At 47.3% G+C, this 143,258-nt stretch overlaps 1 protein-coding gene across 4 annotated transcripts; it reads left to right on the top strand.

The window, feature by feature from the left end:
- The first annotated feature begins 39,743 nt into the window (after positions 1-39,743).
- Positions 39,744-141,831, top strand: EFNB1 (ephrin B1). Of its 4 annotated transcripts, none has more exons than XM_036304689.1 (6): positions 39,744-40,658; positions 49,564-49,841; positions 50,600-50,692; positions 50,899-51,027; positions 51,185-51,513; positions 141,188-141,831. In XM_036304689.1, the coding sequence occupies exons 1-6, from the start codon at positions 40,531-40,533 to the stop codon at positions 141,236-141,238; spliced, it is 1,008 nt and encodes a 335-aa protein (XP_036160582.1). In that variant the 5' UTR covers positions 39,744-40,530; the 3' UTR covers positions 141,239-141,831. The 4 variants fall into 4 exon arrangements, with proteins under 4 accessions (XP_036160582.1, XP_036160581.1, XP_036160583.1 ...); XM_036304691.1 differs by lacking the exon at positions 141,188-141,831 and adding an exon at positions 48,816-48,877 and having other exon boundaries at positions 40,521-40,658; positions 51,185-53,061; XM_036304688.1 differs by lacking the exon at positions 141,188-141,831 and having other exon boundaries at positions 51,185-53,061.
- The last annotated feature ends 1,427 nt before the right edge of the window (positions 141,832-143,258 follow it).

The following is a 143,258-nucleotide window of genomic DNA, read 5'->3' as shown; positions in this document are numbered from 1 at the left end:
TCATGGCTGGGCACTCTTGTGAGCTTCTATTAGAGGAAAGTGGGGGAAGAGAGGTCCTGATGAGGAAAGGTGTCAATTCAGAGACAGGAGGACCAGTCAGTAGAGGTTGATGGTCTTCTGGAAGGTAGACATTGAAGAAAATAAAATGTGGAAACAATGACACATAAGACCAATGATTTTTCACACCCTTTCCAAAGTATACCAACAGATATTGCCTTCCATATCCCAACAACTGTCTTCAGAAGCTGGATAGGGCAAGGGTTATGATGCTTTTATGGAGTAAAGGAAAAGGAAGCTTGGAGAAGTGAAGTAACTTACCCAAGGAGAAGAACTCATCCATCCATTCATTTGACAAACAAGAGCAGGAACTATGCTGGTCACAAAGATGAATACAGCTCAATCCTGATTCTTTACAGACACCAGTCATATGACAGGAATAGTGAAGTAGAGAAGCTATTGTGCCTGTAGACACCTTGCCCATATGGTTGGCAGGTTGCACAGGTTGCTCTGCCCAGCATCTGGCATGGACTGTATAATAGGGTGCTAAACATGGTCCCTAGGACTTTTGGAGGCTTAGCAAAAGATTCTAGGCCTACACCCCTCCATGTTCTCTGACTGAGAAATGACCATTCCCTGAGATGGGATCTGAGCTTTGACAGCACAGTCAAGTGGAAAGGGACACCCAAATGATCTCAAAGAGGGTTCAGGTTCTTCTCTGGGAGTAGTGAGCTCCCTGTAAGTGGGATTGTGCAAGCAGAGGCTGTGAGAACACTTTTTGGGAATGCTGCAGAGGGGTTTAGGGTACCAGGTGCCAGTAGCAGTGGAATAGAACTAGATGGACGCCGAAACCGGTTTAGCTCAGTGGATAGAGCGTCAGCCTGCGGACTGAGAGGTCCCGGGTTCGATTCTGGTCAAGGGCATGTACCTGGGTTGTGGGCACATCCCCGGTGGGGGATGTGCAAGAGGCAGCTGATCGATGTTTCTCTCTCATCGATGTTTCTAACTCTCTATCTCTCTCCCTTCCTCTCTGTGAAAAATCAATAAAATATATTAAAAAAAAAAAAAAAAAAACTAGATGGACTTTCCTGCTTTAACAGCTGGGATTTGTAGAGTCCACCCAGCTGTTTTCCATGGATGACAACAATGATTTCCTATACATAAATATAGTGGTGCACAGTTCCCCAGCTGCCGGGGGCAAGGGGTGGTTAGGCGAGTGGTCTCAGAGAGAATCCTTGATATTTCTGTCATTTTCCTTACCTGTCCCATGAGGTTGAGTCCCCACCCTCAATGTAGCCCTAGTCGCTAGGTGAGGGATGAGCCTTGGACACTGAAGGTTTGGCATCTGCACACACTTACAGTAGTTGATCCTATAGGAGGTGAGGGATGCTGGAAATCAAGCAGCAAGTTGTCTGCCCTCCTAATGCAGATCTACTTTGGGAGTGGCCCAGCTACACTCTTAGCTCTTTGCTCCTGCTAACTCATTTAGAGAATTGGTGTATGAAGTCCTAACTAGAAGATGCATATCTATGCAGGGATTTCCCAGGGAATGGCCTAGTGAGGGAAATAAGAAGGGAGAGAGGAGAAACTTTTTTCAAACTCCCTATGTGCCAGGTGCCTTATTTGGCACCAAAGGAAGCATGAGTTAATGGAAAGACTTTAGAGTTAGAAATTCACTCATGAGTAATTTTGTCCATTTATTTAACAAACATGTATTGAGCCCACTACGTGTTGGGCATTGTGCTAGATACTGGGGATACAACAGTGAAAAAACACTACCTCTGACCTCATGAAGCTAAAGCCTACTGGGAGAGACAGGCATAAAGCAAATGATTCCCCAAGTTTTTTTTTGTTTGTTAGTATTTTTGTTTTTTTTAGGGGTATGATTTTTTTAAATTAAATCTTTATTGTTCAGATTATTACAGTTGTTCCTCTTTCTTCCTCCCATAGCTCCCCTCTACCCGGTTCCCACCCCACCCTCTGTCCTTACCCGCCCCCACCCCCGTCCTCATCCATAGGTGTACGATTTTTGTCCAGTCTCTTCCCGCACCCCCACACCCCTTCCCCCCGAGAATAGTCAGACCACCCTCTTTCTATGCCCCTGATTCTATTATATTCCACCAGTTTATTCTATTAATTCTATTATTAATTCACTTGATTTTTAGATTCACTTGATAGATGTGTATTTGTTGTTCATAAGTTGTATCTTTACCTTTTTCTTCTTCCTCCTCTTCTTAAAGGATACCTTTCAGCATTTCATATAATACTGGTTTGGTGGTGATGAACTCCTTTAGCTTTTTCTTATCTGTGAAGCTCTTTATCTGACCTTCAATTCTGAATAATAGCTTTGCTGGGTAAAGTAATCTTGGTTGTAGGTTCTTGCTATTCATCACTTTGAATATTTCTTGCCACTCCCTTCTGGCCTGCATAGTTTCTGTTGAGAAATCAGCTGACAGTCGTATGGGTACTCCCTTGTAGGTAACTGACTTTTTATCTCTTGCTGCTTTCAAGATTCTTTCTTTGTCTTTTGCTCTTGGCATTTTACTTATGATGTGTCTTGGTATGGTCCTCTCTGCACTTCCTGGACTTGTAAGTCTATTTCTTTCACCAGGTAGGAGAAGTTTTCTGTCATTATTTCTTTTCTCTTTTTTTGAATATACCACATTTGTTTATTCATTCACTAGTTGATAGATATTTGGCTGTTATGAAATTGCTGCTATGAACATTCATGTTCAAGTCTTGTCTGGATATATGTTTTCATTTCTCTTGGATATATGCCTAGGAGTGACATTGCTGGGTAAAATAGTGACTCAGTCTGCTATTTCAGGAGCTTATCATCCAAGCAGCTTCAACATCAAAGAATCTAGTAAGATCCATATAATGGACATCATTTGTTTATCTGCCTGGTACTGCTCCCACTCCTCTAAAAAGTATACCTTCTTTAAAGGATTTGACCCACCTCCTCACCTCAGTAATTGCTGGGGTCCAACCCCAGCAGGTCCAGGGGTCCCCAAAGGTGTGGACAGAGTCGGTGAAGAAGGAATGACACGGAGGCAGCGTTCAGGTGATCATCATAGCCAGTTCCCTAGCCAGGTTCAATCCAGGTTCTCTAGCCAGGATCTCCAGCCAAGTTCTGCCTAGGATCTCAGGCCAGGTTCTGTAGCCATGTTCTTTCGCTAGGTTCTCCAACCAGGTTCTCCAGGTTCTCCAGCCAGGTTTGGTCGCCAGGTTCTCTGTCATTATTTCTTTCAATAGGTTTTCAATATCTTGCTCTCTCTCTTCTTCTGGCACCCCCATAATTCGGATGCTGGTACGCTTGAAGTTGTCCCAGAGGCTCCTTACACTATCTTCATATTTTTGGATTCTTTTTCTTTTTGTTTTTCCAGTTGGGTAATTTTTGCTTCTTCATATTTCAAATCTTTGACTTGATTCTTGTGATCCTCTAGTCTGCTGTTGGAACTCTGTATAATATTCTTTATTTCAGTCAGTGTATGCTTAATTTCTAGTTGGTCCTTGTTCATATCCTTGAGGGATTCATTAGATTTATTGAGGGTCTCACTAAATTTATCTGTGATTTCTAGAAAATTCTTGAAAAACCTTATAGGTGTGGTTTTGAACTGTATATCCAGTAGTTTGCTTTCCTCCATTTCTGTCATTTGTGACCTGTTTCTTTGTCTCTGCCTTTTTTTTTCCTTCCCTGTGTTGATAGCGTGACTTTCTGTGCTAGGTGTCCTATAGGGCCCAGTGGCTCAGCCTCCCCAATTACCTGAGGTGGACACTCTTGGTGCACCCCTTTGTGGGCTTTGTGCACAGTCTTGTTGTAGTTAAGCCTTGATTGTTGTAGGTATCACTGGGAGGAATTGACCTCCAGGACAATGGCTGTGAGAATCAGCTGTGTCTATAGTGGAAGAACTTCTGTGCTGGAGACACCCTTCTGGGGCAAGACTTGCTTCAGTGGGCTCACTGAGTCTGCCCCTTGAGTGTGTCCCTTATGGATCTGAGGAGTTGTAATCTGGATGGTCCCACTCTGACCACTGGGTGCACTGGCTCTTGGATCTCTAAGGAGGTGCTAATTTAGCCTCTGCCTGAAGCTACCCAGCAGGAGCTATGGAGAGATATGCAGATTCCTCTTCTTTGTTTGGGATTTGGAGGTGCCCAGATGAGGCCCAGCTGTGAAGCAACACAAGCTGCTGTGGGGCCTTGGGCCTTCTTTTGGATGTTCTGGGTCTCTCTGACCCAGCTGCAGTTTGTTAGGTAATTTTCAGATTGCAAAGGGCCAGGCCGTTTATATGCAAAAGCCTCTGAGCACAGCTTGGGTGGGGCAGTGTCTCAGGGAATCAACAGGGCAGAGCAAACAGCTATGGCTGATCCTCAGTCCTACTCTAAGAGGCCCCGCATCTCAGTGTCCTGGTAATTGCTGCAAGCACCTCTGAAAGAAAGCTGCCCTCGAGTTCCGACCGATGCCAGACAGTCTAGTTTCTCCCTGTATGAGTCTGGGTCCCCAGAGACTCGCCAGGAACTGGCGTTCAGAGCCGTCAGGAGCTTGAGACTCCCTCCCGATTGAAAAAGACAACCGTGTCCTCAGTTGCCAGCCCTTTCCATGTGCGCTTCCGTACCTCTGCACTTTACTTCCACACCTCCTCTGAGTCTCAGTGTGCTTTTCTCTTTCCTTCTAGTTGTAGAATTTCCACTCAGCCAGCCTTTCTGTGGTTCTGGATGATGTCCGTTTTGTCTTTTAGTTGTATTTTTGAAGTGGTTGTTGGAGGCAGCAATTTCCGGTGTTTACCTATGCCGCCATCTTGGTTTCTCCTCTGATTCCCCAAGTTGATCCTGAATTACAAGGCATGAAAAATGCTCTGAAAAGAGAGAGTGCGAGGGAGAGAGAGAGAGAGGTTTCGCGAGTGCATAGCAACAGGATTCCAGTTCAGGTTTGGGGAATGGAGGGAAGTGTCAAGAAAATACTTTATGAGGGTAAGGCCCATAAATAATATTTAAAGGATAAGAATGAGCCCTGGCCGGTGTGGCTCAGTTGGTTGCCAGTTTGATTCTAGGTCAGGGCATATGCCCAGGTTTCAGGCTCAATCCCCAGTAGGGGGCATGCAGGAGGAAGCTGATTGATGTTCTCTCTTTTATAAAAATGAAGAAAAATATTTTTAAAAAGATGAGAATGAGTTAGCTAAATCAAGAATTAAGGGGCCTCAGAAAAGAGAGGAGCTGGGGGGCTAGATAAAAGAAGTTGAGGGGAATAAGCAAAAGATACATATCCTATCTAATAATAGACAAACATGGTAATTATCCATACCTCCAACATGCTTTCCATTGGCTAATCAGGGCGATATGCAAATTAACTGCCAACCAAGATGGTGGCCGGCAGCCAGGCAGCCTAAGTTAATAGGAGGCTTGTTTGCTCCAGGGAAGGAGGAAGCCAAGTTTTCTTGCCTTTCTTGCCCGCTGAGCTTGCACTCTAAGAAGCAATGCTGCAATTATAGAAGTTGAACAAACCAGATACCTGCTTTCAGCAGCCGAGGTCTCAGAGGTGGAGCTGAGCCTCAGAGCTAAAGCTGGCTCTCAGTTCCAGTGACATCCATAGAAGGTAAATAAGTCCCAGAATAAAAAAAAAAAAAAGAAAAAAAGGAGAGGTTGGGAGCTTCAGTCACCCACCAGCCTGAAAACGGCCTTCAGCCCCTCACCCAGACTGGCCAGGCACCCCAGTGGGGACCCCCACCCTGAAGGGGGTGTGACCAGATGCAAACAGCCATCATCCCCTCACCCAGGCTGGCCAGGCACCCAAGCAGGACCCCCACCCTGATCCAGAACACCCTTCAGGGCAAACCAGCAGGCCCCCACCCGTGCACCAGGCCTCTATCCTATATAGTAAAAGGGTAATATGCCTCCCAGCACCGGGATCAAAGGAGCCGCGAGGCCTCCTGAACCCAGGATCAGCGGAGCTGCGAGGCCTCCCGGCACTGGGATCAGCGGAGCCGTGAGGCCTCCTGGCACTGGGATCAGAGGAGCAGTGAGGCCTCACTGCCCCTGTGTCAAGCGGAGCCACGAGGCCTCCCTGCACTGGGATCAGCAGAGCCGCAAGGCCTCCTGACCCCTGGAGCAGCATGATGGGGGCAGCGCCCAAACCCCCTGATCGCCCTGCGGCTCTGTGTGTGACAGGGGGCGGAGCCACAACCTCCCTAGCCGCCCTGCTCTGTTCCTGACAGGGTGCGGCGCCCCAACCCCCCCGTGGGCCCTGCTCTGTGTGTGACATGGTGGAGCCGCAACCTCCCCATCGGCCCTGCCCTGAGTGTGACAAGGGGGAGTGCTCCAACCCCCTGATCAGCCCTGCTCTCTGGGTGACAGGGGGTGGTGCCGCAACCTCCCCATCGACCCTGCCTTGAGTGTGACAGGGGGCGGCGCCCCAACCCCCCCAATTGGCCCTACCCTGAGCGTGACTGGGGGTGGCATCACAACCTCCCGATCCGCCCTGCTCTGTGCATGACAGGGGGTGGCACCCCAACTCCCCAACTGGCCCTGCTCCGAGCCCGACCAGGGGCTGCACCTAGAGATTGGGCCTGCCCTCTGCCACCCAGGATCGGGCCTAAGCCAGCAGGTCATTATCTCCCGAGGGATCCCAGACTGTGAGAGGGCACAAGTGGGGCTAAGGGACACCCCCCGGCACCAGTGCACAAATTTTTGTGCACTGGGCCTCTAGTATATATATATATATATATATGGTTGGGCGGATAGGTGGAGGTGGACGAAGGGAAGGATATGGGGATAAAAACAGACTTTGCTTGGGGTGATGGGTGCACGATGCAGTGTGCAGATGATGTTTTGTTGAGCTGTACATTTGAAACCTGTATGGTTTTGTGAACCAATGTCACCCTAATAAATTCAATGTTTAAAAAAGGAAACTAGGCATCACAGGGCAAGGCTGAGAATGAAAGGATGGATGTCCCAGATACAGAAAATATTACAAGTTAGGGCATCAGGATGGAAAAGAGATTAGAATGCTTAAAGAATTGGAAGGAGAATGGTATGACTACAGGCAAAGAGATTGAACTACTCTGCAGGCATGTTCCTTCCTCATCCCCCTCCAGATACCCAAGGGTTAGAGATTGTGTGCTTCATTTGAAGGAGGAGAGTGAGGCTCTGCAGAGGAAACTAGCTACTTGATTCCTTGACAGTGGTAACCTATCAAACTTTCCCAGGCCTGAGCCCAGCTCTGCATTTCATCAAGCAACTCAGCATGTTATAAATCAGGGGTCCTCAAAATTTTTAAACAAGGGGCCAGTTCACTGTCCCTCAGACCGTTGGAGGGCCGGACTATAGTTTAAAAAAACAAACAAACTATGAACAAATTCCTATGCACACTGCACATATCTTATTTTGAAGTAAAAAAACAAAACGGGAACAAATACAATATTTGTATTTGCATGTGGCCCGCGGGCTTTAGTTTGAGGACCCCTGTTATAAATCCTTAGAGGGAGGTTCTTTAACCTAGAAGGTGCATAAGCCAGTCTAGGTATCTCCACCTTGTTCTTAAGCATCTGCTTCTAGTGTTCCCTCACTTCAGATATTTTTTGTCTGCTCTCTGCCAGGCCTGTGCTGGGTTGCTAAGGATATGTAGATGCATTTGACAGTTTTACCTCAGGAGTGGGGAGACACTCATAAAAAACAATGACCTTTATTATCAGGAATCTAACTTTATCATCAGGAATCTAACCTCAGTGTCTAACTTTACTCTTTCCTGCTTAATCCCAGGATGATGTCATCCCAGTCTCTTTTACACCAGCCCTCCCTGTTTCCTGACATCACCTTGGCAGGCTGTAATAGCAGCATGAGACATTAGGTTGAACTGCTAATGTTCTCTGCTCACCAGGACGAAGGATTTCCAATTGCCTTCTGGATTTTCTCTCTCTACTGCTCTATCTCCCAGCACTCAAAACTCACCAGAAAAGTATGTATGTGAGCCTGAGCTAGTGGCAAGGGCAGAGTGAGGTGAGGCTCACTAGAAGGGCAAGAGTCACAGGAGCAACACTGAGTTGGCAGAGAAAGGCCCCAATCTTTCATCACCACCCCACCTCCCCAAGCCATTCCAATTGCTAGCTCTCTCACAGGAGGAGGTGTCTACCATTCCTCTTGGGACAGGGGGTGGGGGGAACAGGAAGAGAGTAGTGAATCAGTGATAGAGAGTAGAGGCTGGGAACTGGGCAGCCTGGGGCTGAGTCTTTGCCAGCTGTGGGATTGTGGTAGGCACTACCAACATCAAGTGCAGGCTCTCTGCACTGCCAGGTACACAAAGGATTTTATGTCTCCACTCTTTCGTGATTAGTTCTGGGCAAAGAAGTGAGGTAGAAGTGACAGGGGTCACATCTGGACCTAAGCATTTAATTGCAGATCCTCAACTCGCCACTTTTCCCTTCCACAGTTTTAAAAAATGTTTTTCTTTATTGAAAGTATTACAGATGTTCCTTTTCCCCACTCCGTTGACTCCCTCCACCCTGCTCCTACCCCTTCCCAGGTTTTCACCGCACTATTATCTGTGTCCATGGGTTATGCATTTATATATATGAGTTCTTTCATTACTCTTCCCACCCCCTTCCTCTGAGACTCGTCAGTCTATTCCACAGTTTTGGTGATGATGGAAGCCCAAGGTGAGATGGTGGTGTCATTGTCATAAGATGGTGGCTGCTTTCCCAACCAGGGTCCTAGAACCATTCTGCTGACCCTCAATGGACATATAATATAAGAAAAGTAAACTCACTGAGATTTAGGTGATGTTTATTATGGTAGCATAACCAGGCCTGTGCTGCCTAAAACAGGAATCACAGGCAAATTATTTAACCTCTCTGTGCCTCAGTTTCCTCATCTGTAAAACTGGGGTCATACAAATCCCAACTTGTATTATATGGATATAAGGAATAAGGGATTTAGAGCAGTTTTGGGCATGTAATAGTGTATTCAATCAATGTTATATTTATTACTTTTATCTCCCACCAGAAAAATCGTCTCAAATTTGATTGGATTAAACACAGATACAGAAACAGACACCTAGGTATGAGAGAGACTTTAAAGTTTTCTGGTTCCACCCTTATTTTGTGCTTTGGTCTTCTGTGCAGCACATCTGCCAAGTAATATCCAGCTCTTCTGCAGGTCCCAGCACTGATGCAAAGGCAGAGCTGAAACTTGTTCATAGATACCTTCCCTCTCCCCACCCCTAGTGAATCTATAGTAGGGGTGGTAATCAGACCTGGGATTCTGGCCTACTCCTCAGGTCTGCATCTGGTGACATTGGTACCATGCAGGGCCCATTTCTTCTGTCACTTATAGAGTCATGGAGGGAAGGAACTGGGCAACTATCTTCTCAGGCTGTTTGGAAACTCTATCATCCTCCACCCCTATATAGTCCTCTTTGCAGTGCTCTTATTGGTATCTCCTTAAAGATGCTTCCCTAAACATGCTTCCTGGACTCAGAATCCTTCTGATCATCTCCCTCAATCGCTCCATCTCCTTTCCTCCTCTTGTGTCCTTTCTGAAAGGAGCTCCCTGTTGTCTTCCTTCATCAACCCACTGTGTGTATTCTTCCCAGACTCTTAAAAATTGGCTCTTTGCCTCTCCACTATCTGGTTCCCATGGTGGTCACAGTCCTCCCTCCCCCCCCACTCCCCAGCTAGATTGTAACAGAGGCTGGGGGCAAAGGACACTACTTCTGAGCAGATTAAAACATATAGGCACTTATAGGCCCTTGTGGTCACACAAATGAAGTACCATATGAGAGAAGTGGAGATGCTGGATTCCAACTGTCACTCTCACCTGTCACTCACAGTGTCTCACTGCCACCATTTGGGATAAGTTATTGCCTTATGCTAAATTGCAATCAACCCAGGAAGTCTACTGGCCCTGGCTATGTTGATGAATTAGGATAGCTATCCCCAAAGCCTGGGCTGAGGAACTCTTCACTGCAATCATCTGGGATGCATGTGAAAAATGCAGACTTCTGAGGTGGTTTCATGGGGCTGGTTGTCTGTTATTGGAAGAGGGGCTGCTGGGAGAAGAAAAAATATTTGAGCACAAGTCCTTACTCTCCTGCCCCAGGAACCACCCAGATCCTATTTACAACCTATGCTTGTGACAATACCTCCAAAGTCTGAAGTCAGAGACCATGTCCCCTGGAGTCTCTACTTCTAAGTAAAAAGAGAGTGAGCCTCCACAAGATTCAGGAAAACAGTTGTGTTTGGAGGACATCTCACTCCACCTGGAAGAAGAGGACTAAGAAGAGGACTAACAAGAGGGTATGGGCTGAAACTACAGCAAGAGGGGTCCATGGTAGAGATGGAAATACTGATCAGATAGAAGGGAAAATTCCTGGCAATAAAACTTCTTCCTATTTGTCCGTGTAGTGACTTACAGTTTGTAGAGCTCTTTCACGTTCACACTTAACACTGTGAGGTGGATACTAATTATCTCTTTTTTATAATTGGCAATTGGGCCTTGGAAATATTAAGTAATGTGCTCTAGATCACACAGTTACTAATAGTGGAGGAGAGATTTGACTCCAGGTCTCCTGCCCCTGGGTGATAATCATGGGTGATTCTATGTCAGTTGTATTACCCCTGTACATATTCCATGTCTCAGAAAGACCACAAGTGGGTTGGAGTTCCCAGAGGGTCCTCCAGTTCAATGGTGAAGTCTTTTTTCTCCCTAGGGAGAAAATGGAAGGGATGGACCCTGGTCCTTGTGGGTAATTAACCTTTATTGTTCTCCAGTGAGCTCCCAGTTATCAGCAGCCACTGTTTGAACAAAGGTGTTTCCCTGAAAGATCTCTGGACTGGCTGATAAGGTACCCACATCTCTCCTCAAATGGGATACTGCTAGAATAGAAGACACCTGTCTCCATTCTCCTCTCATGGGCTGCTCCCAAATAGCTTACCTATTACTTGCTATGTGATATTCACTTCAATGAGAATGCATAAGGGACAAAGATCACCCTAGTCAACTCTTGTCTTAAAGCAGGAAAGCCAGAGTCAACTCATCAGTGACTCCTCTGCTGAAGGAGTTTGGAAGAGATTTCATAGCTCTTCTTTGTGTCTTCCTTCTCTGGTCACCATCTCTGTTTGTTCAATATCTCAAGCAGCCATTCTTGTGCTAGGAAGAATTTGTTGTATGTACTTCAGCATCAACCTGGGGTACAAAAGTACCGAGTTCTTGTCCCCTCTCAGCTATGAACTCACTGTGTGACCTTGACCACTCACTCCACATCTCTGGGCCTCACATTTTAAAGGCCTTTCTATTGAATAGCTCCAAAGTCTCTGATCAGATGATACTATGTCAACAATTGACATGCACATCTGAAACTGAAAATTCACTATGGGGAAGAAATTGATGGACCAAAAAGAGAATAATGTATTCATTAGAAATATAAACTTGTACTCAGATGTACTTAGGGATATTTAGTTGGGATGTAACAGAAAATAGCAAAATGGGAAGGGAAGAGGCAGGCATATGGGAAAGATGTGGGCAGACAAGCTGATGGCCTCAGAAAAAAGAGGGAAGAATCTTGTCCAGTGTTGCTCAGTTGGTTGGAGCATGGTCCCATGCACCAAAACATGGCAAGTTCAATTCCCAGTCAGGGCATACACCCATGTTTCAGGTTTGATCCCTTGTCAGAGCACGTGTGGAAGGCAACCAATTGATCTCTCTCTCTCTCTCTCTCTCTCTCTCTCTCTCTCTCTCTCTCTCTCTCCCTCTCTCAAGTCAATTTTAAAAATTATCAAAAGAAGAAGAAGAGGGAAGAGAGGTAAGAACAAACAGATCTGGTAAAAAATGACAGGGCAAAGGGTGAAAGTGTCAAGAGATAGTCAAATCCAAAAATGGACAGAACTGAGCTATTTGGGAGAAATGTTGGCACTCCTGAGTCTCCCCTTGGATGTCCCACCAGTACCTCAAAGTCAACATGGCCCCACCCCATGTCAGCGTTTCTCCCCTCCTGAAGCAGATTCTTCAGCCAACCAGTCCCTAAGTCCAGTCCTCCTTACCTCTCAAGTTTGAGTTTGTTCCCTCCTTCATATTCATACTGCCACCACCATGTCCCACCACTCACCTGGAATACCAGAGTGCCCTCTGTTTCCTTGAGTCCACTCTTGTCCCTCCAACCCATGCTACACACCCTGACATACTCTTCCATGACTCCTCATTGTTCTTCAGATAAATTCCAAACTCCTTGCCACAGCCTACAAGGCCCTGTGTGTTCTGGTGCTTGCCTTCTTCTCCAGCCTTATCTCTTCTGCTCCACATAGACAGCAGCAGTCCTATTTTACAAAGGACTCGTGCCCATCTCCAGACTTTTACACATGCTGCTTCCTCTGCCAGAAGCATCTTTCTTCTTCTTTCTTCATCACTTGGAATACTCCTTTGAGCCTCATCTTAAACAATCTTTCCTCTAGAAGCCACTCTGGCTTAGGGGTTTCTCTTATGGTCTCCCACAACCCCTGGGCTTCTCTTTGTCACAGAACTGATCACAAATCTGTATTTATCTGGTTACATTCTAGACTCCCTCACTAGGTGAGAGATCCTTGAGGACAGGGATTTTATTTCTTTACCCTTGTATGGCATTTTGTAGGTGCTTAACAATTATGTGTTGAATGAATACTCTGGAAACAGCTTGGTACCTTGTGCACAGTAAGCCAATGTGTATCAGATTGAATTATTATCCAGGAAAGTGGCTGGAGGTGGGAATGTTGAGGAAACTGGGCAGGACTGGGAAAGAGTTTGAGGTAGTGGAGCAGAGTGTCGGCTGGAACCTGAAGTTTCTGCTGGGAAGAACTAGGTGAGCTGAGAGAAGGGAAAGCCTGTCCAGGCTGCGGGGGTTGGTGGTGTGGGGTGCATGTCATGACATGAAGACCTGAAGGAAAGACACCAGATTTATCCCTAACAGGGGACCAGGCAGTTCTCTGTAACTGCACTGCCTGGTTCACACACTTGTGTGGGCTGGCGGAGTGCTTGTGCACACTATGATAGTTGCAGTCCAGATGGCTGGTAAAGGATGATTTAGGCTGTGATACCCCACTTTTTTTCTTTAAAAAATCTTTATTGTTGAAAGTATTGCATAAGTCTTCTTTCCCCGCCCCCCATTGACCCCTTCTAGCCCAGCCCTGCCTCCTGCCCCAAGCCTTCACCACCCTATTGTCTGTGTCCATGGGTTATACATATATGCATACAAGTTCTTTGGTTGATCTCTTTGCACCCATCTACCCACCCACCCCTGCCTTCCCTCTGAGATTTGATAATCTGTTCCATGCTTCTGTTTTTCTGAATCTATTTTGTGCAATAGTTTATTTTGTTCATTAGATTCCACATATGAGTGAGATAATGTGATACTTGTCTTTCTCTGATTGGCTTATTTCGCTTAGCATAATACTCTCCAGGTCCCTCCATGCTGTCTCAAAGGGTAAAATATCCTTCTTTTTTTACTGCTGCATAGTATTCCATGGTATAAATGTACTATAGCTTTTTTATCCACTCATCTATTTTTTAATTTAAATTCTTTATTGTTTAAAGTATTACACAAGTCTCCTTTTTCCCTCATTGATCTCTCCCCAGCTGCTCACACACCCCAGCACATGCCCTCACCCCCTACTGTCTGTGTCCATTGGTTATGCTTATATGCATGCATACAAGTCCTTTGGTTGATCTCTAACCGTAACCCCCAACCCCCCCACCCGCCCTGCCTTCCCTCTTAGGTTGGATGGTCTGTTCAATGCTTCTCTGTCTCTGGCACTATTTTTATCCATCAGTTTATGTTGTTCATTATATTTCACAAATGGGTGAGATCATGTGATATTTACTAGTATCTTCCTCCGACTGACTTATTTCACTTAGCATAATGCTCTCCAGGTTCATCCATGCTGTTGCAAATGGCAAAGAGTTCCTTCTTTTTTACAGCAGTGTAAGTATTCTATTGTGTAGATGTACCACCATTTTTAAATCTACTCATCTGCTGATGGCACTTAGGCTGTTTCCAAATCTTAGCTATTGTAAATTGTGCTGCTATGAACATAGGGGTGCATATATCCTTTCTGATTGGTGTTTCTGATTTCTTGGGATATAGTCCTAGAAGTGGGATCACAGGGTCAAATGGGAGTTCCATTTTTTAGTTTTTTGAGGAAACTGCATACTGTTCTCCACAGTGGCTGCACCAGTCTGCATTTGCACCAGCAGTGTACCAGGGTTCCTAGACAATGGCTATAGTTGGGGTAAATAGCATTAATTTAGTCTGGATGGTTGGAGAAGTTTCTCTCAGGAGCTGGCAATGGAGCTGAGACGTGACTTATGAGATCTGGATAGCTTTCTGTCTCTTCCACAATGCCTTGCTTTGCTGACTGACCATGGAGTCTCAGGAATGGATGATCCCTAAAGTTTATCTAGTCCAGGTCCAATCCTACATAGGTTCTCTCTTCTGGAAATAGGCTACTGCCCCCAAATAGAGTACCTCCTTCAAGGTCCCCACAGTTTCCCACTGAAGTTGGTTCCCTTAAGGATAGTTGCAAAACCAGCATTTTCTAGGCACCTATAGCGTGCCAGACACTTTTATACCTAGTATCTTACTTAATGCTTACCTAGTGTTGCTATTATTCCTATTTGAAAGGTGAGGCAAACTCAGAGTTTATGTAAATTGCCCAAGGCCGAGCTATCAGCAACTGTGTAGTGAATGTGCCTGACTCCAAAGCTGGTGCATCTTGCTACCATCCCTTGCTCCTTTAATTCTAAAGTTTAAGCCATCTTGTTCAGGTTTTGAGATTCTTAAACTCAGGACTCGCTTCATTTCACTGGACCTCTCTCACCAGAGATATCAACTTTAACTTCTCCACATACTGACCCTATACAGACATGAAGTTTGGCTGCCTTTATTTTTCATAATCATAACATGAAGACTGAGCTCTTGTATGACCCCAAATACCCTGGTTGGACGTTCTCATGTCTCACTCAAGCTCCCTTCTCCAAATTTGGACCTCCCTCATAATTCCTGTGTGGGCATGTGAATGTATGTGCATATGTGTCTTGGTGTGTGTGTGTGTGTGTGTGTGTGTGTGTGTGTGTGTGTGTGTGAGGGGAGTAGGCTGATGCTGTTTATTTGCCTGGTCAACAGGCTAAGAGATCATTTCAACTCCCTGTATGGTGACCTCTTCCTTCCTGCCTCAACCCCCAAATCTGCTGAACCTATTTTACTTCCCCTTTTATTTTCTTCAGTGGATCAACACAGGGTATCTTCTCTTCCTTGCCAAAGAGGACCATGTTAATCTCGTATGCCTCTTCCCTTCCTAAGCCTCATTCTCAGTCACAGGGCCTGAGCCTGCTGCCCCAAGATCCTAAGGCTTCTCTGGAAGTATCTGAACCAGCCTGTTGTGAGGGACACACGCCCTCATGTGTCGGCCTCAAGTAAATTCAGGCTGACATTAGAGCCTATGACCCCATTGGTAGGATCTTCTTTCTCCACAGCCTGATTAAGGATCTTAGCCTTTCTCTGTCTGCTTGTGCCATTGCCTTGCTGGCATTTGAGTCAGCCTAGTTCTTGGGAAATGCCATCTTGCCTAATTCCAAATGTAATGTTTCCTGATCATCTCATCCTTTCTCTCTCTCCTTCTCCCTTTCCCTATCTTTCTTCCTCAAAACTGCAACTACACAAGAATAATAATAGCCACTATATGCTAAGTGTGTAGTAAGTGCCAGAGGATTTCTGTACAATAGCTCAACCAATTTTCACAGAACCCTGAGAGGTATTCTTTTCTTGGCACATAGTAGGCACTTTGAATGAATGGATGGATGAATAAATGAATGCATAGTTTCTCCCTAGTTTATCATAGGGGAAACAGAAGCTCTAGAAGTCACACAAGCAATGAGGGGCAGAGACAGAATTGAAACCCAAGCCTATTTAAACTCAGAGTCTGGGCTCCCAACAATCATATTAGGATGCTTCTAACACCACTGCAGAAACTTGAATCCCAATCCCCAAGCCTGTATGAAGGAAAAGCTGAAGGTTGTGGTTATAAATACTGGATTTTAAATCAGACAGCTATTCAGCAAGCATTAATACTTCTGTGCTATGTGAGTGTGGGAAAGTTGTTAACTTTTCTGTACCACAGCTTCCTCATTAGCAAATGGGGGTAATACTAGTAACAACTTAGAGGCTGGGGCCACTTTAATGAGATAATGTACGTAAAGGGCTTAGCATGGAGTTTGGTACATGGTAATCATTCAGTAAATGTTTGTGATGATAATGGTGCCTAAGGTAAACACAAATTGACTGCCCTTCTAGCATATTCTCTGCACTTTGCTCCTCATCCCATTTGTTCCATCCCTTTAGCCACTGTACTGGGTTGCATAGTGGCCACCAAAAATATATGCCCATGCCATAATACCTAGAAGCTATGACTATTACCTTATTTGGAAGAAAAACCTATTTTTGCAGATGCAATTAAGTTAATGATCTTGAGATGAGGAGATCATTCTGGATTATCTAGGTGCATTCTAAATTCCATGACAAGTGTTCTTATAAGAGATACACAGAGGAAGAATTGAGTATCAGTGTTTAAATATGGTTTTTACACTATATTATTTAAGTTAAGGAATATCAAAGGGAAGAGTAAACATCACTAAAGGACTTTACCACCTCCTCCAGGGAAAGGGTCATGTGTTTTGGGTTGTAGGCAGGATAGTTGTGCCATTTTGGCAAAATTATGACCTTATTATTTTTATATATATATATATATATATATATATATATATATATATATATATGTATGTATGTATGTATTAGAGGCCTGGTGCATGATATTCGTGCACTGGGTGTGTCCCTCAGCCCAACCTGCACCCTCTCCAATCTGGGACCCCTTAGGGGATGTCTGACTGCTGGTTTAGGCCCAACTCCTGCCGTGCCTAAGCCACAAAGCCAAGAGAGCAGCAGGTAGGAATCCAGTCCATGCTTTTATTTCTCATTTGTTCCTCCATTCATGTGGGAAACCAATTGGTTGAGTTCACTTTTCAGATCACCTGCTCAGCACTGATCATGTAGCTAGGTGCTGCACACCACTATTAAAAGTAACAGACAAATTAAGAAAAAATTGGGGATATAAGATCAATGTACAAAAAGCATATTTCTATACTAGCAATGAGAAATTTAAAATGAAATTAAGGAAGCAGAACCAAGATGGCAGTGTAGGTAAATGCCTGTACTCAGCACCTTCCACAACCATATCAAAATTACAACTAAAATACAGAACAAACATCATTCAGAACCACCTGAAATATAGCTGAATGAAAGTCCCACAACTCCACAACTAGAGAAGTAAAGTAAAGAAGAAAGCACATTGAGACTGGTAGGAGGGGCGGAGGTGCAAAACATGCTGGTCCAACACACCCACATGTGCCATTGTTTTAAATTAGGAGGGAGTTTGTCTCTGCAGAGGACACCCATGAGGAGCAAGGGGTCCCAGCCTCATACCAGCCCTCCCCAGCCCAGGGTTTCAGAGCTGGGAAGAGAAGTCCCTGAAATTATGGGCTATAAAAACCAGCGGGGATTATGGCTGAGTGACACAGAGGCTGCTGGAGACCCAGGTGTTCCATTTAAAGGACTGGCCCATAACCTTACTCCAACTCCCAGCACTAGCCAGCTTTGGGGGACTGAGACACATATGGGGAGGTACTGGATTGTCTGGCACTGGGGAAGGAACTCCTGAGTAGCTTTCTCCTAGATGGGGGTGCTGGAAAGGCTCATTGTTCCTGTGCTGGGACCTCTCCTGTTGCAGGGATGACACAGCCATATCTGAGTCTCCATCAGCCCGGAGCACACTGTTTGCTCCACCCTGGGGATTACCTGATACCCCGCCCCATCCAATTTACAGCCCTATCCAAACTGTTTGCAGCAGCTTTTCCTTATGAATGGCCTGTCTTGGCTCAGGCTTCAGACTTTACTAAAATCTCTAAAACAAGTTGTAGGTGGTGAAAGCATGCCCCAAACCTATCAATAAAAAGCCCAAGACCTGGAACTAGCACTGGCCTTCCTTGCTTCACAGCTGGGGCTCGAGTGGGCACCTCCAAGCCCAATAAAAATAGCAAACAGAAGTCTTCAGACCTCTTTGTAGTTCCCGTTGTGTGGTCCTAGGCAGTGGCTGACTTTGCACCTCCTTGGAGACCCCAGAGCCAATGCACCTGGTGGACAGCTTCAGACCTTAGCAGATTACAACTCTACACATCCACAAGAGACACACTCAAGAGACAAACTCATTGAGCACCAAAGCCCCACAGAGGCAAGTTTTACTCCATAGGAGCATCTCCTGCAGAGCAGCTCTTTCACTGTAGTCACATCTGGTCCTCACAGCCAATTGGCCTGGAGGTCAACTCCTCCCAGTAATCCCAACAGCAATCAAGACTCACCTACAAGACTGTGCACACAGACCACACAGGGGCACACCTAGAGCACCCAGATGAGCCACTGGGCCCCTACAGGACACTCTACCAATTTCAGGAGACATAACAGCTCTACCTAATACATAGAAACAAACACAGGGAAGCAGCAAAAATGCAGAGACAAAGAAACATAACAAATGAAATAAATGGAACTAAGCAAACGACTGGATACAGAGTTCTAACAATGGTTATAAGGTTAGTCAAGGATCTTAGTGAGAATGTCAAAGACATGAAAAAGGACCAGTCAGAAATTAAGCATAATTTACAGGGATTCAACAGTACAGTAGAGGATTACACAAATAAAATCAATGATTTTGAAAATGAGGAAGCAAAAAACACCCAATCAGAAGAGCAAAAAGAAAAAAGAATACAAAAATAAGGAGCCTCTGGGACAACTTCAAGAGTACCAACATTCACATTATGGGGATGGATGCCAGAAGGACAAGAGAAAGAAAGCAAGATATTGAAAACGTATTTGAAGAAATAATGACAGAAAACTTCCCCTACATGGTGAAAGAAATAGACAAGTTCAGGAAGCACAGAGAGTCCCAAACAAGAAGAACCCCAAAAAGCACACACCAAGACACATCATAATCAAAATGTCAACGGTTAAAGACAAAGAGAGAATCTTAAAAACAGCAAGAGAAAAGTAGTTAGTTGCTTACCTACAAGGGAGTGCCCATATGACTGTCAGTTCATTTCTCAACAGAAACATTGCAGGCCAGAAGGGAGTGATAAGAAATATTCAAAGTGATGAATAGTAAGGATCTACAACCAGATTACTCTACTCAGCAAAACTCTCATTTAGAATTGAGGGTCAGATAAAGAGTTTTGCAGACAAGAAAAACCTAAAGGAGTTCATCACCACCAAACCAGTATTACATGAAATGTTGAAGGGTATTTTTAAGAAGAGGAAGGAGGAGGAGAAGAAATTATAAAAATATGAACAATAAAATGGCAACAAATCCATATATATGAACACTATAATCTAAAAATCAAAATAAACAAACAAGAAATCTAATGAACAAAATAAACTGATAATAAAATAGAATCAGAGTCATGGAGGCATGGGACAGACTGATGAGTCTCAGAGGGAAGGAGGTTAGAGGGTGGGAAGAAATTAACCAAAAATCTTATCTATGGACACAGACAGTAGGGTTAGTCAAGGCCTGGGGTGGGGCTGGAACCTGGTGGAGGGGGACAATGGGAGGAAAAAGGAGAACAGCTTTAATACTCTCAATAATAAAGATTTTTAAAATGGGAAAGGAAAACAATGAAATTAAGAAAACAAACTTACTTATGATCCTATCAAAAAGAATAAAATATTTAGGAATAAAATTGACAAAAGAAGTATAAGCCTTGTACTCTGAAAACTACAAACCACTTATTAACAGAAATTAGAGAAGACCTAAATATATGGAAAGTCATACTCTGTGCTCATGAAATAGAATACTTTATATTTTAAATTTATATACAAATTGATCTACATATTCAATGCAATCCCCATTAAAATTCAAAATTCCTGCTTGCTCTTTTTTTTTTAATATTTAACAAACAGATCCCAAAATTCATATGGATTGCAAGGGACCCCGAATAGGAAAACAATCTTGAAAGAAAGAAACAGTTAGAGGAATTACACTTTCTGATTTCAAAACTTACTACAATGCCATAGTAATCAAGACAGTATCATACAGTCATAAGGATAGACTTATACATCAATACAATATTTGAGAGTACAGAAATAAAACTTCTTCTTTATAGTCAATGAATTTTCAGAAAGGTGCCAAGACAATTCAATGGACAAGAAAGGCTTTTTTTCTTTAAGAAAAAAACTTTTAATTAATTAATTAATTAATTTTATTTTTTCCAGCAGCATTTACCCTTCTATACCCTCTTCCACCTCCACCCACCCTACTCCCCATCCCCCACAACCACCACACTGTTGTCCATGTCCATAAGTTTTATCTCTTTTTTTTCTTTTTTGCTCAATCCCCCTGTCCCACCCCCACTAACCAGAACTGTCCACCTGCTCTCTATCTATGAGTCTGTCTCTATTTTTCTTGGTAGTTCAGTTTGTTCATTAAATTCCACATATGAGTGTAATCATATGGTACTTGTCTTTTTCTGACTGGCTTATTTCACTTAACATAATGTTCTCCAGGTCCATCCATGTTGTAGCAAGGGGTAAAATTTTCTTCTTAAGAAAGGTTTTTGTTTTTTTTTTTCAACAAAGCTGTTAGGGTACCTGGATATCCACATGCAAAATAGCTAACTAACTAACTAACTAACTAACTAACTAACTAAATAAATAAATAAAGTTGGTCCCCTACCACATAACATACACTAAAATTAACTCGGAATGGATCAAAGATGTAAATGTAAGAGCTAAAACTATAATCTTCTTAGAAGGAATATAGGAGTACTTGGGTGGTTTCTTAGATGTAACATGAAAAGCATGAGCAACAAAAGAAAAAATATACACTGAGTGGCCAGATTATTATGACCACCTGATGTTTGTAGGCAAATTAGCCGTGCACTGCATCGTATGGGATATGGAAGCCAAGGTCTGTTCGAACACCTTTGCTGTCTGCAGTTACCAAGATAAAACGTCTCCAATTCACACAGGAACACAAGGATTGGACAATCGAGCATTGGAAAAAAGTCATGTGGTCCGATGAATCACGTTTCCAGTTGCATCATGCAGGTGGCAGAGTGAGAATTTGGTGTAAACAGCATGAAAGCATGCACCCCACATGCATGAGTACAACCATTCAAGCTGGTGGGGGCAGTGTTATGGTTTGGGGCATGTTTTCCTGGCATGATTTGGGCCCTTTAATTCCTGTGGAATAACGTCTGAATAGCACAACATACCTAAGTATCATTGCTGATCAAGTTCATCCTATCATGTTGATGGCGTATCCCAATGCAGATGGCTTCTTCCAACAAGACAATGCACCATGCCACGGTGTTCATATTGTGCAGGAGTGGTTTCAAAAACATGAGGAAGACTTTACCTTGCTTAGGTGGCCCCCACAATCACCAGATCTCAATCCAATTGAGCATTTGTGGGACGAAGTTAAAAGAGCCATCAGGCAGCTGGTTCCACAACCATCGAATCTCACAGAACTGGACAGTGCTATTCATCAGGCATGGTGTCAGATTCCTCGCATCACCTTTCAACATCTCGTGGAGTCAATGCCAAGAAGAACTGCCGCAGTATTGAAAGCAAAAAGTGGCCCAACGACGTACTGATGGGGTGGTCATAATAATCTGGCCACTCAGTGCATATTTTTATTGATTTCAGAGAGGAAGGAAGAGGGAAAGAGAGAAACATCAATGATGAGAGAGAATCATTGCTCAGCTGCCTCTGGTATGCCCCACAATGAGGATCAAGCCTGAAACCTGGGCATGTGCCCTGACTGGGAATTGAACGTTATCTCTTGGTTCATAGGTTGATGCTCAACCACTGAGTCACAATGGCTGGGCCAAACCTCTTTCTTTTTTTAATTTCTTTTTTTTTTATTGCTTAAAGTATTACAAAAAGTATTACATATGTCTCCTTTTTTTTCCCCCCGCCCTTGACAATCCCCTGGCCTCCCCTAACCCCCAGTGTCTTATGTCCATTAGTTATGCTTATATGCATGCATACAAGTCCTTTGCTTGATCTCTTACCCACCCCTCTCCTGCCCTCCCACCCTCCCCGGCCTTCCTGCTGTAGTTTGACAGTCTGTTAGAGGCAGCTCTGCCTCTGTATCTATTTTTGTTCATACGTTTATAATGGTCTTTATTATCCAGAAATGAGTGAGATCATGTGGTATTTTTCCTTCATTGACTGGCTTATTTCACTTAGCATAATGCTCTCCAGTTCCATCCATGCTGTTGCAAATGGTAAGAGTTCCTTCTTTTTTACAGCAGCATAGTATTCCATCGTGTAGATGTACCACAGTTTTCTAATCCATTCATCTACAGATGGGCACTTAGGCTGTTTCCAGATCTTAGCTATGGTGAATTGTGCTGCTATGAACATAGGGGTGCATATATCCTTTTTGACTGGTATTTCTGGTTTCTTGGGATATATTCCTAGAAGTGGGATCACAGGGTCAAATGGGAGTTCCATTTGTAGTTTTTTGAGGAAACTCCATACTGTCTTCCATAGTGGCTGCACCAGTCTGCATTCCCACCAGCAGTGCACAAGTGTTCCTTTTTCTCCACATCCTCTCCAGCACTTGTCGTTTGTTGATTTGTTGATGATAGCCAGTCTGACAGATGTGGGATGGTACCTCATTGTTGTTTTGATTTGCATCTCTCAGATGATTAGTGACTTTGAGCATGTTTACATATGTCTCTTGGCTTTCTGAATGTCCTCTTTTGAAAGGTGTCTATTTAGGTCCTTTTCCCATTTTTTGATTGGATTGTTTATCTTCCTTTTGTTAAGTTGTATGAGTTCCCTATAAATTGTGGAGATTAGGCCCTTATCAGATATGACATTGGCAAATAAGTTTTCCCACACAGTGGGTTTTCTTGTTGTTTTGTTGATGGCTTCTTTTGCTGTGCAGAAGCTTTTTATTTTGATGTAGTCCCATTTGTTTATTTTCTCTTTAGTTTCCAATGCCCTAGGAGCTGTATCAGTGAAGAAATTGCTTCGGCATATGTCTGAGATTTTGTTGCCTTTGGATTCTTCTAGTATTTGTATGGTTGCCCGTCATATATTTAAGTCCTTTATCCATTTTGAGTTTATTTTTGTGTATGGTGTAAGTTGGTGGTCTAGTTTCATTTTTTTGCATGTATCTGTCCAATTTTCCCAACACCATTTATTGAAGAGACTATCTTGACTGCATTGTATGTTCTTGCCTACTTTGTCAAATATTAATTGAGCGTATTGGTTGGGGCTGATTTCTGGGCTCTCTATTCTATTCCATTGATCTATATATCTGTTCTTGTGCCAGTACCAGGCAGTTTTGAGAACAGTGGCTTTGTAATACAGCTTGATATCTGGTATTGAGATCCCACCTACTTTGTTCTTTCTCAGGATCGCTGCAGCTATTTGGGGTCGTTTTTTATTCCAGATGAATTTTTGGAGAGTACGTTCTAGGTCTGTGAAATATGCCATTGGTATTTTAATGGGAAGTGCATTGAATTTATAGATTGCTTTGGGCAGTATGGACATTTTAATGATGTTGATTCTACCAATCCAAGAACATGGTATGTTCTTCCATCTCTTTATGTCTTCCTCTATCTCTTTTTTCAAAGTCCTGTAGTTTTTTGAGAAGAGGTCTTTTACCTCTTTAGTTAAGTTTATTCCTAGGTAGCTTAATTTTTTTTGGTGGGATAGTAAATGGGATTGCTTTTTTAGTCTCTCATTCTGCACATTCACTATTGGTGAATAGAAATGCCATAGATATCTTGGCGTTAATTTTGTATCCGGTTACATTGCCGAATTCTTTTATTAAGTCTAATAGTTTATTGATGGAGTCTTTAGGGTTTTTTTAAGTATAATATCATGTCATCTGCAAATAAGGAGAGTTTTACTTCTTCTTTTCCAATTTGGATGCCTTTTATTTCTTCTTCTTGTCTAATTGCAATGGCTAATACTTCCAGTACTATGTCAAACACGAGTGGTGAGAGTGGGCATCCCTGTCTAGTTCCTGTTCTTAGGGGAAATGGTGTTAGTTTTTGTCCATTGAGTATGATGTTGGCTGTGGGCCTGTCATATATGGCTTTTATTATGTTGAGGTATGATCCTTCAATTCCCACCTTGCTGAGAGTTTTTATCAAAAATGGGTGTTGAATTTTGTAAAACGCTTTTTCTGCGTCAATTGATATGAGTATGTGGTTTTTTTCTTTCAATTTGTTTATGTGATGTATCACGTTTATTGATTTGCGGATATTGTACCATCCTTGCATCCCTGGGATAAATCCTACTTGGTCGTGGTGTATGATCTTTCTAATGTACTGCTGGATCCGATTTGCTAAGATTTTGTTGAGGATTTTGGCATCTATGTTCATGAGGGATATTGGCCTGTAATTCTCTTTCATTGTGTTGTCTTTACCTGGTTTTGGTATTAGGGTGATGCTGGCTTCATAGAATGAGCTTGGGAGTGTTCCTTCCTCTTGGATTTTTTGTAGTAGTCTGAGGAGGATAGGTTTCAGTTCTTCCTTGAATGTTTGGTAAAACTCCCCTGTGAAGCCGTCTGGTTCTGGGCTTTTGTTTGCTGGAAGCTTTTTGATGACTGCTTCAATTTCTTCCATGGTTATTGGCCTATTGAGATTTTTAGATTCTTCCTGATCAAGTTTTGGAAGGTTGTATTTTTCTAGGAATATGTCCATTTCCTCCAGGTTGTCTAGTTGGTTGGAGTAGAGTTGACCATAGTATTTATTAACAATCATTTGTATTTCTGTGGGATCTGTTGTTATTTTGCCTCTATCATTTCTGATTTTGTTGAGTTGGGTCCTTTCTCTTTGGTTCTTGGTGAGCCTGGCTAGAGGTTTGTCAATCTTGTTTATCCTTTCAAAGAACCAGCCCTTTGTTTCATTGATTTTCTGTATTGTTTTTTTGGTCTTTTTCTCATTCATTTCTGCTCTAATCTTTATTATCTCCTTCCTTCTGCTCACTCTGGGCTTTTCTTGTTGCTCTCTTTCTAATTCTTTGAGCTGTAGATTTAGATGATTTACTACTATTTTTTCTTGTTTGTTGAGATAGGCCTGTAGAGCTATAAACTTCCCTCTCAGGACTGCTTTCATTGCATCCCAAAGGTTTTGGATTGTTTTGTTTTCATTGTCATTAGTTTCCAGGATATTTTTAATTTCTTCTTTGATCTCATTGGTAACCCAATCAATATTTAATAACGTGCTATTCAGCTTCCAAGTGTTTGAGTATTTTGAGTTGTTTTTATTGTAGTTTATTTCTAATATTATGGCCTTGTGGTCTGAGAAGATGCTTGGTATGATTTCAATCTTCTTGAATTTGGGGAGACTTTGTCTGTGACCCAATATGTGGTCTATTTTTGAAGATGTCCCATGAGCACTTGAGAAGAACGTATATTTTATGGCTTTGGGGTGAAGTGTTCTGAAGATGTCAATTAAGTCCATCTGATCTAGTGAGTCATTTAGGATTGCTGTTTCTTTGCTGAGTTTTTGTCTAGCGGATTTATCCAGTGATGTCAGTGGTGTATTAAAGTCCCCTACTATGATTGTATTGTTGTCGATCTCTCCCCTGATATCTTCCAGGAGTTTTCTTATGTATGTGGGTGCTCCTGCATTGGGTGCATATATGTTTATCAGGGTTATATCCTCTTGTTGTATTGAACCCTTTAGTATTATGAAGTGGCCTTTCTTATCTCTTGTTATGGCCTTCACTTTGAGGTCTATTTTGTCTGATATAAGTATTGCTACCCCAGCTTTTTTTTCATTTCCATTTGCCTGAAAGATATTTTTCCATCCCTTCACTTTCAGTCAGTGTGAGTCCCTTCTAATGAGGTGGGTCTCTTGTAGACAGCAAATATATGGGTCATGTTTTTTTATCCATTCAGCCACTCGATGTCTTTTGATTGGACCATTTAGTCCATTTACGTTTAAAGTTATTATTGAAAGGTACTTGTTTGTAGCCATTTCTATTTTTTTTTTGTGGCTGTTTTCTTTCTGGGCTTTTTAGTTCTTCTTTTTACACCAGTCCCTTTAGCATTTCTTGCATTGCTGGCTTGGTGGTGATAAACTCCCTTAGCCTTTTTTTGTCTGTGAAGCTTCTTATTTCCCCTTCAATTTTGAATGATAGCCCTGCTGGATAGAGTATTCTTGGATTCAGTCCTTTGCTTTGCATCACTTTATAAATTTCTGTCCTTTCTTTTCTGGCCTGATGTGTTTCTGTTGAAAAATCATTTGATAATCTGATTGGAGATCCTTTGTAGGTAACTCTCTGTTTCTCTCTTGCAGCCTTTAAGATTCTGTCTTTGTCTTGTACATTTGCCATCGTTATTATGATGTGTCTTGGTGTGGGTCTTTTGGGGTTCATCTTGCCTGGGACTCTCTGTACTTGTGTAACTTTTTTCTTCCCCATATCTGGGAAGTTTTCTGACATTATTTCTTCAAATAGATTTTCTAATCCTTGCTGCTCTTCTTGTCCTTCTTGCAGCCCTATTATGCGTATTTTACTTAGTTTCATGTTGTCCCGCAGCTCCCTTAGGATCTCCTCCTGCTTTTTAATTCTTTTCTCCAGTTGCTGTTCAGATTGAGCTTGTTTCTCTGCCTTATCTTCTAATTCACTAATTCGGTCCTCTGCTTTTTCTAGTCTGCTGTTGAAACTTTCCATGGTGTTTTTGATTGTAGCTATATCACTTTTCATTTCTTCCTGATTCTTGCATAGGTTGTTGATTTTCTCATCCATTCGGTGAATGAATTGTACAACCATTATTCTGAATTCTTTTTCTGTCATGTTGCATGCTTCAACTTCATTAATGTCCTTTCTTGGTGACTCCTCATTGTCTTTTCTCTGGGTGTTGTTTCGTCTCTTCATTCTGATTATCTCCCGATGGTTCAAATGTCGAGTTGTGTGGGTCTGGGCCGTGTGCAGTGGGAGATTCCCACCACCCTAGTGTCACTGAAGGCTCTGACACTAAGATGTGTGGTGGTTGTGGGTTGATGGGAACCAGGCTCGCTCAGACTCAGTGTTGTCAGCGCTCAATGTGGCCTCGTACGTGCCCCTAGAATCAGGGACCCTGCCTGCACCGTGCTGAAACAGAGACCCCCCTGAAGCGTGTTGAAAAACAGAGCCCCCTAGGGTGCACCAGGAGTCAGAGTTCCCCGAATCCAGTGTCAGAGTCTCTGTTGCTTCCCGCGACCTTGCCTTGAGAATCAGGGTCCCTGTGTGCCCTTGCACCAGGAATTGGAGTCACTGGCTCTTAGTATGAATGCACAGGAAATCAGGATCTCAGGCCCAGGTCAAAAGAAACGCAGTCAAGTCACTGGTGCTTGGTGCTGCCACCTGCTCAGAGAATCGGGGTCCCTGGGCCTGTGATATTTGGGACAAATTCCCGGTGTTGCGCGATTGCTCCCAGCCCAGGGCTCAGAAGCTGGCAGTGCACATAGGATCAGTTCCAAGGTGCTCGTGCACTTCCAGGCTAAAGTTCCTGGAGCACTGAGGCCCTGGCAAGGGGTGGGTCTATCAGTTAGTTACTCTGGCGCTGCCTGCAAGCCTGTGGGAAGGGGGGATGGGCTCTGTTATTCACGGATCTGCCGTGGGGATTTCTGAACTTTTGGTGTCCGCAGGTCTGTAGCTGTGGTCACAGGTCTCTGTCCCCAGTGGCTGCAGGGTCCTGGTATGCGTCTGAGATCAGACTGGGTGGTGCTGAGGCCAGGATCCTAGTCTCAAGCAGCTCTGTTTCCCAAGATGGCGTGGTTGCCGTGCCTGTGCTGGCCGCCCAGTAGTGTCAGTGCAGGGAGCCGGACTCCGCCGCCTAAGACTGCCCGGTTTAGCAGCCCCTTAGAAGACCTGCAGAATCTAACTGTCCCTAGCTCATACACACACACCACACGCGACCCCACACTCCTCTATCACTTCCTTGCGCTCTCACACTCTCTCCCTCCCTACCTTCCTGCTGGTCTCCATTTCTTAATTTCTTTATTGATTAAGTTATTACATATGTGTCCTTATCCCCACATTACCCCCATCCCCCCACTCATGCCCTTACCCCCCTTTTGTCTGTGTCCATTGGTTAGCAAGCCTCTTTCTTTAAATGCCACATTGGACACTGGATTTCTACTATAGTAGACTTTTGATGTGGTGTACAGATTTTTCCAGCTCGATCCAGGCCCAAGCAGAGATTGTTCCCTATATATCCATTCAGAGACTGTCTGATCCACCATTCCCCTGTGTGCATGCATGCCAGTTCCAAGAACAGGCCCTTGCTCTTCCTTAGGCTAACTTGTAAAGTATTTTTCCTGTATCTTGGTCGTGTCATGCCCCATTACCCCTATCCATCCTGCCATACTATTCTATATAATAAAAGCTCAGCGACCAAAACAGTGGAATGACCAGAAGGACCAGAGACCAGAACAACCATGGCCCCTCGCCAGCCTGGCCCCACCCCCCAGTGGGGACCCTCACCTCGATTGGGGAAGGGGCTGGCTGACAAACCACCCCAGGCCCCTTGCCCCGGCTGGCCTCACTCCCATTGGGGATTCCCACTCTGATCAGGAGCGAGGCTGGCCTGTAAACCACTTGCGGCCTCTCACCCTGGTGGCCCTACCCCAGGGGGGACTCCCCCACCCCCATCATGGGCCAATCCTTTAAATGGAACACCTGGGTCGCCAGCAGCCTCTGTGTCACTCAGTCATAATCCCCAATGCAAACCGCCTATGGCCCCTCACCCCAGCAGGCCCCACCCCCTGCAGGGACTCCGACCCAGATCCAGGGCCCCCATCAGGGCAGGCTGGCTGGCTCCCACCCATGCACTGGGTCTCTATCCTATATAATAAAAGGGTAATATGCAAATTGACCCCAATGGTGGAATGACCAGAACAACCGTTCAACCAATCACTAGGAGGCACACTGGCCACCTCTCGGTTCCTTTCCTGGCCGGCAGGCTCTGATTACCCAATGATGAATGGGCAACTGGGGGTGGGTGGTGGGGGACACAGGTGGTGCCAGGCCAAGGCCCCACCTCACCAGTTGCCCCATGCACAGAAGGCAAGCAGCAGTGGGGGCAGGGCTGGAGAGAGGGTGGGAATGGCCGACCTCTTGGTTCCTCCCCCCTGCCAGCAGGCTTCAATAACCCGATGGTGAAAGGGAGCCAGGGGTGGGTGGCAGAGGGGGTGGGGCCAGCTGCGGGCAGCCGGAAAAAATGGCCCTGATCTCAGGCTAGGCCTAAGGGCCATACCTGTGCACAAATTTTGTGTGCTGGGCCTCCAGTCCTATATAATAAAAGCCTAATATGCTAAGTGTCTGGTTGTCCAGTAATCCATTCAACCAATCAAAATGTAATATGCTAATGATATGCTAAGGCTGCTCAACTGCTCACTATGACGTGCAGTGACCACCAGGGGCAGATAGTCGACCAGTTGACCAGTCACTATGATGTGCACTGACCACCAGCAGGCAGATGCTCCAACCAATAGGTTAGTTTGCTGCTGGTGTCCAGCTGATCTGGACTGAGTGAGAAGGGCCAGACATGGCCTGGAGCCTTGCCGCGGTCCTTCTCCAGCTGGCCAACCTCCCGTGTCCCTCCCTGGCCCTGATCATGCACTAGTGGGGTCCCTTGGCCTGGCCTGAGCCCTTTCTCAATCCAGGACCCCTCAGGGGGTATTGGAGAGCTGGTTTCAGCCCGATACCACAGGCCAGGCTGAGGGACCCCACTGGTGATGAATTTGTGCACTGGGCCTCTAGTTAGCCCAAGCTTATAAAGGCTAATATGCCCATGGCACATGCTATATAAATGTTTCATGCTATATAAGCCCTTAGCATCTGCCAACTGTCACACAAAATATACTGTTAATTGCCAAAAAAGAAAGTAAATTATAACCCACAAAAAGGAAGAAAATATTTGCAAATCATGCACCTGGTAAGGGATGTGAATCCATAACATATAAAATATACTTAGAACTCAATGATAAAAAGACAAATGACCAATTAAAAATGAATACAATATATGAATAGACATTTCTCCAAATAAGATGTACAAATGACCAATAGGCACAGGAAGTTCTCAACCTCACTATTTATCTGGGAAATGCACATCAAAACTATAATAAGATACTATTTCACACCTACTGAAATAACTATAATAAAAAAGAAAGAAAATAAGTGTTGAGGAGGATGTGGAGAAAGTGAAATTCTCATGCATTGCTGGTGAGAATGTAAAATGGCACAACACTTTGGAAAACAATATGGCAGTTCCTTAAAATGTTAAACATAGTCTTACCATATGACCCAGCAACTCTACTCATAGGTATGTGTAACCAAGAGAAATTTAAACATATGCCCTCATAAAAATTTCTACATGTTCATAGCAACATTATTAATAATATCCAAAAAGAAGAAACAACCCAAAGGTCCATCACTAATGAACACATAAAAATTCTGTGCTATATCCATGAAATGGCATATTATGTGGCAATAAAAAGGAACAAACTACTGACACAGCTACAACATGGATACACCTCAAATACATTAAGTAAGTGAAAGAAGCCAGTCATAACAGACTGCATACTGAATGCTATCATTTATAGGAAATGTTCAAAAGGCAAATCCACTGAGAGAGAGATTAGTAGTTTTCAGAGACTGGGGTGTCTGGGGGAATAATGAAAGGAGCTGGTTGCTAGAGACTATGGCATTTGAGGGTGATAAAATTTTCTGAAATGAAATAATTTGCACAAATATGCAAATATACTAAACTTACTGATTTGTACACTTTAAATGGGTGAATTATATGGTATATAAATTGTATATCAATAAAGCTGTTATAAGGAGTAATTTGAAAAGCAATAGCATCTATATATATAAAAAGCCAGCAACTGTAACAGCCATAATGACCAGTCTCTATGATGCCCACTGTGGCCAGTGAATCGGCTGATCAGGGGGTGGGGCTGGCCGGCCAATCTTGCGGCCCCTCCTCCCTGCTGGCCTGCCTCTGGTCAGACTCTCCCACCCCATCAAGAGCTGGCCACCGGCCAAATGCCCCCACCCTTCCCCCCAGTCAGCCCCACCCCCAATCAACCCACCTCACCATGATAGGCCCGCAGCCCCTCCCCCTGGACAGCCCACCCCTGATTGCACCCGCCACCCCTTCCCCCAACCAGCCGGGCCCTGATCGGGTCCTGATCGGGGCAGGCTGGCCAGCCAACCTCCCTCCATCTCCTCCTCCCAACAAACGCAGCCCCGATCCACCCCGATTGGGGCTGGGCCGGCCTGACCCCACCAGTGCACAAATTCATGCACTGGGCCTCTAGTAATAAAATAATTTGGACTCAAAATCCAAGACAGAACTAATATTATTAATAGATAATTTGGTCTTACATATTAATGAGGAAAAACACAAAGGTAAAGGAGATGAATATGCAAAGCCAAGAAGGCATACAGATTGGCTAATGAATATTTAAAGAAGAGAAAAAAACATACCCCAGCTTATAAGGGCTAACACATCCATGGCACATACTATATAAATGCTTCATGTGTATTAACTCATTGAACCCTGGAAACCACCCTATAAAGTAGGCTCCCAGTCCCACACAGTGAATGCCATGGACTACTCCAGACTGTGTAACACCTCCAACCCATTCATGGTTGTCTTCTGACTTGTGTGGGGTGTGAGCACCACTGACCCCAGTGGCCTGACTTCAACTAAGGGACCACTGAGGGTGTCAGGAGAGCTTTCTACTGGAGTAAATATTTCTGGAAGTACAAGTTTGCTATGTGGCAGTAGGTGAGCCTATCTACCCCAATGAGCTCCTGGAGTGCCAATATTCTGTGTGGTGTGTACATGCACATCCATTAGCCTTAGCAATCAGCTAGGCTTTGAGTGAGGTTGTCAGTTGCTGATGAAAGGTGGGTTGCCAGCAAAGACACACATGCCCAATAGAGAAAGACCACTGTGCTTAGGCCCAGCAATGTGCCCAGGGAGGTTCTGCTGTCAGGGCCAAGATTTCCTGCAGGAAACAGTTATGTTATGCACTAATGTGGGGAAAAATTAGTAATCAGAGTCACAGAAGCCTGTGACTTATTGCCTGGCCCTGGTTATTTCAGTCTGGACATTTTTTAAAAGCAGGTGTTACCAATCATCCACTTCAGCCATAAAAATCCTTAAAAAATGCCCATGGAAAATCCAGCCTGAAACCTGTAAGTTCTGCTCCTTGAAGAATGTGCCTGGGAACCTGAATAGGCTGCCTGCTTTCCATGGTTGTCAGCTCCAAGCCAGGGCCTTCTTAGACCCCTAGTGGTGGGAATAGGTCAGGGGAGCCTTGAAACCCCGTGGACCTTCACAAGTTTTTCCTTTCCCCAGCAGCTACTCTTCACACAAAAGAATTCCAAAAACAGAGTGACTGAATCTCAGGTTGAGTGGCTTAATTGGGGAAGGAAAGAGGGCAAAAGTGAGATGCCTGTTTTCTCTAAGGCGATCAGGCTGGAGAAAGGCAAAATGGCTCAGGGAAGCCACAGAAAAGAGTAAGGCTCAGGTTGATGGGCCCTATACTCAATAGTGCTTGCTGGCTGGGGACTGTTTGCTAATGGGGCATGACATGGAGTGAAGGGAACTAACTCAGGCATCTCTCATCTATCTGAATTTCAGATTCCATCACCTGCCAGGACCCCAGGGGAGGCCCAGTAGTATTTATGAATTGAATTGACCCATGTTGGTTCCTGGGAGACTCTGGGTATACTAGTGGTAGCAGTCTCTAATGAACTCTCCCTCTGTGGTCCTGGATTCTTGAATTTTCAGGTGCCCATTGTACATAAGAGTCACCTAGTGGACCATAGCCTCCTTGTGTGATGGGACCTGGAGGGCTGCACATCTGGACTGGGCAATCCTTACTTCTGTCAAATGAACAAACAAGAGAGGAATAATTCTGAGATGAGGAGGAAGGATGCAGAGCTAGTCCCTCTATGCCCCATGGAGCATATGATCTTTGGTGTGGCCCACACCATACCATGTTGTCAGGAACTGAGTCATAATTATCATTGTGTCCCTTCCAGGGGTAAAAGCTGTATCTGACACATAGTACATGAAGTTGCCTGTAGCTTGGAGCCACAGAGACCCTTCTCAAACCTTGGACTTACTAGACACAAGATGTTATTTAGAACACTTGACTTCTGAAAATGCCAGTCATCTGTATGTAAAATGACTTTTGAATGAGAGAATGGATACAAAGTGCATGGAATGTAGAACGTGCTCAATAAATGGTAGCTGTTACCCCATCACCATCATCATCATCTTCATTATCACCATCACCATTAGCATTTTTTTGCACACCTCCTGTATGTTCATGCCTATGCTTGGCCTTGATTCGAAAGATAAAGGAGTACCAGTCAGTGGTGTCTGCCCCAGATGAGTATGTAGTAGGAGAACTAAGGTATACACAAATAATGAAAATCCAAATGATAATCCTGAGTAGTACTGTTAGGATATGGAGCTCAGAGGAGGGAACAGGCCTGTGGGCTAGGGCCTTCTAGAAAGGCTGCCCAGAGGAGGAAGATAATAAGGTAAGCCTGGATAGTTTGGATTTCTAATACTTGGAGGGAGAGTGGGGAAGATAAGGGAGGATGTTCCTGATTTAGCTCAGCCCAGGCCAGCAGTGGAAGCTGGCATTGTTCTTCATGTCCTGTTGGACTGTTGGGAGTTCAGGCTCAGTGCTGGGTTGGCTTTTGGAATGCAAATACTGAGCTGGCCACGGGGGGACGACAGAGGCTAAGGAATAGGGAGGCTAAGAGGGCTAGAAGATTCCTTGGGGACTTTACCCCTTTGATTCAACAACCTACAGAATGCCTCATTTATTCACCTCTAAAATCCTACCTCCACCCTCCTCTGTCTTTAGAGTCCTAATCGCCTAATTCAGAAGCCCCTGGAGCTTTCTGCCTTTCCCACTCATACCCAGGAACCAATCCAAGGAAGAAAATTCCCTCCCTCTCCACACCTCTTCCCCCACCCCTCAAGGCTGAAGCTGGGGCTGCCAGAGGCTCTTCTTTGTGTTCTGGAGAGGGGATGTGAGGGAAAAACAAGCCAGACCGGGAAGATTTCTGTTCCTCTGAGGGGGCTGGCTTCCTCGTGAGGAAGATGCAGGGGTGGGAGGTGTCAATTGAGGTCTCACCCCAACCCTGACTTGGGCAGCCATGGAGGTAGAGGTATGATGGGGGTAGGGTGGGGAGATTTGGTGGGGAGACTAAAGGAAAGCCTTAGAAATAAACTGGGCCCTCATTGGGATGTATACCGAGTTCACACACTGGGGCTTTCCTTACCACAGGTAAGAAGGAGTCTCTAAACCAAGCTGGACTAAGTTGTGATTGGCATGAGGAGGTTTCCATGTCAGAGATCCTAGCTGGATTAGCTCAGGGGCAGCTGGAGGGTGGTGGACCTGAGTGCCATATATGTGCCCTGGTTATCTGGTCAGCTGGGTCCAGTACCAAGTAGGTCTGGGTTTATCTGTGGAGAAAGTCAAGAGCCTGGCTCTTTAGCCTTCCTGGTGGGGTGGGAGGTAGGAAGGTAGCTCGTATGCTAGTGAGGGTCAGAGCTAGCAAGGATGGGGAGATGAGGAAGCAACTGCCCCTTCCCTCTACTCCTTGGGTTGTCCAAATGTTTGCCCTGCTTGGGATGTTTCTCCAGGGGAACTTTATTCTCTGTTTTTATGGGGCCTGACATGTCCAGAATGTTCACTAAGGAGCCAGGAGCAGGACTAGGCAAAGAAGTCATTTCTCCAGCCAGCATCATCCTTCCCCAGGTCTACTGGCCCTGTGAGATGGGGCACTAGGATGGGGTCAGTGACAGGTGGGGACAGCTGCTGCTCTCCTCCCCCCAATTCCTGAGCCCCTGACAGTGATGGATGGCCCAGCTCCTATTTGCACATTCCCCAGGTAACTGGAGTGTGGAGACAACAGGCGGGCTGTGCTGAAGTGCTGCAAGATTTCCCCCAGCAGGCTGCCCTATGCTGGGCTGGAGAGCAGAGGACAGGAGGAACTACCAGAGGAAGCTAAGCCCAGACCAGTGACATTCAGGAGAGTAGGGATGTTGAAGATGAGGCTTCTAAGGAGCCCAGGGTCCCAGCTATGGTTCAGAGCCTGTGCCGACCGTTATGCCCCACTGAGCCATGCTCTGGCTCTCAGATGCCCTGTTCCAGACTCGTTTCAGGGGCATAGGGCAGGCCATTTGCCTGTATGGGGTCCAGAGGATTGGGACAGATTTTGTGGAGTCCAGAGTAGGGTAAAGTAATATAAGGAGGGGATAAAGAGAGAGGAAGGGAGGGGCAGGACCATCTCAGGAAGAGAGGAGCTCCTCCTATCCCTGGTCTCTTTCTGCCAACAGCCTGAGCAAACCAGGCTGACAGCTGGAAGATCAAAGTGATTTCAGTGCAAATACCCACAAACCAGGCATGAAGCTGGGGCAAGGACCAGAGAGGGCCTGAGGGTTGAGTGTCCAGTTGAGTCTTAAGCTTTTGGGACCACCTCTGTTCCCCCAGCCATTGGGACTTGTCCTGGCTGCAGTAAAACTAGACTTGCAGAGCAAACCCACTTGGGGCTGGATCTGACCTAGCCCTGGGGTGTGGCACAGCCAAGATATGGCAGAAGGAAGAGTGGGAAGGCTTGGCCCCACCCTGAGCCTGCCCTGGGCCTGACCCAGAGAGATAGTGACTTGGGAAAAGCAAGGTATTTGTGGGGGAAGGGGGAACAACCTAGGCCAACACAGACTCCAGCTGGTCTCAGCTAGGGGGAGGTGAGCGCATGGGAAGAGCAGGAGAGAAGGAGGTGTTAGAAATAAGCAGCAGCCGGGGGAAGGTCAAGGGGGGGAAAAAAGGAGACATTTGTAATACTCTTTGTAATACTTTAAGCAATAAAACTAAATTTAAAAAAAAGAAAGAAGCAGCTGGGCAAAAGTGGGCTTTACAGGCCGAGGCTGGCAGTGCAGGGTATGCAGCCAGATTGAGTCTGGAACCTATTTTCTCATCTCTAAATAAGCCTGTTAATACCAACCTCAGGGATGGTGTGAGAATTAAACAAAGAGAGCACCAAAGGTATAGCATCCAACTACAATGCCCAGCACACAGTTGGTGTTCAAGAACTAAAACCTTCTCTTTTTCTGTGAATTGGTGTGTGTAAGCAGAGGTGGTGGTTCTTTGAGGGGACAGACAGGAGGCCTAGGGTAGGCCAGAGATGACTGTAGCTAGGAGAGAGGGCTGCTAGCATTGCAGGGTGGGCTCTCTGCTCTCTGACCCTTTGGTGTGCCAGGCCCACCCCTTGGTTCACAGGTCTTTCCAGGGCCCTGGGATGTCAGCATAGAATCGTGAGTAGAAGCTGATGTTCTGTAGCCAAATGGCCCAGGTTTGAATCCCGAGTTTCCCACTTCCTGGCTATGTAGTCTTAGGTGAGTTAGTTCACTTCTCTTGTCAGAGTGCAAGGTAGGCAGGGAGAGGTCAAGGACAAGGGCCCCAGAAATCCAGGGTGTGTGTATGTTCATGCATGTGTGTGTGACCGTGATATGATAAAATGTGGGGGCTAGACTCTACATTCCACGATGGCAGGACCAGTCCTTCCATCTGGTATGGCGTGAGTGGGTAGGAAAGACCAAGAATTCATGTATGAATATGTATGTATGTGAGAACACCAGAGGGCTGAAAAATGTGCATATGGCACATATAGCAGGTGTGAGTGGGTGAGAACATGTGTGACCAGGAATGAGGGTGTCTCTGTGGGAAGCTCTGTCGAGGAATAATAGTTTCCATTTAGTAAGTGCCTTGGTGGGCCAGGCATGATGCTAAGCCTTTTATATGCATTATCTCATTCACCCCTCACCTCTGTGAAGGAGGCATGATCTCCAGATTACAAGCGAGTTAACTGAAGCACACAGAGGTGAAGTGACTTGCTCAAGGAGACAGAGCTGATAAGCAGTGAAATGGCTCAGAAGTTTATACCCCCTGCCTTTCATGGGGTTGAGAAGCTGAGTTCATGGAGTTATGCCTGAAGCCTTCTGCATCCCTGGGCCCAAGAGGTCCCCACATACTGATTTTAGTCTGCTTGGAGCTTTTGCAAGGCAAGGCTCAGCAGGGCTCTTCTGCCGGTCACCAGGGTAGGCCCAGCTCAGAGGCTAGCATAGAATCAGTGCTCAGGAAACTTGAAACTTGAGGGGGTGTAGGCTTGGATAAGAGAGGGCCCACCTCATCCCCAGATCCTGACTTCCTCTCAGACTCCATTGGGGAGTAATTTTTCCCTACCTTAGGGGCGTGAATCACTACTTTTGAGGCCCCGCTGGTTTGGGACAGAAGGTGGGGGCCCAGAGTCACCAGCTTCCGATGGGACAGGGAGTAGTCCCAGCCCAGCTCCCCAGATGGAAATTGTGTGCTATGACTAGAAGTGAGTAGTGTGTGGAGCCGGCCTAGACATAAAGAGGTATCTCCTCTTTCCTCTACTGCCCTCCCCACCCAGGATTAGGTGTTGGCACACTCAGGAATTGCTTCTGAATTCCCAGGTTTTCGCAGCATAGCAGAGGAGCCTCATCTCCATCATCCCATGCCTGATTTGGGGTTTGCCTTCCTCCCAAGGGGCACTCAGAAGGTGGAAAGTGGAATCCAAGACTGGTTGCTTCTGGGTTTAGCTGGGCCTTTGGGGATGTGGCCAGGGACACAGTTGAACCTTCCTAGGCCTAGTAATCTCTTAGAGAACTATGAGTGAAGAGTAGGGTCCTGGCCATCCTGAAGGCTGCTGCTTTCCAGGCATGAACCAGCTTTTAACCAGGAATGAATTAAGCAAGGATGTAAGCCAGAGGGGGCTGGAAATGTGTCAAGTCACATTAGAGGGGAATGGGCATGGGCTTTGGAGACAGCTAACTCTTGGGTCAAATCCTTCTTACACTACCGAGTAGCTAGGTGACCTCAGATGAGTCACTTCTCCTCCCTGAGCCTTAGTTTCCCATTTATGTAAAATGGGGATAATGAAACTCATCTCAAAGGATTGCAAAAGGAAATTCATCTACCACAGTTATTGGCACAGAATAGGTACCCAGTATGTGGCAGGCTGCTTTCCATACTCAGGTTTTGATGTTCTGCCATGCACTTGCAGAGGGGAGGGGGGTTACCTTTGTTTCCAAGCTTGAGTTTGGGGTGCCCTTGCATCTTATTCTCATCTCTCCTTGCTCATACCCCAATAAGGGGCCCAGTTAGGATCTGAGAGACTCTATATAACTCCTCCTCCTCCCTGTCTACCCAGATCCCTCTCACTCTGGATGCTCTGTCCCTGAGAGTAGGAGGGGTCCCACTTCTTTTTATTTTCCCCCAAACAGAGGATCTCTCTACAGCCAGAGATAATAAGAGAATCCAGTGAGAAACTCCATAGCTCAGCCTCCTACTTAAATGAGATAAAGGAGTGAAACTGTATAAGTGGTAGAGCACTTTGGTGTCTCAAATGGTTCCTCACTTAATTATTTCCATAAAGAAACAGTAAGGGGACTTCATATTCTTGGCAATCCCAAATCCACATCTTTTTACTGTGCTTTCTCTTATTCCTTACACTCGGGCGTCGTTTTTGATATCTGTTCCAGGTCTTGTGTTTAAGTGCTTGTGCCAAGCTTGTGTGTGCCACGCTCCAGTTCAGTGAGAGCGTCATTTGTCCCAGGTGCCCGCAGTACTATGAAAGACCAGTAGGGGGAGATATTAGCACGTGGGTGTGTTGGTTGGGCTCTTACCAGGGCAAGCGGGTTGGAATGGGAGGGCCAAGCTGTGGGATGGAGCCAAAGTTATAAGCAAGGAAGCGAGGAGGGGCTGGGAGAATGGGGTAGGGCTGGGAGACAAAGACCCAGATGGCAGGCCGGGAGAGGCTGGAGTCCGGTGTCTGCGAGTTCTGAACGCCCTCTTTTGCTTTTTGAAAAGGGGCCTGCCCTGCGCCTTTCTTCTTTCCCTTAAAGGTGTCTGTCTTTATGGAGGTGCCCTCTTATCCCTGATGGCCTATTCGAGGCCTTGCCTGCGCCTTCTGACAGGACCTGACTCTAAATCTGTGCTCCTGTGGCTCTCCTCCAAATCTGAAATTCCGAAGGCCTAGTACCCAGGGGTTAAAAACTCACCCCCACACCGGGAATCCCGTACTTAACCCATCTGAATCCCCACTACCCACCACTATCTGTTTGTATGTACAGGTCTCTGGGTCAATGTACAAGCAGACATTTCATTGAAAGGGCGGAAGGAGGAATGGCCACCAGAGTTATACGGGAGGCTGGCCTTGGAGCAAACAGGCTATCCTTGCCACAGAGAGCAGGACTTCAGGGCTCGTGTGTATATAAAAGAGAATGGAAGTACTGCTTTCTCGGGATACTTGTGACAGGGCCTGTGTGGTTTAGGACAGTGGGTCTGAGTGTTGACCAGACGCGCGGGGAGGAGAGGAAGCCGACAGCTGTAGAGGAGCGCCAACTTCCCACGGGTGAGCGCTCTGGGAACAGGACTAGGCGGGACCCACCCTTAACCGCACGAGCCACACACTCAGATTGGTGCCATGAGAGCGCGGCGTCCTTAACAGCTCCCTGAAACCCCGCCCCTTCCTGTTCGGGGGCGTGGTAAGGGGCAAGGACCCTGAAACGGAGGTTGCTATTGGCTAAGAGCAGTAGGGTTGGCCTTGCTTTCGTGTGAGCACGGGAGTAGACAGCTTAGCAGCCGCGGAGGGAGTCTATGCGTGCTGGACCGCAGTGCGAGGTATGTGAGGCTAGTATTGGCCAAAGACCCTCGGGCGCAATCGCAGGGGAGCTAGGACTCGGCGACCCTGCGAGGCTTCAGAAGCACAAACTGATGGGACTAGCTCGCTCAGCCGCATCTCCCCTCTCTTTTAAGTGCACTGACCGGGGCCCGCGTTGAAGTAGAAGCTGTCGGGGGGCGCGGAGCCCCGAGTCCCAGTGTGGCCTGGAGGAACGGAACTTGTGTCAGGGCGAGCCAGGTGGGAGCTCCCGAACCGCGCTCCGATTGTAAGGAGAAGCCCACATCTTCCGAGGGTTGCTGATCCCAGGACAGTCGAGGCGTCGGGGCGGCCACCGAATCCCCAGCGGGGAGACCCTGTAGGGGAAAGGGTACGCAGTCCTAAACAATCTCGGAAAGCAGAGCGGAATCAGGCGGGTGCACCCGGGGGCGCCGAGCCCCTGTCGCGTCTGGTGCGGAGGAGAGGTCAGGGGAACAAGCCCTCGGAGGCCCCAGCCTGTGCCCAGGTTGGGGGCGACTGCCCAGTGAGTCCTCCTGGCCGGCCGGGAGAAGAAGAGCGGCACCGAAGCCTGCGGGAGGGGAGCACTTCAAGGCCAGTGGCCGAGGAGGATGGGAGCCTGAGCGTTTCAGAGCGCAGCGCGGCACGGCGGCGAGACGAGGCCAGCTTTGCTGAGGAGGCGCCAGGAGATCCGGAACTGCAGCCTGCCCCCCGGGAAGATGGCCCGGCCCGGGCAGCGTTGGCTCGGAAAGTGGCTTGTGGCGATGGTCGTGTTGGCGCTGTGCCGGCTTGCCACGCCACTGGCCAAGAACCTGGAACCTGTGTCCTGGAGTTCCCTCAACCCCAAGTGAGTAACTTAATCTTCTCTACTCCCTGGGGTGGGAGGCACTCCCTCCGGGTGAGGCCGAGCGCCCCTGAGTGCAAGTGGGGAAATGTTTGGAAGAAGAGCGGCGCCCCATTTTGCCGAGTGTATTTTTCTGCGGACGGGCAGGGCAGGGTGCGGCGGGTTGAGGTGGGGGCACTTGTCTGTGTTGTGACCCCGCAGCTTGTGGGCCCTCTCCTTCATACCTCCCAGATCAAGTCGAGATGGTCACTCCAGGGGGAGCTGGGAGTGCAGGCGCTCGGTAGCGCACTAGAGAGCTGGGTGGTGGGGGGAGAAGGCAGCCCCTTCTGGGGCCCCTGAGAACGTGGCGGTTTTCGCCCAGAGCATAGGGGTGGGGGGCGACTTTGACCTGGGCTGGGGATGAGGCCAAAACATTGGTTCCTCGTTTGTTTAGCTATGAAGGGACCTAGGCGCGGGACTCCCGCTTGGGGGGGGGGGGCAGCGGGCTTCTCCCATTTTCATTTCTCTTTCTTCCCTGGTTTGCCTCCCTAGCTTTACGTTTTGCTGTTTCTTCTAGCCCCCCCTTTCTCCCTGCCAGGCCTTGGAAGGGCGGGCGCTGCTTCCAGGCGCACAAAGGCGGCGGGTGGAGAGGGGCGGAGTGGAAGAGCGGTTTGTGGGTGTGGGGGGGTTCAACCCAGCGCCCGTGAGGGGGGGTGGTTCCAGTGGATCCGGTGGCAGAGATTTCAGGGCACCAGGGAGAAGGGGGGGGGCGCTCAGCCTGGGAGGGAAGAGGGAGGGGAGTGAAGGATTTGAAGGATTCCTGCCCAGGCGGTCCCTTCGCCCCCACCCTATGTCCCTCAGACTGGGAAGCTGTGCTTAGCTTTCCCCCAAGGGGTTGGGGAGACAGCTATGAAGAGGAGATCCTTTCTCTTTTTTTCCCTCCTCCTTCTCCTTTATAATCCCCCCTCCCCCAGCAACACACACACCTTTCTGGGCGGTGGCTCACTGGTTTCTGGGCTGTTAGTAGGGAGTGAATGGGGCTGTGTGGTGACCTCTGGACCTTTTTCTCCTTTGGCATCCAGGACTCAGGTTGGAACTTAAGGTCAAAATTGCTCTTCCTTCCTGTTTTCTTGAGGTCCCTGCAGTGTGCAGACACCCCCCACTTAGTGGGAAAGTTGGGGGGGTGGGGCTTGGACTTAGTGGGAAAGTGGAGGGCCTTGGCCTGCCCTGTTGGTGCTCTCCCATTCCTATATCTGAAATCTTTTCTTATCCACTGTCCTGGGCTCCCTGCTAACTTCCTGGGCTCCTGTCGGCCTCAGACTCTTAGGTCCCAGGGACATCTGAGCCTTGGAGTGGGAGAAGACAGCTTCTTTAGTTCTCTTCTCCTTGGGTTAAGGTAGGGTCCTATTTACTGTTCAACGGGGTAGCTAAACCAGGGTCAGGATGGAGGGCTCTGTCTTGGTCTTGGAAAAAGAGTAGCAAGAATTTCTCCCATACCCAAAGCCATATCAGGCACAGCGCTCTACTAACAGTAGGCACTCAAAGTGGTCTGGGGGTCCTGGGCTGCTGAGCCTAGAAGGAAAGGTTGTAAAGTGTCCAGTTCTCCCCCTTAAGGGTAGAGGCTGGAAATGCTCCCTCTTGAGCCAGGAGAGCTGAAAGCCGCCTGGGGTAGCCCATCATAGGGGCTCATGGGAGTGACCTAATTGCTCTCTCAGGTCTCTAACCAGAGATAGCATGCAGCTCCACAGCTGGAAGGGAGCCCTCCTGCAGAGTTGAGGTGGTGCGGTGGGGGGAGCTGGGAGAAACAGGATTTCTCTGAGTTTCTCCCTTTTTGTGTTTTGAGTTTTTAGTGCTCTGGACTGGTTTGCAGGTTTTTGAGGTCTGACACCCCTACATCCACTTCAGGCTGAGTGCAGGCATTCTGTGTGTGTGTGGGGGGGGGGGGCGGGTGATGACTGAGGATTCAGTAGGACCTGCATGAATTCTACTCTATAATCGAGCAGGTTTTGGGAATGGTTGGGGACTGGTTCTGGTACCCCTGTGTGCCCCCCACCCCCCTTCCATCTCCTCTCAGGGGTCTGAAGCCACCATGGGGGTGGGCAAGAAGACAGGGGGGAGGCACTACCCTCAGCTCCACTGGAGCTCTGGGGGCTACCTTTGCCTCTGCACCCAACCCTTAGGCTGCCACAGCCTTTCAAATGAACAGTCTCCCTCTGTCCATCTCCCTCTTTGCTTCTGGTTCTCCCTCTCAGGTCCCTGTTGGTTGGCCTTCTCTGATCTGCACTCACCTTCCCTCTCTAGCCAGGCTCCTCAGCTCTCCCTCTTTCTCACACTCCCTCTCACCCTTAGTCACTCTCTGCCTCTTTTTCTCAAGTCCTTTTGTTTCTCGCACATGCCCGTGCTCCCTCACAGGCTCATTTTCTCTCTTCCCTCCCTTCTTCTTCCTGGCTTTTGGTCTGTCTCCTCAGCCCTGTCAGGAGCTGGCAACGTCCCCCCCCCCCACACACACACACATCTCCCAGTGCTTATAAACCCTGCTTAATTGCTTCCTCCTTGGGGAAAATATCAAAATAAAGAAGTGGTGGGGCCAGAGGTATGTTTGCAGGTTCCAGGGCACACCCTAGTCCTGACCGTCAGAGGGGAGCTGGAAGGGCCAGTTCAAGACTCCCAGCCTCTTTCCCAAATTGGCACTGGGGCTTCCCAGTGTGGTAGACCCTGGGTGGCAAGAGCTACTGCTTCCTTGGCCTCTCTTGTCCGCTTTGTCTGAGGAGTGCAGGGTGGGGAGGGGGAGGTTGGTCCCACTAGAGGCTGGGAGGAACCAGAGTGTGCGCATGCACTTGGCTGAAGAGCTGTGATGGAAGGTCCTAGGGTCGCCCCCTCCCCCAGCCTCCTCTCCTGAGAGCTTGGGGCAGCCGGCAAAACTCACATTTGAGTCCTCAGGCAAGTCCAGCTGCTGCAGTTCAGTCTCTCAGTCCCGTTCTGACCCCTTCTTGCCCCCCACTCAGGTTCCCCCACCTCCAGGGAGTGGGAATGTGCCTAAGATCACATTACACCTTTTCTACAAGGGGGTGGGGGTGGGGGTTCAGCTTGGCATCCGGGACCCTTTGACTCCATTTAGCATGGGTGGGGGCAGCTGCAGACCCCAACCCAGGCTTGCCCGCTACAAGCCAAAGTGTTGTCCCCAGCCCCCTCACAGCTGTTCCAGCTCACAGACCTGGGGAGGCCAGCTTATGGGGCCCCTCGCCAGGACGGCTAGGGTCCTGACCTCCTCTACTCTGTGGCTGATTGGCCATAGGTGGGGGCCTGAGAGTGATGGGAACCCAGCTCATTGAGTTCCCTGTTACTCTCCCTCTCCACCCCCGCCCTGTGCAGCCAGGCCAAGGCTAGAAGGGCCTGTGAGGCTGGGGTGGGGGCTGAATCAAGGGTTCCCTTTCTCCCCTCAGGCTCTCCATTGCCTCACCAGCTCAGTGGCTGATGATGGGCGGGCCCAGGGTACTACTGTGCATCATGATTTTGGGGGGTTGGGACTAGAGAAAGGGTGGCCAGCCAGGAGGCTGCTGGTTGCCATGGGAACACCAGGTTTGGGGGAGGTTCACCCTGTGATAGGGGAGCTGAGGTGGGGGAATGCTCACCAGCCACATTTGGGGTTCCTTACCCTGTGCCCACAGAAGCCCCTCCTGGGTGTGTTCATATGGTACTCATTTTGGGTGGGGGTGCTAACAGCCAGCACGGTAAGCTTCTGACTTCTAAATAGCACTGTTCTTGGTATGCTAACAGTTAGGCAGCACCTTGCTACTCACAAGTGTCCTTATATGTGAGCTCATTGGATGTTCCCAACAGCCCTGGGAAGTTGGAACCATAACCATTTCCAAGATGAGGAGGCATACACCCTTTTCTAGGGAAGTGACTTGTCTACAGTCAATCAGTGAGCCTGTAAAAGTAGAGCTGTGCTGTGTGCCATTTTGTCCACGCCATTCTGCTGCCGTGGACTCTATGAGAAATGGGAATTCAAGGTGAAGTTTGGGAAGAGGCACTGGCTCCCTGCCTCTCTGGGTTCCCCTCTCATCTCACAGGTGTGGGTGCATCTGTCCTTGTGATTCAGGCCCTGCCTGTGTGGGATGAGCAGTGCTCTGACTTTCTCATTTGACTTTGCTGGGCCTGCCTCTGAGGGCAGCCTGCTCATGTGACCTGAACTAGAGACAGCCAACTCACTACCTGGCACTCTCCCTCCTGAGCTCTGAACAGCACTGTTGCTTCCTCTCTAGTCCAGGAATCTTCCTCTCAGGGACCCCACAGAAAGCAGACAATGAGGAAGGGAAGGTTAAGCCCCCAGTGAACCCTAGCATTGGCCAGGTGGGGCAGATAGGAGGTCACAGTCCAGTGTGGGTGTGGAGGTGGCCTCCTCTGGGACTCTCCTGGCTTCCCTGTCTCCGACAGTGCTGTGCATGTGCCAGGGCCCAGCTGCTGTTCCTGCCCACCCACTCCTGGGCGGGCACTGCTGGGACATGCCAGGCCTGCTCCTGCTGCCTCAGGGGCTGGGTGGAGCTGGGGGAGTGAAAGAGGAGCCTTTAATTTGGGGGCTCCCCACCCTTGCTGGGATGAGAGCTGACTTGAGCTCTGGCTTGGGTTCTGTCCTCCACTGGTCCTACCACCCTGGGGGGTGCAGGCGTGGTGGTGCTGGGGTCACCCAATCAAGACTGTGGCTAGTCTTTCTACTAAACTTGGACTAGCATGGCCTTGAACCAGGCTCTCCCTTTGGCCACTCTCTGACCACAAGTTCCTAGAGCTTGAGGTAATGATGAGGAGAAAAGAAGTGTAGATTTGGTCAAACATGGGCAAGCTTTCTGGGCATAACCCCACACTGCAAACTCTCCCCCCCTGGACATTGTATGTGTATGAGTGGAGAGGGGTTCAGCTGGACAAAAGAAGCAGGGGCCAGTTAGCCTCTGATCAGTCCAGGGCCTTGGAGGCTACTACCTAGATCCTTGAGGCTTCTTCTATCCAGAGTTCTTTTTAAGCTGTCATTGGTGGGAAGGCTGTGGGAGAGACATGGGCTAGGATGCAGGGGAAAAGGCAGGCCCCAAGGCAGGAACTGAACTGCTCAGGCTGCGTTCCCCAAGTCCTTTTACTCCTTGGGGTGGCTCCATGGGACCCAGGGGCTATCAGATGCTAAGGAGGGAAGGCCTCAGGGGTTACCATGACAACCTGCTTCAGGCTTCCTGCTGGGCCATGTCAATCCCCTTAGTTTCCAGAAAAGGGCTTTGTCTGGGGGTGGCCCCAGGCAGGAAAGCTTGACTTGATAGTGGGGGCAGTAGTGGTTTTTGAAAAGCAGAGGATAAAGACTTTAACTTGGGGACAATCTCTTCCTCCTCCTCTCCTGCCCCTATTCCTAACCTGGTGAGTATGAGACAAGACTTTCAGGGTTCCCCTGTACAATGTGACTAGTGTTGTACATGGCTTCATAACCTCACTCTCTCACAGGCTACATACCCAATCCTTGTGGGCCCTTGCCACTTTCTTGGGCCTCTCATAGACCACGAATCAGTTTTTCCAGTGGTGGGGGTTCAGAGTCAAGGAAGACAGGTCTCCTCAGGCTCCTCTCCCTTCTGCACTTTAGGGGAAGGTACCTTTCCCTTTGCCAGCTGCTATGCAAATGAACTTATGAATATTTATTAACTCTGTTCACTGAGGTTGAAGTGAGTCTGAGGGGTATTGGGGGCAATAGTCCTCTCTTCTTCTCCTGCCCCCACCCACTATGTAGACATCTGTTTCCTCCATGTCTTTGGGTTCCAGTTAGCTGGAAGCCCTGTGTTCCAATTCCAGGGCTCCAGATCTTGAGTGGCAATGGAAGGCTATGCTCAGGGCGGACAGGACACCCTGGTGAGTAAGCCAGGGCCAGATTATGAGAAAGCTGAGCTGGCCTGTACCCCCTTGCATGCCCTCAATGCTGTCACCTACAGGTAGGGCATTGTTGAGGTGCAGCTGTACAAGGTTTTCTTAGATCAGGGGTCCTCAAACTTTTTAAACAGGGGGCCAGTTCACTGTCCCTCAGACCGTTGGAGGGCAGGACTATAATTTAAGAAAAAACTATGAACAAATTCCTATGCACACTGCACATATCTTATTTTGAAGTAAAAAAACAAAACAGGAACAAATACAATATTTGTATTTGCATGTGGCCCGCGGGCCGTAGTTTGAGGACCCCTGTCTTAGATGCTCTAGGGACTAAGCATCTAAGTCCTGGTTGGCTCTGAGTATCTCCCTTCAATGATAACGTTCATCTTATCATAGCTTCACATGGGGAGCCTGGGCTCAGTGGGTCTAAGCTTCCTTGTGGCTCTAAGGTGTTAGAAGTTGTCTAATCCTGCTGTCTGGATGGAACCATTGTGAGGATTGGAAAGTGAACAATACCTTGGGAAATATAGAGGCTTTGGTGAAATTTTTTGGCTTTTTATGGAACATGGGGTGGGGACATTCTCTCTTAAATGTTTATGTGTGCCCCCATCCCATGCCTGCTTCCTTTCTGGCCCTCTGGGGTACAATAAAGTTAGGTACTAAGGGGGAGACCTAATGGATTTTACAATCCTGCACAGCAAGATGGCAGGCCCCAGCTTGGTGGAGCTTCACTAGACATGAAGAGAGGGCTGCCGTTCTTCAGGTCCTTCATCTACTTGGTCTAGTTCCCCTACTCGCCTCCTTGGCTGTCATTTTCCGCCCTGGGGTTAGGACACAGAGCTCCCAGATAGCCCTCATACTTCATACCTTGTAGTCCCCACTGTGGAAAGTACCCTCACAAAGTAGAACCATGCTCTTCCACTGTCAGCTTTGTTCTCTTGAAGTACTGCCTTCAGCCCTTCATTGTCATTCTGCTAGAAGGTCTGTCCCCAATGAGGTGAAACCCACAGTGCAGGTTGTGAACCTCAAAGCTTTTTAGTCTGGCCCCAGCTAAGCTTTTCCACCTCTTCCTCTAACAATCACTGGGCCATTCACTGACCTGAGTTTTGTGTCCCAGCCACTGCTGTTCACTCTTTTTAAATTAAATTAAAATTTTTAATTACTTTTAATTTTATTGAATTTATTGGGATGACATTGGTTAATAAAATTACATAGGTTTTAAGTATACAATTCTACAATATATCATCTGTCTATTGTATTGTGTGTTCACCATCCCAAGTCAATGCTCTTCACTCTTGCTGTGTGTTGTCTTCTTATTTGTCACCTAGGATCCACTTCACATGAGCTGTACTTCCACTCACTGCCTCCAGCCCTTGCTGTTTGAACTACCCCGTCATACATAAATATAAATATATATAATATATATATATACATATATATATATGTATATATATATATATATATATATATATATATATATAGAGAGAGAGAGAGAGAGAGAGAGAGAGAGAGAGAGAGAAAGAGAGAGAGAGAGAGAGAGAGAGAGAGAGAGAGAGAGAGAGAGAGACTGGTGCTGTCTATTGCTGGAACATGGGCCATTTACTTTTCTGATCCCTACCAGACAGTAAAGTCTTTGATGATGTGGCCACATCTTTTCTTCCTATCCACCCATTCAGGAATCAAGACTGGGCTCATAGGTAGGTACTTGGTGTCAGTATCTGGCTGCCTGACTCTTGAAGTTAAACATGTTGAGTGCTTACTGTGTGCTAGATGCTCTGAGTATGCCATTGCATCCAAGGCAGCACAGGCCTGACACCTAGGGAGAAGGGCTCTTTCCACCCCCAGTTTATGAGGAAGGAAACAGAGGCTCAGGAAGAACAGGTAGCACATCCAAGGCTACAGAAATAGTAAAGGCCCTGTCTGTCTAATTTCAAAGTCTGTCTTCTTTCTCCTACATAGTACTACCTAGCTCCCATCTCCAGCCTGCCCAGGCTCAGATGTGGCCAAGAGAACACCACTTTTTTACTTTGTGCTTAGGCAAGGATAGAATGATGAGAATAGATGGCCCTGGGCAGCTGCCCTCCCCCTGCTATTCCCAAGTGTCCGGCCTTCTGGAGTAGAAGGCCTACCCAGTTCAGATGGCATTTGTCCATCTCCTCTCAGAATCTGGAGCAGAGGCAGTGTGGATGTGGGGGAATTAGAGCACAGATGAAGGAGGTTCCAAGGGCCCTATATTATATGATCTATTGTCTCTGCTTTGGTCCCCTCTCCTCTCTCTGTTCTTAGGAGTGAGACTGGTCAAGTTTGGGGATTCAGACTCTTGCATGATGGGGATGAGATATGTCCAGGTAGGACACTGGGCAGTGGGAGTGGGGAGATCTGTGTAGAGCTGCACCTGGCCAGAGACTGTGCCCATTACCCCTGGGCTCCAGGAGATGCCTGTTCCTATCTCCCCATCATGCCCAATATTAGCAAGGATGGGAGAGAAGGTATGGGTCCCAGGCAGGTTGAGTTTCCCCAGCCATTGGCTGGGAGCTGCAGGGGGTAGTGGCTAAAGCATGTGTAGGCTTGTGTGTGTGCGCGCGCATGCACACCCACATATATGCGCATGTGTGCAGAGGAGGTGGAAGCAGTGGCTATGAAGGAATGTGAGTGTGATGGTGGTGGGAGGAGGATTGGACTGCCACTTCCAAGGCAGCACAGGCCTGACACCTTGGTACACAGCCCATCAGCCACGTCAACCCCCTGCGGAAATGCCACATTAAGACAAAGGACTCCCCCAGCTAAGCAGTGCCCCACCCTGCCAAGCAGTCAAAGCCTGGCAGCCTTGCCCATGGGCCACCCCTTCCACTCCCTGTTGGCAATGTGGTTCTCTGTCCTCACTCCCAGCCCCATGATGGAGGAAATACAGAATTCCTCTTCTTGCTATCCCCACTCAGGAGACCCAGCCAGCCCTCATTGTTTGCTCCCCTGGCTTGGGAGATGGCCTGAAAGCCCCAACCCTGAGGCTGACCCTCTCTTCCCTTCTGAGCAGGTTCCTGAGTGGGAAGGGCCTGGTGATCTACCCAAAGATTGGAGACAAGCTGGACATAATCTGTCCCCGAGCAGAAGCAGGGCGGCCCTACGAGTACTACAAGCTGTACCTGGTTCGGCCTGAGCAGGCAGCTGCCTGCAGCACTGTGCTCGACCCCAATGTGCTGGTCACCTGCAACCGGCCAGAGCAGGAAATCCGCTTCACCATCAAGTTCCAGGAGTTCAGCCCCAACTACATGGGCCTGGAGTTCAAGAAGCACCATGATTATTACATTACCTGTGAGTCCCTGCCCATCATGTGGGTGTCTCCTATTCTGTAGCAATGGCTGCCTCTAAGTAGTGCAGTGAGACTGCACACAGTTAAGGCTCTGCCTGATCTGGTCCTCTTTGAAGACTGGCATGCTCTCCTCCCAGCCTGGCCTTGGAATTCTGCCCCTAATATTCACCAAGGGCCCACTGCCAGCTTTCCTTGGCTCAAGTGGGAGAGTTCTCCAATTTGTGGTGTTCTCTCTCTTATTTTCTTTGCCCACCTAAGATCCAATCTTGGGAAGGGCAGAGTTAGCAAAGCTCTTTGGGATCAGCCAGCTGTTTGGCTTTTCTCTTTATGGGAAACTGCCATCCCAAGAGGGGGAAGGACTTTTTGCCCGAGGTCACACAGGGAGTTAGGGATGGGACTGGGAATCTAACCCAGTTCTTCTGACCCCCTAATCCAGGATTTCTTCCAGTTTGTGTAGAAGCCTCCCTCAAAATGCCAGTCTCATTGTTTTGCTGCTGAGCAACATTGCCCAATGAGAAGACATATCTTAGTGTCCACTGAGAAAGAAGGGCCAGGGCCTGGTCATGATCAGCACCCTTGGGCAGGGGTAGGGCTTGCTATTCTGTCCCTGTGGGAGGGAAAGAAGTTGAAAGGATCACAGGTAGGTGGGGGCTCCTTGCTACTCTCCACCTCCCAGTTCTGTCCTAAAGCAGCACTAGGGTTTCTGGGTAATGTGGGCAGGCCTGTCTCTCCCCCTGATGGCACTGGCATCTTGCTGCAGCTACATCCAATGGGAGCCTGGAGGGACTGGAAAACCGGGAGGGAGGTGTGTGCCGCACACGCACCATGAAGATCATCATGAAGGTCGGGCAAGGTGAGTGCCCAGTTTGAGGGCCCCTAGTTAGGCCTTTGCAACAGATGTCTCTGACTGAATGTGAGTGTGTTGGGAGTAGGGGAGGGGGCAGTAGAGTTAAAGTAGCTGAGGTCTGGTATACAGCCCATACTTGGCCCACCCTAGATGAATGAGTCCCTCATGGTGGTGGGGTCCCTTCCCCTCACCTGTCCTCTCTCCACCCACAGACCCCAATGCTGTGACACCTGAGCAGTTGACTACTAGCCCACCCAACAAGGAGGCTGACAACACTATCAAGATGGCCACGCAGGCCCCCGGTAGTCGGGGCTCCCTGGGTGATTCTGACGGCAAGCATGGTAATATATGGGTGTCTCCCAGACTCTGGGACCCAGAGGGCAGAAGCCATTGCCACTGCCCTTTCAGGCCTTGTCTCTGAAGAAAGGCAGGATGGGGCCCAGCCTGAAATCTGCCATGTGTCCTTAACTGTTCCTCCCCTCCCTTTCCCTTCCTCAGAGACTGTGAACCAGGAAGAGAAGAGTGGCCCAGGTGGGAGCGGAGGCAGCAGCGGGGACTCTGATAGCTTCTTCAACTCCAAGGTGGCATTGTTTGCAGCTGTTGGCGCTGGCTGCGTCATCTTCCTGCTCATCATCATCTTCCTGACGGTTCTGCTGCTAAAGCTGCGCAAGCGACACCGCAAGCACACACAGCAACGGGCACCTGCCCTCTCACTCAGTACCCTGGCCAGTCCCAAGGGGGGCAGTGGCACGGCGGGCACCGAGCCCAGCGACATCATCATCCCCTTACGGACTACAGAAAACAACTACTGCCCCCACTATGAGAAGGTGAGTGGGGACTACGGGCACCCCGTCTACATCGTCCAGGAGATGCCACCCCAGAGCCCAGCGAACATCTACTACAAGGTCTGAGAGCCCGGCACGGCCTCGGGCCCTGAGGGACTGTTGGAGGGGACTGCACCTCTCCTTTCTCTCCATGCCCTTCCCCTTGCCAGCTGTGCCCACCTTTGTATTTAGTTTTGTAGTTTCTTGGCTTTTATAATCCCCCTTTGCCCTGCCCCTAGGCTTTGGAGGGGGTACTCATGCCCCCAGCCCCCATGCTCTTGTGCCTTCCCCCTCTGGCCAGGCCTCTGGGCTCTGTGGGGGCACCCCTTCGAAGAGGGCAGGGTTGGATGCTAATGGACAGTAAGCAGGGAGATGCCCCCTCCCCCCGGCCCTGCCCTCCTCACTCCCTTTTCCCCTTCCCAGGACTGTTTGTCTGCTATCATCACTGTTTTTAATGTTTTTGTGTTCATTTTTTAGCTGTCAACTCCTTTTCATCTGTTTTTTTTTTGTTTTTTTTTTTGTTTTTTTTTTTGGGAAGAAAAATGGAAAAGGCAGCCCCTGCCCAGGCTTTCTGAGCCCAGCTCAGCTAGTACAAGGGGCCAGGGCCAGGGCCAGGATGTGGCCAGCCTGGAAGCAAAGGATGGCCTATCTGTTATTTGGGGGTCGGGGAGGCCAGGACTGTTCTTGCCCATGAGGGAAGATGACAGTGCCTTTGGGCAAGGTGTCTCACCCTCCCCTCCTGACCCTTCTGCTACAAAGCTGATCTTGGCAATAGGGTAGTGGCTGCCACCCTTTCACACACACACACACACACACACACACACACACACACACACACACAAAATCCCTTCCTTGTGGGATTCTTGGGCATCTCCTGCTTCCCTCACTCTCACGGTAATTAACGTCTTAATTGGCTGTTGCCTGGGGAACAGGAGAGCTGCTACAGGCAGATGACCTCATGGGGGGTGGAGGGAGGTGAGGTGCCCAGGTGGCTATTTGCCCTGCAGATATGGGAGTTCTACCTTCTCCCCCTCCCCCTCCTGTTCTCTCCTTACATTTGGCCCCCTTTGGTCTGGTGGGAGACAGAGGCCCAGGGCAAAGACCTAAGCGGGTATAAGGCCAGGTGGCCTGCTCCTTTTCTGGGCTCTAGCACAGGTGGGTTCCCCCCAAGCCAGCTCTCACTGGCCCCCTAATCTTGGGCTGTGGCCTGGAAAGAGGAAGAAGCTGCCCAGGGTTGGGCCAGCACGCCGTGCACTTTGACCCTGGCTCCTTGCCAGCACGGCTGTTAACAGACTGCCACTTGAGTGTGCCTTGCAGGCGCTCCCAGAGTGGCCGTGGAAGGAGCTGGGCCTTACACCATCCACCTTCATGCTGCCTCCTGGCCAGTTGCCTACCCTAGTGCCAGGTGGGAGAGAGGGAGCGGAACAGCCAGTCCCTTCCAGGTGGCAGTCGGAAAGCGTTTTGTTTTTGTTTCTGTTGCCATTGTGTAAATACTAGTCTTTTTTGGAAAAAAAATAATGTAAAGATGTTTTGTATAAACTCTGAATTATTTTCTTGTTGCTTTTTTCTTAGAAAAAAATGAGAACTAAAAAAAAATTAACCACATGGAGATGAGTGTAAAATGGTGTCATGGTGTTGGGGGATGAAGTGTGAATGTATATGTATGAGTGAGTGAGTGAGAGAGAGAGAGAGAGAGAGAGAGAGAGAGAGAGAGAGAGAGAGTTGTGCCAGAAACCAAAAACAAACACGGTGGGTGATCTGGGAAAGTATGGGAAGAGGGTGGCTGTCCTAGTGGAGTAAGGTGTCTCAAGCCTTCTGCCCCTCCTGCTCTCCTGCCCAGTTTCTTTGTCCTCTTGTTCTGCTGGAACCTTCGACCATTTCCCCATCTGTGTCCTGTCACCTCTGTGGCATTAGCTCTGGGGATCTGTCCACTATGGCACTATGCTCAACTAGAGAGGGTGGATGGAGGAGGGTTTGTTCACATGGGGATCTGGGTGTGTCCACAAGTACTGCCTCCACCTGGGCTGGGGCTAGATCTGGGACCTGCTGGCAGGCCCAGCCCTGCCCTGCCTCAGGATGCCTGGAGGTGGATAGAGTAACTTCCCAAGAGCTGGCTCTCAGCTGCAGCCCACTGGGTCCTAGGGCTGCTTCAGGCTTCCCAGTTCACTTCTTAGCCAGAAGAATCTTCTATCCCCTGTCTTAAGAGCTGGGCCACTCCAGTGTATGCCAGAGCCTTCACCTTGGCATACTTGGGAGCTTCTGGCCGACAGCTGAAGTCCCCTAGCTAGAGCAGCCCTGAGCATGCAGTCTACCTCTCACAGGCTGGAGGTTGGAGAGTGTGGTGAAGTTCATGAAGAGGGTTTGGTCTCAGTCCTAAGGTGGAGACCCCATCTAGCAATGCCTGGGCCTTCCCACTCCAGCCTGCAGGTCTTGTGGGGGTTGTTCCCTGTGGATATGGCTAAGGCAGATGTCAGGAGAGGAGTACAAGTGAGATCCCAGCAGCTAAAAATGGGTAAGAAGGCACTAGAGGAAAGGAGGAGGAGGAAGGAAGGGGAGGGTTAGTTCGTGATCCAGAGCAGGAAGCCCCAGTGAACCAGCCAAGGAGCAGGCTGGGCTGTGAGGGAAGTGGGAAGTGCATGGAGAAGGAAGGCAGAGAAGAGCCACAGAGCCAGGGGACCTGCAGGGGGGAGGGAAGGGAGGCTGGGCTGGAGCAGGGCTGGGCCTGGCTAGGGTGCTTCGGGAGCCAGCTGGGGCAGAGGCTGTTTATTTGGTTTCTCATTAACCAAAGGAAGTCCTGGATCAGATAGTGCCTCTGTTGCTTGACTGCCTGCCCAGAGTGAGGCCCGGCCTGGGCCCGGGGTCTCCAACCAGGGCTGATTCAGGCCAGATTGATGACTCTAACTGAGGCAGAGCCTGACTTGGGCTGGGTGAGCCCTTACTACACTTCTCTAACTGAGTGTCCTTGGGTGGTCCCCAGCCCAGCTCAGGATACCAGCTGCCCTCATCTTACTGATGGGTGGGGAATGGAGTTCCTGGGCGGGGGGCGGGGGGGGGGGGGGGAGGCGGGCAGGCACGGGGAGGGCCTGGAGAGTAGCTGTGGGAATGTGAAGTAAAATCTGTGGGAGAGGGCAAAGGAAGCATGGGGCAGTCTCTCCAACAGCCCAGAAGGTTTGTAACTGGCTGTTCCCACTTGCCCTGGCCAAGGTGCCATGGCTGGCACTGGTTTGAGCTCAGTGCCTGTGCAGTGCTGGCCATACAGTGGTGCTCAGTCACCTTTTGTGGCAGACTGTCCTTCACCTAGACCAGCCGTGGGCAAACTACGGCCCGCGGGCCGGATCCGGCCCGTTTGAAATGAATAAAACTAAAAAAAAAAAAAAAAAAAAAAAAAAAAAAAAAAAAAAAAGACCGTACCTTTTTATGTAATGATATTTACTTTGAATTTATATTAGTTCACACAAACACTCCATCCATGCTTTTGTTCCGGCCCTCCGGTCCAGTTTAAGAACCCATTGTGGCCCTCGAGTCAAAAAGTTTGCCCACCCCTGACCTAGACAGTGCCTGCCACTTAAAAAAATACCTTTACACACATAATCTCATTGAGTTTCTTAAATTTCCCTATAAGGGTGGAAGGAGTAGAATTATTTGCCTCATATTTGAGATGAGGAAACTGAGACCCTACAAGGGACATTTACTTGCCCCAAAACACCCATCAAGTGAATGGGAACACTAGGGTTCAAGGCCAGGCCTTTTACTACACCCTGAGTGAACAGAAGTTTCTTGAGGGTGGGTCTTCTTCACCCCACTCCTCTGTTCCTTGCCTCTTATTGGGTAAGACTGAGCAAGAGTGCTTCCTTGGGGATCTTGGAGAACAAGAACCCTCCCCCCATTCCCTTTCCATCTGTGTGGGTCAGGGAGGGACCAAGCTTAGCTAGCTGGAGGCAGGAGCTAAGCCTCCTGTTGTAGGGCCCCAAACCGGCCCCACCCTCTGCTCTCTTTCCTGTCCCAGCTGAGCCCAAGCACCAGGTGAGTCAGGGATAGAGGATGCTTCCCAGGTGAGGGTGGAGCTGCCTGGCTTCCTTCGCAGGCTGAGCCCAGGTCACCAATAAAACCAAGCTGGGCAGGTGCTAATCAGACCTCAGTTTCCCTGAAGGAATAGGCCTTGTGAAGTTGGAAGGCAGGACTCTTATGACTTATCACACTGGTCCATTTGTGCTTCTAGGAGGCCTCCCTGAGGCATGAGGGATGTGGATGGCCTGGAACCCGCTAGGCAGGGGCATGAAGGTGGGCTGAAGAACCAAAGGAGAGACCCAGTCCCAACTGGGGCCATTGTAGGTTGGGCCCTTTGACCACCTGGCATCAATCTCTCAGAAATCCGGCCTGCCTGCCTGCCTGCCTGCCAGGCTGCTTGTCCTGCCCGGGCATGTCACATTACCACTGACACCCCAGTTGAGTCAGCCCCAGCGTGTCTAGGGACCCTCCTCGCCCATCTGCTGCTGGCCTCCTGTACAGCTGTCCATTGGATCTGGGGTCCCAGCTGGTGCTTTTAGGTTGGCTCCCCCTTTGGGAGGCTGCTGAAGGGGAGTCCAGCCCCCACACAAGACAGGGGTCACAGAGCCCAAACTGAAAGCAATTTAAGGGCATGGGGGAGACAGTAATTATAGCTTCTGTTTCCAATGGTTAATTATCCAGCTGGCAAAGAGAAAGTAAAGAGGGAAAGCTGGGGGTGGGGGGAACAAGGAATGTGTGAAGGGATATGGGAGGGTGGCAGAGTTTGCCACAGGCCCTTTGATACAGGGGAAAAAGCCCCAGGCTGCTGTGGTGGAAGGCTGAGGGCTGAGGACCTATCCTAGTTCTAACATGACTCTTTTTGACTAGGGCAGTGGTCGGCAAACTGCGGCTCGCGAGCCACATGCGGCTCTTTGGCCCCTTGAGTGTGGCTCTTCCACAAAATACCGACTTCTGTGCATGGGCCATGGAGTTTCAATCGCACTGTACATGCGTGCCCGCACGTGGTATTTTGGTTCTTAAGGGTGTGTGTTGATGGTAGTTGGAATGTGAGAGGCAGAATGGAGGATACACAGATTAAAAACTTGGGTTCTAAAGTTAGCCTTTCATTCATTCATTCATTCATCCACCTTTTAAAAACAAATTTCGAACGCCTGGCATGTAATAAGCACCAATAAATGGTAGCTGTTGCTTCCCTCAAGGTGTGGTGTGGGCGGTTTGGCTCCATGGCTGGGCTTCTTGGGCACTCTTCTTGCTTTGAGAGTAGATCCAAGGCCTGGATATTTCCTCATCACCAACCAAAGCTAGCCTTTTGCAAAATTCCTGAAACATCTTCATCAGAAGTTATGCTGAAGCTCCAATCCCAGCTTGCCTTCCCAGCCCCGAGCCCAGGTACCTAAGCTGAGTTGGGTGATGTGCCCATGATAAATACTTCCCAAAGCCAAAGAGGTGTGTGTCCTCAGTACTTGCCTACCACTGGGGCCCCATGGTCTGGTCTCTTCCAGCCTCTCCAGAGGCCGAGGGTGAGGAGATAGCTTCTGAGAGAGGAGCTTCCATTGTTCTCTAGCCAAGGCTCCAGGGACAGGCTCCAGGGGGCTCTCTTGGTTCCAGGGTCCCAGGAGAAACCAGGGAGATTCTGGAATCCACCCTGCAGCAGGGACTCCATGCTGGCTGGATTCTGTGGGGCAGAACCATTGTTGTCATGGGACTGGCTGGTGGCTTTCGTAGCTACTTTCAAGCCTGCTCAGTAGAACCAGAGAGGTTACAGGCCAGGATATGGTAGATCTACGACTTTCCTGAGAGCTTCTTTCCACACCAAATCCCCACAGGGAAACTGAGGCCCAAACATAGAAGGGACTTACTCAAGGACATACAGAGAGTGCTGGCAGAGCCAGGCCTCAGAGCCAGCTCCCCTACCTCACAGGCCACAGCTGTGTGCCCTTCTTATACACTGTTGCTTTGTTCTCCCAGAATCCCCAGGAGTTTGTGTGTGTGACCTATTTATACACAATATTTATATTGATAAACTCTGTAAGTTTACACAAGGCAATTATCAAAAATGATACATTATAACCCTGACAAAAATATGGTCCTCTGAGGGTTAGGCCTGGTGGGAGCAGACCTGGAAAATGCACTAACAGTTCACTCCCCTCCCTGGGGTCCCCTCTCCTGTGGCCCTTCATACAGCTCTGAAGTCACTAACTGGCACAATAGCTTCAAGGCTTCTGTTAGGGCCAGATGCGCTGATTAGAGTACCAGACCCAAAAGTGGGCATCTTAAGGCTGGGCAGGGCATTAATTGTAGTGCGTGGTTCCCCCTTCCCTTGGAGCCCAGGGTGGTGATGCAGTTTCCTGTGCACACCTTCAGGGCTGTCTCCCTCCCGCATTCAGGCAGCCAGGCCTTTCTTGCCAGCCTGACAGTTAGATGTCCTTGCTCTGTCTTCAGCTCCCCTGCACACACTAATAGCCATGGCACTAACATGCTTTCACATGCAAATTGCTATGGAATTCTCAGCCCTTGCTGGTGCCCCAGCCCTCAAGGCTTCCCCCTGAGCAAATTCAGAAAAGAGAATGGAATCTTTCAAGCTGTTAGGACGTTTAGAGACCTTCTAGTCCAGCCCCCTTATTGGATGGATGGGAAAACTGAGACCCAGAGAACGGAAGAAGGAACTGCCCACAGTCACACAGAGAGTTTACTGGGACTGGCCCTCACCCAGGTTTTCTGACTTCCAACCCATTGCCTCTTCAAGAAACCACAGCCTCCCAATTTTCCTGCCCTTCCCCCTACCACAGGTTGTTTACTATGGACTCTGGGATCCCTCCCTCTGGCACAGACACTCATTCCAGGCACCCCTTAGTGGGGCCTGGGAGTGTGGAATCCAGAGAAGAAAAGGCCAGAGGTGTCTATGCCTTAGGGGCATTGCCAAGGGCATTTTCCTTTGAAACAAGCAACAGGCAGGATTTGCTCACTTCTCTCTGTGCACCCCCTCAAATCCCCTCCCCCCTTCCTGGCCAAACCAATCTGGGCCCCCTGCAGCAGGCCTGCCAAGCCATGCCAAGCCTTCTCCTAGGTCCCACCAGATCTTTCCAGCTTTATGGATTGCCACTCTGCTGGAGTTGCCACCAGCAAAGCCTGGGCCCTGGGAGGCCCCAGGAACTCAGGACCCAGCTGGGGCATGAAAAAAAAAACTTGCTTCCCTTCAGCTGAAACAAGATTGGAATTTTCTGAAATGAACTTTACAAGGAAACAAAAATAAACACTGAAGCACAGGTGTCTGCTCCCAGCTCAGCCAAGGTCCTGCCACAGATGGGCCCGAGGTAGACACTTGTGGGTTATCTTTCAGTTCTGCTTCTGAAACAGCTCTTGATTCTGCCCATTTCTGACAACCCCCAACACAACACCCTGGTTCAAGCCGCTTTTATTTCCTGCCTGCACTTTGGCAGCAGTGTCCTAACATGGCCCCCCTCCTGCTTCCATCCTGTCCCCCTCTCTTACAAAACAGCAGCCAAAGTGATCTTTCCTAACCTCAATCCTGATCTTGTCAACTTATGTGTTTCTTTAAAGTTTGTCGATCATCCCTCAACTTTTCAGCATGGCTCTGTGTGATCTGATCCCTGCCCATCTCTTAAGCTTTGTACCTCTACCCCTCCACACCACATTCACACCCCTACAACACAGTCCTACCCACTGGTCCCTGACCAGGACAGGCACCCTTAAGTCTCTGAACTGTTCCTTATGCACTTCCATCAGCCAGAAATGCCTATTCCCTTGTGTCTTGTCTTAGAAACTACTCTTAATCCTTCATGGACTCTTCTGACCCCCAAATCCAGGGAAAGTTGGTTCTCTTAGCTTTCACAATGCTTCTTACACTATGTGGCATGTGCCTGTTTTTCCCTCTAGACTGTGGGATTCTGGAGGACAGGAACTGTGTCTAATTCATCTCTGTGCCTCACCTAGCAGAGCTTAGCACAGAAGCAATATCAATAAACCTTTGAAACGTTTGTTGAAATGAATGGGCTTGGCTAGGCTAGGACAGTCATTCCAGGGCTCTGTCCCTGCTCTTCACCTGCTCACATTACTACCCAGCTAATCTGGAGAGTTAACATTTTATCACATTGCCCTACAATAACAGCAAACTTTTACTGAATACTTATTGATGGGCCTGGCACTATTCTCAGTGCTTCACATGCTTACTCCATTGACACCTCATGTCTCAGCGTGGTCTCAGGGAAGTCCTTATCTGAAGTAGGACCATGATCAGCCCAGTTTTATAGATGAGGGAATGGAAAAACAGGGAGGGAAAGTACCTTGTCCAGGGCAACATGACTAGGAAGTTGTGAGCAAAGATTTGAATATCAGAAGCCTGAATCCAGAGTCCAAATGCTTAGATACTTTGCTACACTTGTGAAGCCAGGTAGTAGTGCCAGTATGGAGAGAGATTGAGGCTGGGCCTGGCCCCTGCCCCCTTGATGTCATCCATGTGGCTTCAGAAGCCTTTTAGTGTGGTAGTTAAGAATCCAGACTCTGGAGTCAGGCTGCCAGGATTTACATCCCAGCTTTACCACATTCTAGCTATGGATTCTCGAGCAGGTTACATAACCCCCTTTATGCTTCTATTTTTGCCCTCCATAAGATAGGCCTGAGAGTAGCAGCTATCTCAGGAGACTTCAGTGAGGATTAAGTGAATGCACACATGAACAAGCCCTGTAAACAGTATCCTGTCATTTATTAGCCTTTGAGCTCCGAGGCAGCCTTTGGTTGCTGTCACCCAGCTGTAGGCAGCCAAGTCCATTCCAGGTTGGTCTGTGAATGGCCACTTGGATCAGAGGCTCAGTAGCCAGAGATTCGGTGGAATCTGCTTCAGTCTGGGTTGCTATGGCTCCAAGGAGACGCCAGCAGTGGTGGGCAGCAAGCTGCTCCAAGGCTCCAGCCTGAAGGCCCAAGGGGAGGAACATCCAGACTACTGTGCCCCCACAGAAGCTTGGAGTCAGGGTTGGGAAGCCTGCATTTGAGGCCTGACTCTGCCACTAATACTTGAATAAGTCACCTCTTCTCTCAAGGCTAGAGTTTCATCTTCATCTGTTAGGAATGAATGATGTAAGAAAAACTGCTTTGTAAAAAGCAGCAAATCTAAGGTAATACATTTCAATGTAAGGAGCCACCACTTCTTATCAGAATGTGTGTTCCTTCAGGGCAGTGAACCTGGTGCTCAGTAAAGAGTGGATGAATGTGTAAATAAGTGAGTGTCTCTTCCACCCAGAATCTCTGTCTGTCACCAGCAGTCAGAGGTCCAGTCCCAAAGGAGGGGCCCTCACCTTGGTAGTGAGTGGTCTTGAAAGCTTCTGGGAGTCAAGAAACTGGTGATGCTCTGTTCAGGAGAAGCCATTAGCCAAAACCTGAGATCCAGAGACTATTTTGTTCACATTCTCAGTAGGGTCACCGAAGCTTCCAGGTACTGTTGGAAAGAAAGATGTTACACTAAATGCCTTCTTTCTACTCATTAGGTTGGTGAAGTTTAAGCTAGCATAGCATTTCCATGGGCCACTTAAGTAATAACATAGATCAAAAGCCTAAAAAGGTACAGACATTCTGACCTAGCAAGGTCCTATACTGAGAGATTAAGGAGTATGGAGGGGGGTGAGTAGCAAAGCTGGCCTGGGGACAGGAGTTGGACCTGGGGGAGGGTGTGGGGTGCAGAGATAGGTGGCTATGAATGGGAGTAGAGACTGGACATTCTGTGTAAGGGATTTTTATCACAATTGTTATTAAAAATTGCAGAAATCTCAAGACACTTTCTTTGGGACCTTTTCACAATGTACACACACACAACACAACCCTCCAGTAACAATGAAAATGTGTTGAGATAGTGTATATTAACTGTCCTCTCCTTTGAGAAATCTTCCCAGTTCTCCATCTAAGCTCTGCATGCATCTCTAGACTCTAGTATGATGGATGGCAATGACCAGTTCTTCACCTCTCAGTAACTCAGTTTCTTCATCTGTAAAATGGGGCTGCTGATACTCCCAATGGTGTTGAGTTCTTGAGAAGAGGCCATGAGGTAACACATGTTGAGTTCTTGGCATAGGACCTGGCACATCATAACCACTCAATCAATGTTAGTCTCAATGGGAGATAGTTGCATGACTGCCTCTGCCATTAGAACATGATCTCTTCAAGGGTAAGAAATATGCTATATATTTTTTTCTCACTGAGTCTCTAGGGCCCAGTACAGATCTTATAACATAGTAGGTTCTGAGTGGATTTGCTGAAAGGGAAATTTAGCCCAAATGCTCTCAACACAGAGAAGAAGCAGCTGAGGCCCAGGAGAAGGCAAGTTAAGAGTTGGGCTTAGAACTCTGGTCTTCTGTCCTCAAATTGTGGCCCTTGGGGATTTGGGGGTAAGGGTAGGGGTTGTGGGCAACCTTCTAGATTCCTTGAGCTGAACTGCCTGGGCTCTTTCCTTGCTTTGGGTCTGGGATCCCTGGGATCAGAAGGTCTCCAGGGCTCGGGCAGTGGTGCTGACCCTCCCCTCCCCCATTCTTGCCCTTGTTCTCTCCATCTTGGGCTCTAGCCTGGCCCAGTCAAACAGGAAGATTCATTAACTGTCTAAATATACAGAGCCCAGGGGCCATGTGCAGCCTGCAACAGAGCTGGGGTCCCAGCAGGGCCAGAGCCTGAGGCAGTGGTGCTGGAGAGAGTTGGCTGGGAGGGGGCCTGGTGAGGGGAAAGCCCCAGGAACAGCTCATGTGATGATTGATGGGGAGGTGAGTGAAGCCAGGCCAGTGCCAGGCCCTCAGAACCCCCAGTCTCTACTCCCATTCATAGCCACCTATTCCTGCACCCCACCCCCACCCCTATGTCCAATACTGGTCCCCAGGCCAGCTTTGCTACCCCCACCCACTGTCCACACTCCTCAACCTCTCAGTATAGGGCCCTGAGCCTCAGAAGTATGGAGCTTAAGAGGTGGGTGACCAGTAGTGGGGGTGGGTTTCCCCAGGCTCCTGCCTGCTTATTATTGTAAGGGCTATTTCTCTAATCAAAACTCCCCAATTACTCAAGGGCCCCTCTGATTAATATTCCATGATAACAGGAACAGGTCACATCTGGCTGCAGGAGCTGGAATTCGACACTCCAGAAGCCCCATGATTGGTCTGCAGGAAGAATAATAAACTTCCTTTCTCTTGCCCCCCTTTCCCTTCCTTCCCATTCAGAGGCTCCCCTTTTCTTTCACCTCCCCTCCCCCAGCCCCTGCCTGTCCCTTTCCACCCCCACCCAAGTTCTCTGCTTTGCCCTCTGCCCTCCATGGAGATGGAAGCCACCTCTCCAGTTCTGGTTAGCCCTCTGGCCATCACTGGCCCCTGCTTTGCTAGGCTGGCTCTTCGGCCAGGAAGCATTTTACATGTGGTGCAGCAGGCTGAGCAGGGTGGGCAATCTCAGAGAGACTGTGGGTGCTCTGAATGAAACATCTCATCAAATCCTCATTACCATCCTCTGACAAGGGCCTGGTGTTATCCTTGTTTATTGATAGGGACACACATGCGAGTGGGTGAGAACACACACACACACACACACACACACACACACACACACACACACGGTGCCTCTGAGAAGCCTTGGGACTTACTTGGTGTCACATAGGCTTTTAGTGAAAGAGCTGGTCAGTCCCAGAGATTTGTTTCCAAGGCTTCTTCCTCCTGCCCTCCTGTACTCTACCCTGTTCTAATGAGGATAGTTTCCCTGCCTGAATGCTCAGATCAAGAGGAGACCCACTGATATGGCAGAGCTCTGACACCAGACCTCTGAGCTTCCATTGAATTAGAGATGGGTTTTTAGGCAAGAATGAACTAAGACCTTTTAGTTGAATCCCACAGGCCAGGAAAGAAAAAAAAAAATTCCCCATTCACACAGGAAGGTTGTGGTAAATATGGGACCCAGATGGAAACCCCTTCCATTTGCCAGCCTATGGATAGCTCTAAGTGAGAGAGCTTTCCCATCACTACTACATTCCAAAAACTGCTAGATTCCACCCTCCTGTGACCTGACCCACGACACCCCAGACAGGATACAGCTACTTGTGTTAGGTCAGTCTTCACCAGGGAACCTGGGCAGAAAGGCGTCTCTGGAGTGTGTGTGAGGGACAGCAAGGGAAGGGGTTGTGGTCAATTCTGGTGGCCAAAAAGGATTTGTCTTCAGCCAGTCCTTCCCTAGGGTGTGTGGCCTTCCCGCAGATGTTCCCTCCTTTCCCACCACACTTCTCAGTAGCCAGGAAGAGGGGCAGGCACTTGGGCGTCAAGAGCACAACCCTCCCCTCTACTCACTTCCCTCTGATAGTGGTGGGGCACAGGCTTTTTCAGTGCCTGAGGATCAGGAGAGTAGTTTGATTTTGCTGAGGAGGGGCAGGGCAGTGAAGTGTGTCCCTATCTCACTGCCTTACCTGGCACTTTCCTCTGCCTCTCACCTGGCTCCTACCTTGCCTGATGTGCTATTTGGAAAGACTCTAGAACCGCCTTCCTAATTCATAGCTGGATAAACTGAGGGCCCTGGCTGAGAAGACTAAGACTTTGACTCTGGCTCCAATGGCTCTCCCCATCCCCTCCATCACATGGCTGGGAAAGTCCTGGCTAAAACATGGGGCTGCTTAGTCCTCATGTCCTGACCCTTGGTGAGATCTGAGGCCCAGTGTGCTTTTTAGGGAGCCATAAGGCTTCTGGGACACAATTACCTTAAGGTTAGTGGAGGCTCAGACAGGCCTTGGAAGACCTTGAGCTCTTCCTGGTGAGCAGAAGCCCAAGTCTCATCCCTGTGTCCCTGCTTTCTCCTGGCCACTGCTCCTATTGCCCTGAACCCACAGCCTCTCCTCAAACCCTGCTTCTGCCTTCCCCTGTCCCAGTCTACCTTCAGGTTGCCCCCTAATTCATCTCCTACGCTGAAACTAGTCTGGCCTTCTTAACTCCAGATACAGGTGAGATCCAGGAGAGGTACTATGCCTCAGCTTCTTCCTCTGTAAAGTGGGGATAAAATCAGACCCATCTCATGGGGTTGTGAGGATGAACTGAGAGCATGAGGTAAAGCACTTGGAACCATGCCTGGAGTAGAAGAAGCTCATCTGCTAATAATGAAAGAGACTGACATCAGGTGGGTGGTTACTCTGCACCAGGAACTGTTCTAACACTTCCTATGTGACAGTTGATTTAATCACTACAACAGTTTTATGGTAAGTTTTACTGCTGTCATTCCCATTTCCCAGATGAACATACTGAGGCAGAGATATTATGCAACTTTTCAAAGTTCACAATGCTAGTAACCTGCTGAGCAAACATTTGAACCCACATACAGTGGGGCCTTGACTTACGAGTTTAATTCGTTCTGAGACCGAGCTCGTTAATTCAAATTACTCTGTCAACTCAATACAAAAAATCGGCCGAGAGACAGCTGGTATCTCAAAAAACTCGTTAGTTGGGACACTTGTAAGTCAAGGCCCCACTGTAGTTTGACTCCTGAGTTTAACTTTTTAACCACTCAGCCATTTGCCTCCCTAGAAGCAGTCAAAGACACACTCATATCTATAGGATAAGTCTCAATTCCTTGAGCTGCCACTCAAGTCTCTCCCAACCCCCTCCGAACACTACAAATCACCTTGACAACTGAATGACTGCTTCCAGAACACCAAGGGTACTTACTTCCTTCTAAACCCTGGCTTATGCATTTTTCTCCACTTAGAATGACACTCTCTCCTCACCCCCCCCCCCCCAAAATGTTCCTGCACATACACAAACTCCACCTCTCCAGTTATTTATTTTTATTTTAAAAAATATGGGTTTTTTTTTTTTGTATTGACATCCTTCATCTTTTTCTTTTCCATTTGCTTTTTTTAAAAAATTGTTTTATTGCTTAAAGTATTACAAAGGGTATTACATATGTGTCCTTTTTTTTTCCCCCGCCTTTGACAATACCCTGGCCTCCCCTACCCGCCAGTGTCTTATGTCCATTGGTTATGCTTATATGCATGCACACAAGTCCTTCGGTTGATCTCTTACCCCCCTCCCTCCTGCCCCCCAACCCTCCTTGGCCTTCCCGCTGCAGTTTGACAATCAGTTTATGTTTTTAAAGATTTTTAGAAAGAGAGGAAGGGAAAGGGATAAAGAAATAGAAACATCTCTGAGAGAGAAACATCATCAATTGGCTGCCTCCTGCACACCTCCTACTGGGGATTGAGCCCACAACCCAGGCATGTGCCCTGACTGCGAATCGAATGGTGAACTTTTGGTTCTTGGGTCGACGCTCAACCACTGAGCAACACCAGCCAATGGGGTCAAAATAAGCACCTGAAGAGGTGGTGTGTGTGTGTGTGTGTGTGTGTGTGTGTGTGTGTGTGTGTGTGTGTGAATGGGTCTTAGGGGAGAGATTTAGAGGGACACTTCAGGTGTGACAACCCTAATGAAGCTTAATGGGGCCTGAGAGGTGCCCTGGCCAGTGATCCTTAACCCTTTCAGCACCTCAGGTTATCTGTCTCAACTCCTCTCTTCCCTTTGCCCTCAACACCAAGACTTTGAAAGACCTTGTCTATCAAACACTCTGCATTTAAGATATAAAAAGACAGGGTTAACAGGGAAGGATGGTATAATGGGAAATCAGATACCACATTTGAGAGGTATGTGGATTTTTCCTTCTCTTCTGTCTCATTTATTCAGAACTGGAGTTCAATGACTCTATATGACTTCTGGGTAAACTTGATGCCCAGGCTGGAACCCCTGTAAATAAATATAGAAATGTGAGTATTTTTCTCTCTACTGTTAATAGGGTTTTATTGTCATGCTCTAGGACTGACTGCAACAAACAATTGATCCTCCTTCTCAATTATTGTCAGAAAGCAGGCCTTAAGATCAACTACCCGAAAACCCAGATCATCAGTGTTGGCAGACAGCCTCCAGCATTCAATTGGTTTCTCTCCAAACAATTTAATACAGCAGATCAAATCATTCAGTTACCTGGGGGTGCAATTTTCAACTAATTCATCTTGGAGGGTTCACAAGGAAGCTATATTGCCTAAATTAGATGTTCTGGGGTTGTTTTATTGAGAGTTTTTAAATGGCCACAGTGGCAATTGGTAATGCCTGCTTTGAAAGCTTTCCAGACAAATGGTTGCAGGCCTGGCTCCATGGTAGAGAACCTTGCATATTGGAGGGGATTCTGGACTCTTTTCAGCGGAACACTGCCCTATCCCTCTGGGCCTCCCTGTGAGAATCGCCCCTAGGCCCTCTTGATCTATCTAAGTCATTCCCTCTGCTTAGCTTTTGGGCCAAGTGTGGGTCTCTGCCCTGCATTAGCGACCCACAACTGGGACACTCTGGGATCTTTTTCCAGATAACTCAGCCTCAAAGCTGCTGATATCACAGACTTATCAGTAGCTCAGTTGCAAAAAATAGTATTTATGGCAGACCATACGCAAAGCAGACTGTTCGGCCTATCTCCTGGAGTCTTATATTATTCTTAGCTTAAGGCAGCTCATCAGAGACCTTGGTAATTGGAGTGCAGCACTGTAGCCTTTACAGAGGCAGGAGAGCACAGTGGTTTTGAGTCTGGTTCTGATAACAGACAGACCTGGGTTTGCAGCCCTACCACTTTCTAACTGTGTGTCCTTGGGCTAGTGATTTCACCTGACTCTCAGTTTCCTCATCTGTAAAGTGGGGATAATAACAGCATACACCTCCTGGGTTTATTTGGTGGGATTCAATGCTTGGCACATAGTAAGTGGTGATTATTACAATTTATCCTTATTCTTGGAGAATTTCCTTGGGTCCTTGCAGCAGGGAATCATGAGAAAGTCAGCCTGGTACTTGCTGGCTGCAGGTATGTTGTGGAGGACACTGAATGGTCGCTTGTCTCAGGGTTCTCTTTGTGAAGGGACAAGGGAAAGATGTGATTTCTAGTCTGACTAGGGAAAGCTATGCTTCTCTGCATTCTTGGTTTATTTTTATGTTACAGATGCCAAGAAGCTTATAATTGATTATAATCTTTTCCTCTTTTATGTGGCTACCAGGGCAGCTGATAAACACAGGCTTCTGGAACTAACCGTATAGAACTTTGGAGAAAAATTTTATTTGTGTGTCATTCTTACTTCTGGCTTTATTATTTTCCTAATATTATTTTTCTTTATCTTGATTTTCTCAAGTACATATTTTATCACTTTATATTTTAAAGCATTTGTTCAGTTATCCCAAATCCTTTGATGAATAACCTGTGATATAAATGACTGGTTTAAAAGAGCCACCATCATTTAGTGAATGTTTGTTGTTTTCAGTGCTTACCAAGAATTAGCTTATTTAAGCTCACAACAACTCTATGAGAAAGGGACTATTTTTATCATCTCCCTTTTATACAGATAAAAATGAGGTTCAGAAAGGTAAGTTACTCATGCCAGGTTATACAGCTTGGTAGATCTGGGAGGGAACCTGTGTTGCCTGAGTCCAGAGCTGTCTCCTCACTCTGCCGTGTGCCTCTTATAGATAAATGAAAGTAGGTATGCAGGCAGGTATGTAGAGGATATGTGTATATAGATGATAGATTAGATAAATAAATATAGGCAGGTATGCTAGGCATAGATGGCAGACTGACAGTGAGATGAAAGATGGTTTTTTCATAGATAACCAAGGTTCCTTTATTAAGGTGATATAATTCTAGCCCAAGGCAAAAAGAACTTGATGTCTTAGCCTGAACAATCCTACCATAAGGAAATATTCATTCTCCCTTAAGGCTTATGAAAATTGAGATACTAGGCTGTTTATTAATGCCTTTATTGATCCTTATTCAATTGTGCGTGCATCCATTGTGTAACTACTATTTGGCTGGGCACTGGGGCACAGAGATAACTAGGAATGATGGGTCTCTACCTCCAATGGCTCCTGACTCACTGAGAGAGACATACATGAAGACTAGGGATCCCAACACAGATGTTGGAACTCGGGCGTCTCCAGGGTGTTTGGGAAGCACAGAGGAAGCCAAGGGTGGGGAGCAGGAGGTCAGCAAGAGGCAGAAATGCCTCAAGTCATCATCTCATTGAGAAATGCTTCCAAGATGAGGAGTTGAGCAAAGGGTAGAGGATAATTAAGAGTTTTCTAGATGGAAACCAAGATGGCGGCATAGGTAAACACCTGAAATTGCTGCCTCACACAACCACTTCAAAAATACAACTAAAAGGCAAAACGGACATCATCCAGAACCACAGGAAGGCTGGCTGAGTGGAAATTCTACAACCAGAAGGAAAGAGAAAAGCACACTGAGACTCACAGGAGGTGCGGAAGTAAAGTGCAGAGGTACAGAGGCGCGTGGGGAAAGGGCTGGCAACTGAGGACGCGCTTGTCTTTTTCAATTGGGAGGGAGACACACGCTCCTGCTCTGAACTCCAGTTCCGGGTGAGTCTCTGGGGACCCAGACTCATACGTGGAGAACTGGACTGTCTGGCAGCGGGCGGAACTTGAGGGAGGCTTTCTCTCAGAGGTGCTTGCAGCGATTACCACAGGACACTGAGACCCAGGGCCTCTTAGGGCAGGGCTGAGGATAAGCCATAGCTGTTTGCTCTGCCCTGTTGAGTCCCTGAGACCCCATCCCACCCAAGCTGTGTGCAGGGGCTTTTGCATATGAATGACCTGGCCCTTTGCAATCTAAAATTACCTAACAAACTCCAGCTGGGTCAGAGAGACCCAGAAGATCCAAAAGAAGGCCCAAGGCCCCACAGAAGCTTGCATTGCTTCACAGCTGGGCCTCATCTGGGCACCTCCAAATCCCAAACAAAGAAGAGGAATCTGCAGATCTCTCCATAGCTCCTGCTGGGTAGCCTCAGGATGAGGCTAAATTAGCACCCCCTTAGAGATCCAAGTGCCAGTGTACCCAGTGGTCAGAGTGGGACCATCCAGATTACAACTCCTCAGATTCATAAGGGACACACTCAGGGGGCAGACTCAGTGAGCACCAAAGCCCCCACTGAAGCAAGTCTTGCCCTCTAAGGGTGACTCCAGCACAGAAATTCTCCCACCACAGACACAGCTGATTCTCACAGCCAATTGGCCTGGAGGTCAATTCCTCCCAGTGATACCTACAACAATCAAGGCTTAACTACAACAAGACTGTGCACACAGCCCACAAGGGGGTGCACCAAGAGTGTCCACCTCAGGTAATTGGGGAGGCTGAGCCACTGGGCCCTATAGGACACCTAGCACAGAAAGCCACCCTATCAACACAGGGAAGAAGCCATAATGCGGAGACAAAGAAACAGGTCACAAATGACAGAAATGGAGGAAAGCAAACTACTAGATATAGAGTTCAAAACCGCACTTATAAGGTTTTTCAAGAATTTTCTAGAAACCACCAATAAATTTAGTGAGACCCTCAATAAATCTAGTGAAACCCTCGAGGATATGAAAAAGGACCAACTAGAAATTAAGCATACACTGACTGAAATAAAGATTATACAGAGTTCCAATAGCAGACTAGAGGATCACAAGAATCAAATCAAAGATTTGAAATACAAAGAAGTAAAAAACACCCAACCGGAAAAGCAAAAAAAAAAAAAAAAAAAAAAGAATCCAAAAATATGAATATAGTCTAAGGAGCCTCTGGGACAACTTCAAGCAAACTAACATCTGAATTATAGGGTTGCCAGAAGAAGAGAGAGAGCAAGATACTGAAAACCTATTTGAAGAAATAATGTCAGAAAACTTCTCCTACCTGGTAAAAGAAATAGACTTACAAGTCCAGGAAGCACAGAGGAACAAAAGGAATCCAAAAGAGGGCCACGCCAAGACACATCATAATTAAAATGCCAAGAGCAAAAGACAAAGAGAGAATCTTAAAAGCAGCAAGATAAAAACAGTTAGTTACCTACATGGGAGTACCCATAAGATTGTCAGCTGATTTCTCAACAGAAACTATGCAGGCCAGAAGGGAGTGGCAAGAAATATTCAAAGTGATGAATAGCAAGAACGTACAACCAAGATTACTTTACCCAGCAAAGCTATCATTCAGGATTGAAGATCAGATAAAGAGCTTCACAGATAAGAAAAAGCTAAAGGAGTTCATCACCACCAAACAGTATTATATGAAATGCTGAAAGGTATCCTTTAAGAAGAGGAAGAGAAGAAAAAGGTAAAGATACAAATTATGAACAACAAGTACATATCTATCAACAAGTGAATCTAGCCGAAGCCGGTTTGGCTCAGTGGATAGAGCGTCGGCCTGCGGACTGAAGGGTCCCAGGTTCGATTCTGGTCAAGGGCATGTACCTGGGTTGTGGGCACATCCCCAGTGGGAGATGTGCAGGAGGCAGCTGATCGATGTTTCCCTCTCATCGATGTTTCTAACTCTCTATCTCTCTCCCTTCCTCTCTGTGAAAAAATCAATAAAATATATTAAAAAAACAAAAACAAAAACAAAAAACAAGTGAATAAAAAATCTGATGAACAGAATAAACTGGTAAATATAATAGAATCAGGGGCATAGAAAGGGAGTGGATTGACAGTTCTCGGGGAGAAAGGGATGTGGGGGTGCGGGAAGAGACTGGACAAAAATCGTACACCTATGGATGAGGACAGTGAGGGGGGGTAAGGGCTGAGGGTGGGGTGGGAACTGGGTGGAGGGGAGATATGGGGGGGGGGGAAGAGGAACAACTGTAATAATCTGAACAATAAAGATTTAATTAAAAAAAAACATGCTTAGAGAAAAAAAAAAGAGTTTTTTAGGTGGCAGATGTGCTGGAGAGCAGACAGCATCATGTGGGCAAAGGCACAAAGGCAGAGAAGACCAGGGCACTTTGGAGAAGCTACAAATAATCTGTTCTGGTCAGAGGGCAGGGGGTATGTAGAATCCTGAAGGGGTTAGAGACAGAGGAGGAACATGGTCAGGTTGGCATTTTGGAAAGTCATCCACTTAGAGCAGTGTGAAGGGCAGAGGCAAGGAGACCAACTAAGAGGTAGTTTCCACCACCATTGTGAGCTCCTAGCGCACACTTCACTCCTTCACTGCATATCTGTTGAGCACTAGGCACTGTTGTAGGCACTGGAGATACCACAATACACAGCATGGACAAAGCTTCCAGGCCTCAGAGATACACTATAAACAATAAGGCAAATATATTTTATGCTAGAAGGTGATAAGAGTTCCAGAAGAGAGAAAATAGAGCACAATAGGGAAATCAGGATTGTGAAGTGGGGCTGGCTTGAGAATTTATGGAGAAAGTGTCAGTTTAAGCAAAAACGCGAAGACAGAAAGCAGAAGTAATATGGGGACTTTTCTCGTGTCTTACTCCCACAGGCTTTCACAGCCCAGGCCACTGGACTTGGAATCTGATAGTCTGGGGTTCATGTCCTGGTACCTTGGGCACTGGGGCACAGAGATAACTAGGAACAATGGGTCTCCACTTCCAAGGGCTCCTGACACACTGAGAGAGACATACATGAAGACTAGGGATCCCGACACAGATTCTGGAACTCAAGCGTCTTTTGTGCTCCCTGCCTCCCCCAGCTGTTGTGAGTAGATGGACACAACTGGCTTTCTAGTCTTACAGGCAGGGTCCAGAGGTACAGGGGCTATCATGAATCTTCTCTCTGATATTCCTTACCAGGCCTCTGGTGGCCCCAGGGCTCTTTGCACCTGAGCAGTGAGTAGAGGAGTCAGCCATGGGAGAGTTGCTGACAGTCTCTTGCTCAGGGAGGATAGCAGTTTATCTGCGCTCCAGCAAGAACAAAACTGGGCCATGGGCTGGGCCTGTGGCATTGTGGCTGTTGCCTCTGCCATGCACCACTGGGCATGAACCCACCATGTGGCGGAGCTGGAAGAAAGCCCTGACCAACAATCAGCTCAGCCCTTATGGGACAGATGGGGATGCTGATGCCCAGGGAGGGCAAGGGACTCACCTGAAGACACACAGAAAGTGAGTCAGAAACAGCTGGCACTGGAGGTCAGATCTCCTGCCTCCCAAGGGAATCATGGTGAAACCCAGAAGCTGTTTTGACCCAAGGGAATTTGTTAATAGTTATGGCCTGCCCTGAGTTTCCCACCTCCCATTGAGCTTCCTTTAGGGGCCTGAAGCCCACTTCTAAAAATTATAATAATAGCATTCTTCCAACAGATTTCCATTCATCATCTCATTGAGTCTCTTAACTACCCGATGCAGTGTTATTACCCTTATTTTTGTTGGTGAGGAAACTGAAGCACTGAGATGTGAAGTGACATGTCCAAGGTCATACTTTAGGAAGTGGGGGAGCTGGCCAATTTGGGCAGTTTTGTTCATTAGTCTGTATTTAGCCACTAGGTTATACAGGTGTGAGATGAGTGTGTGTGTGTGTGTGTGTGTGTGTGTGTGTGCGCGCGCGCGCGCGCACGCACGCACACACGCGATGGTTGTATCTGTGAATATGACTGATGTGTGTTGGGAGGGCTTGCTACCTTTCAATTCTCTCATGTTCTGAATACAGGCTACATGGAAGACAGAGCAAGGCCTCTAAGAGATCCCTCTGGCAGGCCCCTATGGGAACTGGGAATGCCTGTGGCTCAGAGTAGTTGTGACCAAGAGAAAAACACATAGCAAGAACATACGCAGATACCATGGTGGATGTGAAACCCTTTGCATGTGGTTCTCCAATTGTGGTCTCAGGACCAGCAGCATCAGCATCACTTGGGAACTCTTTAGCAATGCAAATTCCTGGGCACTGCCCCAGTCTGACTGAATCAGGGATTGGGGTGGGGCCCAGCAATCTGTGTTTTAACAAGCCCTCCAGGTCATTCTGATGTATACTCAAGTGCAAGCATTAGCTACAAATGGGAGGGGTCCAAAGTTTGCTGGGGTGAATGCTTTCATGTACATGTACACATGTGTTCAGGGCATAGCACTTTATAGTTTCCAAAGGGCCTTGTCACTCACAACCTCCTCCAATCCTCTCAACAACTGGGAACCTGCCCAATTCCTAGATAAGTAAACTGGTATCCAGGGACGTGAGGTCATAAGGCAGCAAGTCCCTAAACAGATGTCAGGCATTTTGGTCTCTCCAGTGTCCAGTGCCTGTCTTGGATCCTCCCAACCCTGCCCTCTGGGCTAGTCCAGGGCTCTCCATGCATACTGCAGCCTCTCAGAGGAAAGAGAGAAATAGATAGGATGGCCATGCTTGGCTTCTTATCCACCCCACCCCACCCCACCCCACCCCACCCCACCCCACCCCCTCTCTCTCAATTCATCAGCACCTGTAGAACAAGTTTCCTCTTCCTCAGGTGAGTTCACCTAACAAGGAAGGAGAGTGATGTCCATGGAAGCAGAAGTGGCTCCAGGGATCCAAAGGCTGTGTTCTAGGAGATTCGTAAAGATGGATCTAAGGGCAGCAGAAGGTTCATGTTAGAGGCCCCTCTCCATTTCCTCCGCTGGATATGGTGGCTCCCTGGGGTTGGCCCAGGAGATAGGATCCCACCCTAATGAAGGGTGAAAGGTGGGGCCTCAAGCTGACATCTGACCATATGCCTGCTCTGGGGGCCTTGGCATGGAAGTGAGGGGCCTATCAAACCTGCTAGAGGTGCTGAAAGTTACAGGAAGGGACAGGGAGAAGGGGGATGTCTGGATCCATGGAAGTAAGTATATACACAGCCAAGAGACCAAAAAAAGTAGCCATAGGAACAGAGTATGTTGGCAAACATCTGGCCCAGTCATTCTCAGCCTGGGATTTGTGCAACTGGGGGAGGGGGTCTGCTGATATATTATCAAGGGTCACAAGTTCTTTGAAAATTGAACGTTTATGTTCTTATTTTGATGGTAATCTGAACACAGCTTTCCTTACACTTATAAAAGCAGCTATAATTCATAATTGGAAGATGTTTTCATAGCCTATGTTCAATTCTGAAAATGGAGGACATGCAGATCTGGGGGTGGGAGTTGCAATTTGTCCAAAGATATCTTCTCAGGGACTGGTTATATTGGAATTTTTGTTCTAGAAAGGGAATATCTGTGTATTACACCCCAAGGTTGAGAAGCACTGATCTAGTCCAGCTCCGTGTTTCAGTTGAGGACACTGAGGCCCAGAGAGGGCCAGGCCCTTGCTCGAAGTCATCTAGAAGCAAACCTGAGACTGCAGGCCTGGGCTAACGCAACCTGGCCCTGAGTTGTTCCTATCACACTCTGCAGGGGCTGTAGCTCAGGCTCGGGCAGGGGTATTTGGGGTGGCAGAAGTATGTGCCATTATAGATTTGTCTGTCCTATTTCTCTTGTTTGGGACTGCCTGGACTCATTTAGATCTTTCTAAGAGATCCAGCCAGTCAGAGGGTGAATTGGGCGAGGGATGGGGGGCATTCAAAACTTCCTGCCATGGTGATTGTCTGTTTCTATTGTGTGAAAGATACACGGATGGGCGAGGTCCAGCCCTAGCCTCTTCCCTGCTCCTGTACTGACGGGGAGGCAGGTGTTAAAATAATGGCAATGCCTCACAAGTCTTCAAAGCAAACTATCCGTAGTGACAGTGGACATTTACTATATGCCAGGCACTTTATTTTTTAAATTGTTTTATTGCTTAAAGTATTACAAAGAGTATTATATATGTCTCCTTTTTTTTTCTCCCCTTGACCTTCCCCTAGCCTCCCATACCCCCCAGTGTCTTGTGTCCATTGGTTATGCTTATATGTATGCATACAAGTCCTTTGGTTGATCTCTTACCCACCCACCCCCAACCCTCCCCGGCCTTCCCGCTGTAGTTTGACAATCACTTTAAATGTAGGATGTCAAGATGCCATTGAGGAAGGTGTGGCCTCATTTTGTAGATAGGGAAAATGATATATGGAAAGGTTAAGTAAACTGCTTCTAGGTGGTAGCGTCAGGCAGACTGATTCCTGAGCACACTTTCTTAATAACCCTGTCTCATGAGATCCTTGCAATAGTCCTGGAAATGAGCCTGGTTCCAGCTTCCACATGTTCATGCAACCTAGGATGAATACATAACCTTTAAATACAATACAATGTGTTTTAAAGTGCTTTGCCTTTACATTTTTCAAATCAATGTTTTTGCCAGTGCTGCCAACTGTCTTTAGCCCATGTACTCACCAATTTCAGTGTGTACCCCTTTCGATGTAAGCAGCATTTGCTCAGCACCTTTTCAGCTGTGCCATGCTAATCACTTGCTCCCATTGGGAATGCCATTTGCTGTCAGAATTTAGGTGCAGTGTGGTTTCCAGGATAGGGACAGGTTTAGACTGAGCTTTGTTGGTGTAATGGTGCTTGAAAGAATTGGCAAGGAAAATACCAGTAGGCATGATGTCTACACACACAGAACACCAGGTGGGGTGTGAGGTGAGGAAGGCATCGGGAGTCACTGGGAAGAATCAGGGCATATGGTTCATTGCAGCCCACATACTGCTGCCTCAGTGTTGGCTACAATGCATGAGCCTTGGTGCTTCCAACACTGGCTCTCCCTCAAAAACTGGTTTGGGCCCAAGCTGGTTTGTCTTAGTGGATAGAGCGTTGGCCTGCGAACTGAAGGGTCCTAGGTTTGATTTCAGTCAAGGGTACATGCCCAGGTTGCAGGCTCAATTTCTAGTAGGGGCCGTGCAAGAGGCAGCCGTTCAATGATTCTCTCTAATCATTGATGTTTCTATTTCTCTCTTCCTCTCTGAAATCAATAAAAATATATTTTTAAAAAAAGTGGTTTGGAACCCCTCTCCTGGGTGGCAGTGGTGTGGATTCCAGGCCCAGAGTAGTTACTCTACTGGCCCTGGCTGCACCACACTTCCACCAAAATTAAAGAACTTCCTTGATGCAACTGACCAGGAAGAATAGGAGTTTAAATGAATTAGAGATAACAATCCACAAGTAAAAAGCAAACTCCTTCCCTCAACATGAACAATGTTTAAAACTGTCTGGAAATTTGCTAAAATATCTCATGGTACATCAAAATGACCAATACCTGGAAAACTAGTGACTAGGATGTGAATGTGAATTTTTCTCTAGTTTATCATTTAGAAGCAAATTTTTTTCATCATTTCACTTGGGCCCAGACCAGATGGGTTGAAACAAAGATCTTCATCACTTTCTACATAAAGGTGCCTAGAGCACCACTGGGTCCCTGGTTGGCTTGAATGCAGCTGAGCCTCCTACCTCCTTTTCCACACACCTACACCACAATATCCTCCTTGAACTAGATCCTTTGGCTTTAGAATACTGAAAAGAGATGCATATGGGCCAATTGAGGTCAAATTAACCCTATAGCCATTGTGGAGTCAAAGTAGATTTCTCCCTCTTTTATTGTCTTTTTCTGTATTTTCCAAATTTTCTACAATTACCATATATAACTATTGTATTTAGCAAACATAAATCCCACAATGAAAGCACATAGTCTAAATGGAAAACCAAACCATATATCCATCACTGTGGTGGGCACTTTAAGGCTGAGACTGTGGGTCCCCATCCTGGGATGTCTGGTCCTATGAGAGCTTACTCTCTCAGCTAATGACTGGACCCTTCCTGCCCCATCTCCTTTTCACACTGCTTGCATCATGCCAAGAGAGCCAGGGAAGGAGGTGGAGGGCTCTGTCTTTATCACCAGAGGAATGAAGTGATTAATCTAAGGGGATAGATAGTACTAGTAAATTGAGACTAAGTTAGGATAAGACAGTAACATTTAAGACAGCATGTTTTCTGAATTCTGATCATATACCAGCTGTAGGGGGTGCTTAAGAAGGCAGAATTCTACCATTTGAGGGGCAGAATTTGATGTCATGAGTCAGTGGGGCATCTGTATATCAAATGACTAGCCTGGCACACAGTAGATATTCAACACAAGCTGGTTTACTTCCCTTGAAGATCTCCCAATCTAAGATGAACAGAAGAGGGAAAAAAGAAGGTCTATGTCCTGCCTAGAAAAGGAATTTCCACCTCCAAGACAAAGGACTCTCTTGGCAAGTATCTCTTCCCCTCCTTCTTTGACACTCAGGCAGGCCTAGAGTCCCCCTCCCCTTGCCCAACCTGGGAAACTGCTTAGTTGTAGAAGAAGATCCCCCAGGCCAGAGGTTAACTATTGCTCACCTTCCTTTCAGAGAGTACAACCCAGATCCTCTGAGGTCTTCCCCAAAGAGAAGACTGGAGGTTCCCTCAAGAGGAAATCATACTTCCCAGTGTCGACAGGCCCAGTGTGGATCCTGCTAAGAGGAAGTGAGAAAAGAAGAGGGCATTTGGGGCCATCAGAGCTGTGGGAAAGGGATAGGCAGACTTTTTCCCTGCCCCCACACCCCAGTCCAGGACAGACCTTTTCTGCCCCCTTCCCACCGTCTATCTTGGCTAGTCTGTCTCCACCATCCTGGCAAAGCATTAAAAATTGAAAGCTCCTTTGAAGAGAAAACAGTTTAATAAAAGCTCCATCCATTTTTCATGAGAGTATCAGGAGAAGAATGATGAAGAGAAGAGAGGCAGGGTGTGGGGGCGGGGGGAGATAAGCAGGGGTGGATGGGCAGTAAGGTGCTTGAGAGATCCCTGGTGGGGTCTTAGCAGAGCAGGGGCCAGGAAGGGTTGCCTAACTCAGATCTGGATTACACTTCTGAGAGAAGGTGAGCACTATATGACTTCTGGCCTGGGGGGTCCTCCTCCACAACTAAGCAGCTTCCCAGGTTGGGCAAGAGGAGGCATGTCATTTAAGCCCTGGCCAGATGCTTGACACCCAGAGGATGAAGCTGATTACTGGGCAGGGTCTGAGTTTTGGGAAGAAGTCCAACAGAGAGTTTGGGGCATGGGGGGGGGGGCTGAGGGGAATTAGCTAAAGACCCTTGCTTGGTTCTTTGTTTTCGGTTTGTTTGTTTGTTTGTTTTAAATATATTTTTTATTGTTGATAGTATTACAGCTATCTCCCATTTTCCCCCTTTACCTCCCTCTTCCCAGCCCCTATCTTGCCAGGTCTTCACTACTCTGTTGCCTGTGACAATGGGCTATGCATATAAGCCTATAAGTTCTTTGGTTTATTTCTTCTCATCCCCCCAACCCCACATTGAGGTATGTCAGACTGTTCCATGCCTCACTGCTTCAGGTCTTATTTTGTTGGTCAATTCACTTTGCTCATTAGATTCCACAAATAAGTGAGATCATGTGATATTTGTCTTTCCCAGTTTGGCTTATTTCACTTAGCATAGTATTTTCTAGGTCCATCCATGCTGTCCCAAAGGGTTAGAGGTCCCTGTTTTTTACAGCTGCGTAGTATTCCATAGTGTAAATGTCCCATCTGGCTTGTGTTCTTTTGACCCTAGAACTTTTTCCAACTACAAAAGACAGAATTATAGTCACTGTTGAGCCCAGCATCTACCTTTTCTTATTAATCCCACCTTATAAAAGACAAGTCTACTTAGGAAAAATACCTCGCACACTGGCTGTGCAGGAGAGATGTATACCTAATTATTTCTACCTCTGGCACTAGTCTGTGCATGTGCATGGGTGTCTATATGTGGCAATGTGTGTGCTGGCATATGCATGAGTGTGCATGACCAGGGCTGTGTGTGTGCATCCGTGCACATGTGTGTGAGTAAGGTTGTGGACTGGTGCCCATGTGTGACAGTACAGCTGTTCCATGAATAATGTTTCATTCAATGTAGTTTCATTATGTTGAGGAGATGCCATAGGAACTTAACTCTTGTTTATATCAATTAATGTATGGTACAATTGGTTTTGTTATACATCATTTTGCTTAAAGTTGTAGAACCTATCAATGTCCATTGACAGCTTACTGTACTTGTTCCTAGTGCCCTCACTTCTGAACAGAAATTAGCCCTCCCTCAGCATGTGCTAGGGGGAAGATAGGATGGCTATGGTGGGTGAGAAGATAATGGGAAAAGTAGAAAGGAGGGAAGACCCTGGAGCCTGGAAGACAGGCAGGCCTGATGTACCAGCATAACCCCAAAGCTGGTCCCTTTGGGACCTGGAAAAGTGAGAAGGAGTTTGTTTCATTTTTGTCCCAAACTGAGGAGGGCAGGAAGGTGTGTGTGTGTGTGTGTGTGTGTGTGTGTGTGTGTGTGTGTGTGTGTGAGAGAGAGAGAGAGAGAGAGAGAGAGAGAGAGAGACAGGATTAACTTCATCAGCATGATCAAGAGAGGCTTTGGGGGACATTCCTGGAGTGACAGTTGGGGAGGAGACTGAGAAACTCATTGATGGTGCTTCTGGTTTGAGAGTTCAACTTTCTATCAAAGCCCCAGGCCAGTATTGGCAGAGCTTCCTTCCCACCCTTCTCTGTCCCAGGGAGAGTCCAGTCCCCAGGGTCCAGCTTACAGGTAGTTGGGGTGTAGAGTGAGGTCCTGGTTCCAGGCGAGGATTTGGGACCATTTTGGAGTATCCTGGCTGGGCCTTCTTCTGGGTTTGCTCCAAACATGTACCCAGCTAGCTGATCTGCCATCCATCCATCTACCCAGCATATATTTACTGAGCCTGACTCTTGCACCATGCATTTTATCAGGACATTGAACAGGCAGATATGTCCCTTCCCTCTATGACCACTGAATCTGGTGCATTCCTGTCTGTTCTTCTCCACGACTTCACATATCCTGCTTCTTCCGTGGTCCTGTTGGGCAGGTTGTGGCCCTGGTGCTGGCAATTCACCCTGGAAGCTAGACAGGCCAGTAAGTCAGGAGACACAGATACAGACTTCCATTCACTGTGTGACCTGGGCCAACTCACTCCCTGCCAGGTTTTCCATTTGTTCATTTGTACCAGGACTGGTTGCTCTAAGAAGGGATCCTGCTTCAATGACTGTTGTGGCCTCAGGATACATGCTAAAATCTAGGACTGACAATTTCTGTGGACTTTTTTCCTTGGCCAGTGACTGAGGGTGGCCTCAAGCAATTGATGGCATCTCTTCAACCTGTTTCTTCAACTTGTAAGAAGGGCATGATAAAACTGCCTTTCTCATAAGATATTTGGGAGCATGAACTGTGGGTGCTCATCTAGACAAAAGTCTTGGCATATAGCATGTGGGCTTAGAGCAGCATGAGGCCAACGAGATAGGGTTGGTGGTAGCATCCTTGACAATGTGCCCAGTCCCAGGGCTAGGCTTAGCTCCCCTGCACACTAAGAGGTATGGGTGTGAGTTAAGGTAGTAGACATTGGGATTGGTGGTTGAGGGTGCTGGTCTGGGTCTTGAGGAAATCTGGCAAGGGAGACAGGAAGAGAAACCATACCAGACAGAGGTTCCACTTGTCTTGGTCATCTGAGCCCAGCGTGGGGAGGTTCCATAGGCCCCAAGACATAGCAGAGGGATGGTTAGAGAACCCCACTACATTGCCCTCTTTCCAGTCATCCTTCATGTGAATACCAGAGCTGGTGAACAGCTGCTGGCATTGACCTTGGTGGATAAAGCATGGAAGGACAGGAAAATAAAGGGATACAGCAGGAGGCCAATGGTAACAGGACCAAACCCCTTTCCCTGCTTTCCCCTTCTTTCTGGCCCTCCTCCCACACAACACATACCCACCCTCCTCAGAGGAAGGAGTGGCCCTCTTCCTCCCAAGTCCAACAAGCCCAACCCCCATGGACCACACTCCAATAATTATTCCCCCTTTGCTGGATCCCTGCCCTCAGCCTGCAAATACATTCCAGCTTTTTCCATTTGAAAAATCCTCTCCTCCATGCTGTCACCCCCTCGAGTTCCTGCCCTCTTGCTCGCTTCCCCTTTCACAGATCAGTGTCTATGCTCACAATCTCCTGGCCTGGCTTTCCTCCCACTCTTCTCTCACTGCCCAAGCCAGTGATGTCTGGATGATTAAAGGTTGTATCTTCCCTGCTTGGGCCTTGACCACACCCACTTAGCATTTTTGACATGGTTGCCCAGCCTCTCCTTGTAGTGCTCCTTCCTGAGTTTCTTAAGTATGGTGCTCTCCTGGTCCTTCCTTTTCTCTGCAGGTCTTTCTTGGGCTTCTCCACAGCTTCCTTTGGATCTCCTCTCTTCTCCTTCTAATATCTCATCTTGGCAAACTCATCATTCCTTGTGGCCTCAGCTCTCTCTCCAGATGGAGAAGAGGGCATGCGAGGCTGGACCAAGAAGGGACTGAGGCTAGAGGCTATGGCTTTGATCAGTTGCATATCTCAGTTTCCAGTGTCCTGCCTCTCTCTCGCCCACTCCCTGCCCATGCCACTCTCCTTTTTTTACCCACCAGCTAACATCTTCTGAGCACTTATGACATTCTAAGAGCTTGATTGTGTGGAGGGCTTAGCAAAGAGCAGATTGGTGGGATTGGAGGTGAGCAAGAAAGGGGGAGCATGGCAAGGGCTGGGTGGGAGAGGCAAGCAGGGCCAGAGCAGGCAGAACACTGTGTGCTATGGGGGTTGGGTATTCTAAGCCAGATGAAAGGCCAGTGTGGGGTTGTAAGCAAAAGAGTGACTTGATCTGATTTGCATTTTTCAAAGACTCACTCTGCTATCTGTGTTGAACATAGGCTGGGGGTGAGGGGAGGTCAGTTAGGGTAAGAGAGGGGGGTGGGCCCTTGCTGGTTTGGCTCAGTGGATAGAGCATCGGCCTGCGGACTGAAGGGTCCCAGGTTCAATTCTAGTCAAGGGCACATGCCCAGGTTGCATTGCAGGCTCGATCCCCAGTAGGGGGCATGGAGGAGGCAGCCAATCAATGATTCTCTCTCATCATTGATGTTTCTATCTCTCCCTTTCCCTTCCTCTCTGAAATCAATAAAAATATATTTTAAAAGGGGGAGGGTGAGCCAAGCTGGTGGAGGGGTGGGTGCTGAGAAGCGGATGAATTTGAATATATTTTGAGGGTAGAGTAGCTGGATTTGCTGATGGATTGGATGTAGGAGGTAAGAAAAAGAAAAGATTCCAGGGTAACTCCCAGGTTTAGGGCTGGAGCAACTGGGTAGGTAATGACAGAATTTACTGAGCTGGGGAGCACTGGGGAAAGGAAGGTATGGGAGAATGTAAGAACTTGTTTTTGGTCATGTTAACTTCAAGACCCTACTAGACATCCAAGTGGAGGTATCAAGTAGGCAGTTGTCTAAAGTTCAGTGAAACAATCAGGGCATGAAGTAAATGTGGAAGAGATTAGTTTTTACTTCAGGCCTTTGAACTTGCTCTTCCCTCTGCCCAATACTCTCCCATCATTTAGGTCTCAGCTCAATCATCCCCTCACTCCAAACTCATCTCCCTTTTCTGACTGCAGGCATGCTCTATCCAACGCTCCTATGGCATTTACTTCCCAGCATTCATCACTAGCTGAAGTGGTCTTGTTCACCTACTTATTTTCACATGCTTCTCCACTGTGCTAGACTGTAAGCTCCATGAAGGCATAGGTTGTTTGATTTTGTTCACTGCTGTATCACTAGGGTCTAGATCAGTGCCTGGCACATAGTAGATGCTCACTAAATACTTGTGGACTGAATGAATAAACACTTTACAAGGCATACACTCCCCTCATCCTGATGACAACCTCATGACAATGGGAGTTGTGGCCCCAGTTTTCAGAGTAGGAAACTGAGGCTTAGGGAGCTTGCTAAGTGCTTACTACATAGCCAAACACGAGGAGGTGATGCAACTGGGACAAAATCCCAGGTCTATTTGGCTCCAAAGCTCATGTTCAACCATTCCCTCATGCCAGAAAGTGCCTTTGAGAGAAGACTCAAGTTGGAGTCCACCCCTGCCACATCTTTGTTCTGAGATCTTGGGCAAGTTTTTAAGCAGTCCTGCCCCTCAAAGTCATCCTCTTTAAGCTGGGCCTAATAATCATCTTTTAGTTACAGGATTCTTCTGAGGATTACGTGTGGGAACACCGGTTAAAGCACTTTGTCCACTCTATCAATGCATACATATTTAAGGGATTAATAACCTCTTAGGATTTTAGTCTCCTTATCTGAATAATGGGCAGGGGTGGGGGATATAGAGAGGACTAGATGATCTCTGCATGTCTTTCCAGCACTGACATTCCAAGAATCCTTGGTATCCCAACATTTGTAGAATTGCATTGAGTTTATATGGTCCAGCTGTGAGCATTGTGAACACAGAGGCCTCAACTTTGACCATTGACGCATCAGCTCTGTGGATGTGGGAGGCTGCTTTGAAGCTTGAGGGAGGTAAATAGAGGACAAATCAAAGGAAGTTCTTCCTCACCCCAACTTAATGAGCTTATGGCTTTCATTACACACAGGAGTGGGCCAGGCAGGAAACAGGAATGGCTTTGGATGGAATGATAAATGCCAGAGACATGGATGGTTCTGAGCAGGAGCTGGCAGGGCTGACCTCTAAGTTCAACAGGAGGGAAGTGACTCCTTAGGGCCCAATCAGAGACCAGCCTTAGGCTTCCAGAGGAGCAGTTCTGGATGGAGGGAATGGGGGATGGGGAGTCACGGAAGCATCTACCTGTACTGCCTCCACTGAACTCCCTTAGCTCAACCCCTGGCTGGGTGGTAGGTAGAGAAGGGGCAGGGATTGCAAGAGAGGCAGTAGGATGCAGAGATTCCAGCTTTCAACCTCCACCCACCTTCTCAGGAAGGCTTAGGTTGGCTGTGCCAACACTCACCAGCTGCTATGGGGAATGCCTGGCATATGATCTCCTTTTCCTTCTGCCTCACCCCACCTGCACCTGATGACATCAGCTGGAAGGAAGGACTTTGTCCCTTTCATATATCACAGGGCAGGAGGAGATTGGTAGCTTTGGGAAGTTGGTGAAATTTGGCTCTGGTGCTGTCCTCTCAACCCGCTCAAAGCCCTTCTATTTCTACAATTCCTATCCCCCTTCCTCCAAAAGCCAGTCCTGTAGGGTCTTGCTCTCGGCTGGCTGTCAACTAAGGTGTGAGCTGTCAACTAAGGTGTTAGCTGTCAACTAAGGTGTTAACTGATATCTAAGGTGTTAGCTGATAACTAAGGTGTTAGTTGACAACTAAGGTGTTAGTTGATAAGGCTTAACACACCCCAAGGGGTATGTGCATTTTAATAGGGAAATGTTGAAAAAGACTGGCTTTCAAGACTCAAATGATATATGCTATATTGGTGGAATTTCAGGCAATGGTGTTGATTATGAGTAAAGGTGTGGGTAGTCCCCTCTAAATGATACCACTTAGGTAATCACTTCATAAGGTCACACGCGCATGCGCGTGCGCACACACACATCTCTGTTACTCTTGCAAAAAGGTTCTGAATTATGTATATGTAGGTATACATTTTTATGATGTGTAATAATAAACACAAACACATATAACACTATGACAAGCACTGTTTTAAGTACACTACATATATTAACAATTCATCTGCACAACAGCCTTATGAGATAAGTACTGCTGTTATCCTTATTTTACAATCAGTGGCTCAGAGAAGTGACAGAACTTGCCACCAGGTGACACAGCTAGTTGAAGCCAGACTGTGCAGATAGACAGGGTGGCTCTGTATCCATGCTCTTCATGCCCACACCTACCACTCCTTATCTGGTGCATGGTGGGTGTGTTGATGGTAGTGTGAGCATAGACTGTGAGAGGGTGTGCTTGTTTGCAGGTGTGCACCGAAGTATTTATATCCTGAAATAGAGTTTGGTGAGGCCTCTTTGAATGGAGAGAATGTGTACCTTCTGTGCCTGAGAGGTTTGGATTGGTTCGGGTCGGCTACTACAGGGGCACCATGAAGGGCTACGTGAATGTATGTATTCTGAGCTCACCAGTCATGTAAGACAGTCCTATAGTCTTACTTTGTGGGTCATCCTGTTGCTTTTTGGAATTGCCTCCATCAAGAGGCTGGGCTCTATCAGAGTCTACTCCTGAAGCACAAGAATGAGTCTCTGGATGGCCAGGCCAGAGATAAACCTAACACCCAAATGAGGGTAGATGAGAGAAACAGATTGTGAGTGAATGAAGGGCATGTATGTAGGGAAGGTGGCATGGGGTGAGTCTTGGTAGGACTCCTACCAAGTAGGGATGGAACAATAAGAGCAAAGTTGGGAAGTGGTGTGTGTGTGTGTGTGTGTGTGTGTGTGTGTGTGTGTGTGTGTGTATACGCACATTCCTCATCACAGGGGAGGGGAATCTGAGAAATAAGGTTTTCAAAGGGGATGAAGGCCCATAGGTCTCTTCCCATGGGCACTTTGGAACCACTAACTTCTTTTGCATGTGGGAGACATGATTGGATGAACTTTTTTAAAATATATATATATATATATATATATATTGCCCTAACAGGTTTGGCTCAGTGGATAGAGCGTCTGCCTGCGGACTGAAAGGTCCCAGGTTCGATTCCGGTCAAGGGCATGTACCTTGGTTGCGGGCACATCCCCAGTAGGGGGTGTGCAGGAGGCAGCTGATCGATGTTTCGCACTCATCGATGTTTCTAACTCTCTATCCCTCTCCCTTCCTCTCTGTAAAAAATCAATAAAATATATTTTAAAAAATATATATATATATTTTATTCAATTTTTACAGAGAGGAAGGGAGAGGGATAGAGAGAAACATCGATGAGAGAGAAACATCGATCAGCTGCCTCCTGCATACCCCCTACTGGGGATGTGCCCACAACCAAGGTACATGCCCTTGACCGGAATCGAACCTGGGACCCTTCAATCCGCAGGCCGACACTCTATCCACTGAGCCAAACCAGTTAGAGCTGGATGAACTTTTAAATAAAAGTTGCCCAGATTTCAGTGTGAGCAAGGTGAGATAGAAGGGGCCAGGCCAGAGGCTGCAGTAGCCCAGGCTGGGCTTGCTTGAGGAGAAGCTGGGAAGGCCATGGGGTCCAGACTATGGAGTTAACATTGCTGTGCCAAAGGGGTGGAGGTAAGGGTGGGGCCAGGAGGAGCTTGCATCCAGTGTTCAGGCTCTGGCCCTGGCTGGGGTACCACTAAGAGTGGGTTTTGGAATCTGAGCTGGGGATGAAGATTTAAAAAAATAGTTTACACTTCTTTGCTGCTTTTTTCTTATTACAAAAGCAATACATGCTTATTAAGGAAAGTATGGCCAATGTAGACAAGGAAAAAAAGACAGCAATGATTTGCAATGTCCTGCCAAAGATAACAAATATTAATTTTTTGACGTATTTCCTCCTTCTGTTCTTTTTCTCCTGTACGTATTTACTGGTTTGGTTTTATAAACTGGCCTTTAAATTATATTGTAAACATTTTCTGACACTAAATTAAATCTCCAAGTTCTTTTTGTTACAAAGCATTCAATACCATGGGTAACTATAATTTATTTACTCAATCCCCTATTGTTAGACATTCTAGCTGTATTTTAAAAATCCCTATTATAATGATTGTTGTAATGAATATCTTTGTGGCCAGTGAGACAAAGATGTGGAGGCTGTCAGCTCTATCCCCTCCAGGGCCCTTCAGCTGAGGTGGGGTAGTGATAGTCTTGGCTTGGGTATTTGGAACCTTGCCAGGGACAGGCTGTGGGGTGTTAGGTAAGACCCTTTCTCTCCCTGAGGCCTCAACTTCCTCACCTGTGCAGTGGAGGAAATTGGACTTGGTGAAGTTCTTTATTTCCCCTTGGCAATGTAAGCACTGTCCTCATGGTGTGTTTTCTTTGCTTCCATTTTCTTTAGCCTCTTACTCCCCTTCTCCTTCCTTCCCTGGGATCCCTATTTCCATTTTTCATTTCCTCACTTTTGCCCAGCCCTCCTCTAGCCTGTTTCTCCTTGGCTGTCCTGCTGGTTCAGGCTGTCAGTGAGCTGTGGCCATTTTCTAGCTGGCCAACTAGCCTAGCCCCTCCATCCCATACTAGCCCTGCCCAGCAGAGGTAGAGAGCTCCAGAAGAGACCTGCCATGGACATCAGGGCCCTAGAGGCAGCTGCCTCTGTGGTACAGTGACCCTAAGCTTCCCTGGAACTGCCTGTCAAGCAACTGGGTGGGCAGGCAAGACACTCCTGAAATTGAAACTGAAGCTCTGGGAAAGGGCAGAGAAGTTTTAGGATTTATTGAACTCATCCTGATGGGGTCATCTTTCCCAAGCGGTGGTGACACCATCAGGGAAGACCCACTGGATCAGTTTCTGGGTCTAAGTTCATGGCCAGTATCTCTGGACAGCTTTTAGAGGTCTGTGAACTATTTCTCTAAAATGAGTTACAGTGCAGTTCGTTCATCAAGATGCTCAAGAGGCACATGACAGGAAAAAGATTAAGAAGGCTCATCCTGGAGGTTTTCTGTCCCTCCCCTTGTCTTCAGGCAGGATTCATTCCCCATCCCCAACACAGACACACATAAATCCAGACACTTGGGATTTACTCCAGTAATGTCATAGCACTGGGAAGGTGACATCAGTGTCACTTAGGGTTGTGATCCTCACACATTGCTTGCAGGAGTCAGTGTCCTTCTAGCATCCACCATCCAGTGCCTTCTGCCCCTTTCAAAATTTTCTGTGATGATCAGAATTTGCTCAGCCAGGAGGCCAGGCTAGGGACATGTGCATGAGAGGTAGCAAGGGCCGGAGTATCTGCTGCCTCAGGCCTCTGAAAGTGCCCAAGGATGCAAATGTGTGGAGTAGTGCAGAGTTGGATTGGAGAGGATTAGATAATTGACCTCATAATTGACCTAATTAGTGAGTGGCTGTGTGGAGGGTCCTTGGGGATGCTGGTCCCGCAAGTGACACAAAGGCCAGGCAGAATCACATAGGGGCTGTGAGAACCAAAGCCTGTACATTTGCCAGCAATGGTGGAGGGAAGGCAATGTGGGGTGAGGGACAGGACTTGGTGACACCAAGCAGAGAGGGCCAGGGGTAATAGTGGTTACTGAAAGGACAGGGAGAGGGGCAGGAGAGACCTTGACAACAGAGGGATAGCAGCCTGTGAGAGGAAGGATCAAGATCTGTGGACACTAAGGGGAGAGGAGCAGGGACTTGGGAGACCAGTGAGGGGAGGGGACAAGGCCTGGGGACACAGGAGAAAGGATCAGAGGAGAGATAGAGGAGACCTTAAGGGCTGAGAGACAGAGGTTGGGGGTCTGGAGAGGAAAAGGGAGTTATTGAGGTTATAGGAGCAGTAACTGAGAGAAACTTGAGAGGGAAAGTCGGGGCCTGGAGGCTTTCTGGAGGTCAGTGGGTCAGAGGTAGAACAAAAGCACCTGACCCAGTGCCCACATCTGGTGTGGGGTGGGAGGCGAGTGTATGCATGGTCACTCTAATCCCATTTGGGGCTGTGAGATAAGGGAGAAGGGAGGGTTGGGTAGTATTGAGAATGAGGACTGGAACTCCTGGATCCCAAAGCAAGCTTTGGAAAGAACTTGGCCCTTGGGGCTTTCTCTCCAGGATGCATTCTTAAAACAAATGTTTATTGTGTATCCAGTAGATGCCAGAAAATGTTTTAGGAGCTGGGATACATCAGCAATGAGATCTGAAAAAAATTTCATGGAGCTTATATTCTAGTGAAAGGAGACAGACAAATAAACATAATAACTGAGTAAACCATGCAGTGTGTTAGAACATGATTAAGTTCTATGGAAAGTAAAAGGACCAGAGTATGAAGAATAGGGGAAGAATAGGGAGTGCCGGTGTGGGATGGGCAGTGATTTACAATTTTAAATAGAGTGGTCCTTGGGAGCTAATTGAAAAGGTGACAAGAAGCATATGGGTGAAAACATGAAGGAGAGAGAGTGAGCTACAAATATCTCTGGGGGAGAGCCCTCCAGGTATAAGGAGTAGCAGATGCAAAGGCCCTGACAGGAGAATGCCTGGTTGCTAGAGAAACAGTGAAGAGGCCTGTGTGGCTATAAGGCAGTGAGTGAGGGTGAGCATTAGAAGAGGAGGTCAGAGAAATAACGGCCATGAACAGGACAATTACTTTTACTCTGAGCTAGATGAAAACTGCTGCAGGGCTTGTGGCAGAGGGATGACAGGATATGACCTAGTTTTAACGGACCACTCTGACTGATATGTGGACATGAGGCTTTGGCAGGGTCAAGAGGGGAAAAGCAGAGAGCAATGAGGAGGCCCTGCGACAATTTTGGTGACACAAAGAGGGCTCAGCCAAGATGGCAATGGAGAAGCAAGTAGAAGGCCCCATCATTGCCAGCCCACCACGCTTGCCTGTGCTGGTTAGGATTGATCAGGTGGAGTGAAGGACCCTGTCAAAGACGAGAATAAGAATCCAGCCCAGGAGTTCCTGCCCATCAGGAATCTGGCACATTTGATGGAGACATACATCTGGGGATACTCTGTTGGAAGTTGCTGGTGTACAGAGCTTGGTCCTTGGCATTTGGAGGGCAAGCAATTTTTTAAAAATGGCATCCCCAGGCCCTGTCCCTAGGGAACTGGCAGTGCGGTTGAGAAGACCAACACACACACATGGACACACCAGCTAAGGAAGAGCCTGTCCCCAGCCCAATGTCTGTTAGGGGCAGAATGGCAGTGAGAAAAAGGGCTTTTTGGAGATGGCTCAGGAGAATACAGGAAAACTTTCTGGAAGAGGTGGCTTTGGACCCACCTACCCACACATATGCGCACACAGGAGCATACATTCAGATACAAATGCTCATCGCAAAAGGGTGCAACATTGCATATGACACAAGCTGACATGTGCACTCAGGTCTACAGGGATGTGCACACACAGACACTAATGCATGGCTCTCACTATTGTATATACATGCAGAGCCTTCACCATGGGCCACAGTTCCCTCCTAGCCTCATCTTCCACCATTCTCTGCCTCTTTCCATCCCCACCCAAACCAGGCTGCCTTCCTCAAACAGGCTACCTCATTCTGCTTCTGCACCTGTTCCCGCTGCCTGGAGTGATCCTCCTCTCTTCTCCAACCTCCTTCAACAATCGATGGGCCCCTGCGGATGCAGCACAGAGCACATGGAACTGTCAGCATTTGTACGTTCCTCTTTCTTCTCCCCTGTACTGGGGCCCCCTGCTGTCTTGTCAGCCTTCTTCACCGCTGGACCCCAAGATCAGTGCTTGACACATGTTTAAGTGCTCAAGCAATTGTTGAATTAATGCAGATCTCTAAGGAGTAGAAAGTCTGAAGTGGGTTGAGGGGAAGACAGATCCAAGGCAAGGTGACCAGAGCAGACTGGGGCCATTCTGTGAGAGGCAGCAGTCATCGCACCCCGGGAGCTGGTGTTTCTCCCTCTCCAGGCCTGAAGGAACTGCTTGGGGCTGGGGGCATGGTAGAGGGGATATGACAGGGAGAAGGAGCAGATTAACCTGGATATTAATTGAAGGATTTAGCAGCCTGGCAGCACATGGGCTTGGGGCAGTGGCTCTAATGGCTTAATCAGATTATAGGCCTCAGCACATGGTCTGTTCCAGTAGTGCCCAGATCACCCTCAAAAGTGTTCCCATTCCAGGACTCACCAGGATGGAGCCAACACTTGTGGTTAGGACTCACTCTGAAGCCCAGAATCTGAAGCCCCTACTGCAGAGAGACCCCCTGTTTTAGCTAGGCCCAGGCCCGCTGAATGAGCTGATTAGAAAGACATAGATTTGCAATTGAGACAAAAAGGGATTCAAAGCTAAGCTCCAAAATTTCTTAGCTGTGTGACCTCAGGTATATTATCTAACTTCTCTGAGCTTCAGTGTTCTCCTTTATGAAAGGGGATAGTAATACCTCTCGTGAAGCACTGATGTGGTGATTAAACCAGATGTGAGTAAAAGCACTTGGCAAGTGTTCCTTATTGCAGGTAGAGTTGGTCAACCTTTCCCTCCCACTGGGACTGTCCAGCTAAGGCCAGGGGTGAAGAATACAGAAAGGGTAAGAATTAATAATAATAATAATAATAATATAATAACAATAGTCAGCAGCCATCCCAACAACCAACCTGTGGTGGCACTTTAAAGTCAAGAAAGCACCTTCCTGTCCACAACCTTACTTAATACCTAGGACAGCCCAAGGAGGAAGCCAATGGGGAATTCACAGACTCCATATGAAAGACAAGGAAGAAAGGAAGGCCAGAAAACAGATGATTTGCCTCAGTCAGTGGCCAGAGCTGTGCCCACAGAGGAAATCCTGTCCACACAGATACTGGTAAGATGGGCAGGAACCAAATAAGTTGGGGGCCTCCTGCCTGAGCTCCTGGACCTGACAGCCTAGGGTTGGGAGCACTTAGCCTTGCTACCTCCCCTTTCATGCTGGGCTGAGGCCTTGAGTTCAGTGAAGGTAAGAACCTGTGATCTGAAGGAGCCCCATGGTTCTGAGGCCTAGGGAAACTACAATCCTAGAGCCAGAGCTGGTGGGGGTGCTGGAGATGTACTCCATGTAGGCCTTCCTATGGGAATGACTATGGTTATCCCGGAAGTGGCCAGGCCCACTAGGGCACAGACAAATGCACTGTTTTGGGTGTGGGCTGGCTTCCTGCCTCCCCTCTTCTCACCCTCAGTAGTTTATAAGGAGCAATTTGTTAAGCTGTTCCAACTTGTCAGCAGTTGCTTCAATGCCTCTGCCTCCTGCTTGCTTGAGGGGTGGGGGTGGGGGTGTCCAAAATTGTCAGGAGCTGAGGGGAAGGCTAGAGATGGGAGAGGTCATCTGAGAGTCCAGGCTCCTCTCCACCTGGAAGCCTTACCTCCACAGGACACCATATCTAAAGGGAAGAGAGATAGGATCATGAGTCCCTTGCCCTCTCACCCTTGCCCCATCTAGCTTTGCTCCAGTCTCAGGGCAAAGAGAGGTGCCCAGGGAAAAAATTGCTGACTGGGATGGGGCAGGCAGTCAGGGATAATCTCTGGTGGATAGGGGTGGGGACTGGGCCTGGAAAGAGGTGAAGATGGCTGGCGGGGGTAGGGCCATGCCTTAGGCTGTTCTGTGGTACTTGGCCCCAGGTGGGATGTCAAGAACTTCCATGAGAAGGAAACTAGAAAGGGTAACCTTGTGCCAGGCACTGAGCTCTAGGTTTCAATGGAATTATATCATTTTGCTCTCATAACCTTATCATTCTACAGGTGGGAAAACTCGGGCTCAGAGAAGTAAAGTGACTTGCCCAAAGTCACTCAGCTTGAAAGTGAAAGGGCTAAAGGCTAAATTGGAACATAGATCTGGCCACAGCCTTCAGAGTCCCTAAGACTGCTTTGAATTAAAAAGAAACAAGCTCAGTTGGGCAGGCGTGAGAGTTACTCACCAGATCACCAAGACTCTGGCCCTGACCTGGGCCTTGGTTTCCTGCCCCTACAAGAAGCAGGAGCTGGACTGGAGGATCCTGCCAGCTCTGATGGTCAAGGACTTCCCACATGTCTTTTATTCCTCATCATGGCCAGTCTGCCAGCCAGTCTGGGCTTGGGGCAGGAAGGCAAGCCTGAAGAGCTTGAGCCACCCTGGGGTGAGTGTGGCATGTGGGGGATCATTCCTGAGATAGCCAGGCCCATAGTACCCGGCCAGGTGCGGCTTTGAGCAAGATTTGGCAAGAAGAGAAAGTTTGAGTTGAGCTTTGGCTCTTAATCACTGCTCCCCTCTCTCCTGCATATCCTGCCACCCTCCTAGGAGCTGGGCACCAGGGGTGGGGGTGGGGGCTGGGAATGGGAAGGGCCTGCCTACTACATCCCCTCACCCTGCCCCTGCCCCATGGACTCTAGGGGAAGCTCATTAGCTCAAGGGGCACCCTGGCCCTCCCCTCACAGCTTGTCACACAATTAGCCACCCTCTCTGTACAAGTTTCTGTGTAATTATTGGGTCTTGGCGGCTTTGGGGCCATGTAATTAGCCTGCCCCAGCCTCCAACCAGCTCTCAGGGTCATTAGTGCGCCCATTGGGGGTGGGCAGGCGGGCAAAGCATCTGTATGACAATGTACACATTGTGACGCCACTGCTTGCACCCAGGGCAGAGGGGCAGCTGGTGCCACTATGCCTCCCGGCCCCTGGGCACATCCACCTCTCCCCTAGTTGCCTGCTCAGAGTCACCTCCAACCTGGCTAGTCAGTTATAGGTTACAAACCCTTTCCTATTCTGTCTTTTATCTGAGTCTCACCACAACCCTGGAGGTAGGTACTCTGCTTATCCCCACTTCACAGATGAGGCAACTGAGGCTTATAGAGGGGCCAGGACTCCCCCGTAAGATCCTTTAGCTCACAGGTGGTGGAGCCAGGACTGGCACTCAGATCTGCCTCACTCATTCACTTTCTCTGTGTGGTCAGCCTGGGAACACTCTGGGTCTCAAGGTGAAGTATTAGATGCTGAGCCTTGCTCACTCTAGGGGCCTTGGGGGGGGGGTCTCTTTCCACAGCCCTGAAGCTCTCTGCCAGATTGCTCCTAGGCCACCCAGCCCCCCCGCCCCAACCTTCCTTCATAAACTCTGGAATTCTCCCCTAAGTCAGCAAAAAGGGCAACTTCCATAAGTGTTTGGACTTCCAAAGGAAGAGCTGCAAAGACTCACTTGGTACCTCTGACTGTCCAGAAATGTCTCTCTATCTGTAGCCAGCTGCATCCTGATGGCACTGTCCCCCATTCCTGTCCCAGTCTACTTCTGCTGCCTTGAAAGGTCTTTCACTATATCTCATCCTAAGCCTGGGAGCCTGGGCTGTACTGCCCTCCATGAGGACCCTCTGTCTGATTGGTGGAGGTAGGGAGGGATGTGGCAAGGTCATCTGGGTGCCTAAGCTTCTGCTCCTGCTTTGCAGAGGTCTCAAGGTACATTTACCATGGACCTTCCTGCTTAATAGCTCTTCACTCTGGCCATTTAGAACTGTACCATCTTGAGCAGGTTCCCTAACCTCGCTGAGCCATCCAGGAGTTGTTGTGAAGACTAGATGACATAACTTTGGCAAGTGCCTGGCTCTGCTAGTGTGGGGCACCAAGTGACACAGTGAGTTTCTTTCCCAGTTCCCAGCAGCTATTGGCCTCTGAAGCAAATCCCATCTTCCATTTCTCCCAGGGTTCTGAACAAAGTCCCCACAGAGGCCCAGTGTTCTGTACCTTGCCCCTATCCCCTGCCACCTGCCCCCACCAACCCCCAGCCACCTTCCAGCTCCCCCTGAGCCCTCTCCCCATTTTGAAGGCTGCATCATCCTGGCAGCAAGGAAATTAGTTGTTCTCTTGAAACCCCCTGCCCCACCCTCCCTGCCCCCCTTCCCAGGGCTGGTGACAAGTCTGTGGGACTTAATTGGCTGGCATGAAAGGCAGCACTGACATTAATTGGCTACATTTGGCAGGCAGGCCCCCAGCCTCCCCCTCCTTTCTCCAAACCCCCACTGCTTCCCAGGAACCTTATCAATCCCACCACAGGGACCAAGAGCTTTGAGGCCCCTGCCAATTAGGCACTTTTTGCTCCTTTTCTTCCCCTGATGGGGTTTCGTTAGAATTTATGACACTCTATAGGGCTGGGGGTGAGGGGTGGGAAGCAGGGTATGGGAAGGCTGTGGGAGGCCCATTCCTATGGAGGACATACTGGGGGAGAGGGGGGTCGGATGTGAAAAGGACACTTGGGATTAGGCCCTGAAGTTGGAGGGGAGGGGGTTCTGTGATGCAGGATGTAGGGCCTGGGGGAAGGGGGAGGAGGGCTTTGGCCAGGCCAAAAAGACTTATTTAATAGGCACTGTGTGCACACTTGGAGGAAGGTTTGAGAAAGTTTGAGGCAATCCGGGAATATGGCTAGAGGACAGCTGGAATACTGAAGACCTGACTTTTCTTTCCAGCAATCCCTGTGGGCCCTTGGGTCACTAAATGGCTCTTGCTGGGACATGAAGGGATGGGTCAAGATCAATGGTCCCCTTCCCATGCCAGTGTTCATGAAGAGAACAGCCAGAAAGGCATCTGAGAATCAGCTGCAGCACTTCAGAAAACCTGTCCTGGGATCAGGCTGTTGTGCACATAACAGCTCAGCGCAGACTTGGCCAATCTCATGCTGGCCAGAAGCTTCAACTGACAGCCCAATATATCTGTGCAATAAAACTAGGATGACAAATTAATTGTCATTCCACAAATTCTGTGTGTTTCGGACAATAAATCTTTCAAAGCCTGAAGAAGCTGGTGAAAGAGATTTCTAGTGATGCTAAGGGGGACCCACTGTCCTGGATGGCCTGGCACAGGTGTGAGAACAAGCAGGGACCGGGAGGCCATCTCTTGTCACCCTCTGAAATCAATCTTGCAGCCAACACTGCTGCCCTGGTAGGCAATAGGAAACCTTCAGCTGATTCAAGGCTCCCAAGTTCATCTGAATAGAGATGTGCTCTTTTAGAAAAGGAAAGCCTCAGGCATTTAGGATCTATACTAGCATTTTGGTGTTGACTAGCAAGCAGATGAGATACTATTCTTACTGGCCTATGTTATTCATTGCTTTCACATTGGCTTATCAGTCTCTTCTTCCTTGTTCTTTAAAAAATATGTCTGCTTCAATTTTTGTTTTTCCCTCTTTCCACACACAAACCTCCCATTCTTCTTGTAGTCTTGACATCACTTCTCGCAACATTGAACTATTCCTTAATTTTCCCCCTGGTTTCTCTTGTGCATTCCCAGTGGCCAGGGTTCATGCCCCCACCCAGCCTTCCCTGGTGATGGGAGCCAGCCCTGAGAGGACTGCCCACTTCCTCCTAGTGCACCCAGCACCTACCCCTCCCCAGCCAGATACTTCTTTTATTTTTTAAAATATATTTTATTGATTTCTTTTACAGAGAGGAAGGGAGAGGGATAGAGAGTTAGAAACATCGATGAGGGAGAAACATCGATCAGCTGCCTCCTGCACATCTTTTACTGGGGATGTGCCCACAACCAAGGTACATGCCCTTGACCGGAATAGAACCTGGGACCTTTCAGTCTGCAGGCCAATGCTCTACCCACTGAGCCAAACAGGTTAGGGCGCCAGATTCTTCTTATGGGCCAGGATTAGGTCCAGAGATGCCACTGGCTTCAGTACTCTCCCTCTGGTCACCAAGGGCCACCAAGGATGGGGCAGCCATTCCCCTTTTAGCAGCAGGGTCCTGAGGGCCGCAGCAGGCTGGAAAGGGAACAGCTCCAAACTCCCACTGCTGCTATGTTTTAACAAGGGATGGCTTTCAATTAGGAGAAGAGATGGAAATACGTCATGTCCCCAAGGTTTTCAGGTCCATCACCAGGGTTTCCAGGTCACTCAGGACTCATTCTGGATTTTGTCTAATGGTCTCATTGCCACCCCCCCCCCCATGACTTGGCAGGACTGGTGAGTGGCCCTGAGGGATCTTGGCAGGCTCCCTTCAGACATACCTTGAACAAAACTCACCTCTCACATGTGCCCCTTTGTCTCCTTGAACAGATGTTTACCTTTGCCCAAACTCATCTCTGTTTCTACTGAAATGGTGCTATTGCCATAAATATGAGTAGTACTGGAGAATTATAATAATCACTGTTTGGGAGAGGTGCTTAAAATACTGTTACAGGCAGTATTCTAAGCATCTTATTCATATTAAGTCATTTAGTCCTCACAACAGCTCTATAATGTGGGAACTATAATTATTATTCCTGTTTTACAGACAAAGAAACCAAGGCTGAGAAGGGAAAGGTAATTTGTCCTAGGACACACAGCTAAGAAGAGATAGAATGGAGCTTCATATGAAGGTCTCTGTGACCTGGAACCTTGTACCTCTGCCTTTGGGAGGGCTGGATCACTCTTCATAATGCTGGGGAGCAAATCCTGCTGGGTTGGATGTGTGCCTATTGGAGTGTCCATGGGGGGGACATGTGCCTTTCCTTTGTTCCTTGATCCCATGATGCTGATGCCTCTCCAGGCCCCTGTACCCTCTTTATTCTTGTATGACATCTTGTATTCCATGTAAAAACCCTGAGTCACTTTGGATGATGACATATTCCATCCAAGAAAGTTGAATCTTCTCTGCAGATCCTGGGGAGAAGAGTGAGGACAGCCAGCAGAACACACACTTGGCCACAAACTTCAGGCCCCAAAACTCAGGGACAAAGACTTCAGTGGCCACCAGGGTTGTGTTTTAAGACCTTTAGAGGCCTTAAGCTCTGAACAGTCTGCACAGCCCCTGCCCCCGACTGGCCATATATAATTAAAATTAAAAACAATACTAACCCATAAAATACGTGTAAGGAAGTCTAACAAAGTTTTGATTTTTCCCAAGATACTACTTTGAATCTTGAAAAAATATATCAAATTCTTTGAAAAAATTTTGCTCTCTCTTGTGTGTGCACATGGACATGTGTACACTGCTGTTAGTGCCTTCAACATAGGCTGCCTGCTGGTCCAGGAATCCAGCACTGGGGCCCTCACTGTTGTCTTCACCTTGCCGGCAAAGGACTACATTCTCAACTCCTCTCTGACACTGCCTTTTTGCTGTACTTCTGGCTCCTGAGCCCTGTACTCTCCTCCCAGGTCCGTTTACCTCTGCTATCCTCAATCAGAATTCACAGCTGCTCAACTTCCCCAGGTGTTCGTGTGCACATGACAGTTGTTGCTCTAAGGCAGTGGTTCTCAAAGTGTGCTCCCCAAACCAGCAGCATCAGCACCTCGGGAAATTGCTAGAAATCCAAATTCTTAGGCCCACCCCAGTCCTACTGAATGAGAAACTCTAGGGATGAGGCCCAGCAATCTGAGCTTTAACAAGCCCTCCAGGTGATTCTGATACACTCTGCAGTGGTTCTCAACCTTCCTAATGCCACAACCCTTTAATACAGTTCCTCATGTTGTGGTGACCCCCAACCATAAAATTATTTTCTTTGCTATTTCATAACTGTAATTTTGCTACTGTTATGAATCGTAATGTAAATATCTGATATGCAGGATGTATTTTCATTGTTCGCAACCCACAGGAGTTTGGGAAGCACTGTTGCTATAAGAAACACTAAGCAAGAACCTTTCGCAGAAAAGACCCTTGGATTTCCCTAACCCCCACTAGGCAGGGTGCAGCATTGGAAGGGAACCCTGCACTGTCCTGGTTATTATTTAGGCATTTGAGAAGTGGTACTATGTGTTTGGGAGATTCTACAGGGGTGATCTTTATTGAATACCTACTACATGCTAGGGATGCCCAGACACATTTCTTCATCTAATCTATAGACCACCCTAACTTTTAGGATGGTCTATAGATTAGACCATTATGAGGAGTGACCCAACCCTCCTAAGAGTTTGTGTTGGGCTAAAAGTTAGTCCACCACTCCCTTTAAAGATGAGGAATCTGAGGCTCAGAGAGGTCAAGTGAGAAATGGAAGGTTCTGCCCCAATATGTCATGATCCAAGTTTTAATGCCTCTTGATAGAACCTGTGCTTCCCAAACTGTAGTGCTTTAGAAATACTGAGTGTTTATTCTATGGCAGGCACCATTCTAACTGCTTTACCAATAAGTCATTGAATTCCACACACCCCATTTTACAGATGAGGAAATTGAGACACAGAGATGTTAACTTACCTTTCCAAGGCCTTGCAGCTAGTAAGTGGGTAGAGCTGGGATTCCAACCCAGGCAGAGTGGGGCCAGAGGCCTCTCCTAAAAACCAGAGTTAATTTGTTGTCCCTTCAGAAGCCAAGTACAGGTCAGGCAATGTGAACAAAAGAGGGAGTTTGCTGGCCTTGACAGGTTTATTGAGGTGGTTTATGTTTAATTTCCCCAATTTCCAGCTCAGCTGTTTCACTCACAACTCCTCTCTCCCAGGCAGTATCAGCCTGGAGCTGCAGGCCCCTCCCCTGCTCACTCCAGTGCTTCTCCCACCCCATTTTCTAGGCTCCTTAGGATCCCAGTAACTGCCCCCAGCTCAGGCTGGTCCTCTGGACTTTCTGCCCCACATTCAGTTGACCAGCCCGAGGCCTCCCCAATAACCAGAAAGGCAAGAAATAGCCATCATACAGGTCCTAGAGTCCCCAGAGGACAGGCTTAACTGGCAGCCAGATGGATGCCTCCTCTTGGATTCTCCCCATACTTAGCTCTCCCTAGAGTTCTAGATTCCCACCTCTTTTTCACTGGACCTCTACCTGCCCAGGAGCAGCAGGTTCCCAACTTAGCACAGGTCCTTGACTGCCAGCTTCCTATATGGACAAGTGGGGAGATGGGCTTCTGCACAGCAAGACATGCTGATGGGTCCACTGGCTTCCATCAGAGTGCCCCAGGCCATGACCCTCCTTCCAGGGGTAATGAGATGCTCTTAGCTGATATCTCAGCTGTGACTGACAATTTACAAAGTTTTCTCAGAGCATTCTCTCAGTTAACCATCACAACCATCTTGTGAGAAAAACATTCTTCCACTGATTTTTCAGATAAGGAAACTGAAGATGTTCAGAGAACAAAGCAATTAGACAGAACTTACATAGGCCTGCTTACATGCTTTTATACCAGTATGGTGGTCTGTCAAAACCACCAAAAACTCGACCTCAATTCTGTTCAGGTGATATTAGGGCCAACTTCATGACAAATAAAGTGGAGTGGCTGGTCCAGCTGAGGAGCCTGCAGGAAAAGACAAGAGACTTGCCATGCTTTGTGCTGGTCAGCCTCAGGGACTCAGGCAACCCTACTCGCTACTGTCTCTTACATCCAGCTCTGCGGGCAAGGGGGTGGTTAAGCTGTTGTGGCCATGCTCCCAGAGGTCAGTCTCATCTCCCTTCCCTGACTCCTGGTCCTGCCACATGTGGTGACTGCTCCAAGGACAAAGGGCTCTCTCAGGTGCCATCCCAGGCCCTTGTTCTTTTATGCCAGGTCTGATGTTACCTTGTCACCACCCTGACTGTTGTCCATGGAAGCCTGTTCTATTGGAAACAAAGCCATCAACCTCCATCTTTTCTCTGAAAACATCTTGCATTTATCCTCAGATCAGAACTGAAACTTGGTATCTGCCTTTAGCAACTCTGCTTTGGATGCTCTGCTGTTACCTTTGCCCAGATTGTCTTCTAAAAGCAACAGGGAGACTGCTGGTATGGTCCAACTGTGCAATTGGCCCAAGGAGCCTACTTCCAATCCCCGCTCTTCCATAGAAAGCCATGCAATTGATTAGAAGCCCCTCTCCCCTTTCTTAGCCCCACTGGACACCATAATATTGCCTGGTGTGCAGTTCCCACAGCACAAGGCTCTCAGGCCTTTCCCTCCACCCTGGCTCCTGTTTTTCCTCCTCTTGGATGTCCCTGCAGCCTGATACCCTGCCATACAAAGCTTCCCATTGGCTTAGTCACATCTCAGCCTTGGTATTTCTTGGCAAGGCTTCAGATCAGATATTTCCAGTCTTCAGCTTCTCTACTCCCAACCCCTCAGATGACTATTTTCTTCATTCCTCCTAAACCTGGTCTTAGTTCCAGTGTTTGGCACTGGGCTGTTAAGTAACCATTTGTTGGATAAATGAGAAAAAAATGAATTGCTCCCCTCCTCTTGAGCATTTCAGTCCCTCATTTCCATCTCCTATCCCATTCTTCCAGCCCTCCATCCTCTTCAGGCCTCCCTCACCTCCTGCTTCATCTGCTCCAGACCAGAGACTATCAACTGGTGTGCTGAAAGAATTTTTAAAACATTCAATACCTGACTATTTAGCCAGTGGCACTTACCTCTTTCCCCTTGGATTGTCAAATAAAAAATGACAACAGTCAACACAACAATAGATGTCCAGTGTGAATGAATCAAAATTATACCTATTTTTGTCAGATCTGCAAAAAATAAATTTTGTGTGTTCCTCAGATTTTTAGTAATTAGTTTATGTGTGCCATGTGATGAAAAAGGTTGAAAATCGCTGCTCTAGACCCTGGTGCCAGCTATGACCTTCACGACTTGAAGCCATTGAAGCTTTGCACCCCTTCTGCTGGTTCTACCTTCTGCTGTCCCTAGCCCTGTCCAGTAACTGGCTCATGTCACTTACAAGTTTGCCAGCCTCAGTGGGAAGCCCTTGCAGATGCTGATGGTCCACAATCCTTAACTCATCCCATGGAGACTGCCTTTCCCATGTTCTATTTTTCTCACATTCCAGCCTCACAGCTATACCCCTTCTAATATTTGGCTTCCAATTTTGCTAAGATAAAGGCTGTCTCTCTCAGAATCACTCTGTATGTCCTCCCTTCCAGTGTCTTTCTCCTCCCTCCCTCCCTCCTTTCTCTCTTCCTCTCTCTCCCTTTTGTCTCCTAGGAAGACATGTCTCTTTTCTCTCCATACCTAACTTCTAACTCCATCAATTATTCTCTTTCACTTATATCTCCATCCCCCCTCCCCTTGAGTGCTAGCTCCTCCTCAGCCTACAAGGATTTTCAGCTCTCCCTTATCCTTCAAAGAAACCCTCCCTTGACTTTGCCTCCATCTTTAGCTATCATCCTTTCTCTTGCTTTCCCTTCTCAGCCAAATTTCTTGGAAACATTATCTACTCACATCGTCTCTGCTTCCTCACCTCCCACTCTCTCTTTAGTCTACCACATTATGTCCTCATTGCCTCTCACCTGAAATTGCTCCTTTAAAGGTCACCAATGACTTCCTTGTCACCAAATAGAATGACCTTTTTCTATACTCACATCTGACCATGTCGCATGTCCCTTCCTGCTTGCCCTTCTCTCTTCACTTGGTTTTGGGGACACTGAATGGCTCCAGGTCTCTTTCATCTTGCAGCTCTTTACTGTTCTTCCTTGCCATACATGGGTCAGTTTTGCTCTAGCATTTGCCTTTGGTCTTCTCTTTCTATGCTCTCTCCAGAGAAGTAATGTCCACTCTCTTGCTTTCAGCCATTCTGATCACATTCTATTATGTTTTTTTTATTTATTTATTTTTTTATTGCTTGAAGTATTACAAAGGGTACTACATATGTGTCCATTTTATCCCCCCGCCCTAGACAGTCCTCTAGCCTCCCCTATCCCCCAATGTCTTATGTCCACTGGTTATGCTTATATGCATGCATACAAGTCCTTTAGTTGATCTCTTACCCCCCTACCTCCTGCCCCCCAACCCTCCCCGGCCTTCCTGCTGCAGTTTGACAATCTGTTTGAGGCAGCTCTGCCTCTGTATCTATTATTGTTCAAAAGTTTATAATGGTCTCTATTATCCATGAATGAGTGAGATCATGTGGTATTTTTCCTTCATTGACTGGCTTATTTCACTTAGCATAATGCTCTCCAGTTCCATCCATGACGTTGCAAATGGTAAGAGTTCCTTCCTTTTTAGAGCAGCATAGTATTCCATCGTGTAGATGTACCACAGTTTTCTAATCCATTCATCTACAGATGGGCACTTAGGCTGTTTCCAGATCTTAGCTATGGTGAATTGTGCTGCTATGAACATAGGGGTGCATATATCCTTTCTGATTGGTGTTTCTGGTTTCGTGGGATATATTCCTAGAAGTGGGATCACAGGGTCAAATGGGAGTTCCATTTTCAGTTTTCTGAGGAAACTCCATACTGTCTTCCATAGTGGCTGCACCAGTCTGCATTCCCACCAGCAGTGCACAAGTGTTCCTTTTTCTCCACATCCTCTCCAGCACTTGTCGTTTGTTGATTTGTTGATGATAGCTAGTCTGACAGGTGTGAGATGGTACCTCATTGTTGTTTTGATTTGCATCTCTCAGATGATTAGTGACTTTGAGCATGTTTTCATATGTCTCTTGGCTTTCTGAATGTCCTCTTTTGAAAGGTGTCTATTTAGGTCCTTTGCCCATTTTTTGATTGGATTGTTTATCTTCCTTTTGTTAAGTTGTATGAGTTCCCTATAAATTTTGGAGATTAGGCCCTTATCAGATATGACATTGGCAAATATGTTTTCCCACACAGTGGGTTTTCTCGTTGTTTTGTTGATGGTTTCTTTTGCTGTGCAGAAGCTTTTTATTTTGATGTAGTCCCATTTGTTCATTTTCTCTTTCGTTTCAAGTGCCCTAGGAGCTGTATCAGTGAAGAAATTGCTTCGGCATATGTCTGAGATTTTGTTGCCTTTGTATTCTTCTAGAATTTTTATGGTTTCCTGTCGTACATTTAAGTCCTTTATCCATTTTGAGTTTATTTTTGTGTATGGTGTAAGTTGGTGGTCTAGTTTCATTTTATTGCATATATCTGTCCAATTTTCCCAACACCATTTATTGAAGAGACTATCTTGGCTCCATTGTATGTTCTTGCCTCCTTTGTCAAATATTAATTGAGCATATTGGTTCGGGCCGATTTCTGGGCTCTCTATTCTATTCCATTAATCTATATGCCTATTCTTGTGCCAGTACCAGGCAGTTTTGAGAACAGTGGCTTTGTAATACATCTTGATATCTGGTATTGAGATCCCACCTACTTTGGTCTTTTTCAGGATTGCTGCAGCTATTCGGGGTCTTTTTTTATTCCAGATGAATTTTTGGAGAGTTCGTTCTAGATCTCTGAAGTATGCCGTTGGTATTTTAATGGGAAGTGCGTTGAATTTATAGATTGCTTTGGGTAGTATGGACATTTTAATGATGTTGATTCTACCAATCCATGAACACGGTATGTTCTTCCATCTGTTTATGTCTTCCTCTATATCTTTTTTCAACGTCCTGTAGTTTTCTGAGTAGAGGTCTTTTACCTCTTTAGTTAAGTTTATTCCTAGGTAGCTTAATTTTTTTGGTGCGATGGTAAATGGGATTGTTTTTATAATCTCTCTTTCTGAAAGTTCACTATTGGTGTATAGAAATGCCTCGGATTTCTTGGGGTTAATTTTGTATCCTGCTACATTGCCAAATTCATGTATTAAGTCCAGTAGCTTTTTGATGGAGTCTCTAGGGTTTTGTATGTATAATATCATGTCGTCTGCAAATAAGGACAGTTTTACTTCCTCTTTTCCAATTTGGATGCCTTTTATTTCTTCTTCTTGCCGAATTGCAATGGCTAACACTTCCAGTACTATGTTGAACAGGAGTGGTGAGAGGGGGCATCCCTGTCTTGTTCCTGTTCTTAGGGGAAATGGTGTTAGTTTTTGTCCATTGAGTATGATGTTGGCCGTGGGCCTGTCATATATGGCTTTTATTATGTTGAGGTATGATCCTTCTACTCCCACCTTGCTGAGAGCTTTTATCAAAAATGGGTGTTGAATTTTGTCAAATGCTTTTTCTGCATCAATTGATATGACCATGTGGTTTTTTTCTTTCAATTTGTTTATGTGATGTATCACGTTTATTGATTTGCAGATATTGTACCATCCTTGCATCCCTGGGATAAATCCTACTTGGTCATGGTGTATGATCTTTCTGATGTACTGCTGGATCCGATTTGCTAAGATTTTGTTGAGGATTTTGGCATCTATGTTCATGAGGGATATTGGCCTGTAATTCTCTTTCATTGTGTTGTCTTTACCTGGTTTTGGTATTAGGGTGATGCTGGCTTCATAGAATGAGCTTGGAGTGTTCCTTCCTCTTGAATTTTTTGTAGTAGTCTGAGGAGGATAGGTTTTAGTTCTTCCTTGAATGTTTGGTAAAACTCCCCTGTGAAGCCGTCTGGTCCTGGGCTTTTGTTTGCTGGAAGCTTTTTGATGACTGCTTCAATTTCTTCCATAGTTATTGGCCTGTTGAGATTTTTAGATTCTTCCTGATTGAGTTTTGGAATGTTGTATTTTTCTAGGAATTTGTCCATTTCCTCCAGGTTGTCTAGTTTTTTGGAGTAGAGCTGTCCATAGTATTTTTTAACAATCATTTGTATTTCTGTGGGGTCTGTTGTTATTTCACCTCTATCGTTTCTGATTTTGTTTATTTGGGTCCTCTCTCTTTGCTTCTTGGTGAGTCTGGCTAGAGGTTTGTCAATCTTGTTTATCCTTTCAAAGAACCAGCTCTTGGTTTCATTGATTTTCTGTATTGTTTTTTTGGTCTCTATGTCATTTATTTCTGCTCTAATCTTTATTATCTCCTTCCTTCTGCTCACTCTGGGGTTTTCTTGTTGCTCTCTTTCTAATTCTTTGAGTTGTAAAGTTAGATGATTTACTACCATTTTTTCTTGTTTTTTGAGATAGGCCTGTAGAGCTATAAACTTCCCTCTCAGGACTGCTTTCATTGTGTCCCATAGGTTTTGGATTGTTGTGTTTTCATTGTCATTAGTTTCCAGGATGTTTCGAATTTCTTCTTTGATTTCATTGGTAACCCAATCAATATTTAATAGCATGCTATTCAGCTTCCAGGTGTTTGAGTATTTTGGGTTGTTTTTATTGTAGTTTATTTCTAATATTATGCCATCGTGGTCTGCGAAGACGCTTTTTATGATTTCAATTTTCTTGAATTTGGGGATACTTTGCTTGTGACCCAATATATGGTCTATTTTTGAAGATGTCTTATGAGCATTTGAGTAGAATGTATATTCCCTGGCTTTCGGGTGAAGTGTTCTGAAGATGTCTATTAAGTCCATCTGATCTAGTGAGTCATTTAGGATTGCTGTATCTTTGCTGATTATTTGTCTAGAAGACTTATCCAGTGCTGTCAGTGGTGTATTAAAGTCCCCTACAATGATTGTATTGTTGTCGATCTCTCCTTTGATATCTTCCAGGAGTTTTTTTATGAATTTGGGTGCTCCTGCATTGGGTGCATATATGTTTACCAGGGTTATATCTTCTTGTTGTATTGATCCCTTTAGTATTATGAAGTGCCTTCCTTATCTCTTGTTATGGCCTTCACTTTGAGGTCTATTTTGTCCGATATAAGTATTGCTACCCCAGCTTTCTTTTCCTTTCCATTTGCCTGAAAGATATTTTTCCATCCTTTCACTTTCAGTCTGTGTGAGTCCCTTCTAATGAGGTGGGTTTCTTGTAGACAGCAGATGTATGGGTCATGTTTTTTTATCCATTCAGCCACTCGATGTCTTTTGTTTGGAGCATTTAGTCCGTTTACGTTTAAAGTTATTATTGAAAGGTCCTTGTTTGTAGGCATTTCTGTTTTTGTGTGGCTGTTTTCTTTCTGAGCTTTTTATTTCTTATTTTTATACCAGTCCCTTTAGCATTTCTTGCATTGCTGGCTTGGTGGTGATAAACTCCCTTAGCCTTTTTTTGTCTGTGAAGCTTCTTATTTCCCCTTCAAGTTTGAATGATAGCCTTGCTGGATAGAGTATTCTTGGATTCAGTCCTTTGCTTTGCATCACTTTGTAAATTTCCGCCCATTCTTTTCTGGCCTGATGTGTTTCTGTTGAGAAATCATTTGACAATCTAATGGGAGATCCCTTGTATGTAACTTTCCGTCTCTCTCTTGCAGCCTGTAAGATTCTCTCTTTGTCCTGAACATTTGCCATGGTAATTATGATGTGTCTTGGTGTGGGTCTTTTTGGGTTCACCTTGTTTGGGACTCTCTGGGCTTGTGTGACTTTTTTCTTCTCCACCTCAGGGAAGTTTTCTGATATTATTTCTTCTAATAGGTTTTCTAATCCTTGTTCATCCTTCTGTTGTTCTGGTACCCCTATTATTCGTATGTTGTTTCGTTTCATGTTGTCCCAAAGCTCCCTTAGGCTCTCCTCCTGTCTTTTCATTTTTTTCTCCAATTGCAGTATGTTTTGGGTATGTTTTGCTTCCTTGTCTTCTAAATCACTAATTCGGTCCTCCGCTTCTCCTAGTCTACTGTTGATACTTTCAATGGAGTTTTTCATTGCAGCTATATCACTCTTCATTTCTTCTTGGGTCTTACTTAAGTTGTTGATTTTTTCATCTGTTTCTTCTAGCTTCTTCCATATGTTATCGATTTTTTCATCTGTTTCTTCTTGCTTCTTGGAGAGGTTGTCGATTTTTTCCTCCATCCGGTTTATGCACTCTAGGACCCTTATTCTGAATTCTTTTTCTGTCATGTTGCATGCCTCTGTATTACTTAGCTGCTTTTCTGGAGAGTCCTCCTTCTCTTTCCTTTGGGGGTTTCTTTGTCTACCCATGTTTGATCTCGCTGACATATCTAGACGTTGTGTCGTTCAGTGGCTGCTCCCTCGTTGGCAGTGACTCCTTGGTCTGTGGTTGCTCTTCAGGCGGTTGCGGTAGCAGCTGCTCTTCAGTTGGCAGCAGCTCCTCTGGTGGGTGCTGTTCACAGCTGTGGTGGCTCTTCTGGCTGGTGGGGCAAGGTTTCACGTACAGCTGCTGTTCCTCAGCAGAGGGTGTGGTGCTCAGGAAGTTGCTGTTGCTTGGATCTGCTGCGTTGATTTAAAGGCACAAAATACAACACAACAAGGCACCACGTACCAGGCACTATACACAAATATATTCACGATATGAATAACCCCAAATAAAGGTCACCACCTGAATTAAGAGAATTAGGGGATAAGGAAGAAGGAAGAGAAAAAGAGAAAAGAGAAAAAAGAAAAGAAAATTAGGGACCAAAAAAAGGAGTGCAAAAATGAAATTGGGAAAAAGGAGGGGGGAAAATAAAAGCGAGAAAAGAAAAGAAAAGAAAAAAAAAGAGCGAAAAGAGAGAATGAAGTGGAAGAGGGGAAGAGACTTTTTTATATATGGAGAATACTCCTATAGAACAGCCATTAATCCCAACAAATTCCAGCAACAGCTCCCTGGAGATGAATGCAAACTAGAAACAACCAATAATATAACGATGAAAATAGAATGGAGAACACTAATCCCAAAATAAAATAAAGAGAAAATAAAATGGCACTTTAAAAAAAAATGGTAAAATGGTAGCAGTAATAATACTGGTTAAAAATAAGAAGGTAGTAATTAAAAGGGTAAAATCAGGTGATGGAAAAAAGAAAAAAAAAAGAAAAAAAAAGAAGAAGAAAAGAAAAAAAAGAAAAAAAAAGAAAAAAAAATTGGTTTCTTAGTTAAAAGGTGAAAAAAGAAAAAAACATATTGCAGTAGTGAAGGTCCTTCGGTTCTTCTATTCTTCAGAGTGGCTCGCCTTAGACCTGCCAGGTATTCAGGAGAGTGTTGAGTTTCCCTGCGATACACTGTTCCTCTGTGTTGTAAACCACAGTCCTTATTTTAAAGCAAGCTGCATTTGTTTCCCAGACTGCCTTATTTTGTGTTTAGCAAAGAGTCAGTTTGTGGGTCAGCCTCTGGGTGGCAGTGTTCTGGGGTTGGCCTCTGAGGCTATAGGGCCTCTCTGTCCAGTGGAAGTTCACTGCCCAGAGCTGGCTGCGTAAGAGTTACCAGTGCTGTGTTGTTGCTGGGATTGAAAATCCCTCTATAGGCCAGACCCTGTTAACTGCCAGGGACTGATCAGGTTATTTTAATCCTTGATCTCCTACAGGGTGGAATCTGGGTGTGGCTGTGCTCCTTGCCTGGGGGCTGGGGGGAGGAGTCTCACTCTCCGGAAAGAATGGCTGCCTCAGCCCTGGGCTCAGGGGTGTCTCAGCACTCAATTCGCTGCCACCTCTCCCTGCCCCCCTTCTCTCCTCAGTCTCTCCCCAGATTCCACTCCTCCGCACACTCTCCCTCTCTTCAGCACAGGTGAGTGTCTGTATCCGAAATGTCCCATGAACAGGATTCAGTGAAAACAAACAAACAAACGCCGGCCGCGGAAACGGGGAAGGCTTGGTTTCTGTAAGCTTCTTCTCTTACCAGGACTGCATGGTCTGGTCAGCTCTTCAGGCTGCCCCCTTTAGGCTCAGTCCTCCGTGATCACAGACCCAGCTCTCAATTCCCCCAGCGGCGCCAGGAATCCCGTGGTTCTCCTTTCCCCTGTTAGGGGCTGTGCCTGTCCCAAGGGACGCGGCTGTCTGCCACGGGGTCTCCCTCCGACTCTCTGGGCTCAGAGGTCTGGCGAACTTTCCTGCCCAAATCCCTGGTTTTTTTACCTTTCCAGGGGAGTTCTGCTCTTCCCGGCTGCAAACCGTCTCGCCAGCTGAGGAATTTCGCCAATTCGGGGTGGATGTTACTAGTTTCAGCTGCTCACTCCATTTGCTCAGGGACACGACCTGGGACGCGTCTGCCTATACCGCCGCCATCTTCTTCCACATTCTATTATTTAGCATTAGTCCTGATCATTCACTCAGTTCCAGACTCAGGTCCCAATGTACCTACCGGCCCTGTTCATTTTATGTCAAAAATAGGGTTCAGCCCCAGCAGGTCCAGGGGTCCCCAAAGGTGTGGACAGAGTCATCCAAGAAGGAATGACACGGAGACAGCGTTCAGTTGATCAGCATAGTGAGGTTCTCTCTCTATTCTCCTGTTACATCTGTATTTATACCATTTGAGTTTAATCCAATCCATTCTATTCCAAAGATTAGGGCGTTTGTTATCTCTATTCCAAGGTCATTATTGTTCAGAACTACTCTATTGTTCTGTTAAGATATAAGAAAGTAACTGAAGGAGATTATCCTAAGTAAAGATTATGTAGTTTAAGCATGATTGTTTGTAGTTAAAGTGATTAACTACCCGCCTGGCACTTAGTTAAGGGGTTTTACTGATTCCCTTCCTTAGTTCTGTTAATCCCTAACTCCAGGGAAAAATCCCCACCTGGGGAAACAACCTTTCCCGGAGAGGTGACCTTGGTTAAAACACATAGAGCTAAGAAGGGGAGCAAACATATTAAGAACAGTATGCCATATACCCCAGGTCCCTTGAAACATATGCTGTGCAGATGTTTCTTCCCTGCAGCAACTGTGTGAAGACTGTGTCAAGCAGCAAGGATGGACTGGCTTCCGGCAAATTCCTCCTTTTTTACTTTATTTTTTTTTTTTTTTAGTAAAATATAAATTTTATTTATAATTTTTTTTTATTGCTTAAAGAATTACAAAGAGTATTACATATGTCTCCTTTTTTCCCCCCTGCCCTTGACAATCCCCTGGCCCCACCTACCCCCCAGTGTCTTATATCCATTGGTTATGCTTATATGCATGCATACAAGTCCTTTGGTTGATCTCTTACCCACCCCCCTCCTGCCCTCCCACCCTCCCTGGCCTTCCTGCTGTAGTTTGACAGTCTGTTAGAGGCAGCTCTGCCTCTGTATCTATTTTTGTTCATACGTTTATAATGGTCTTTATTATCCAGAAATGAGTGAGATCATGTGGTATTTTTCCTTCATTGACTGGCTTATTTCACTTAGCATAATGCTCTCCAGTTCCATCCATGCTGTTGCAAATGGTAAGAGTTCCTTCTTTTTTACAGCAGCATAGTATTCCATCGTGTAGATGTACCACAGTTTTCTAATCCATTCATCTACAGATGGGCACTTAGGCTGTTTCCAGATCCTAGCTATGGTGAATTGTGCTGCTATGAACATAGGGGTGCATATATCCTTTTTGACTGGTATTTCTGGTTTCTTGGGATATATTCCTAGAAGTGGGATCACAGGGTCAAATGGGAGTTCCATTTGTAGTTTTTTGAGGAAACTCCATACTGTCTTCCATAGTGGCTGCACCAGTCTGCATTCCCACCAGCAGTGCACAAGTGTTCCTTTTTCTCCACATCCTCTCCAGCACTTGTCGTTTGTTGATTTGTTGATGATAGCCAGTCTGACAGGTGTGAGATGGTACCTCATTGTTGTTTTGATTTGCATCTCTCGGATGATTAGTGACTTTGAGCATGTTTTCATATGTCTCTTGGCTTTCTGAATGTCCTCTTTTGAAAGGTGTCTATTTAGATCCTTTGCCCATTTTTTGATTGGATTGTTTATCTTCCTTTTGTTAAGTTGTATGAGTTCCCTATAAATTTTGGAGATTAGGCCCTTATCAGATATGACATTGGCAAATATGTTTTCCCACACAGTGGGTTTTCTTGTTGTTTTGTTGATGGCTTCTTTTGCTGTGCAGAAACTTTTTATTTTGATGTAGTCCCATTTTGTTTATTTTCTCTTTAGTTTCCATTGCCCTAGGAGCTGTATCGGTGAAGAAATTGCTTCGGCATATGTCTGAGATTTTGTTGCCTTTGGATTCTTCTAGTATTTGTATGGTTGCCCGTCGTATATTTAAGTCCTTTATCCATTTTGAGTTTATTTTTGTGTATGGTGTAAGTTGGTGGTCTAGTTTCATTTTCTTGCATGTATCTGTCCAATTTTCCCAACACCATTTATTGAAGAGACTGTCTTGACTCCATTGTATGTTCTTGCCTCCTTTGTCAAATATTAATTGAGCGTATTGGTTGGGGCTGATTTCTGGGCTCTCTATTCTATTCCATTGATCTATATGTCTGTTCTTGTGCCAGTACCAGGCAGTTTTGAGAACAGTGGCTTTGTAATACAGCTTGATATCTGGTATTGAGATTCCAACTACTTTGTTCTTTCTCAGGATCGCTACAGCTATTCGTGGTCGTTTTTTATTCTAGATGAATTTTTGGAGAGTACGTTCTAGGTCTGTGAAATATGCCATTGATATTTTAATGGGAAGTGCGTTGAATTTATAGATTGCCTTGGGCAGTATGGACATTTTAATGATGTTGATTTTACCAATCCAAGAACATGGTATGTTCTTCCATCTCTTTATGTCTTCCTCTATCTCTTTTTTCAATGTCCTGTAGTTTTCTGAGTAGTGGTCTTTTACCTCTGTAGTTAAGTTTATTACTAGGTAGCTTAATTTTTTGGGTGGGATGGTAAATGGGATTGCTTTTTTAGTCTCTCTTTCTGCACATCCACTATTGGTGTATAGAAGTGCCATAGATTTCTTGGCGTTAATTTTGTATCCTGTTACATTGCCGAATTCTTTTATTAAGTCTATTAGTTTATTGATGGAGTCTTTAGGGTTTTTTAAGTGTAATATCATGTCATCTGCAAATAAGGACAGTTTTACTTCTTCTTTTCCAATTTGGATGCCTTTTATTTCTTCTTCTTGTCTAATTGCATTGGCTAATACTTTCAGTACTATGTCGAACAGGAGTGGTGAGAGTGGGTATCCCTGTCTTGTTCCTGTTCTTAGGGCAAATGGTGTTAGTTTTTGTCCATTGAGTATGATGTTGGCTGTGGGCCTGTCATATATGGCTTTTATTATGTTGAGGTATGATCCTTCAATTCCAACCTTGCTGAGAGTTTTTATCAAAAATGAGTGTTGAATTTTGTCAAATGCTTTTTCTGCATCAATTGATATGACTATGTGGTTTTTTTCTTTCAATTTGTTTATGTGATGTATCACGTTTATTGATTTGCGGATATTGTACCATCCTTGCATCCCTGGGATAAATCCTACTTGGTCGTGGTGTATGATCTTTCTGATGTACTGCTGGATCCGATTTGCTAAGATTTTGTTGAGGATTTTGGCATCTATGTTCATGAGGGATATTGGCCTGTAATTCTCTTTCATTGTGTTGTCTTTACCTGGTTTTGGTATTAGGGTGATGCTGGCTTCATAGAATGAGCTTGTAAGTGTTCCTTCCTCTTGGATTTTTTGTCGTAGTCTGAGGAGGATAGGTTTTAGTTCTTCCTTGAATGTTTGGTAAAACTCCCCTGTGAAGCCGTCTGGTCCTGGGCTTTTGTTTGCTGGAAGCTTTTTGATGACTGCTTCAATTTCTTCCATAGTTCTTGGCCTATTGAGATTTTTAGATTCTTCCTGATTAAGTTTTGGAATGTTGTATTTTTCTAGGAATATGTCCATTTCCTCCAGGTTGTCTAGTTTGTTGGAGTAGAGTTGTCCATAGTATTTTTTAGCAATCATTTGTATTTCTGTGGGATCTGTTGTTATTTTGCCTCTATCATTTCTGATTTTGTTGATTTGGGTCCTTTCTCTTTGCTTCTTGGTGAGCCTGGCTAGAGGTTTGTCAATCTTGTTTATCCTTTCAAAGAACCAGCTCTTTGTTTCATTGATTTTCTGTATTGTTTTTTTGGTCTTTTTCTCATTCATTTCTGCTCTAATCTTTATTATCTCCTTCCTTCTGCTCACTCTGGGCTTTTCTTGTTGCTCTCTTTCTAATTCTTTGAGCTGTAGATTTAGATGATTTACTACTATTTTTTCTTGTTTGTTGAGATAGGCCTGTAGAGCTATAAACTTCCCTCTCAGGACTGCTTTCATTGCATCCCAAAGGTTTTGGATTGTTGTGTTTTCATTGTCATTAGTTTCCAGGATGTTTTTAATTTCTTCTTTGATCTCATTGGTAACCCAATCAATATTTAATAACGTGCTATTCAGCTTCCAAGTGTTTGAGTATTTTGAGTTGTTTTTATTATAGTTTATTTCTAATATTATGGCCTTGTGATCTGAGAAGATGCTTGGTATGATTTCAATCTTCTTGAATTTGGGGAGACTTTGTTTGTGACCCAATATGTGGTCTATTTTTGAAGATGTCCCATGAGCACTTGAGAAGAACGTATATTTTGTGGCTTTGGGGTGAAGTGTTCTGAAGATGTCAATTAAGTCCATCTAATCTAGTGAGTCATTTAGGATTGCTGTTTCTTTGCTGAGTTTTTGTCTAGCGGATTTATCCAGTGATGTCAGTGGTGTATTAAAGTCCCCTACTATTATTGTATTGTTGTCGATCTCTCCCCTGATATCTTCCAGGAGTTTTCTTATGTATGTGGGTGCTCCTGCATTGGGTGCATATATGTTTATCAGGGTTATATCCTCTTGTTGTATTGATCCTTTTAGTATTATGAAGTGGCCTTCCTTATCTCTTGTTATGGCCTTCACTTTGAGGTCTATTTTGTCTGATATAAGTATTGCTACCCCAGCTTTTTTTTCATTTCCATTTGCCTGAAAGATATTTTTCCATCCCTTCACTTTCAGTCAGTGTGAGTCCCTTCTAATGAGGTGGGTCTCTTGTAGACAGCAAATATATGGGTCATGTTTTTTTATCCATTCAGCCACTCGATGTCTTTTGATTGGACCATTTAGTCCATTTACGTTTAAAGTTATTATTGAAAGGTACTTGTTTGTAGCCATTTCTATTTTTTTTTTTTGTGGCTGTTTTCTTTCTGGGCTTTTTAGTTCTTTTTTTTACACCAGTCCCTTTAGCATTTCTTGCATTGCTGGCTTGGTGGTGATAAACTCCCTTAGCCTTTTTTTTTTGTCTGTGAAGCTTCTTATTTCCCCTTCAATTTTGAATGATAGCCTTGCTGGATAGAGTATTCTTGGATTCAGTCCTTTGCTTTGCATCACTTTGTAAATTTCTGTCCTTTCTTTTCTGGCCTGATGTGTTTCTGTTGAAAAATCATTTGATAATCTGATGGGGGAACCTTTGTAGGTAACTCTCTGGTTCTCTCTTGCAGCCTTTAAGATTCTGTCTTTGTCTTGTACATTTGCCATCGTTATTATGACGTGTCTTGGTGTGGGTCTTTTGGAGTTCATCTTGCCTGGGACTCTCTGTACTTGTGTAACTTTTTTCTTCCCCGTATCTGGGAAGTTTTCTGACATTATTTCTTCAAATAGATTTTCTAATCCTTGCTGCTCTTCTTGTCCTTCTTGCAGCCCTATTATGCGTATGTTACTTCATTTCATGTTGTCCCGAAGCTCCCTTAGGCTCTCCTCCTGCTTTTTAATTTTTTTCTCCAGTTGCTGTTCAGATTGAGCTTGTTTCTCTGCCTTATCTTCTAATTCACTAATTCGGTCCTCTGCTTCCTCTAGTCTGCTGTTGTAACTTTCCATTGTGTTTTTTATTGTAGCTATATCACTTTTCATTTCTTCCTGATTCTTGCATAGGTTGTTGATTTTCTCATCCATCCGGTGAATGAATTGTACAACCATTATTCTGAATTCTTTTTCTGTCATGTTGCATGCTTCAACTTCATTAATTTCCTTTCTTGGCGACTCCTCATTGTCTTTCCTCTGGGTGTTGTTTCGTCTCTTCATTCTGATTATCTCCTGATGGTTCAAATGTCTAGTTCCGTGGGCCTGGGCCGTGTGCAATGGGAGCCTCCCACCACCCTAGTGTCACTGAAGAGCTCTGACACTAAGATGTGTGGTTGTTGTGGGTTTGTGGGAACCAGACTCGCTCAGAGTCAGTGTTGTCAGCGCTCAATGTGGCCTTGTACGTGCCCTTAGAATCAGGGACCCTGCCTGCAGGGTGCTGAAACAGAGACCCCCCTGAAGCGTGTTGAAAACCAGAGCCCCCTAGCGTGCGCCAGGAGTCAGAGTTCCCCAGAATCCAGTATCAGAGTCTCTGTTGCTTTGCGTGACCTTGCCTTGAGAATCAGGGTCCCTGTGTGCCCTTGCACCAGGAATTGGAGTCACTGGCTCTTAGTATGAATGCACAGGAAATCAGGATCTCAGGCGCAGGTGATAAGAAACACAGCCAAGTCACTGGTGCTTGGTGCTGCCTCCTGCCCAGAGAATCCGGGTCCCTGGGCCTGTGATATGCGGGACAAATTCCTGGTGTTCGCGCAATTGCTCCCAGCCCAGGGCTCAGAAGCCGGCAGTGTGAGTAGGATCAGTTCCTGGGGTTCGCGTGATTGCTCCCAGCGCAGGACTCCTGAACCCGGCCCTACATGGGATCAGTTCAAAGGTGCTTGCACACTTCCATGCTAAAGTTCCTGGAGCGCTGAGGCCCTGGCAAGGGGTGGGTCTATCAGTTAGTTACTCTGGCGCTGCCTGCAAGCCTGAGGGGAGGGGGGATAGGCTCTGTTACTCACGGATCTGCTGCGGGGATTTCTGAACTTTTGGTGTCCGCAGGGCTGTAGCTGTGGTCACAGGTCTCTGTCCCCAGTGGCTGCAGGTTCCTGGTATGCGTCTGAGATCAGACTGCGTGGTGCTGAGGCCAGGATCCTAGTCTCCAGCAGCTCTGTTTCCCAAGATGGTGTGTTCGTTGTGCCTGTGCTGGCTGCCCAGGAGTGTCCGTGCAGGGAGCGGGGCTCCACCTCCTAAGACTGCCCGGTTTAGCAGCCCCTTAGAAGACCTGCAGAATCTAACTGTCCCTAGCTCATACACACACACCACACACGTCCACACACTCCTCTATCACTTCCTTGCGCTCTCACACTCTCTCCCTCCCTACCTTCCTGCTGGTCGCCATTTTCCTAAAATCCCCTTTTTTACTTTTTAAATGATAGCGCGTGTAAATCAGTGGCCATCTCTTGGATTGGGTTGTTTAAGACTCAGAAGAGCTGTTTGTGACTTTGCCAACAGGTCAGTCCGAGGCTTAACCCTATATCGGCTCCCCACATTTATGTCTAGAACTCAATGCATCAAGGTATATAGTCACCATCTTTTCTACCAAACTGGTCCCTTCTCATATTGTATAGTTTCATAAATGGTACAACTATCTGCTCAGTTAATAAAGCCAGAACTTTGGAGTCAGCCTCCTTCCTTTGCCTTATCTCCCATATCCAACCCATCACCATGTCTTATCATGTCTACTTCTTTAATATCTCTCCAATTTGTTCTCTCCTTTCCAGCTCCATTTTTTGTTTTGCTTTATTTATTCAGCAGTTATTGAATTCTTTGTGACAGTCACTGTGCCAGACTGTGGGGAAACCATAGTGAACAAGATGGTCAAGGTGTCTGCCCTCATGACACTTGTATTTGAGTGAGGGAAACAGTGATGAAACAAATAGACAAGTAAGGAGACACAAAGGGAGTAAATAGTGGCCATGACAGAGAACAACAGGGGGACCTGTTTTAGATATGGTTTTCAAGGAAGGCCTTTTTAAGGAGGTGATATTTAAATTAAGCCCCAAAGGCTGACAAAGAGCCAGTAATATGAAGAGCTGAGGAATAAACTTCCCAGGCAGAGGGAACAATACCTGCAAATATACTGAGGCCGGAAAGAGCTCGTGTGCACTAAGAAACAGACAAGATGTCAATGTGGCTGAAGTGGGGAGAATGATGGGGCCAGTGGGACAAGATGTGGGTCAGAGAGGGAGGCAGGAATCATATCTTGGAAGCAATTGTAAGCCAGAGTAAGAAGCTTACATTTTATTCCAAGCAAAATCTAAAACCACTACCAGGTTTTAAGTTAGGGAGAGACAAAGTCTGATATGCATTTTGAAAATTACTCTGGCCATCGTGAAGAGACAAGACTGTAGCTGGGTAAGAGAGGAAGTAGGAGAGTGGAGAGGAGACCTGCACAGTGGTTCAAGATAGTGATGGCGGGGTAGATGGAGAGATATGGATGGACAAGATACACTTGAGGTTGAACAGAACCTGTTGATCAATTAACATGGGGAAAAAGGGAAAGGAAAGAAGTAGGACTCCCAGGGTTTGAGCCTGAGCCTCTAGTGAATGGTGCCATTTACTGAGATGGGAAAACTCGGGAGGAGGGAGCAGGTTTCAGGATGAATTCAGACTATTTCTTTGGACATATTGAATTTGGATTGTTCTTTAATCATTCAAGTGAAACTATCAAGTAGTTGGTTGGTTAAATGAGGCTGTAGATTAGAGAGGGTTGGAATAACATGGGTAATTAGAACTTACAGACATATAAATAGCACTTGAAACAATGGGAATAGATATGCTCGCCTATGGAGAGAATGCAGAGAGTAGAGCCGAAAGCCCAGGATGGGGTTCTGAGGAATTTCAGTATTTAGAGGTTGCATAGAGGATGAGAGAATAGAGGGGCCATTGAGGTAAAGCCGGGAGAGTGTGTTGTCACATGGTTGACAGAAGAGGCGTTTTACCAAAGGGCAATGTTGATCAACACTGTCGAAGTCTGCTGAGATATCTGGTCAGATAAGAACCACTGATGGAGCCAGCTCTTATAGAGCACCTGCTGTGTGCTGAGCACTGTACAAGGTGCTTAAGAGATATTATTTGCCTCAATCAATCCTCACATCAACCCTATGATATAGGCACTGTTATTATCACCTTCACTGTACAGATTAGGTAACTGAGTCTCAGAGAGGTTAAGTATCTTTCTTAAATTCACACAGATGGTTAGTGGAAGAGCTGGGGTTTAAACCCAGGCAGACTGGCTCCAGAAGCCTGGACTTAACCACTACACTGTCCTGCCTCTCATAATATCAGTTCCTAGAAGTGTCTGCTGGATATGGCAATCTGGTACCTGTTGGTGATCTTGACAAGAGTGAATTTAGTGGAGCAGTGAGGGTAGAATCTTGAATGCAATGGTTGTCGATGAAAGGAAGGTGAAGAAGCAGAGATGGAGTGTAGATGGCTGCTTTGACAATCTTCCCTATGAAGGAAGCATAGAAAAGGGGCCATAGCTGGAAGGTGATGTGGAACAAAGGAAAGTCTTGTCTTTGAAAAAGTTTTCATTTTCTATTTCTTCTTCTTCCCTCCCCTTCCCTCCCCTTCCCTCTGCATTCCTCCTCTCTACCCCTCTTCTTCCTTCCTTCCTTCCTTCCTTCCTTCCTTCCTTCCTTCCTTCTTTCTTTCTTTCTTTCTTTCTTTCTTTCTTTCTTTCTTTCTTTCTTTCTTTCTTCTTTCTTTCTGTAAGAAGGAAGATGCTGAACTTGTGTCTTTCTTAAAGAGAACAAATCAGAGAATAGGAGCTACAAAAAAAAAAAACCCCTTGGAAAGGTGAGAAAGGCGAGCTCCTCAGTACAGTTTGAAGGGCTGATCTGAGATAGGAGAAAGCTTCACCTTCCATTGTGATGGAGTGGAGAACAGGAACAATGGGGTTATGGAATTTGTGGGGCTAAAAGGAAATTTCTATCCGATGGCCTTGTTTTCTCAATGCATGATGAGGTAAGGTTGTCAGCGGTGAGGGGTGGGAATTGGGGAAGAAACAGGACTGAATGATGTCACCATCAGTGGCCCTTGAGCTATTACAATAGTCTCCAGCAGGCCTCCCTGTTTCTACCTTTCCCTCAATTCTCCACATGGAAACTAGATTACTAGTATTCTTCCTAAAGATGAGAAAGGTTAAGCCCTGCTACAAAACCTTCAATGTCTTTACCCATGTCTTCTCTTTTGCCTGGAAGGCCTTCTCCATGACCCACCTTGGTCTGAAGCCTTCCTTAGAGCTCTCCAAGTGGATATAACCTTTCCACCCAGATAAAACTGCTCACTTCCCATCCTGTGTGAGTAACAGATCTGCATGCCTAGATCCTGGCCCTCTGAGAGCACGGACTCTACCATATTCACCTCTGTGTCCATGCCAACACAGTGCCTGGCACATAGTAAGTGCCCTATTTATGTTTATCTATATAGTATGGGCCTGAAAGTCGGGAGACCAGGTGTCTAGTCTCTTTCCCTTCCTGCATTTTAGTTTGTAACATAAGTGGATGAGACTTGATGGTTTTTTATGCCCCAGTCCTGGTGCTTGATGCCTACACCATCCATGAATTTGCCTGACCCTTCTGGGAAGCCATTGATATTGCCAACCTGTAACCTAAGTTTACAAGTTTCTTTGTGAAAAGGAATGGCTTTCAATGTATGTGTCAACCTCTGCCTGAATCAGCCCTACTAGCTAATAATAACAGCCAGCATTTGTTGAGCACTTACTGTGTACCAGGGCAAAATATTCCCATGTATTTTCTCTTTTAATCCTCACAACAACCATGGAGGTCAGATTTGACAGATAAAGAAAGTGAGGTTTGACAAGGTGAGGAAATCACAGTATGACACAGTGAAGTAAGTGGTAGTAAGTCCAAGTAAGCTTGAACTCCAATTTAGGCCTATCTGCTTTCAGAGCTCTTAAACACTCTGCTGGATGCTGATCTCTCATAGTGGTTTAAACTGTGGTTATGCATTAGATTCACTTGGGCGGGGGGGGGCAGGGGGGAATTAAAATTATTGATGGTTGGATCCTACCCCCAGAGGTCCTGACACAGTTTATCTTGGATATGGCCTGGTACTTAGGGAAATTTCAAAGCTCCCTAGGTGATTCCCCTGTGCAGCAAGGATTGAGATCAGTGATAAAGATGCTCAGCTCTTAGGTGTGAAGCTAATCCTTGCCTGGGCCACCTCAGCTCCACTGGGTTTTTGGGATAGAGGTGGGAGTGGAGCTTGGGATAGAGGTAGGACATAGGGGTAGGATGGGGGAGGAGTGGTTGATGGGAAAGCTCTCTGGAAATCTTGTTATTATGTAGGCTGCAGTGCCTGGAGCTGGGAGAGAATCCTGGGCCAAACTTGTGTCCATTGTGACTTCCTTTCCACTCTTAGCCATACATGGGTCCAAAATGTATTACTTGTCCAGCACAGCATATATATTATTTACAGGGTTGACTCTGTCCAAAGCCCACTCCCCATCCAAACCTTGGATGTTATCTTCTTCATGCTCAGGCCCTGGCTAGAATCTCATTGTCAGCACAGGGTATTGAGAATACTACCACTCTGCTACCAACAGACAGTCACTCACCTTCTGGCCTCTTGTCACTGGACTTGCCCCAACACTGAGCCTGACCAAGGTCAGGGTCCACACCTCATTGGACCAAGCTTCCTGCTCTAGAACAGGTTCTTGGCCTCAACTTCCCCAGGGTCTGGCTTTCTCCTTCCCCACCAATCCTGATGGCTGAGATCACAGCACGCCTTGTACGCAAGCCCATCCAAGTTATGAGATGGCGAGGTCACGCAACCTCTTTCCAGAGGACCAGGTGTTCTTTTGGGGCCAGTGCCAGTATGTGGCAGTTCTGTGCCCCTAGAGACTGGCCTCTGCATGCCTGTGTGCCAGGGTGGGGTAGCCCTGAGGTGGAGAGGTCCTGGTCAGGAGAGGGAGGCTGTGAGCTGCCGGGTGGGCCAGGTGGGTGTGGATAAATTATCTGTCCAGCTGCACATCTTTATTCATAATGCTTGATTGTTCCTGGCTAGGGAGCTGATCATGCTGTGTGTTTTGGGGGGTGGGGAGAGCCTCAGGCAGGCGGTGGGCTCACTCTGATCCCTTCTTCTGTAACTGCAGTGGGAGTGGGGGTGGCCATGAGCCCGGGGCTCTCGGGCTGCTCACAGATGGTCCCGATTTGCGGACAATGGGAACTCAGCTCACAGTGCATCCCATCCCAACCCCAGCTCAGTCTGGGACTGCTTGAAGGCTTGCACAAGAATGCAGGGAGGAAAGGCTCAGAGGGCACACTGAAGAAGAGGCTACACGAAAAACTATGCCAGAGAGGGGAGTGAAAAAATGTGGGGGAGGGCCGCCAGAATAAGGTGTGCTAGCTGACCTAGCTGAGCCTGGCTGGGCCTTAGCAGTGACCTCCACTTATGCATCCTGGAGCCCTTGCAGCCTCACTGCTGGGGCAGGGTATACCAGCTGACATCCCTGTGAATCAGGGACTCAGCCAAGCACACAGGTAGTGCCTGGCAAATCTGGGACTGGCAGCCAGGCCTCTGGATCCCAGGCCATGACCCTCCTGCTCCTAGAGCCCACAACTCCCTGTGTTGAAGCCCCAATGCCTGGGCTGGCCTCAGACCTACAAACCTACCCCTCCTCCAGGCCTGCCAGAGTGCACAGGGAGGAGCCCAAGATAACAAAGACCCCTGCAGTCCTGGCCCAGTTCCTTCTGAGTGGGACTCTTCCCCTTTTGCTCTACCTGGCATGGGGCACCTGGGCTGCACTGAAGGGATTTGGGTCTGGGCTGAGCCAGGTGGGGTAGGGGTACTATGAGGAAATGGAAGGGGAGCGATAATAATAGCCTAACATGTTCTCATCACCAGGAAACAATGTTGACTCTGTGTGGTGATAGATGTTAATTAAACTTATTGTGGTGATCATTTCACAATATGTATATGTATATGTATATGTATATGTATATGTATATGTATATGTATATGTATATGTATATACATCATGTTGTATACCTAAGATTACTACAACAAACATGTCAATTGTATCTCAATAAAAAAAATAATAGCCTAATGTATTGAACATCTAGTATGTGCCAGTCACAGTGCTAAGCACTTTGCACACATGATCTCATGTCACTCCCCACAGGTACCCTATGGAGTAGGTATGATCATGAACCTCATCTTACAAAGGAGGAAACGAAGGCTCAGAAAGGATAGCTAACTTTCTCAAGGTCTCTTGGCCAGTGATCTGCAGATCTGAACTTTGAATCCAGGACTGTCTAGCTCCCAGATGAATGCTCTTGTCACTAAGCTGTTCTTATGAATGCTATGGGCTAAGAGAGCTTTTGAAAGGACATCTAATCCATGCCGCTGAACACAAGAAGGAGTGTAATGCCAGACCCAAAGGCACAGATTGAACCTAAATCTTCCAAAGAGCTCTTAGGAGCTGGGAAATACCCCTCTCTCTCTGGGTGGGGTGAAGTACTATCCTGCCTGGAGGTGTTGGCCCTGCCCTGGGACAGGTGGGCAAGCAGGGGGCGCAGGTTACTTCATCTCATAGACAGGAAGGCTGAGCTCAGGCAGGAAGGATGGAGCAAGAAAATTTTGGTTTTCTTATGCTCCACCTAGGGCTCGGCTGAAGTGGTATGAAAGATGAGCTTGGCATGGAGCTGGGCTCCTTGCCTTGGGAGATGTGAGTTACTAAGATACCAAGAATTCTGAGGGAGAGAGTGAGTGAGTTAGTTCATAGGGGATACTTGGGACCTTTATGGAGACTCAGAAGCCTCCCTGCCCTGGGCAGCTATGTCTGTCACCCAAGGAATAGTCCATTAAAGCAGCCTGGGCTGGGGCTGGGGTTGGGGCACAGGCCAACAGTGGCAGGAGAAGAGGGAGGCCTGCAGGCCCCCAGTGCCAATGCAGCGAAACCCTGGCTTTGAGAACAACTCAGCCAGGTCTCACCTGGGAGGGCACAGGCCAGAGGCAGAGTCCTATATTGCGTGGAGAGCTCTTGAGCAGAGGGCCTCTCTGTGTCCACACGCTTCACCAGGCTCTTTGCACAGAGGGCTTTGTAGTCTTTCCACCAACCTTGCAAAGTGGGCCTGAGGAGTCTCCTCATGTGACAATTGTGGAAACCAGGCCCTGAGAGGGGATTACCAGAGGCACAGAGCTCCTGAATTGCCAGGCCAGGATTGGAAGCTGGGCCGTGACTGGCCTTAGCCTGGCAGTCCTGGGCACTGGAAAGAAGACCAGGTTCCTGTGCCCATGGTCTCACCTGGCCAGGCTGGGCCAGGGCAGGGTTGAGACCGGGAAGAGGGGCTGGGATGTGAGGAGGGAGAGACAGCCCTGTGTGTTTGCATGTCTTTCTGTAGGCATGGGCCTGCCTGTGCGTTTCTGTGTTTCTGTGTGTGTCTCCGGGCGGCTGTTCTGCTTCCTCAGCAAGCCTTCCCTGCCCCCTCCTCTTCGTTTCTCTTTCTTCTTCTTCTTATTCCTCATTGTAGTCTTCTCTTTTTTAATGAGACTTAATTAGCGTTGAGTTCCTCCTCTGGCTCCCTCTCCGCCCCCTCTCCGCCCCTGCCCTCCCCTCCTCCTCTCCCTCCTTCCCGAGGTACAGGCCAAGTGATCTGACAAATGCACTTGAGAACAAAGCACCAGGCTAATTCGGGGCCTGCTCAGGAAACAGGAGCTGAGCTGAGATAATGGGTCTGAAATAGCCCAGCATGATTATGCTTCCTCAGCCTGTGGCCAGGCGGGTGCAGGCTCAGGAGGGCAGGTGAGTGGTGAGTGGATGGGAGGGCGCCTGACCCCTCTTGCCTCAGTCCTGCTGGTGGGAGTAGGCCCAATCCTCTTCTCTTCCTTAAAAGCCCTCCAGATGCCCCAGATGGTGAGGGCCATGCTTCTGCACCCAAGTCAGTCCTTTCGTGGCCTCTGAGGAGTTGCTATCCTTCCCAAGGGCCTTCAGACCCCAGCAGGCACAATCCAGAGTCAACCAGGGCCAGACACTGGACCTCTGTCACCTGACCAATTAGTAGCAAAGCTGCATCAAAAACCCAAGAGGCCAGCCTCACCCCCCTTCTCAGTTCGCCTTGCTTGGTCATGCTGTCCCAATCCCTGCTTGGTGAAAGGGAGTGGGAGAGGTAATTCAGAACATGGCTTGGGCCCCCAGTCAGGGCCCTTTAGGAGCTCGAGGACTGAAGGGAGAAGGAGCCCTCTAAGATGACCAGAGGAAAAGGGGCAGCTGAGTCTGTTCTGGCATCCCAAACAAGACAGGAGATTGGCGTGATGCCCACCAGAGGGTTGGGTCAGAAGTCACTTGGATATCCTCGGCCTTGGCTTCCTGGAGCTTGTCCAGAGCTTGAACCAAGACTAAAGGAGGAAGAGTGAGGAGGATTGTCAAGGATGAGCTGGGACCATCCTTCACAGGCCACTGTCCCATACCATCTCCTTGCCCCTGCTACTGTACCTTTGTCCTGATCCCGACACAGCCTGGGAGCCTGCAATGAGAGTGGTCACGGAGCTTTGCTCTCTGACTCAATTGTCCAGTTCACTGCCCTTCTCAGACCCAGTGCCCAGTGACCTGTGTGTAGACATATGTCCATTTTGTCTTATTCATCCACCCAATATGCATTTCTTAAGCTCTTCCCAGTACCGGGCTCAATGCCAGGCTCTGGGGACTCAGAGGCAAATCAGACAGAGGCCCTTCTCTAGGGTCCTTAGTCTGGTGGGGGTGACAGACAACACAGAGATACAGTGCAGTGTGATCTGTGTGGTGACAGTCAGAGTCCAAGAAGCTATGGGAGCTGAGAGAATGTCAAGTCAGGAGGTCAGGGAAGGCTTCACAGAGGAGGTGACATCTGAACTGGGACTGAAAGATGAATAGGGCTCTGCCAGTGTATGGGTAGAGGGGGATAGACATTTGCTCCCTTCAAGGAAAAGGGGAGCTGGTATGGGAAAGTGCTAAATAAATGTGTTCTGATGTTCTAACAATTATTTATAGCCTTGGAATCCTGGGGCTAGAAAGGAGGCAGAAGAACAGCAACTGCCAGGCTAGGGAATAGGCCTCATTTGCACACAAACCAGGTGGACCACTGCCTACTGCCCCTACCACGGATAGTGACCTGACCTAACACAGGACCAAGGGCTCTCTCCAACAGCACTGACCTCTCCCTTTCTTGATCAGTCCTCAGCCTCACCACACTGATGGAATCTCAACCTTTGTTCTCCAAACAGAACCCTGGGCCTTACTTACATCTTTGGTTTTCATTTTAAACTTCAATCCTGAGCCCATTGTGCCAGCTTGCCATCAGCCCTGCATCCCCTCCCTAACTACCAGAATCCCAGAGATGGCCTTGCCATCTGCACCTTGGCTTCAGAAGTGGCTGGCTGCAGAGTGGGCGGATCACCTTCCTTTTGTGACTTTCTTTTTCTTTTTTTTTTTGGAATATATTTTATTGATTTTTTACAGAAAGGAAGGGAGAGAGATAGAGAGTTAGAAACATCGATGAGAGAGAAACATCGATCAGCTGCCTCCTGCACATCTACTGGGGATGTGCCCGCAACCCAGGTACATGCCCTTGACCGGAATCGAACCTGGGACCCTTCAGTCGGCAAGCCGACGCTCTATCCACTGAGCCAAACCGGTTTCGGCCTTTTGTGACTTTCTATCTCTTGAGCTGTTCCAGGACTTGATATAACCTTCCTGGCTTTTCCTACAGAAAGAGCTCTAAGGGAGCCCAGCCCTGGCTTTCTGAGCACCATCGGAAGGCTCAGACTGCCTCCCAGAGCTACCTGTTTCTACTTGTACAGGTTGTGAATGGCTCAAGGGTGTCTGGCCCAGGGTATGCATGGGGACTGACATCCAGCCTGCTTTGTGTTTACCAATCTTGCTCTCACTGGTACAGGGTACATCTGCCTACAGGGAGTGCCCTTTTCTAATTAGCACAAATGTGATGAATGAGTGGGAGGGGCCCTGGATCCCCTCTACTGTGTCCCATCCCTGTGGAGCCCTGGGGGAAGGGAACTGGAGGTGATGAACCCAGCAAGGCCTTCCTAGCTGAGAAACCTAGGTTTGTGAGCTGCAGCAAATATGTGGTGAGCAGAGCCAGCTCTGGGTCAGAGACTGTTCCGGGCTGTGCAAAGGGACTGTGTGAGGATTACTGAGAGGAAATGAAAATTGGGGATGGCCCTCAGGGGAATTGACTGCAGATGATTTCAGAAAGGAGGTTGCCTGGGGGTGGGGCAGGGAGGTGTGGGGAGAGAGCCATCTCTACTGTCCCTAGCAACTAAGCAGGCAGTCACATTCAAGGCTCAGGACCCAATCTGCTCACCTAGCTTTCTGACCCCAAGCCACCTCCTAGCTGTCTTGGCACCTTGGGAGCTGAGGGCTAACATTTCTGTTGAGGATGTCCAAGAACCTGGGCTGGGAGGGCAGGGTTGAGGGAGTCACCAGGATAGGGACTTACTGCCTGGTGTCACAGCACGCAAAAGGATTCGTCCTTCCAAACATGTCACTATAGATTCTTGCAGCCACATATCAAGATAAGTGCTTTTATTTCCCTATTATAATAAGGAAACTGAGGCTCAGGGAGACATGCAGTAGTGATCTAGCTGGTACTTGCAGAACCTGTATTTGAACCCTACTCTTGGTTCCAAAGCCCAAGCTTATCCCATATTACCCACTGCCTCCATGGACAGAAGCTGAGGGCCCAGTGTTACCTGTTATGGCTTAAAATACTCAAACATTCTGTCTCAGAACAGTTAGCTCCATTTTCTAGATAAAGAAAACTGCGTTCACATAAGGCTATTACGTGGCAGAATTGTCAATAATGGTCTTGGAGTGGGTTAGGGAGCGGGGAGTGTTTTGAGAGAAGGAAAGAGAAAATGCCTGTGTGTGTTCGTGTGCATGTGTGTATTGGGTAAGGGGCCAGGATGCATTGTGGAGCACACATGCCAGCTGGGTAGGAGCATGGAGATGGGAGGACTCAGATGGAAGTGGCTTTGGATGGGTGGGGAGGGGAGTGGGTAGAATTGGGTCTGGTGATGTGGCTAGAAAAGGTTGTGCCATGGAGAAATGCAGGCTCTATTTATTGAGATTTGTCCCTGAGTTTGAAAAGAGCTTTCTTTTTTCTCATGGAGGCTGGGATTTCTCTCCAAGGCTGTGCTACTGTCTGCCCCCCTGGCCTCTATAGAGGCTCTGCCTGCCCCCAGGTCCCTAGCTGGAGCCCCAGCCCTGCTCCTTAATTCCAGTGGGGCAGGCAGTGTGCCCACATGCCCAACTGCTTGTCCTAAAACACACAGGTAATTCATCTCAGCTTCTCTTTCAAGCCCCCTCCCCAGATGTGCAGCCTTCCCAGCAGCCAGAGGCCAGCTCTCCCCACCCACACAGGCGGCCAGCTGTAGTCCCTCATTTCCCAGGGAAGAGAGAACTAATAAAGGACAGTCTCTGAGCCACAGCCTCCCCATTCTTTCTTGTCACAGCCTCCCCACAAAACTGAGGGGAGATATATAAAGGGAGCAAATGTGAGTGGGGATAGAGTTTCCATTTGAGGAGGGGAATGAAAGGTGGGGATGTGTGGCTGGGGCTGGGACAGGAGTGGGCCAAGGCTGGGGCCTGGGCAGAGGTGGAAGTCCTTATTCACAGCTACTTTGATCCTTATGCCAGCTTCCAAGGGAGAAGGTAACGAAGGGTGTAGGACATGCCAAAGACGGTAGGCCTGGTGTGGGCCCCCAGGATGGGGAGACCTGAGGGCAGCCTTTCTTCTTTTCCTTTCCTTCCTGTCACCTTTCAGAGTCCAGCAGGAGAGTCAGGAGCCTGGGCCTCCAAGTCTAACTCCAGGCTGATCCAGAGTGTCCTTGGTCTGCTTCTTTACTCTTCTCTCCAGGCCTCAGTCTCCCCAACTGTGGAATGGACTCCACCAGAGACCCTGCAAGTCTGTGAGTTAGGAAAGGTTTTGCTACGTGGGAACAAATGGGAAGCCCTTTGTTCAGTGACCAGTCCCTCATGTCTAGTCCTAGAATGGGAACAACCTCCTAGGCTGTGCACTGAGCTTGGCCTGCTTGGGATGGACCCGCAATTCAGCCCTGTGAGGGTAACCTAAGCTGGCCCTGTTGGAGGCCCTGTGGCTTACACCAACCTTCCCAGTGGAAAAAGCCTGGGCTGCTGGGAAATCCTGCTGCCTGGGGAACAGGGCAGAAAGAGCACTGGGCTGGATGACTAGATTCTAATCCACCCTCTGCCATCTACTCCCTAGCAGACAGTGGGCATAAGGTTAATCACCACTTACCTTGGTTATCAGGAAGGTGGCAAGCGTGACATCTGAGAGATACTTTGGAAATAGTAAAGCTCTCACCAGATATTACAATTAATTCCTGTCTGTCTTTGCATTTACTTGGGTTCTGGCTCAATGTGGGACTTCAATGTTTGCTGACAAAGCCTTGGCATTAGAGAGTACCCACCTGCTCCTTTGCCTAGCATGGCCACAGTTCCAGTTTCTGGAACAGAGTTGGGGCAGGACAGTCCAGAGCAGTTGACCTTTGCTCAGCAGTTTTCACTCTTGCTCCAGATCTATCATTGACTGGCTATATGTTCATGTCCAAGTCCTCTGACTTCTTGAAACTCAAGGCTCTTCTTTATGAAGCAGACAGAAAAATCTCCTGCTCCACCTCCCAAAGGTTTCTAGTGATAATCAATTCAGGTGCTGTCAGAGCCATTGGCTAGTTGTAAAGTGGAGAGCTGATGACACCAACTCCCACACCCACAGGACTGATGGGGTGTCAAGACCCATCTTCCTTCCTAGCAGCACAGAGGTTTAATTGGGATGGTTATTCCCAATGCCTAACTCAGGAAGGGCCTGGAAAGTGGTGATGGGGACTTCCCAAGCAGAACCAGGCCTAATGCCATCAGTACCCATCCCTGTCCCCACTCAATGTGGCCCCAGCAGGAGTCAGACATTCCAAAAGCTGCCACTCCTGCCTATCCCAGGTGTCCCAGCTCACTCTAGGGAGGGGTGAGGTGATACCCATCCTCAGATCTCATAGAGCTTTGGAGAGGTGGAGGGAGGGAGGGAGGGAGGGAGGGAGGGAGAGAGAGAGAGAGAGAGAGAGAGAGAGAGAGAGAGAGAGAGAGAGAGAGAAAGAGAGAGAGAGAGAGAGAGAGAGAGAGAGAGAGAGAGAGAGAGATCAGATAGGGTGCATGATACAGAGACTGAGAGAATCTTCCAGCAACTGAGAGTGACAGGAAAGTGGGAGAAAGAGAAACAGTCTGAGAGAGACAGAGAGATAGAGGATACCCAGACAGGGAGACAGAGGGAATGAGCATGTGAGAAAGAGACTGAGATGGGGAGATTGAGCAATAGATGAGGGTGAGAGAAAGATCTGGAAGAGACTGATATTGTGTGAGAGAGAGACAGGCAGAGGGAGAGAGATGAAAAATGTAGAAGAGAACCTGCAGACACGGGTGAGATGGAGAGGGTGAATGTGAGTGCAGCTCTAAATCAGAGGCAGAAAGCAATTCAGATACCTTTCCTTTGGCTACCTCCCCACTGGGGGTGGGGGTGAGGGTGGGAGGTCCAGGGTGGGTTTGGAGGACTGGGGGAAGCAGGCTAGGCAGGGAAGGACTGAGCTCCTTGTGGTAGGGAAGATGTGTATGGTGAGGTCAGCACCCCAGAGTCCCAGATTCTCTCAGCCAGGAGAAGCCCCTGGTACTTGTCCTAGCCCCTGTGGCTTCAGAGGGAGGCTGAGAGTTACCTCCCTGTGGGGGAGAGGCTACAAGAGGGGGAAGGACCCTGACTTGGATTCTGATTACAGCTCTACCATCACTTAGCTTCAAACATAGTATTGGGCTTTTCCCATTTTGGGGCCTTAGTAGGTCTTTCTGTAAAATGAGTGAGTGTGGGGAGGATTGGGGGATTGAATGTAATAATCTTTTCCAGCTCTAGTGTTCCAGTATTCATCTAAAGAATAGCAAGAGAAAATGTGATCCCTCAACCTACAGAAATCTGCAGGTGAAGAATTTTGTCTCCATATTTTTTTTTCTATAGAGAAGACTAAGAAATTAGATTCCCAGTCTCTGGAAGGAAACACAAGTGGGAGGGTGGAGAAAGCTCTGAAGGAGGACTGCTTGGTCCTGAGCAAAGGGAGACTGTATCAGATGGAGGAGAGTTTAGGTGACCGGATTCACAATTTTGAGGGTTGCTGGGTAGGGATTGAGTACCCAGTGGCTGTGCTGCCCCCAGGCAACCTGGGGGCCTGTCCACTGTGAGGCACAGTCTTGCCCCCTGCCCTAGCACCTGAGGGCTCAGTCACAGGGTAAAGAAAGATAGTGCGGGGTGGTGTTTGTTCTAGGAGTAGGCCAGCTGGGGAAGGGTAACACAGCTCTTGTCCTGCCATACTACTGGAGTGGGGACCCACAGAGATTACATAGCCACGCCCCGAGTGCCAGGGACTTGCAGTGTGGCAACAAAGATGACAGAGCATCTGCCTTGCTGGTCGGTTGCAGGCCCACCCTCCACTCCCATTCCCACTGCTACTCCCACTCTCACACTGCACAGGTCTTGTCCTGGGATATGGGGATGAAAGGAAGGGATGGGGCCCTGCTGTGCTGGAAGGCTTTGCCCAGCCCAGGAGCTTCCTCCTCCTCAACTCCATGGCACAGGGGTCAGATCTGCTCACAGCACCCTTGCTTTCCACATTGATAAACTGAAGCCATGAAGAGGTCCCAGACACACCCTCTCCTTTCTCACAAATGCTTAAAAAGTATTTCTGGTTGAGACTGAGGGCCACACCAGGCCATTGCTTGCATCCTGGTGGCTTTGTCTGAGGATAAGGATGCCAATTTCTCCACCTTTGTTCTTGATCTCCCTGAGGGACTGAAAGAAAAGATAAGTTGGCTCTACAGAAAAGACAAGGAAATGTGATATTATAACACTCATCCCAGAGGTGAGAGACATTTGAGACTCGGGAGCTTGGGTGACTTGCCCTCAGTCACAAGGATAGTGGAGGCATAGCCACTGATTTTCTAAGTTGGTTTGTTTCTTTTTCTCTTTCTCATTTTGGTAGAGGAAGGGGAAATGATAAAACTAATACATACTTGCTGCAGAAAGGTTGAACACCAACTGAAGAGTATTACCAAGAAAATATCACCTATAATCCCACTAAGACAACTTTTTGGTATCTTTCTTCCTAACCACACACACACACACACACACACACACACACACACACACACACTCAATCTTCCTTTTTACATAAGAGAGCATACTGGCCATTCTCTGTGGGTTTTAAATTGTGGTTAAAATCACATAACAGGAGAATTACCCTCCTGACAAATGTTGAGGGATACAGCATTGTCAGTATAGGCACACTGCTGTACAGTAGATCTCTAGAACTTCTCCGTCTTGCAAGACTGTAACTCTACCCCCTCCCCAGGCCCTGGCAACCACCATTCTACTTTCTGTTTCTAAGAGCTTGACTATTATAGATTATTCATATAAGTGGAATCATGCAGTACTTGTTTTTTTGTGACTGACTAATTTAACTTAGCAAAATGTCCTCCAGGCCCATCCCTGTTATTGCAAATGGCAGGATATACTTCTTTTGTAAGGCCAAGTAATATTCCATTGTGTGTCTATGTATATCACATTTTCTTTATCCATCTATCTGTTGATGAATATTTAGGCAGTTTCCATCTCTTGGCTATTGTAAATAATGTATGGGGCTGCAGATAGCTCTTCAAGATTCTTTTTTTTTAAAATATATTTTATTGATTTTTTACAGAGAGGAAGGGTTAGGGATAGAGAGTTAGAAACATCGATGAGAGAGAAACATTGATCAGCTGCCTCCTGCACACTCCCTACTGGGGATGTGCCCACGACCACGGTACATGCCCTTGACCAGAATCGAACCTAGGACCCTTGAGTCCGCAGGCTGATGCTCTATCCACTGAGCCAAACCGGTTAGGGCAACTCTTCAAGATTCTGACTTAAATTTTGAATATATACCCTGAAGTAAGATTGCTGGGTCATATGACATTTCATTTTTAATTTTTGGAGAAAACTCCCCAATGTTTTCCATAATGGCTGCACCATTTGATTTTTTAAGGGGGGCAATTTGAGAATGAGTTATTAACAATGAATTTTTTTTGCATTTCTTACGGTTCTAGGGGCCTCTTACACAGTATATAAGTATATATTGTAACATATTTATGCATTTCAGTTCTCTATTATATGTTTTGAAATATTATTTGCTGTTTTTCATATTACTTCATATTATTAGTATTATTATTTTTAACAATTTAATGATTTCTTCCTCAGTACTTCAACTTGTCATTTCATTCTTTTTATTTTTCTTTCATGGATGCCATGTTCTTTGGAAGCTTGTTTAGACCAAGTTAATGGCCATTTGAGCTTCCTCCATGTGAATAGGAGTTCACTTTTTGAATAATAAGAATTATATGTCATGGGGCAGGGGGGAATCAGGATTTTAGAAATGCTTAGGTGGGGCATGGCCAAAAAAAGGTTGGGAACCACTGCCCTGGAGCAATAATAGCTAAGAGTGTAAACTTTGGCAGCAGACAACCCTAGGGTCAAGTCCAGATTTTGCCACTTCCAGGCTGCCTGGCTTTGGGCTGGTCAATTCCTCTCTGAGCCCTGGCTTCCCCATCTGTAAAATGGGGATAATAGTGGAATCTACTTCATGGCCCTTTTGTGTAGCCTCACTGAGCATGCCAGGACTCAATGAGCAAGGCACAGAAATTCCCCCATGAGCATCAGCTATTATTATTATGGGAATGTTAGGAGGCCTGAACAAGTTCCTTCCCCTCTCTCTGGCCTCAGTTTCTTCATCTGTACTAAAGAAGACTGTACTGGATGTCCCGTTTCAGCTCTGATTGTCTTGAGGTTTTTATAAGTGGAGGTGGAAGAAGGGTGGATTCTAGCCATGGAAGAGCTGGGCACTCCTGCTCAGATCTCCTTGTCTTTGTGGGCCTCAGCCCTTTCCTCCAGCAGACCTCTCTCCCCTGGGGCTGAGACCCAGAAAGGTTCTCACATGCTCCTGGCTTGGTGGGGCCTCTGGTGAGAGTCAGGCTAGACTAGGCTGCACCACTGCAGTAAGCCTTTCTGTGGGCCTGAGTTGCACCTATCAACACACTTGAGAATGTAAACATTTGATTTTGGCACCGTTTAGGAGAGTCAAAGGGAGGGAGAAGCTTGTCCTCCGGTGGCTGGGATTGGGCAAAACTGGGCTCACCTTGTTCTGGCTCAGAACTGGCTACTCAGTTTGGTTTTATAATGACAGAGACAGCCTCTAATATGGGATTTCTGTCAGTCCTTGAGTCTGGCTCTCTTTTTGCCTGCAGAAGGGGCCCAACCATGAGAGGGCTTTCTGAAAATATTGACTCCAGTTCTTCACATTGTATAGATGGAGGAGACACTGAGGCCAGGAAGGGAGAAAGGATTGGTTTGCACTGCTTATCCTCCTTCCATGTTACTGGGTAGGGTGTGAAGATCAGTTCTGTTCTAGCTTCCCTGGAGATTATGGGTTCATGGGATATAGGTTAGATAAGCAGATGAACTTTCCAGCAAGGCACTGAGGTCATCTAATCATACAGTGTCAGACCAGAAAGGAGCCATGAGACGTTGGAAAATGATTTTTAGCCACATAAAATGCACGGCTTGTGGCTTCGGTGGGGAAGCCAACCCCCATACCCTCCTCCTGTAGCAACCGAAGATACACCTGCAAAGAACCCTGGAACTAAGCTCACAAAGAGGGAATCGCCAACTTGAGGTCCAATGAGGAAGCATAGTTTTGCCTATTTTGGTGTCCCTTCCCAGGACACACACTGCCTGATCCCTGCCAAAACACAAGCTCTCTGGGGATTCCAGCTTATAGTTTCTTTAGCATCTCTACTTCTGACCTGCATATGTAATATTAGGGGTTCAGCTCTGTGTTGGCTGCCTGAGTCTGTGTGTACCAAGAGGTACCAGACTGGGGAGGGGCCACCAGAGCAATTGGGAGAGCCACAGCCCAGGGCTCTGACAGCTGTTGCCATCTGTCTCCTGACCTCTCCCCAGTAGCAGCAACCTGGGTCCTTTCCTAGGCAGCCCCTATGCACCCAGGAGTTCCCCAGAGGACTGTGCCCATAGTCCTTAGGCCACAGGATGCACTGGAAGTGGAAGGTTAGTCCATCCAGTCATCACCCCTGTGGTCCACAGCCCCTTCTGAAGTCCAAGAAAATGGCAGTGGGAACTGTTGCCAATGAAAGCCAAGGCAAAACAACAACAACAACAAAAAACAACCAAGGATGGTTGAGGTGGGGTCACAGGCCCGTCAGGACATTTTTTTTTATCCTTCACTTAATTTCATTCTGATCCTATTTTTGTTAGTTCCTGCTTGGAGACCAAGAGTGGCAGCCCCTCTGTCTGCATTATATCAGAGGAGAAAGAGATAAGTACTTATTCTGTGCCAGTCATTCGGTTAGGTGCTTCTCTTACATGATTTTATTTAATCCTTAACCAACCCCATGAAGTAGGCATGATCATCTTTATTTTACAGCAGAACTAACCAAAGCCCAGAACTAACCAAAGCCCAGAGAAGATGTGCTACTGCATTAAAGCCATACAGCAAATAAGATTCTGTACTGGGTTGGGAACTTGCTAGGCTGCTTTGCCCCACAGCTGGTGCTCTTTCCATCTCTCCTACAAGTCTCTTACAGAGACTTAGAAAGAAGTTGGGGTAGGGCTTGGAAAGAAGAGGGTCGAGGTTGAGTACCCCTGTCTGGGGCCACTGGCACACTGGGTTTCCTTTTAGCCCTTCTTCCCCCTTCTCCCTCTCAGCTCTCAGACCTGGTAAGCAGCATGGAGGACTGGAGGCTGGGAGGGGCCGAATGGGACTGGGGGACAGGAGAAGTAGGGCTGGAGGATGCATAGAGCTGCCCCCAGATCCCAGGAACTCCCTGATCGGCCCCCTGACAGTGGGGGTGGCTTCAGAGAGACCTTCTGGGAATAGAAAGAAATTCATTAGTGGATGTGCAAGTCCCAAACCGATTAGCGATTTATACTCAGGTGGCTTAGGTTTATTATCTGACTTAACCCAAGAGCCACCCAGTTCCACTGCTTTCCCTTTTTCCTGCGGCCATCAGGAATGGATCCTCAGTCTGACTTGTCCTAGACCATTTCTTTAATCCCTACAGCATAGGCCAGTTCCCAGGAGGGTATGTGCTGGGGATAGTAGTGGTGGTAGGGTGCTGGGATTACCTTCTGAATGGCAGGAGGTTTCTAATCTGAGCTTTGACCATTCAGGAACTAAAGAGGATTTAATTTCCATTTGGGGGCAGGGAAGGAAAGATGTAGGCTAGCTATCAAGGGGAACTTTCAGAATGCTCAAGCTTTGATTCCTGGGCTGGGATAAATACACTGTTTGGCCGTGGGACAGGCACTGGGATGGAAATGACACAGGCTGAATCTGTACCCAAAGGGAACTTCCTCAGAAGATGCCACTTAAATGTGTTATTAAACCCTCAGGACTTTTAAAGCAGAGAACAAAGTAACTATGAACACCCTTTAAAGTGATATTGAGAGTTCCCAAGGAAGCTCTGTGTCCTTCTCACTCTCCCATGCCTTGGGATGAAGACATGTGAGTCCCCCAAACCTCCACCACAACCCCTACCCCCCACACTGTACCTATGGTTATGGCCACCATCTCCTTCTCTATCCTTCAACTTTATGTCCCCCCCGCCCCTCAGGCTCTGAACCAAGGGACCAGCATTGATTTCTGAGCTTCTTTTAGTGAAAACAGAGGGTGGGCCTGGGTCTGTCTCAGTTGGGTTCTACTCCCTGGGCAGCATCTCCAGAGAAGGAGGCGGTGGTGACCTTGAGTTCCCACCTCTAATCAGCAGCTTTAGTGCCAAACTAGGAACATCCCTAGGTGCCATTAGCTCCAGACGAGGAGATAGGAAATGAGATGAATTGACTCCCCCCAATTCTGGGAGCCCCCCCAATCCCCAAAACTGAGCTCTGAGCTTATGGATACAGGTGGAAAAGTCACTCAGCCAGCCCTTGCCCAGCTCTGAATGTTACTTCCTTGACCTTTTGGGCTTCCAGATCAGGGCAGGAGACTGCAAAGTCTGCCTGGAATGCTGCTTCTGTGGAGTTCCACTTTCAGGAAGTTCTTCCTCATGTCTGACCTTACGCCTTCCTGCTATAACTAAATTTTTTTGTTGTTCTGTTCAGGGAATTATGAGGTGAAGCTTTCTTGTTTGAGATCACAATGTGAGCGGAACTTAGAAGATTGGGAAGCACGGGCTGGACCAAGGAGCCTGAAGGGGTTCTGAGTGTGCTGGAGCAGGAGCTGAGAGGGGGGCCCCTTCCTCCTGGTAGCTCTTGAGGTTTCTGCTCCAGTCCCATTGCCTCCTTGTTCAGAGTCTTGTCATTCATAATCTCTCTTGGTACCATTAGTCCTTCCTGTTAGTCAATTATTCCACCAAGTGCTGTGTGCCCATCCCAGGTGAGACACTGCTGGAGGTAGGGGCAGCACTAACAAGAATGTGACTGAAGTGACTAGGTTCTACCCTTTAGAGGCTCCCAGCCCAGCAGCCCTTCCAGGCCTCACCTCCTCTCCTATAAACAACCTGGGCTGGGGGTGCTTCCAACCCAGCTGACTTGAGTAATTAAAATCTCTCCTCTTCCCCTGACAGACGACCTCCAAGGTCCATTTCAGCTCTATGATTCTATGATTCCAGCTGGGGGTATCCAATTAACCCTTATCATGCTTGGCTGGACTTCATAAGCAGTGGAGTGGAAAGAGGTGGGGATGCACACACTAGGATTTTCCGCTCCATTCCTCCCTTTCCCCTTCTATCCCCATCCCTGCCTTCTCCATGCCAGGGACCTGGAGTCAGAGTATCTAAGAAATGACAGGGATACTGGTGGATGTGGCTCTGGGACACTGCCTCTCTCTAACCTGGGCCTGAGGGCCAATGGTAGGTAGACCAGCCATGGCTTTGCATGGTATCTGCTTGGCTCTTGGTCCAGGGCCAGGCAGAATGTGTTCCCAAAGGAAAATCTTTAAGGGCTTGGCTGAGGTAGAAAGAGTAGGGGCTTTGGAAGCAAGATAACTGGCCAGTAGTAAACAGGCCATCCAAAAGCCCAGAATCTTTGGTCATGTCTCCCCCACCCAGTGCCAGGGCAAGGCAAGGCAGCCTCTTCCTGGTGGTACATTATGCCCATTCTCCATGGGCATGAGATTTGTACTCTACTCAGGATGATGGTGGAGACATAGGTGTGGCTGTTGTCAGAGCTGATGTGGGCCTTCGAGGCTGCCATAAACAGGCACCTTATGGGCCACTTAAGATCCTCAAAGTATTTTCTTTGGCTCACAGAGTGCCTACATTAAAAAGGAATTAGCTGCCATCATTTAAAATTCAGGAGATTTTTACATAAAAATCCAGATTTATAACTTCTAAAAAATCCAAAGAGCTAGTAACACCAGGCCCACATTTTCACAAGGCAACACTGAAGCTGAGTGGCAGCTGTCCCCTCATCCAGGGTACATATTCTGCTTCTCTACATCCCCACCAATTTGAGTTTGCCCTTCATGGGGGTAAATGGGAATATTGAGGTCCAGAGAGAAAGGAGGCCACTTTCCCAAGGTCATCCAACCAGAGTGGGAGACCAAGTCTCCTACCTATTGGCCAGCCCACACCCTTTCCCCTGCACCCTTCTCCTCAGAGCTCTGCAATGCCCCTCTGCCACTGTTGTTCCCTCTATTCCCAATGCCTGGTGGCTGCAGCAGCTAGGCTTTGTCTGATTGCCTTCTTGCACAGCCCTTTCAGCTGCCTGGGCCCCAGCCGTGGCCCAGGCCCTCTTTCGGGTGAGAGCAGAAGCTCTGCGGGGCCTCTGCAGCCAGGCCCCATCTCCCGCAGCTCTGAACAAGAATCTCATTAAGTTCAGGGGGTGGCAGCCATGGGGCCTGGGGCAGCCTGACCACAGAGCTGGCTTCCTTTTACAAACAGCCGGTTGGGGCTGGGCCGGCTGGGCCTGTACATGGAGCGGGCCCTAACGCTGCCTGTCCAGCTCTTGAGAGCTGCTCTTGCTTCCTCCCCCACCCACCCCTCTGACCACTCAACCCTGCTCCTGTCTCCCATCCCTTTAGTTCTCTTTCTTCTATTCCTTTTTCTTTCTTTCTTTCTTTCTTTCTTTCTTTCTTTCTTTCTTTCTTTCTTTCTTTCTTTTTCTTTCAGCCTAGTTCTGTTTCTGTCACTTTCTGTCTTGGTTTTGTCATCTCTTGCTCAGCCCCCATTCTCTTTCAGGGTCTGGTTTCCCACGTCAGCCCTAAAGTCCTGCCTGCTTCCCTCTGCCTCCATCTTGCTGCTCCAAAGGGGTGCCCTCCTAGCTCCATCTCTGAGCTTCACTCTATCTCTCAGTCTCTCCAGCTGCTAGCTCTTCCTCACTCGGGCTCTAGCCTGCTCTGTCTGTGTTTCTGAGGCTGCCATGGGATGCTTCTGCAGAGGTTTGCTGTACTGGATAAACATGGCCCCAGCAGCAGGATGTGAGGAATTCTGCTGACGGTGCTCTCCTCAGGGGGGCTGAGGAGGGGCAGTGTGAGCTGGAGGCCAGGGGCCCCAAGTATATGGCAGTGCCCTTTCAGTGCCTGTGTGCCTGCCCCCCCGAGTCTCTCAGCCAACTGAGTGCCTCCCTGCATAGAAAAAAGGGGCTGCTCACCCTGAGCCTAGCCCAGTCTTTGACACCCCCCCTCATTAGACACACACTATGCTCACACTTCCCTCCAATATGCATGGCCCAAAGCCAACTAAATAGAATTCAGTGCTGTGTTTCTCCTGGCCTGGCCTGCCTAGGCCTCCAGGTCAGGGGCTTTGGGGAGGGAAAACAACCCCAAGGGCTTTAAAGCAAGGTAGTAGATGCAAAAACCCATTGGAGATCGTTGCAGCCATCCTTCTGCTCCCAGACAATAGCCTGTCCTTTGCAATCAATCGTTCTGTATTTAAAATCCTTACCCTTAGAAGAAAAGTTTATCGCCCTTCCCCCCCTCACACATTCAGAGGCTTTATCCAACTGTCTTGTCAGAATGTTCTTACATCAAACTGAAATTCCTCGTCCTGAGACTCGGATGGAGTGTGGATGTGCTAGTGATGTGTATGGTGTGTGGGGCATGTGTGTGGCAGTTTGGGTAGGGCTGGTACCCAGACAAAGTGGAGACGGGATCATTTGTTTGGGAACAGTGACAAGAGCAGGGGATGAGATAGAATGCAGGGAGCTCAGAGAAGATGTTGGCACAATAGTCCTCAGAGAGACCATGGGGTCCAGTGGCAGAGGGGCTGAAGGAGAGAAGACCTAATAGCACAGGAGAAGCTGTGGACACAAATGCTGAGCAAGGGGATGCAGAAGGAGTTAAGTGGTGTGAGTGCAGGAGGTTTCCAGAGGAATGGGGGCAGATCTTGGGGAGAAAACTTTCAGACTGAAGAACATAAGTGCTGTGGAGTTATGTGGAGAAAAGAGAGGGTCTTTAGAGGGAGGCAGCAAGGCCTGCTTCCAGGAGCACTCATCTAACACCTATTCTTAGGGTGACAAACTCCTTTTGGTTTGCTCAGGACTGTCCAGATTTTAGCACTGAAAGTCTCACAACCTGGAAACCCCTCAGGTAAACCAGGATGGTTGGTCACCCCACTCACTACCCACACACCCACCCACCTGCCAGGCAGTGTGCACAGGATAGCTCATATCAATCTTGCAACAACTCTGGAGCAGGCGGTGATGGAGTGTATTAGCCCCATTTTACAGATGAGAAAATGGAAGCTAAGAAAATTGAAATAACTTGCTTTAACATCACACAGTAAGTGGCAGGTTTGAAGCCAGGTCTACTGTTGAACTGCATTGAGTCATTTTATCATAGACTCAGAGAACTTCAGGGATAAACTTAGTAACCCCCCACCTCATCCCCTACGCACACTCCAACCTTAGCGGAAGTTCAAAGTCTTGGCATGAGGCAAAGTCTTTTGGACCTACTGCCCGAGTCCACTGGGCTGGGGCAGGGAGTGGGGGTGGTCTAGAGGAAGGGGAGCTTGGTTCCCTTCAGCACAAGGCTGACGAGTCTTTACCATGGATTTCCACCTATTGATTTTTTGGCTTCCCCCCCAGCTGAGGACAGGACCAGTGGCTGGGGGGCAGAGGTGGGAGGCAGAAGCTGGGAGAAATGCTGAATGGAATTCTCCAGGGCCTTGCTGGGTTCCTGGTCTCCAGGTGGTGGGCCTGGGGAGGGCTGGCCCAACATCTGACAGCAAGCTGGGGGCTGGGCCCCAGGAGTTCCTCACTGTTGGTCAGGGCTTCTGGTGTGCTGGAGTGTGAGGAAGGAACCACAGCACAAACAAACAGAGCCTGTGAGGACAGGAAGCAATTACAGACCACCCGGCCTAGGCTGCTCAGAGGGCAGGCTGAGGCAGGGATAGGTGGCCAGCGAGGTGTGGCCTGGGGCAAGGCCAGGGAAACAGGGTATAAAGAGATTCTAGACTGGTGAGATTCTGGGGATCCACAGAAGGTGTCCCCCTGCCTTTGAGGGACATCTCTCCCACTTAGAAATAACTTCAGAGAAGGGGCTCCGTTGGTGGGCACAGGATCCTGGTTTCCGGTCAGAAGGCCTTGATCCAGCTGTGCCAATCACGTGCTTTATTTGAGGCCTGTCCCTTTCACTCATTGAGCCTTGGTTGTCCCATCTGTATAGTGAGTGGTTGTAATAAATGATCTTCAACCATCCCTCCAGTTTTGCTGCCCCATAATGCTCTAAAATTTCTGAGAGCTAAGGATTTCTTAGCTAAGAAGATTTATTGAGTGCCAGCTGTATTCAGACACTGGGGCTAACTGGCGGGGTTGGGGAAATTTGAGTTTAAGATCTGGGTTCTGTCCTTAAGGAATAATATTATCTTAAAAATAATATGTATTGAATATATTCATATTAAGCTGGAAAGTATATTAAAATGATCTTATTGAATGTCCTCCCAAGTCCTGTGAAGAAAGTACTATCATTATTCTCATGTTACAGATGAGGAAACTGAGACTAAGAAAAGTTAAGTGAATTGCCTAAGATTGCATATCCAGACTTTCACCTAGAGCAGTGATGGCGAACCTATGACACGCGTGTCAGAGGTGACACGCGAACTCATTTTTTTGGTTGATTTTTCTTTGTTAAATGGCATTTAAATATATAAAATTAATATCAAAGATATGTCTTTGTTTTACTATGGTTGCAAATACAAAAAAAAAATTTTTATATGTGACACGGCACCAGAGTTAAGTTAGGGTTTTTCAAAATGCTGACACGCCGAACTCAAAAGGTTCGCCATCACTGACCTAGAGCTTCCTTACTGCAAAGCCAGTGCTCAGAACCTCCATTCTAAGTTATTTTATTGTAGATGATAAACCAGTAACTGCCCTCATTCTGTGTAATTCTATTCATTATCTCATTTCAGCTTCCCAACAGCCATGTGGGCCTGGGGATATTATGCCCACCTTACAGATGAGTGGATTGAGGCTCTGAGATGGGAAGAGCTTGCTGCCCTCCTTCGGATGCCTGATGTGTGTTGGGTTGCAGCTAAACTCTCCTGTCCGCCCACCCTTGGTCCAGCACTGCTGCAGTACCTGAGAAATGTCCTATTTTGTCACTCACTAGGGGGTGGATGGATTGGCAAGCAGCATCTGGTCCTTTGCTCTTGCCTAGGTGTCTGCATCCTCCTCTTTTCTCCCCTTCCAAGGTTTTATTGAGCACTTATGACTATCCAGGTGCTGTGCTGGGGTGTTCTGCAAAATAATCTCATCTCTGCTCCATGAAATAATTTGAACCCTCATTTTAGATGAGAAAATTGAGGGTCAGGCACTCCCAGAGAGTCCCTGGGCATTCCTGCCTGCCTCCCTCGCAGTGCCGAGGCTGCAGAGGCTTTGGGACCTGTGCTTACAGTTCCATCCACTTCTCAGGACCCCTTTAGTGAACTGCTTAGCCAAGACCAGATCTTCCTCTAAGCTCCTAGAAATGAGGCCATGTTCAGCCCCTCTCACAGCTCCCTTCTTCCCTCCCTCCATGTCCAGCTCCATTTTCAGACTTTCATAGAGCCGCAAAGCTGAGGGCACTGGGGGGGGGGGGGGGCCGGGGGGGGGGAGACTCAAGCCACAAGTGTTCTTGTGCTGCTGGGGTCCTAGCTCATAGTTATTGTCAGAAGCTCTATTACCTAAACAACCTCATTTATGCCTCACTGCAATCCAATGAGGAAGATCCTGGTATTATCATCATTGTTCCCATTTTCCAGATAAGAAAATTGATTCACAGGATGTTGAATGGATTGCCCACGGTCATCAGCTGGTAAGTGTCAGAGCCAGGATTCACACCCAAGCCAGCTAGTACAGAGCCCCTGTGCTTAACCAACATGTGAAGGCCCTTAAGTGCCATCCTAAAAGATTATGGTCTTGATCCTGAGGCAAGAGGAAGTGATTGAGGGGCTTAGACTAGGAGGTACATAATCTGCTTTGTCTATGAGAACAATCTGTTTGGTTTCACTGAGGAGGATACTTGGTGGGGAAGATGAGAGGCAGGGACACAAGTGAGAAGATTGGGGTAGGTGGAATTCCAAGGACAAATTATTGTGACCCGACTTAGGGCAGTGACAGTGGCTGTGAACAGAAAGGGGCAGAGATGGGGATGCTTGGGACATGAAGGCAGAACCACTGCACTGCCAAAGGACAAGTGGGGCCTGGAGTGCTTCTTCTGCTCTTCCTGCCAAACTGTGTGCCCTGTTAGTATCTGACCTCAAGAAGGTGTACCCTGTTCTGGCTGGGTGACTCAGTTTTTTTGGAGCATTGTCCCATGCACCAAAATGTTAGGGGTTTGATTTCCAGTCAGAGCACATACCTAGGTTGTGGGTTTGATCCACCATCCAGGTGTGTATTGGAGGCAACCAATCAATGTTGCTCATATTGATGTTTCCCTCTCTCTAAAATCAATAAAAACATATCCTAGGGTGAGGATTAAAAAAAAGAAGGTATAAACTTTTCTAAATAGGGGCAAATGCAATGAGAGAGAGAGAGAGAGAGAGAGAGAGAGAGAGAGAGAGAGAGAGAGAGAGAGAGAGAAAGTCTAGAGATAGACAGCAAACTGTTAACAATGGCTCTGCTTGGGAGAGAGGTAAATGAGAACTTAATTTTGCCATATACATTTAGACATTTTGTGCACTTTCTCACAATGAGTATGTTTAGTTTTTAAAAATAATAGAAGTATTTTGTAAAGGAATAAAACCTTAATGCTCAAGCTTGGTGTGACTTTCAATTGAGATAATAAATAGTACTTTGCAAATTGAGGGGTTGGCATAACTGGTTAGTGGTCTTCCCATCCCTATTGTGAAAAAGGCAAAGGCAAAGTGTCTCAGGGTGCATCATTTCCAGACACAGAGCACTAGCTGGGTGAACCCTGGGAAGTAGGTGATCAAATTCAGCTGCCCTGGGCTCCTCATTGTTGCCTTGATCACATCAGCTCCCTGGGGCCAGGCAGAGTTT

Source organism: Myotis myotis, unplaced genomic scaffold (assembly GCF_014108235.1).
Source record: "Myotis myotis isolate mMyoMyo1 unplaced genomic scaffold, mMyoMyo1.p scaffold_m19_p_4, whole genome shotgun sequence".
Lineage (NCBI taxonomy): Eukaryota > Metazoa > Chordata > Mammalia > Chiroptera > Vespertilionidae > Myotis > Myotis myotis.
The sequence above is the reverse complement of the archived record's forward strand: the minus strand, read 5'-3'. Positions and strand labels throughout refer to the sequence as shown.

What these genes read in the sequence shown, in the direction of transcription:
- EFNB1 (XM_036304688.1), top strand. Translation starts at nt 40,531, where the DNA reads ATGGCCCGGCCCGGGCAGCGTTGGCTCGGAAAGTGGCTTGTGGCGATG. An exon ending in TGGAGTTCCCTCAACCCCAA is followed by an intron (nt 40,659 to 49,563) that starts GTGAGTAACTTA and finishes CCTTCTGAGCAG; the next exon opens with GTTCCTGAGTGGGAAGGGCC. An exon ending in TGATTCTGACGGCAAGCATG is followed by an intron (nt 51,028 to 51,184) that starts GTAATATATGGG and finishes TCCCTTCCTCAG; the next exon opens with AGACTGTGAACCAGGAAGAG.